Source organism: Felis catus, chromosome C1 (genome assembly GCF_018350175.1).
Source record: "Felis catus isolate Fca126 chromosome C1, F.catus_Fca126_mat1.0, whole genome shotgun sequence".
Taxonomy (NCBI): Eukaryota; Metazoa; Chordata; class Mammalia; order Carnivora; family Felidae; genus Felis; species Felis catus.
In genome coordinates, this window is record NC_058375.1 from 162,137,472 (window position 1) to 162,281,650 (window position 144,179).

The window sequence follows — 144,179 nt, forward strand, 5'->3', positions numbered from 1 at the left end:
CCCATGTCATCTGCTCTCCCAGTTCATAAATGACCATGATGTCTTGCTCTCCAGCATTTACCTGCCCCTGGTTTCCATTTTCCTAGACACACGTGGGCGACCGAAGGTGGTGGCCACAACTCCTCATCACCTGTGGTTCGTGGCGTCTTATACAGCTGAATCTTAACACTTCCCAGGTTCATTCCACTCCCTTGAGTTTGACTCAGCCCAGATCCTGGCTCTAAGACCCACTCCCTCAGTGAAGGCTTCTCTTAACTCTCCCAGCACATGGCACATTCTCCTCTAAGCTCTTACTTACACCCTCAATACTTATCAGTACTTTAAGCAAAGGCTGCTTAGTATTGCAATTTAATTTTTACATGCCTATGTCTGGGACCTTGTTGTATACTTGTTCCCTGGTGCCAAGCCCAATGCTGATATATGGAGGCTCCATAAATACATGCATGAATGAATAAATGAATGAATGAATTGATGGAATGCATTTCTACACAGCTTGGCATTTTTAATCTTTAGGAATTGAAGTCTACGTCAGACTTAAGTCTAAAGACAGCAGATTTTAGCTCAATCTTGTCAGTTACTCTTATCACAAATTACGTTATGGATCTGGAAGACACTAGGATCAGCAGATGGAGATAGCATTAAACAGGGAGCTATTAGGGATGGCATGGAGCTGTGGCCAAGCACACAGGTGGGACTGGGGACTAGGGATGGGCAATCATCCCAAACCCTGGTTCAGGAACCGAGTAACCTGCATTCCATCCAGGTCAACCACTGAAAAGCGGGTTCTGTGAACCAGGGCAAGTCATTGATTCTTTCTGAGCTCAAGAAAGTTCATATACATCTACCAATGTGTATACAAAGTCCCCCTGCGTCAGCAGAACAAATGACTACAGGGCTCAAGAAACATCTATTTGAAGGAAAGCAAGCCCAAAAAAGAGCTTTCATCATTTGCTTACTATTTCAGAAGAAATGTTCAGGAGCACGGATGTTTAGGAGACCATCCTTTATGGGCTAAAATGACTAGAAGCAGCCTCCGTAAGTCACTGGAGAATTGGAAATACACTCTCATCCTCTTGAATGTTCTTCAAGACTCAGTGAGAGGTAGATAGGTCCAAACAGAAAGGATGAAGGCTCTTCCCATCCCCTCCCCTTGACCCTTCCTGAACACAGTTGAGCACTACTAGCATTTTCATAAACATCTGACTGCTTAACAACTTGGTCAATAGTGGGACTGGGTCCCTGGGCACTGAATGATGGTGACAAAGGGCTGAGGAAGAGGAGGAGGGGAGGGAAGGAAGAGGGAGAGGAGAGAAGGAGAGCCAACCTCCTTGAGACGTTCCCATATGCCAAGCTCTGGGCCTCGGTCACTTTCTTACCTCACCTCACAAAGCAGCTGTCTGTTGCAGCGGGCAACCTAAAGCCAAGGCCTTAGGAACTTGCCCATGGTCACATCTCTGAGTAGCAGAGGCACTCACCAGTCAAAATGCACAGGCTGCAAGGGACCAAGGGTGTCAAGGGACAGAAAAGAGACCCAGAGAGGGCAGATGGAGGATGCTTGAGGCTTGCTGGGGCCAGATCTGTGGCTTGTGAGACACTTTAAACATCAACTCACCATCTGGTTTAATCCAGGTGTGACATTGTCCATCATGGGAAAGCAATGGGGGGGGGGGGGGTGTTGAGGAGTCATGCTCTGGTGGAGCCCAAGCAGCTAGAGTGAGGGAGAGAGCATGGCACAGGAGCTTGGGGGCAGGGGCGACCTACCCATGGGCATAGAAGGATTTCCACAATCAGTACACACATTAGTGTGTACCAATAAAACATGAGTCCTAGTTTAGCCCCGTGCAGACACAGAGCATAAGGTTTCCTTATGTGTAGAGTAGGAGATTAAAAAAAATTTTAAAGCCCTTTGGCAACCTCTTTAACCCATCTCTAATGAGGTCCCAGATGTCTCAACGGGGCCGCCACAAACCCAGCACATCTAACTGCATCTGTGAGGACATGGTTCCCCCTCTCTCTACCAGAAGGCCATCCTGGGAGCTCTGTTTGGAAGCTAAGGCAATTAATTGTCGTGCATGAACCTGGTGGGTAGAGTGATAGGGAGAGAAGAGGAGAGATTCCTAAAGCATTTCCCAAATTTATCTCAACTTTCACATTTGTGCTGGGAAAAACACACCCAACGGGGATAGCTCATTACTTCAATGTTCCAAGTTTTCAATCCGCTAGGCAACTTCTGAGAAAATGTCATCCCCCAGTGAGGGAGGGAGGAAGGGAAGGAGAGGGAGGGAGAGGGAAGGGGAGGGAAGGAGGAGGCCCACAGGAAGGTCTGAGGATTGCTACAGAGCCAGAGTCTCAGGAGAACACAGGGAAAACAAATCGCAAGTTTGCCGTTTCAGTGATGTTAACCAAATCATGGAATAAAAATTTGTAATGAAAAGTATGGGCTGGTATATACATATTGTTTATGCAATACTCTGGCAATCATTCTTCAGAGATGTAAGGAAATCAGAGCACAAAAGGAGGGACATCCATCGCCCACACCTATGCCAGGCGAAAGGGGAAGGGACCTCTGGTTTAAATTTTAAGCCAAACATAGGGCACCTGGATGGTTCAGTCGGTTATGCGTCCGACTTCGGCTCAGGTCATGATCCGGTGGTTTGTGGGTTCGAGCCCTGTGTTGTGCTCTGTGCTGACAGTTCAGAGTCTGAAGCCTGCTTTGGATTCTGTGTCTCTCTCTCTCCCCATCTCTGCCCCTCCCCTGCTCACTCTCTGTCTCTCTCAAAATTAAAATTGAAAACATTTTTTAATAAAATAAAATAAAATAAATAAATTTTAAGCCAAACATCAAACCATGAGTCAATAGTGACAGGGTAACAGTGAAAACGGAGCTGTCTGGATGTAGAATCCACGTAAAAGTGAAATGTTAACACTGCAAAGATCCCAGTCATTGGCCCAGCTTTCACAGTGGTAACAAACAACACCGAGAGAGTTCTCACTATGTGCAGGCACCTGTCCGGATGCTATTTGGTGTAACCCACTCAGCAACCCCATATGCAAAGTGCCAACCCCACACCCCGGTCTCCAAGGGAGGATCTAAAAGGTCGTGCAAGTATGTGTAAGAGTCAAGGTTTGACTCCAGGCAGCCTGACTCCAGGAATCCCCTTTGTTTATAATACTATAAACATTTCTTTATGTCCCTGTCCCCTATGCTTATAATATTAAACACCAACATTTACTGGGTACTTAGTATGTTCCAGGCACTGTCCTAAGTGGTTATGAGATGGTATTCTCATCTTTTGTTTTTAAATGAAAAAACTGAGGCACAGAGAAGAGCTATACATGACCCCAGATCTCAGAGTATGTTGTACAACCAGGGCTCAGATCTAAGTAGCCTGGTTCTGGGACTCATGGCCCTGGCCAGTGGATAATTGCCTAAGAAACACATACATCCGGGTTGAGGGAAAGCGTTCACTGAGATCTTAAAAGCATGAGAGAATCCCACTGCCTGAAATCCGATCAAGGTCATGCATGGGGAAATTTTCCACCTGGCTGCCCACATTAGGGACACAGAATCATGGGAACAAGATGAAAAACACACCTCTTGATATTTTTGCCTTGCGGGCTTGGACCCCAGTTTAACAAACGTGGCTTTGCCCTCGGTACCACCCTCTTGGCACCCGTGGGATGGTTCTCCACCCAGGTCAGGGCACCCTTGAACTCTTCATTTTCTCAGAAAGATAGCCCTTCTGTTTAACTTTCCAGGTACATGAATCTGCCCCAACTAGTCCCACACGTAAGTGGACTCCAGCCTTCATCAGTGAACCTATTCACAGACTGACTGCCTGACCTACTCTAGCCCAAACCCCCATTGGATGAAGTCACATTTGTAGAAAGAAAACTTACTCTAGGTTCGGTTCTTGCATTTAGATGGGCCACCAGAAAGCCAAATATCTGGGCTGTGTTATCCTCCCCCTGCCCCTTGCAGAATTTCTTCCCTTGAGTTGCATTTGGATATTTTGCTGTCAACATTTACCAAAAATCTTTTTGTGAAGCCGTTAGATAAAACTCCTATAGCATCTGCCATAGGAAAAAAATTGAGGATATTGTCCACTGTATCACCCAGTCCCCATAGGAAAGACCCCATAACAAACTTGCTCTTTTTCAAGCTCAAAAAAGGTTTACTCCTCTTGAGGAAATAGTGTCACTTCTGAACATGAACATCGTGTCTTAATGGCCCATCCTTTTTTCTTTTTTAAATTTCTTTTTTCAACGTTTATTTATTTTTGGGACAGAGAGAGACAGAGCATGAACGGGGGAGGGGCAGAGAGAGAGGGAGACACAGAATCGGAAACAGGCTCCAGGCTCTGAGCCATCAGCCCAGAGCCCGACGCGGGGCTCGAACTCACAGACCGCGAGATCGTGACCTGGCTGAAGTCGGACGCTTAACCGACTGCGCCACCCAGGCGCCCCCCCATCCCTTTTTCTATCTCCCTCTCACTTCTTAAAGCTTCTAGGAAGCTCAGAGTCAAACTTGAAATTGAAGGTATGGGCCTTCTTAGTCTCTACAAGAGGCCACAAGACTTGTAATCTTACCATCTCATAGGAAAAAAATTAAGGTAGGTGTATATTTATTTCCTTATTTATAAGTTCTATGCATGTACCTGATTATATATTATTAGCTGATATTTTAAAGCACAATATACACAGAGGGCAAAGTTCACTGTTCATGACTAAGGATATAAATTCATATTTTAAAAGGTCTTCTAATAATTTCAAAATCGTTTTCGCCTTTTCTCTCAGACCTCGCTAGATTGGACTATCATCACACTTGCTCTTAGTGAAGCTGAGACAGAGCTTGCCCAGGCCGCCCGGGAAGTATCAGCAGATGATACTAGCATGAGAGGCAAACCAACAGTTTCTTTGCAGGGATATTTGGAAGGTACTATCCTCCTTTTGCGAGGAGACACTTAAGCATGGGTAATATAGACCAGAATCCTCGTAACTGGACGCAGGTGCGCGGCAAGATGCCACAGGTTGCCAACGGCAACCCAGCCAGCCAGCAAGGAGGCTTTGCAGCATCTCTGGGTGTGGAGAGTCTGCCCAGAGCTCCGCAGACACCGTCCGGGAGTGTCACGGGCTGGCCGAGGGAAGCATGTGACAGGCGCCCATTAAACAGGACGAGATCTCAATGGCTCTCATTTTAAGACGAAAAGTCTCTAACTAAACACTCTGATATGGGTTCTTGCCACACTACAGTTGATCTGATGTACAGATCACGTCCCCTCGGAATCCATCTATCTCTGTCCTCTATCTCGGTTTACCTTATCCTGGTCCTGACCTCCTAGTCATGTGCTCTCCTCTCGGTCACTCTATTTATGGAGTGGGAACGTACCTTCCTCCACATCATGAGCAGGATGGATAGAAGAGACAAAGAGAAGGCTTCTTCTCAGTGTCCATATTGTTCACTTCAGCTAATGGCGTATTTGGGATTCTTTCATGTAAAAGGAGTCTCGGGGGTGACTCAGGCAGCTCCGTGAAATTATCTGGGACTCAGCGGCCTGCAGTCACTCCTAAGAGTGGTCTTCCTGTCTGTCATCTTCACAGCAGCTAGAGCTCCAACCACCACGTCCGCTCTCCAGGCTGACAGCAACAGGACGGAGGGGTGGGGCACCCCCAGCAGAAGGGCTCCATGCCGCTTGCCCTCACACAGCCTCACCCAGGCAGGAGGTAGAGTGAGAGGGCCGTGAGGGTGGGTGAGAAACAGTAAAAGTCAGGGAGGGGCGCCTCGGTGGCTCAGTCTGTTAAGCATCCTGCTTCTGGTTTGCGCTCTGGTCATGATCTCATGGTTTGGGAGTTTGAGCCCCGTGTCCAGAATCTCCCCATTTGGGATTCTCTTTCTTTCCTTCTCTCTCTCTGCCCCTCCCCTGCTCATGCTTGCTCTCTCTCTCTCTCTCTCTCTCTGTCTCAAAATAAATACATAAACTTTAAAGATAATAAGTAAATAAATATGTGTCAGGGAGAATGGAGATTGGGAGAATGACAAGCAGTTTTTGCCACATCTGCTTTAAGATTCGAGATCTTTCAGGGGCTCCTGGGTGGCTCAGTTGGTTGTGTGTCTGACTCTTGATTTGGACTCAGGTCATGATCTCAGTTCGTGAGTTGGAGCCCTGCATTGACAGCACGGAGCTGCTTGGGATTCTGTCTCTCTCTGCCCCTCCCCCGCTTGCTCTCTATATCTCTCAATATAAACTTAAAAAAAAATTTTAAATAAAGTTTAAAAAAAGGTTTTCATTAGCTAAGTAGGACTCAGTATTAGAATGGCATTCAGGAGAATTCTCATTCTAGACCATCACCCTGAACCTAATTTGGATCTTTTTTTGCCCCCCATTCAAAGACCCAGTATCAATTACCACTGAAAGGTATTTAATTTTTTTTTTAATGTTTATTTTTGAGACAGAGAGAGACAGAGCATGAATGGGGGAGGGTCAGAGAGAGAGGGAGACACAGAATCCGAAGCAGGCTCCAGGCTCTGAGCTGTCAGCACAGAGCCCGACGAGGGGCTCGAACTCACGGACCGTGAGATCATGACCTGAGCCGAAGTCGGACGCTCAACCGGCTGAGCCACCCAGGCGCCCCGCCACTCAAAGGTATTTAAAGTAAGAATCATCCCAGGAATACATTGTCCCCTGTAGAAGCCCTAGAAAGTATGTGAATGCATAGTTAACACAGATGTACAGAAAGGCAAACATTTTTTTGTCTAATAGAAACCACAATGGGTATCTTCTCAGACACAGTTGCACATCAGGTTTTGCAAACCGGATCCTCCTTCAGTTAACTATTTAGTGAAACTTGCAGTGAATTGGGGTGGGGGAGACCTCCATCTTATAACCTGAATGATCATATTCTTAACACGTCTGTGTCTGGATTTGAAACGTTCGCTTAGACTGTTCTAAGTTAGTGCCAGCTCTCCGGCGATTTCGGCAGACTAAAACTCGGCCCCTGACGCAAACCCCAAATACAAGTGTCACGATGAGTGTCGGCTCCTGTTTGAAGTCTCAGCCGCCGCGTGTCTCCCAGAGACCCCAGTGGCGAGATGGTCCCTGGGATTTTGCTGCTTTCCCCTCGAACTGACTTCAAGAGCCAGACATATGAGCAGATGCTGAGTGACAGTGTGCTGTTGTTGAACACGAGTCAGGGACAGAATTCATCGTGCAACGACGCACATCTCTCATCTTTCAGATGCCAAAAGTATAAAAATACCCCAATGGGTCACTCACCAGAATAACATGGGCAGTGTTCCATTCATGAGCTCACACTGTGCCAGTGACATCACAGGAAGGCCTGTGCAGTTTACAACGAATCAACCAGAGACCCTAAAATTGGCTCTCCCTTCCTGGGCCTCGCCCCTCCCACCAAACCTGGGGTGCTTGCTGGCTCGAGTTTACAGGAAAAGTCCAGGAACCTGGAGAGTTTCACTGAGCTGAAGAGTAAAACATGTTGGGGATGGGGGTTGAATTTAACTGTGTACCTTATGAGTAATGAAATTGCCACAGCAAAAGGTGTGGTTTCCAGAAGGCTGACAGGCCGTGAGCACATTCACTCACCCGCCAGCATTAACTCCAGTGCGTGAGGAGGGGAGGGAGTCTCTTCCTCTGTTGTGTATTTGCCCCCTCTTCGAACTGTAAGTGAAAAAGGAAAACTATAAAACCAAGAGGCTGCATGTCCCCTGAGACATTTAGATGTAAGCTGGACCAAACACTGCCCGTGTATCACAGGCCACAATTTCACCCTGGCAGGGAAGTGAACTAAGTGACTTAATGGGTATTTTCCATCTCTAATTTCCATGATTAAAAGAAAGAGGTTGAGAGGGGTACATGTGGAGCCTATTGTGAGTTTGCCAATGAATCCTAATTTAGATCAAAGAGAGTCTATGTGACACTGAACCATAAACACCCTAGTGTGCGTTACTTCAAGGAAGTTGTTAGTGCGTCCCCGATGGCTATTATGTGATATAGTTGCACTCTATAGCCTGCACCCTTTAATTACTAATATAGAAGAAAATCCCATATGAGAGGAAGGAATGTAAATGAGACCTCTGCTCTTTTGAACATTTTATGCATTTGCCAAATGAAAATTTGCTGTGGACTTTGGTTTTCCCTGATCGCTGTTGGTAGTGATCATTTGGCTCATGGGATTAAATCCGAATTTCCAAAAACGATTTCTGATCAGTGCACAGGTTTTAGATCTTTATGGATGCTTTGCACTGAGACATGGATCATCAGAACCAGATTGGGAACGACGTCTTTGAAGTTTTCAAAGGTAGGGAAGAAGCCCTCTTCCGTTCTCATCTTTCCTCTTGCTGAGCGTTGCTCAGTGCGGGTCGAGGGGTACAGCTGAGAGAGGGACCTGTGGAGGCCAGAGCCTTGGTGTCACCCCCGACTCGTGCACTATCCCCAACATGGGCCGGTAGCTCCTGTGTAGAGCGGATCGTGCTTTAGGGACACGGGTCTGTTTGTTGCGCGCGACCACGCCTGCTGACGTGGGGTTTGCTCACACTAAGATTTAAAAGCACAATTTTAAGAGAAGGATGACCCCAAGGGTGCACTCGAACAGCGCGATTTTAAAGATATTTCCTTCTCGGGGCGCCTGGGTGGCTCAGTCGGTTAAGCGGCCGACTTCGGCTCAGGTCACGATCTCGCGGTCTGTGAGTTCGAGCCCCGCGTCGGGCTCTGTGCTGACCGCTCAGAGCCTGGAGCCTGTTTCAGATTCTGTGTCTCCCTCTCTCTCTGACCCTCCCCCGTTCATGCTCTGTCTCTGTCTCAAAAATAAGTAAACGTTAAAAAAAAATGTTTTAAAGATATTTCCTTCTCTAGGATTCTTCTACCCTTAGCCTATGGGCACGAAAAGAGGATCGACAACAACTTGGCACTTAAATGAGGGCCTGAGCGTAGGACCAGGCCTTGTACCAAAGCGAAGACGCTCATCAGACACAACAACGACTGAAGATATTAACCATCCCGGGCGATTTGCCGTGACCAACACTGCATCGCGTTCAGTAAAGCAAACTCCTGCTTTGCCATCTGTCTCATACTACAAGGAGATAATAATAATAAAATCGTTGCTTCATGAGTACACCAGGTAGAGGATAATTCTCTGGTAGACCACATCGGTGTTCTTCTCCGAAGGATGCCATATTCTCAATGAGGCAGAGAACACAGGGGAGAGTGCGTGATTATGCACAAACGGGATGCCTAAAATCAAAAACCAATGCAGCATATGTCAGTATTTAAAGCCCCATCAAAGAAACATCCAACTTTTCAGCTGTAACCCAAATACAAATTTTCCTTACCCTGTCAATTAGCAGATTACACAACTTCTGTAGCAGGAAGACCATTCTGCCAGCAGAGCCGTAGTGTTTGGAATGGGTCCAGGTCAGACAGATGGTGTGGAAAAAGGATGCAATGAGACGTTCCCGATTGGCAGAGTCAACAGCTCTTCCGTGCGGCAAACAGAACCTTTGAAGGGCGGAGCCACAAGGTAAAGTGTGTTTCCCACACAGCGGGAGAGGCACGCAGGCGGCCAGAATCACCAGGGTCATCAGTGACTAGCACAACAATGGGCTGGCTTCAGGGAAGCGTCTAGAGAAGAAAAATAGGCAAAACATTACATAAACGGAAAACTTGTTCTTTGGCACGTAAAAAGCGCCGCCCTCCTCCCCCAACCCTGAGCCAAAGGGGCATAAAAAGCAGAGCTATATCTTCTCCAAAACACAACGGTTAAATTAGTACAAGAAAGCGTTCTTGCTGTCTTTGGAATGCTGGCTATACTGTAAACAATCAAATGATGTACCCACGAGGGGAAGACAAAGGATATTTGCTATATTGTTATTAAATTCCACCTGCACATGTCACACTCTGTTGGCAAAACTGGCTCGCTTACCGACAGCACCCATCCAGCTGCACAGAAAAGCTTGATTCAGGAGCTGACTATTGAAGTTACTATGCATAGTACTAACGATAACAGCCCACTGAATTCCAAAAGTGAGCTCTAAAATGCAATCACTTTGGGGCGCCTGGGTGGCTCAGTCGGTTAAGCGTCCGACTTCGGCCCGGGTCACGATCTCGCACTCCGGGAGTTTGAGCCCCGCGTCGGGCTCTGGGCTGACGGCTCGGAGCCTGGAGCCTGTTTCCGATTCTGTGCCTCCCTCTCTCTCTGCCCCTCCCCCGTTCATGCTCTGTCTCTGTCTCAAAAATAAATAAACATTAAAAAATAAAATAAAATGTAATCACTCATTGAGGATTTTTTTTTAATTTTTAAGAATTTAAATTCCCTTTCATTAAGATCAAAGAAGCAAGGCTATTTCATTAACTTAAACATCTTTAGGTCAGTAAAAGTGTCTTTGTAGCTATCTCTTTATTTTTTATTTTTTTTTAATTTTTTTTTTAACATTTATTTATTTTTGAGACAGAGACACAGCATGAACAGGGGAGGGTCAGAGAGAGAGGGAGACACAGAATCTGAAACAGGCTCCAGGCTCTGAGCGGTCAGCACAGAGCCCGACGCGGGGCTCAAACCCACGGACTGTGAGATCATGACCTGAGCTGAAGTCAGACGCTTAACCGACTGAGCCACCCAGGCGCCCCTGTAGCTATCTCTTTAATAGCAACAGGCCATCGTAAGCACCATCAGTGCACTTAATCCTCTGCACAACCCTGCAAAGTGGAATGATTCTCATCATTTTAGAGGTAAGAAATTAAAGACCCAAGAAAGGAGCCTGGACACCCCCTGGCCGTAGCTCGAAGTGCTGCTATTCCAATACCTGGGGTCTGGCTCAAAACCCTGTTTCTCCATTCCCCTGTGGTGCCCCCCAAGGAGGAAGTGAATGTTTGTTGCAAGTTCCAAGTCAAACTTCTGTCTCCAAATGGAGAAGTACCGGGCGATGATGTGTGGATGAATTGGCCCAATGCAAAAGAGCCAGTTGGATGTATGTGCTAATTTTTATTCTCGCTACCTCTGGGCCTTCACTAGAAATCACTTCACCGTGAAGTGATTTGTGCCCAAACACAAGTTGGAGTCTTACTTTTAGGCAGCTCTTCCTGAAGGGGATCCTGCATGACCAGGAACCTAATTCCACCCTGCCACCTGTCTTCTGCTAAGAGACAGAGAGATAGGCAACTCCTAAGGTGGTCATGGTACGTCTGATCTTCACAGCGCCCTTCTCCACCAAACCCTGATTCTTTTCCTTCTATTTTTGCCCACTCACTTATAGAGGCTCAGGTCTCTATGTTGCAATCGCGTAGAGAGGAAAACACGGAGGTCATTATCCGAGGCTGCTGGGCTAAGTTCTTTTCAGCTGCACTGGCAAAAGCAGACTCTGCCTTCGTACAGAGGCTGGGATTTCTTTGACATGATCTTGTTGGAACAAAATGGGAGAGAACTCACATGTCATGCTCTGTCTATAATAGCCCCTGATTAGAGAGAATATAGACCTGGCAACACGTTTGATGCTATAGAGATTTCAGAACCAAAGCAAGGTCGACCTGCCAAGCCTGGCATGAAATTTTATGACCACTGTTTTACTTCAGAACAACTATAAGAAAGATGATTCAATGATTAAAACAGCAAGTAACTTGGTCGTCAGTTTCAAGTTTTCAACCCAGGTCCCTGCCCTATATCCACACCCTGTGAAGAGAAGGGGGAAAAAAAGCACAAAAGGCTCATAGAAGTAACAATTGCCTATTTTAATGTTGGCAACGGATAAATGACAATTATGTTGTTAATTGATAGTTATTCCAATGAGTTGTCATCCATGTAGATTGTTCAGATTAGCAATGTTATTTTTGCATTGTGATTAAACCACTGAGTTGCTGCATAAAGGCTGTTGTATTCCATAGTAGACACATTCTAATAACCCAGAAGAGAAAAAGGGCCAAGCCCCTTAAAAGAGGCAGTTGATTTTTTAAAAAGGCTGGGAGATATAAAATCTCATTAAGATGTGATTTTTAGCCAAATGCTACATTAATGAAATATACTGTTTAATTAAGGAAGTTTCTATACAAATGAAGTATTAATAAGACAAAAGGCAGTAAAAAAGGGAGCAACACCCGAAGAGGTTTAGAACAAATTCACACCCCAAGACTAAATAGCAGTCACCGACTCTGTACCTTTAAAAAACAAAACAAAACAAAACAAACAACTCTACATCTTGCTTAAATGTTTCTGTGGCTTTCCAACGTTGCAAACAATTTTGAAGTTTGAAGTTTTTCTACTCTATAGGAGCTTTAAGTTATAGCCGCTGATTAGTAACATTAAAAAAAGTGATCTCAAAGTCTGCAGCCAACCATTCAAGAGGGCTTGACTGATCCCTCCCTGTGGCAGCTGCCCAAATCTTGGGTAGAGAAGCCTGTTGGAATTCAGCAGAACCTAGCAGCCATTTCATGGAATTTCGGCATGAAATTGGACAAAAAGCATCATGTTAAGCAAGCTTCTCTTTATTTCTTCTTAAAGTAGGTCCAGCCAGCAAGCCTGGCAATGACTCTTGCTAAATTGGGGTAATATTCCCCTTCTTATCAACTGTACATACTTTAAAAAAAGGAAAAGGGGCGCCTGGGTGGCGCAGTCGGTTAAGCGTCCGACTTCAGCCGGGTCACGATCTCGCGGTCCGTGAGTTCGAGTCCCGCATCGGGCTCTGGGCTGATGGCTCGGAGCCTGGAGCCTGTTTCCGATTCTGTGTCTCCCTCTCTCTCTCTCTGCCCCTCCCCCGTTCATGCTCTGTCTCTCTCTGTCCCAAAAATAAATAAATGTTGAAAAAAAATTAAAATAAATAAAATAAAATAAAAAAAAAAAAAAAGGAAAACCCAACTCACCTTTCGGCAGTCATTTGCATCTGTGCAAGTATTCCTACGCTTCACTCCTCCACCCCTCACCTCTCTCAGTATTGACATTGCTGTACTACTGTCCCACTCGATGGAGCAGTGAACATCTGTGGCAGGTTTTAACCTGCCCGGAATTATTTCCCTTTCTTCTGATAATTGGACTCTAATTTCCGGGAACCACCCCTCATCTACAATAATCCTTATGGTTTAGATGGGACAGTCTCACACACACACACACACACACACACACACACACCGTCTCAGGAGTGGACATGTATCTCAGGCCTGACTCATCAGCTTGATCCACTCCTCTGGCCACAGTAAATGGATCAGGGATGAGCATAGAACCCAGCCCGGTAAGAACCAATCTTGGAACTTTTTCTGGAACTCCTAGGAAAGAGAAAGAAGCAATTTGGTCACAACTTTATATGTTTATACCAGGCTTGAGAAAATAGGTAAATATAGTGGAGATAATGAGAGTCCAGCTTCTCACTGTCAGAGAAAAAAGTTAAGAATAAGGAAAGAAAGGGGGCGCCTGGGTGGCTCAGTCGGTTTAGCATGCAACTCTTCATTTGGGCTCAAGTCACGATCCCAGGGTTGTGGGATCGAGCCCTGTATTGGGCTTTGCACTGAGTGTGGAACCTGCTTGGGATTCTCTCCCTCCCTCTCTCTCTGCCCCTCCCCTACTTTCACATGAATGCATACTCTGTTGCTCTCTTTCAAAAAATTAAAAAGAAATAAACTAATTTAAGAAAATAAGGAAAGAAGGGAGGTTAAATGAACTCCAAGATTTTTGGATTGATATTAGAGGTACTAGTATGAATTTGTGGTTTTTAAATATGTACCCAAATGGGGGCACCTGATTGGCTCAGTCAGCTAAGCATCAGACTCTTGATTCGGCTCAGGCCATGAACTCACGATTGGTAAGATCGAGCCCTGCACTGGGCTCTGTGCTATCAGCACAGAGCCTGCTTGGGATTCCCTCTCTCTCTCTCTCTCTCTCCCTCTCTCTCCCCTCCTCCCCCGCTCACACTCTCTCTCTCAAAATAGATAGATAGACAGACAAATAAATAAAATACGTGCCCAAATAGATGGATAGGTTTCTGATATACTCAGAAATAAATATGTGTGTGTATGCATGAGTTAGTGTATTTCATAGCCTTGTTTTTGAGAAGGCCTAGACACAATGACACCCCAGGAGTGATAAGCATACCTAAGCACCCAGATCTTGGGTTCCAAATACCATTCTCCAACAAAATTGATTCTGGGACTACAATAGAGAAAACATATGAGTCTGTTGCATCTCAAGGTGCTAAAAGGAGGGAAGGGTTCAACAACAATGATGGGGGCAGGGTGCCTGGGTGGCTCAGTCAGTTAAGCGTCTGACTTTGGCTAAGGTCATGATCTCATGGTTCTTGAGTTCAAGCCCCGCATGGAGCTATGTGCTGACAGCTCAGAGCCTGGATCCTGCTTTGGATTTTGTGTCTCTCTCTCTTTCTGCCCCTCTCCCTCTCACACATTTTCTCTCTCTCTCTCTCTCTCTCAAATTAAATAAATGTAAAAAAATAAATAAATAATGATGATGGAGGCATATCAAAAGGCATGAAAGAGCTTCCAATAGCCAAAGATGAACCATTTGAAAAACAAAATAAATAATGACATTATTGGATTATATAATGACAGTATAGAATAAAATAAATGTCCATAAGTGTCCAAGAATAAAATAAATGTACAACGTGACTTGTCAGGTTATAATTTATAGAATAAAATAAATGTCCATGTCATGGACATTTATTGGTAATGATACCAATAAGTAATTGAATAAATATATCAATGGAGAAGAAACAGCTTTTTTTTTACAGAAAACTTCCAGCCAATAAATATAGATGGAATGAGGGAACTAGAAAATTACTATTAGAATAATACAGTAAAAATTGTTGCAGGCAAAATCAATCTATGATTTCCAAAATTAATGGGCACAAGTTTGAGGAAAAATAAGGTATTTGTGTAGTCTCAAAGTATCTCCCCCAAGATATGTATTAATTACAAAGGGAGATATTGTTAACTTTTCATTGGAGAAACCTGGCTGAGACCATGTTAAATTAACATTACCAGTAATACGACATCCTGATATCATGTACCCCCAATATGATGGCCTGAGAAGAGTCTATATTATTTCTGAAGTATTCTTAACACAAATGCATGACCTCAGTCCCATCATGAGAAAACATTAGACTCAAATTGAGCGATGTTTTACAAACTGACTGATCAGTACTCTTTGAAAGTATTAAGGTCATTAGAGACAAAAATGGTTAAGGAAATGTCACAGAATGGAGGAGACTAAGGATAGGTGACATCTAAGTAAGACGCGAGATCCTCAACTGGATGCTGAAGCAGATTTCCATGGAAAAAAAATGGTGACCCTCAGTCTTTTCATTTAGATTGCAACAGTATTAAGTTCTAAGTTTTGAGCATTGTACTTTTGCCACCCAGGAAGTTAACATTACTAGAAGCGTGATGAGGGCATTCAAGAACTTTCTGAATGACTTTTGAAACTCTTTCACAAATTTAAAATGATTTCAAAATGGTTTTTGTACTATTTTGTACAGCATGGGGACTATAGTTAATGATACTGTATTGTGTATTTAAATATTGCTAAGAGAGTAGATCTTAAAAAGTCTCATCACAAGAAAACAATTTTGTTGTTTTTTTTTTTTTCAACGTTTATTTATTTTTGGGACAGAGAGAGACAGAGCGTGAACAGGGGAGGGGCAGAGAGAGAGGGAGACACAGAATCGGAAACAGGCTCCAGGCTCTGAGCCATCAGCCCAGAGCCTGACGCGGGGCTCGAACTCACGGACCGCGAGATCGTGACCTGGCTGAAGTCGGACGCCTAACCGACTGCGCCATCCAGGCGCCCCAAGAAAACAATTTTGTAACTATAAATGGTGACAGATGTTAACTAGACTTAGAGTGGTGATCATTTTACAATATATACAAAGCAAATCATTATGTTGTACACCTCAAATGAATATGTTATATGTCAATCATACCTGAATCAAATTTTTCAAAAATTAAGAAAGCTTTTTTAAAGTTAAAAAAAAATTTTTTTTTTGATATAGAGGTTAAAAGTCAAGGGTCATTTAAGATTACTGAATAATGGCGCAGGAGGAGAAGAGTAGCCAGGGCCTGAAAATAGGAGCTCCTGGATCAAGCTATGACTGAAGCTAGCCACGCCAAGACTTTTTGGTTGTTTCTGGACAAGGATGCAAATAAATTTATTCTACAGAACAATAAATTTAAATAAGTACAGCAACGTTGGGAAGAAAGCAAAAGAGAAGTGTACAAGGAGAGCAGGTAAGAGTTGCATTCTACAAAATGTTAAAATAGTGTCACTAATATTTTTAAAAAATTGAAATGTTTCAGGGCGCCTGGGTGGCGCAGTCGGTTAAGCGTCTGACTTCAGCTCAGGTCACGATCTCGCGGTCCGTGAGTTCGAGCCCCGCGTCGGGCTCTAGGTTGATGCCTCGGAGCCTGGAGCCTGTTTCCGATTCTGTGCCTCCCTCTCTCTCTCTGCCCCTCCCCCGTTCATGCTCTGTCTCTCTCTGTCCCAAAAATAAACGTTAAAAAAAAAAAATTTTTAAAAAAATTGAAATGTTTATAAATACACTTCTCCAACTTGCCCAACACTTCTGAATATCACTTCAGGTTATCAACTGAATTCACATTTTGCCTAGCGATACTGCCTACCTAGTGTGCCTGAGAAATGCAAGAAAACTCAGCCTGAAACATCTTTCTATTGGCCATGCCACAGGACACGAAATTCACGGTGTCCATTTCCTTTGGAGTTAATGCCGTAAAGATCTCTACTAAAATGGAAATCCTGTGGCCCAACATATAAAGGCCATCCAGGTTCTATCTGGAAGAGTAATAGTTTATCAACAATTAGCAACTTAGCACCAATTTATTAACCAGATTAAGCACTGCCCCCTCAGAGGGTCTGGGAGGAACGGAGCAGAGGATGAGGAAATTTTTTAATGTTTATCTATTTTTGAGAGAGTGGGAGAGACAGAGTGTGAGCCGGGGAGGGGCAGAGAGTGAGGGAAACACAGAATCTGAAGCGGGCTCCAGGCTCTGAGTTGTCAGCACAGAGCCGGACGCGGGGCTCGAACTCATGAACCATGAGATCATGGCCTGAGCCGAAGTCGGATGCTTAACCGACTGAGCCACCCAGGTGCCCCGAGGATGAGCACTTTTTAATGAAAGAACCAAGAGGGAGGGAGAATTTGAAGTCTAAGAGGGAAGACCTGGATAATGTGCTGACACTGGAGGTCCAGCTTGAAGGGAGCAGGCGGAGAGACGAGAGAGGAGCACAGACAAAAGGAATAGGGAAAGAAGAATGGCACAGTGCCAAGAACAAACCTGCCAAAGATGCCTGTCTGCAGCCACCTCTTGCAGTACTAATAGAATCATTGTTCAAAGGGTACATTAGATTATGGCTGCCATATACGGTTGTGCTGGCTGTTCCCAGGCAAGGGGACGAGTCGGGATTGAAATCCAGCCCAAGATGCTCTTGCCAAGCCGTGAGTCCTGGGGGGGGGGGGCGGGGGGGGCTGCATCTGCTGAGAGGGAGGCCTTTCCTGTCGTTGCAGTGGCGGCCTTGCATCAAAATAATTGTCAAGCCCTTTTCCCCGGGGGGACGAGAACGTGTTGGTACTTTTCCTGGTGGCACAATCTCCTTCCACTTCCGGGGAATGTGCCAATAGACCTTGTTGCCTTTCACATCCACTGTGCTCCCAGGCCACTCCCACCCAGTCGCCCTTCTAACACTCAGATGTGTTTTGGAGGTGGTTGCAGGCAGAGGACAGGGGGCTCTGGCTGGAAAGAACTTTGTAGCCGGTATCAAGTTATTTTCAAAGGCAGAACTACCGGACCAACGTCTGTGCCGGAAACGTGTGGTGTCCTGGTCTATCGTTCGAGCTGTTCAGGGAAGGACAGTGACAGAAGCTTCCATGCTACTTGCATCCTCAACAAAAATCGCAAATTAAACATCTTCATCCACTCTTTTTTCTGCTACCTTATGGGCTGCAAAAAACACTTGAGTCAAAATTAGGGCAACCACCATGCCCTGTGAGTTATTTCTCCCTACTGTTCTCAGGACAGTGTTAAAGTGCACGGCTGCTTCTGATATATTTTGACAAGGAGAAAGTGGCAAGTTAGCTCATTATCTCTTTAGAGCAGTGCAGAGACGCTCGGAGAAAATCCCATCTGGCCTTAGAGTATCTTACCTGATGAGCAGAACCAGCGAATGCTCACTTTTGTTTTGCCCAAACTCTTTTCTGCAGCTTTTTCCCAGGCCAGTAGTTGAAGCCAGGCTCCCTTTGGACCGGAAGTCATCTGCTGTCCCCTCAGGATTGTGGCCACTTCTGCAGAGCACCACGCACCCATGGTGAGCCCAGATGAGAGCCCAAATTTCACTAGTGAGGGAAGTTTAGGCGATCATCATTAGCATTTATTTCCTGGTTTTTCCTATCCATATTCCCAATCAGTGACGTAATGAAGATACAGGAGGCAGCCACGTAAGAGCTTTTATCTGAGACACCATCTGCCCTGAAGCTCTTCCTCCCTGAGAGTCTGCTGCTGCCCAAAATATTTGCATAGGGCTACGTTCCTGCTGAATGCAAGCATGTTGCTGTAGAAGGACAGCACATTAATGGCCCTTTCCGCAATCACACGTCCATTATTTATTGACCGCCTACTATATTTAATCAGGTCTTCTGCTAAGCCCTGGGGAAACAGCGGTGACCGAAATAGACATGGGGAGTGTCATGTCCAATTTGCCATTCTTACCTAGCCAACCCTTTCCACCTTCAGTTTTTGTCACTCCGCCGGGAAGCCCTCCCTGAGCCCTGACCCTGATTTAACTGACCCTCTTCTATTCTCCCCTCGCGTTCTGTGCACACCCCCGTGGCACTTAATGCTAAAAGGGAACCCCCAGTCCCCAGGATTTCAAACAGGGGCAAAGGTTAGTTTACATCTCAAAATCTCCTTTCATTTTCATTTCAGTTGTAAAGGACCCCATAAAATAACTCTTAAAACGTCACCCTTAAGTGCTACTGAAAGGAGGGGAAAATTGATATTCATTGCGCAAAATCTGGAAAAAATAAAGTCTATATTGCTCATAATGGCAAATGTGGTTGTGGGTCATGAATCTGGTCTAACTCACTAAAATCCATAAAAATAGTTACAACTTGTTCATAAAACACCTCTTGCGAGACTTTCCATAAGAAACTTCAGAAGGTAATGAAACATCAGATAATGGGGAGTGCTAATTGACTCTGGCAAAGCCCTGAGAGGCTCTGCTTCATCTTCATTAGGTGCGCCATGAATACTGCCCCCACAGACAGGTGACTTCTTCACCCAAGTTTCCAAGAACCAATAGCCAAAGGAGCCAGAGCCCTTCCCACCATGAGACCTCTAACCGAGATTTTACTTTTGAGTTGAACACGGTACCTTCTCGTGTCTTCCTGCACGTTCCTGGGTCATCAGATAGAGTGATTTTGGTAAATAGATCCTGTAATTGAATTGAAAATTAAGATCATTAAGGTCTCCCAGGCATGTCCCATGTTCAAAGTTTAAAATCGAAACCAGGCCTATGATTCATAGCGAAAGATGGAAAACCAAAGGGAAACTAAAGTCGAAAAGAGAAAAAATTCTCAAACAGGCTGAGAAAACCCTTTCATGTCTAGCTTCTCTCATAAAATATGGAGTCTCGGGGAAATCACAGTATCTTGGATTCAGAAAACCATTTTTACTCTTCTTCTTCTTTGCACTTAAAAATAAAAAAATCCATGGTAGTCTTGGCCCACTTCCCCAGGTTTTCCAGACCCATGAGCCATTCTGCATCACCATGGCGTTTATTATAATCTTGAGCTCTTGACAAAAGTAGGGGCAATTTTCCATCACGGCGAAACATTTGCTAAGTACTGACAAACACAATTTGCACATCTCCAAATGGAGCTAATTTTGACATGATAAAATAAAATAAGATTACTGCGTATTCAGGCTTCATAATGACCCATTTGATTTCACAAAATAATTCAAAGGGAGGTAGGGGAAATCCACCAATTACTCACTGTCAAAAACATATTAAGAGGCATCACGGCCAGTGTAAAGTTATTAAGTTAATCTACGGAAACTTCTGTTCTCCCCCCAGCCAATCTTCCGTTCAATATTGACTCTCTTGACAGTATCCTTTAATGCCTAGGAACTGCTTTAATAATCTTGAAACAGGAAAAAATAATTAGCATGTATTTGTAACAAAAGGTGTATAGACATTGATGCTGTAATTATAGATCATAATAGAGGATATAACTCAACATCCTAAAAGACAGCTTGCCTGAACACACGTAGGAGATGATATGGGGCTGTGTGCAGGGATGGTGCAGTTGGGTACTTGGAAAATAATTTAGGCGGCAAGCAATGTGGTCTGCTTACCCAAACCACAGAGCGAATGTAATTAAAAGGGGGAATGGAAAATACTGTGGGTTTGCCCCCAAAAAATTGGGTAGGGACTTTTTCTGACTATAATCTTCTCTTGTTACAAACGTCAGCAGAAGGAAGTAGTGATGTGAAGAACGTGAAACAATGGCAGATCTGTCCAGGCTATTCCTCTTAACTGCTTGGTATGCAGACAAACAGTGAGGAAGACAGAGGGAAGTCTGGATGGTAAGGCTGGTAAATTTAGATACTTCATCCCCTTTGATGAAAACTCTGTACCAGTCCCCTTTAGTCTTCAGCTGAATTCAATTGCAAGAAAAAGAAACAAAGAGAAAGGAGATAGAGAAACTCGGGGTTAACATGAAAAGAGAAAGACCTGTTCAAACAAAAACATGGCTCGCTTCTTCTGTCTTTTCTGCTACCGCCAGGTTCCTGTAAAAGTATTAGAGAAGCTCTACAATAGAGTACCGGGGAAGGCACCATGTTCTCTCTCATACAGTATTTATTTATACTTTATTCGACTTGGAATTTCTTTCTTCAGGAAGTTCAGATTTTACTTGAGGCTTTCCCATAGCACAATGTCTTGAAGAAAAGAACTAGGTCAGCGTAACTGGGTTGGATGTTACGATCTGACACCACCAGCGCCAGGCTTGAGACCAGAGGCATCGGTCATTTTTCTTTCGTTAAAGTCAGGTTCCCCGAGGGGAGGTAGTGAGCTGGGGGAAGAGCACGAGAATCACGAGAGGACCCTGGTGCCAGGAGCTGGGGAGATGGGCTAGGCTCCAGCTGAGGGAGCCAGACAGTGAGCTGATTATACATACAGATGTGCAGAGCAGTTCTTTGCTTTGAGCGCAGAATGCCTCTTGCCATCAATTTATTTCTCCCTGGGATGGAAATTGAGACTAATCCACTCTCCATCTTAGTGGGTCCCATCTCCTCTCCCAACGGACACTTTGCACCCTCCCGTGGTGCGGCAAAGATACAATAGGAACATCTCAGATGGAAGGACCAGAATGCAGGGTCCACTTAATCATCAGGCACGGTAGGCACAGTACCTAGGCTCAGAATACATTTAGGGGTCCATGCAGATGTTTTTAATTTGTTTTAAAATCAGGAGAATAATAGGGGCGCCTGGGTGGCGCAGTCGGTTAAGCGTCCGACTTCAGCCAGGTCACGATCTCGCGGTCCGTGAGTTCGAGCCCCGCGTCAGGCTCTGGGCTGATGGCTCGGAGCCTGGAGCCTGTTTCCGATTCTGTGTCTCCCTCTCTCTCTGCCCCTCCCCCATTCATGCTCTGTCTCTCTCTGTCCCAAAAATAAATAAACGTTGAAAAAAAAAATTAAAAAAAAAAATAAATAAAATCAGGAGAATAATGAATCCAGCAATCACGCTCCTAGGTATATACCCCCTAAAGTTGAAACAGGCATTCGAATATTTACACGTGAATATTCACTGACGCCAGCAGAAAGGTTAAACAACCGAATTCCGACCAGTGGACGAATGGATGACCAAAATGTGATCTATCCATACAACGACGCAATACTATTCGGTCGTGAAAATATTCAGTCACGTAACTGATCATGTTCCATTGTGGATGAACCTCCAAGATGTGGTGTTAAGTGAAAGGAGCCAGATACAAAAGGCGACATGCCGTAGAATTCCACTTACGTGAAATACCCGGAAGAGGTAAATCCATGGAGACAGAAAGCAGATTAGAGGTTCTCAAGGGACTGGGTGAAGGAGGTTATGGAGAGTAACTACTTAATAGGTACAGGGTTTCTTTTTCAGGTAGCGCTTTGGAACCAGACAGAGGTGGTAGCTGTACAACATCATCACGAAATTAAATGCCGTTGCATCGTACATCTTAACACAGTTCATTGTATGTTATGTGAATGTTATCTTGATAGAAAAAAGAAAGAAATGAATCCAACCTGGATCATATTTACCTTTGTACCAAGGTTATCATAAAATACAAACTTGTAGAAAATTCGTGCAGGGGCCCCCAACGCAAAAGCGCCTGCAGCATACCGAAGCCATAATCCAGCCTTGACAGAACGCACAAAGCCCAGGCGCAAGCCAGAAGGAACATGAACTATCTGAGGAAGTGAGAGAAGCCACAGTGGCTGGAGCACAGGAAATGAGGGACAGACTCCTTGAGGAAGATGGTCAAGTCAGCAGGGGATCAACCACGGGAAAGACTCAGGATGCTATTGGAAATGCCAATAAAGACTTTTAAGGAGACTGGTATTTTTTTTTTTTTTTTAATCCCTCTGGGCTGCTATTTTGGAGAGTAGACTAGTTAGGGAGTCAAGAAGGGTGGTTACTTTGGTGGAGTCCAAATAAGAGGATATTGCCATAATCTGGATTAAGACAAAAAAATAATGGCTGTTGGCAGGAGAGGTGTAGAGAGACGCATGGCTTTGGAACATTTGAAATAGCAACAGGACCGATATGGGGGATGAGAAGGAGAAGGTGGTCAAGGCTCATTTTCGCTTTTCTGGCATGAGCATCTAGATGCATATGATGATGCTATTCATTAAGAAAGATACTGGGGCACCTGGGTGGCTCAGTCAGTTAAGCGCCCGACTTCGGCTCAGGTCATGATCTTGCAGTTCACGGGTTCGATCCCCATGTTGGGCTCTGTGCTGACAGCTCAGAGCCTGGAGCCTTGCTTCGGATTCTGTGTCTCCCTCTCTCTCTGCCCCGCCCCTGCTCATGCTCTCTCTCTCTCTCTCAAAAATAAATTAAGACATTAAAAAAATTAAAAAAAAAAAAAGATAGATAGTGATGGTCCAGGATTAGGGGCAGACATTCAGCAATTGCATTTTGAACATACAAATTTTGAAGTACCTGTGAAACTTCCAACAGGGAGGACAAAAGGGTAGTTCAATATCTTGGGTGCAATTCAAGTGGGGAGCAGAGCAGGGACAGAAAACTTGGTGACTGTCCATGTGCAGAGTAAAAGGAAATCCCCAGAATGAATGAGATCAAAACGAGGAGTAAGAGTGCAAAATGAGGAGAGAATTCAACTCAGACCAGGACTTGAGAAAACCCAACATTTAAGTGTCAGAAGAAAAGCTAGGAAAGGAGGTGAGTGGAAAGAAGTAGAAGGAAACTCAGGAGGGCCATGGATGTCAAGGAAAGATACTGTTTCAAGAAGAGGAGAACACACGACTGACCCCAACACTTTTGAGGTCAAGCAGAATGTGAATGTTTAAATGTGACATGGTTATGCTGTGGAGGTCATTCTCGACCTTTTCGAAAGCTTGTTGTTAGTGGATGGGACAGAAACCAGACGAGAGTAAATTGAGAAGAGGGTGGGAGAGGGCCATCTGGGTGGCTCAGCTGGTTGAGCATCCGACTTCAGCTCAGGTCACGATCTCATGGTTCATGAGTTCGAGCCCCGAACTGGGCTCTGCGCTGACAGTGCAGAGCCTGCTTGGGATTCTCTCTGTCTCTCAAAATAAATAAACTTAAGAAAATTTTTTTAAATAAGAGGGTAGGGGGGGCGCCTGGGTGGCGCAGTCGGTTGAGCGTCTGACTTCAGCCAGGTCGCGATCTCGCGGTCCGGGAGTTCGAGCCCCGCGTCGGGCTCCGGGCTGATGGCTCGGAGCCTGGAGCCTGTTTCCGATTCTGTGTCTCCCTCTCTCTCTGCCCCTCCCCCGTTCATGCTCTGTCTCTCTCTGTCCCAAAAATAAATAAAAAAACTTAAAAAAAAAAAAATAAATAAATAAATAAGAGGGTAGGAGAAGAGGGGGTGGACAGAATGTGGAACAGCTCTTTCAAGAAGTTGACTGTGAAGCTGGAGGAGCAGGTGATCGTGAGACAAGCCAAAGCACGACTTCGCTCACCCTCACTGCCCATTTGGCAAGAGGGGAATGAAGGCACAGCAGAGACTGCTAATTCTTAGAGACCAGGGACGAGCATCAGAGGCCCTTCTGCAGCTGGAGGCTTGACTGCCCAACAACTTGACGGGAGCCGCACCACGACCCTGCTAATTTTGTGACTTTGCAAAGGACAGCGTTCTCCGCCCTTTCAGAGCAAAACCACAGAGAAACTGAAGTTTGGCAGCTTTCTCGCCAGCAGCTCTCAAGTTGTGGGGGGAAATCCTCAAGAACACGAAGGCATGATCACAGCGGGCCCGAGTCCAGAATGCCATCTTCAAATAATATTAAGACTCTGTACAAACAGCAAGCCAGAGGGCAAGTCGGGGAGGGGCAGAGGGAGAGAGAATCTTAATCAGGCTCCAGACCCAGCACACAGCCCGACACGGGGCTTGATCTCACAGCCCTGGGATCGTGACCTGTGGTAAAATCAGGAGTTGGATGCTCAGCCGACTGAGCCAAGCAGGCGTCCCCCGAACACATTGTTAGGAGGACACCCAGCGCCAGTGCTGAAGACGGAGCCCCGCCCCGAGATCCCCTTGCACATTCCTCCTCACTGTTCACTTCCTTCCACCGCGCCTCTCCCCCCTGTGTCGTCAGTTTAAATTCTGGGACACAAGAAACATCAACACTGTCCCTTCATCCTTTGCCAACCGCAGAAGGAACCAGCCCAGCGGAGAGAAGCCCAGATGATACAAGCCTCCTGGTTCTGGGTGGTTTACACCTACTGTCCCTGCCGATGTATAGCATCAGGCAAATGATGCTTTCACAGGGCAGAATGTTACTTTTTCCTTCCTCAAGAACTGCAATTAGAGAGTTGGCTGTGTGCGTATGTTGCTGCCTTAGAGTCTCTAGTTTCTGTTTCAGGGTTGACTACTGTCTCCAGTGTTCGGATAGATTCGAGAAGACTTGAACCAGAAAGACAGACCCCCACAAGCAACTTTTCTGGGGTTTTTTCCCCACCCTGAATGTGGCCTATCAAGTAAGCTTTGAGGTTCACACTAGAGCCTGAGCAAGTAAGTCTCTATGTTCTTTCTTTGAACATCATAAAATGTTTATTAGGTGTCCTCATGCATATAACCCTGTGCCAAGCAGACAGAGGGCCTACACTCTGGCTCTTACATACTTGAGGTACGATGTTCCAGATGTCACATCTGTGGACACTTAGCAGGGTTATGCTGGAGCTCCTGGAGGGTAATGTTTAAGGGGGGAAAAAAAGCTAGCCCTCCCCTAACTTTGAAATAAAGGGAATATGTTGCTATAATGTTAAAGAGTACAGGAAACTAGATTAACAAGATAGAATTTTTTTTTTTTTTTAAGTCAGAAAGGCAATTGTAGTCAGAATGTCATCAGCTTATTCGCCTTCAGGACAGAAACTACGAATTGATCATCTTTTTATCCCAAGTGCCAAGCTCATAGCACAAGGATCCAATGTGAGAAAGAAAAGTAAATGATAGTCAGAAACAGGGCAGAGATGTCTGTTATCAGCATTTCAGGTTAATACTAAGCTGCCAATGCAATAAGATAGATTTTTTTTTCTTAAAAATGTTTGTTGTGTTTTTTTTTTTTTGAGAGAGAGAGAGAGTGTATGAGCACAAGTGGGGGGAGGGGCAGAGAGAGAGAATCCCAAGCAGGCTCCTCACAGTCAGCACAGAGCCCGACATGGGACTCGAACTCACGAACCATGAGATCATGACCTGAGCAGAAGCCAAGAGTCGGCCGCTTAACTGACTGAGCCACCAAGGCGCCCTGCAATAAGATATTTTTAAAAGTAGAGGTATCAGAATTGGAAATGAAGAGACAAAACTTTTATTTGAGGACTACATGACTGTCTCCATAAAAATGTTATAAAATCTATAGGCAAACTATTAGACCTAGCAAGAGAATTATGTAGGATTGTTAGACAGAAACAGTTTATAGAAATCAATAGCAAGTATATAGATCAGTAGTGACTAATTTACTCATTTAACTTAAAAAAAAAAGGGGGGGGCGCCTGGGTGGCTCAGTCAGTTAAGCGGCCAACTTCGGCTCAGGTCATGATCTCGCAGTCTGTGAGTTCGAGCCCCGCGTCGGGCTCTGTGCTGACAGCTCCAGAGCCTGGAGCCTGTTTCGGATTCTGTGTCTCCCTCTCTCTGACCCTCCCCCGTTCATGCTCTGTCTCTGTCTCAAAAATAAATAAACGTTAAAAAAATTTTTTTAAAAAAAGAAAAGGTATTCCTATAGCAAAAGAACAAAAAACCAAAAAACAACCAAAGAAACAACATAGAAAAAAATGTAAAAAGATATGTAAGACCTTTCAAAAAGAAGATCGTCTATAAAAAGAACATTAAAATAGACTTGAATAAGGGAAGATACAGAATGTCCATGGATAAGAAGATAACATTCTTCCTCCAAACTAACATATACACTCAATATACTTCCAATAGAATCCTAACATGATTTTTCAGTGGTACTTGACAGTTTAATCTTAAGCTCACAGAAAAAGCTAGGGATCAAAACAGTCAAAACTATTTTGAAAGACAGGTTAGAGGTGAGCAGAGGCTTGCCCTACCAGATAGCAAGATGTGGAAGCTAGGGCACCTACGTGGCTCAGTAGGTGGAGCGTCCGACTCTTGACCTTGGCTCAGGTGATGATCCCACGGTCGTGGGATCAAGCCCTGCATCAGGCTCTGCACTGAGCATGAAGGCTGGTTAAAATTCTCTCTCCCTCTATCCCTCTCTCCCGCTTGTGCTCTCTCTCTCTCTAAAAAACAACAAAAAAAGATATTAAAGCCATGGTATGGTTGTATGGTGCTCACACAGGGAAGACAGAAAGGACTGGAGGAATAGAGCTACATAAAAATGGAAACTTGATAAATGACAGAAGTAGCATTACGATCAGTGGGGGAAAGTTGGGCCATTCAATAATGTGCCAAGAAGACATCCATATGAAAATAGTAGAGACTTCACACCTAAATGAATAGCTTCAAATTGGACTAATAAGCTAAACTGAAAAACAAAACGGTAAAATTTTTAGAGGAAAATATTTTTATAACACCAGAGAATTTCCTCAGAAAGACAGAAAAGCTGCACCTCGTAGATTCACTAAAACTCTTACAAAACAGCAACCTATATACACAAAACACCATAACGCTAGGAAGAAAAGCCCCATGTCGGAAAAAGATATTATTAGCCCATTGATCTCTAAAATAATATGTATCTGGAATTTATCATGTTTAATTTTTTGTGTGTGTTTACTTATTTTTGAGACAGAGAGAAACAGAGCATGAGAGGGGGAGGTGCAGAGAGCAAGGGAGAGGCAGAATCCCAAGAGGCTCCAGGCTCTGAGCTGTCAGCACGGAGCCCGACGTGGGGCTTGAACCCACGAACCATGAGGTCATGACCTGAGCCGAAGTCGGACGTTTAACCAACTGAGCCACCCAGGTGCCCAAGAATGTAAAAATCAATGCAAAAATGCAAATAATTAAAAAGGCAGAAGGGCAAAGGATTCAAATAGCTAATTCCCTTCAGAGGAAACATGGATTATAAACTTAATGAAATAGGCTCAACCGCACCAGAATAAAGGGAAATGAGAATCAAAATCATGAGTTATTTCACATCCATCATGTGGGAATATATGGTAATTCTGGGGGTCTGCAAGAGAGGGTTTCCCCAATGTGAAGCTGGCTTATGCAGCTGGCGGGCTGGTCAAAAGGACTACGTGAGCTGGAGTGGGTGTGGGGATGCCGGGAAGAACTGGAGAACAGAGCAGACAAGAGGCCACGGTGCCGTAGCAGCCTATATCCCAGCCCCTGGATGAAGGGCACCACGGAAGGCAGTCAGCTGGGCTTGAGCCTTCTTTACAATATTCCATCCAAGAGGGTGGTCTCCTGTGTAGAGGCCTCGACAGTGAGAGGCTAGGGGGAGTAGCACACCAGGGCAGGGGCTAAATTGCCAGTTAAAGGGTGGAACCAGTAAGAAAAGCACACATTGTTTCTGTTACTCTTGTCGAATGCTCGCTTATGCCTGCTGATATCAATGTTTTATATACACGTGGCTTAGGTTTTCCGATGCCTTTTTAACTTTTTACCCTTACTTGTTTTTCTCCCAGATGAACTGTAAACCATTTTGTCAAATTCCAAAATAAAATTGCATTGCTTTTCATTGGAAAAAATCTCTGCCAAGGCCAGCAGTTAGAGAGTATGGGAACATGTGAACGCCTATACACTGCTGGTAGGACTGTGATTTGGTATGAACCCAGTGCAGATCAACTTGGCAATATTTAATAAATTTGAAGAATATCCTGTTGGCCAGTGACCGAAGTTCATGATATATACCTCAAACACTCACACAAGTGCACAAGGAAACATGTCAAGTATTTCATTGCAGCATTGTTTATAAGCGAAAAATTTTAAATAACTGAAACATGCGTCGACAAGAAAATGGAGAAATTGTGATATACTCAATGAACTACAGCATTTTTAAATGAATGCTTTAGAGAAACATGTATTCACATGGATACATCTCAACAACATGAATGAGAAAAACAAGTTCCATAAGGTTAATCTACACTATGATACCATTTATATAAAGTTTCAAAAACATGAAGACAATCCTGCATATGCATATATATAATAAGCATGTAACACAGTTCATGGTATCATCCCGATAAACAAAATTGAGAGCAGCAGGTACCTCTGTGGGTAAAGGGAAAGGAATGGAATGAGACAGGGCTGCATAGATTTCACTGTAGCCAGAACTTTTTAAAAAGAAGCAAATGTGTGTAAAATATAAGATTGTAAAAGCTCGATGGTGGATACACGGGTATTCACTATATTGTTTTCTATATTTTTTTCTGTATGTTTAAATGCTTCATAATAAAAAGGCACAATACAAATAATAGCAATTTTGTTAATGTTTGCTGATAGACAGCTAGCTAGATGAAAGCGAATAGACACATTAATACATGATGGGGATAACTGTTTCCAAATGTAGGAAGAATATGGATTCCTCCAAGGCTTATATTTACTTAATTCTTAGCTATGTATCAGGCACTGTGAGAAATGGTTTACATGCATTAACTTATTTAATCTCCTCCATCCCCCTTATGGAGATAATGCTCCTATGATCATTTCACAGATTGGAAAACTGAGGCTGGGAATGGAATGTAGAGTCCAAGGTCACATAGCTAGTAAGCAGCAGAGCCAGGACATAAATCCATATGTGTCTAAGTCTGAAATCTAGGCACTGTGTCTACTGTGAAAAGTTTCACCTTTATTAAATGAGTCAAGATGAAAAGCCACAGAAATTTACCAAGAGCACAAATGGGAAAGATGCAATTTACTGAAGATTTTTAAAGAATCAGGGTGTAAGGAGGACTAAGTGATTGGCTACACACAATTAAAAGTGAGGCCCAAACCAAACCTGTGTGCATAATGAAAATATGAAGGGAAGAACATATAGCATTAGAGATTAACTACAAAGCTAACACTGGCAAGAAAGCCAATATTCCTTAACCCCAAATACACAGCCCTTTGGTAAGAGTCCTCAAACAGTAGATGGACTTTTCTGGCCTTTTAATCAGTTCCCTTGGGTACATTTCACTGGCCCTTCAAGGCTCACCCTTTCTGACTCACTCAGACTCTAAACTAAGTTCTCCCTCATCTAAACCCGACTCATCTGGCACTGATGATGGGTTTTTTTTGGTGGTATTTTCTACAGGACCAAGTCATCAACTAATACAGACAACTTACGTTATGCAAGAAGGAATTGTATCTTATGTTTTAGTTGGCATTATTTGATAACAAGTAACAGCCTCCCAGACGTTAAGAACTAAAGGTGGAAGGCAAGGAACCTCTGTAAGGTTTTAAGGGTATCTTACTGAACCCAAGAGCCCGAAACGTAGACAGGCACAAAACATGGGAACAAAAACTGCGGTTACCAGCAATCAAGGCAGCTGTTCTCGTCATCTTTTTATTCTGGGATTGTACAGTCTTGCCTTTTATTCTTTCTGCTTCACATCCATGTCCCAAATGCAACCTCCCAAGACATCGGTTTCCCTGTTCTAAATTTGCAAATCACCTACTTGGCTCCAACTTGACATGTCCACTCCTTGTCCAATCATCTAAACAACTCCTCCCTGAAGGTGGCAGAAGTAATCCTCAGAAAATAGGTCAAAAGTTGGGCAGCAATCCTAGAAATTATCTGCTACAACATTTTATTTCTGTTGTCTATTAATTGGACGCTTAGACTTTTCTTGGAGAAAATAGGCTGAATTTCTTTGATGGCCTTTTCCAACTTAAGGTTGGAGCCACTGAATGCTAAATTCAATCAAAATGAATCTAAAGATTCTCTGGTTGGTTCCTAGAAATGCTAAAATAGGATAGAATTCTACATCAGGTTGTAATTTCCTTAAGATGACACTTTCTGTGCTTCATTCTTTATTTCCATCCTTTCTGACGGGGCAGTCACTTCACTGACATTGTCCACCAGCAATTTAGATTCTATAGTTCTCTTTTCATATTTTTTTTCCATTAAAAAAAAAAAAAAAACTCCCGGGGCGCCTGGGTGGCGCAGTCGGTTAAGCGTCCGACTTCAGCCAGGTCACGATCTCGCGGTCCGGGAGTTCGAGCCCCGCGTCGGGCTCTGGGCTGATGGCTCAGAGCCTGGAGCCTGTTTCCGATTCTGTGTCTCCCTCTCTGCCCCTCGCCTGTTCATGCTCTGTGTCTCTCTGTCCCAAAAATAAATGTTGGAAAAAAAAAAAAAAAAAACTCCCTCTTTCTGAAGAAGAAAAATCAATGCATGAACTACAAACAATGGAAACCCCCAAGTACTGTCCCCTTCACCACAGAAAAATGTCTTCAGATGTGGAAGGAGAAAAAATTATGAGTTGCTGCTCTAAGCCAGAGGCACTATGATAAATGCTTACATTTTAATCCTCACAACAATCGTATGAGGGATACCATTGTTATCCCCTTTTTGTGGATGATGAAAATTAGGTTTTAAGAAGGTAAGAAACCTATCTGTTCTCACATATCAAGTAGGTAGCTTAATACGGATTTATAAAAGAAACAAAGGAATTAAAACCTGGGGAGTGGGGAAAGACTGAAGGAAACCGAGACCTCTCATTCGGCACCCTTTTAATACCGAAAAACTGCATTTAAATATATAATGATGAAATGATTAAGAATCATGTTACTTAACAGCATATGCAGTTCTTTAAAAATTTCAAATCCAGGGGCACCTGGGTGGCTCAGTTGGTAAGCGTCTTGACTCTTGGTTTCAGCTCAGGTCACGATCTCATGGTTTGTGGGTTTGAGCCCTGCATCGGCCTCGATGTGCAGAACCTGCTTGGGATTTTCTCTCTCTGCCCCTCCTCTGCTTGTGCTCTCAAAATAAACTTAAAAAAAAAAAAAATTTCAACTCCAGCTTAGAGTTCACTTAAATTTTTATAGTTAATATTTATTAATATAAAAATGTACCCATTTTATGAAACTTCCACAATTTTCTCATTCCTTACTCAGCATCTGCCTCCTTTATTCTCTTTACCATCAAATTTAACAGAATAGCTATGCTTGCTGTCTCCATAGCCTCTTCTCCGGTGCTTTCAACCAGTCTTTTACCCAATACTCTCACCAACTGCTTAAAAAGATCAGCAAGCAACTCCTTATTGCCAAAACCAACGGTCTTTTCCTGCTTTTCATCCAACTTAACCTCTCTACTACATTTTATGTTCATCACCATCATGACACCGTCTATGGTTTCTGACAACCTCCCTGATGACTCCTCTTTCTCCCAGTTCCTTAAGTCTGACCGTTTTCCAAGGGTTCAGGCTTTAGCTCAAACAGATCCCCATGCAGTGTTCAAACATCTTGGATTTAAATGAGAGCTCTTGCATTTTTCTCTAAGACCCAGGATTCCAAAAAGATTAGGAACCACTGGTAAAAATTAAACTCTGAACGCCTCTGCAATCTGACCACCTCCTCCAGCTCTTCCACTCCATTCATCACAAATCCTCGTCATGTGTAACAAATCACACTGTGCCTTTCCCGACGCCATTTCCTCTGCCTTTCCCCAGATCTCTCCATGCAGAATTCTCCCTCCTCTACATTTCTGGAGCACGTTGCATCCGCTGCTGGTATATATTTATCGCAATATATACAAATCTGTCCAAAAGACCAAAATCAGTATCTTTGGGTCTTCAACACTTTAGAGAAGGTGATTTCACTAAAATATCAACCAATTCATTTTGTGCTCAGTATCAGACAAAAGACTTGCTACTCATTTATGGCAAAAAGTTTTAAACATAATATTTGGTGAACCAAATAGTTCTTTTACATTAAAACCATTCTTACCAACTTAATTAAAACTAAAAACCAAACGGTTACTAATAGGGTTAAAGCCAAATGCTATTAGTAATAATAACCACAAATTTCAAGCAATATTGAATACAAGATTTTTAATAAAACAAAAATTTTGAGATCAAAGATGCTTGCTCTATTTAAGTGATTCTAACCCAGGAGTGTTTATCAGAACCACTTACGGAGCTATTACAAAATACATATATAGTCTCCATCCCCAGAAATGTAGATTTAGGTAAAAAATGCAGCAAGACCTGTGGACGTTTTAAAATGCTCCCAGCATTTTCTGATGCAATACTGGCTAAAAACGATTTTCTATGAAGTATGTTTGACATGCCTTCAACTTATGAGTACACATATTTTTACTATTTAAGTATTTCCACTATTTTGAAGTATCTTAAGCATTTTCACTATTTTGCCCAATGTTACTTACAGGGCACCTGACTTTTGCAACATATTCCTTTAAAGCTTTATGTGCTTTTGGGTTAATTGCATTACTTCTCAAAAGTCATTAAGTCTCAAAATACAGAAAATAAAATTTTCTTGTGGTATTTTAAGTTGAGGTATACAGAGTACAGACATCTACCCAACTAGGTGACTACGTTCTGATAGTTCTGATAAAGAGGAATTATTTGCATGTAAATATACTGAATATGCACCCTCTAGGCCTTCACGAAAATAAAGCAATTGATGAAATACCTACTAAAGAGTATACTTGCACTAAGAAATATACTCATACAATACTAAGATTCTAGAACTAGAAAAAAATAGATCAATATATTCAGCACTTTTAAATACAAAAATAGAAATATTTGAAATGACCTAGGCTGAGGCTGAACACTGACTCTTTTTGCTAGGTAAAGAGCCACAGCTCCCGGACATATTCCTAGTGGGCACTCTTTAAAATCTAAAAGTGTAAATAATTTTTAGGACTACTTAACGTTCTTCATTGTATTCATGCTCCAAGAACTGATAAAATATGCTTGGAAACTCATGGATCAAAAGCACTCTATAAACTTACTGTAAAATTTCAATATTATTTAAAAACATCTCTACTATCACACTCTAGAAAGATTTTTAATCCCCTGACTTAATAGGTATTTTGCTCAAGTGAGCAACCTTCTCACATAATCCTCTTCACACATCTTCAGTAATAAAAAAACTTCTAAAAATTAACTGGAGTTTAAAGATTCAAATTCTGATCCTTGTAACTTCAAAATAATTGTACATTCCATTAATTTCTATAATTCAAGTAATAATGCCTATTTCACATCACAAGCTTAAGTCTCACATTTAGGAAAGAAAACTCTGCCTGTGTTTCTATGTGTATCTAGAGTTGTCCTATGCATTCAAAGATATTATTGACAGTGTCAGAGTGGGCCTGGAAAACAATGGAAATCTTAATCTTCACCCCCACTGGAAACACATGGAAAGTAACTGGATTTTTCATTTAAAAATATCCAAAATTCAGTCATAATGTTAACTTTTCCTTTCCTTTTCACTCTGCCCTTATCATGATTAGACCTACACAAACTCAAAACATAACTTTTTCAACTAACTCGTGCCACGGTTACCAAAGTATGTCTTACATTATCATTTTCAAGAATCTTCATGTAAACTCACATTTTTAATAAATCAAAATATTCTGCACTGCTTTAACTGCGGAAATAAAAACAAGGTTTGCAAAATGGGATTATTACAATTAATGTGAATCAATGTGGACTTAGAATTAAAGGATTTTTTTTCAAAAGTTTTATTTAATGAGCTCATTTTCAGGAGAAAATCAGTCATCTGCTAGGGCCTCTACTCCTCCCTTTTCAAGTAAACTTCTCCCAATAATTTCAGTGTCTGAGATCAAGAATCTGTGAACAAAAGGTGAAGAAAAATGAACCATACAGATTTTTCTTACCCCATACCACTGCAAATATTTTAAATGCATAGGAATACAACAAACTCAAAAGAAAAAAAATAGTGTTTTATTAACTACCACACTGTTATAATACACTTTAAACGTACAATAAGGTAGCCTTTAAGTTTGAGGTGGTCTTAAGAATAACAAATGAACAGAATTCCAAATTTTGAAATAGGTGAACTGCTGCAGTTATAGGTATACATTTAGGAAAATTGTATAGCTCTTACAAGACCAGCAATGAAACTTTATTTTGTACATTTTTTAATAATTGAAAATATAAACAATAATTAAAAAATAAAAAGAAAATACAGCATAATAAAAAACATACATTTCTCAATTAAATGTACTGGATACATATAAATTTTAAGGGAAGAAGCAAAAAAGGAAAATGGTTGATATTTAAGTGCAGACTGACTACCTAGACAAAAAAAAAAAAAAAAAAAAAAAAGACTTAAAAAAATATCATAAACCTCTAGTTTTCTATGACTAATATCCATATGGTTGGAGTATCGTCACTATGGAAGTGATTTTATGTTTGCATATGTTATACTTTACTGGTAATTTACATGATGGCTTTTAAGGCCCTGGCAGACATATGGTTTTTGGAAACAAGATTGGATTTAAAAAAAAAAAAAAAAAAAAAAAAATCACTGCTAAGACGCAATACACCTTATTTTTTTTGGTCCTCCAATATTCAAGAAAAGGGATAATTCACTTTAACATTTTCTTACCACCCAAATGCCTCAACCTATACATTTTAAACTTTTTTTTTAAACATTGGTTATATTGCCCAACTTCGTTATTGAAAGAATATTAACAAGACATTATTTTGGCAAATTAAATCTTAAACATGGCTTTTCAACAGGATTTTAAAAGGTGACTATCCCTAGAGTTCCATGTTAAAATGTAGTTTTCAAAATCTTACAAGAGTAATGCTTAAAATATTGTACATAGTTAACCTAATTAAAATAATTAGCTTCAAAATGACAAATTGATAAGCTAAGTAAAGCCTACACTATGTAACATTTGCTTGGAAACTTGATTTGTCAGTTATGCATAATAAAAATTCCAGTCATCAAGAAAATTACAAAAATTTTTTTATCATAACATGATTTCTTTCACCCACCAACTTTTTTTTTATCTTACAATAGATAAATACCAACATGTTCTCATTTTTACACTAAACCACACAGGATTGATGCATTTGGTTAGACTACCATTCGCATTGTTAAATTCAATTTTCTCTTTATATAACTTGGTAAAATTTCATTTCTTCTAGATTCCAAAAGTACCTACAAAACCCATGCAATTTTACCATTTTTAATATACTATGGAATATCATACAAAGTAAGGCATTTCAGTGTCATGTATAACCAAGTTACTGTCAATCCAAAAATTTTTGCACATCAATAAAAAGATATCTAAGAACTTAGGAACAATATTCTTCTCACTACTGTATAAAAATAACCACAATGAATAAGTATTTGTGTAATATTTACTCCATTGTCTCGTTTCCAGAAACTGTGACAAGCTGTAAAGGTATTTCAGTGTTGGTAAGGATATCCTGATTGCTGGTGGTGGAAGTATTAACAGTTCCTATCCCTGAAACAGAACCTTGTTGAATATTTGCAAGGATAAGTGTTGTTCCTCCTGCAGTAATCAAAGCATCGTCTCGTGCAGCTTCCACAGATGCCAGCACTGTACTGCTAGAGTGAATACCTTTTTTATTCTGATGTGTTTTAATATGTTTGGCAAGGTGGTCACTTCTCATAAAGCGTTTTGAACATTCTGGACAAACAAATTTCTTCTCACCTGTTAAAAAGAAATTAGGTTACTTAGTTTTTTAAATTCAACATGAATAGACTGATCATCTGCTGAGAAAGAAAATAAGCCAACACTGACAGAGACAGGAAGCACAGTTCAGTTCCATTAAAAGTGTATTCGTTTCGTGAGCGGTCCTTGCAAGATTTCTCACATAGAGTACTCTTCCCTCAAAATAAATCTGTCCTCTTTACTTCTGAATGAAAAGTGATCTTCGAAGTTATAGACTGATATTTGGATACGACTTGAATACCTCAGCTATGCCAATAGCTTGTTTTGAAACATCTGTTAGAAGACACCGTACAGCTAAAAAATGACCATGTGCAAAGAGCACACTGTTTTAAGCTATATTTAAGGTATTATTAGCATGTCATATCCATGATACTAAACCTTTTAAATGTGAATTCAAGGAACTACACAGGGTACTTAAGATTAAAGCAAAAACATAGCCTGTGCTCCAATAAGACTGATAATCCCAGGAATAATGGAGATGGCTAGCTGATGTGATTTTAGCTGGAATAGTCAAGAGCAAGCCTGATATACCATGATGTTATAGTTAATTCAAGACCCTGATGCCTAACTTTATTTCCCCAGTATGAATAAAATCCTTTTTTTAAATACAAAAGACTGACTGAACTTCTATTATGTTGAAGACAACTACAAAAGAGAATTACTGGAGGAAAAGGCAAAAGGCAAATCTAAAAGGAATCCAGAGAGAAATCAAGTAGTAAACAAATCTTGTATTTTGTGATTCTCTTCAAAATTCTTACCTATCTCTTATTTCAGCACCTCCACCTTAAGTAGGTCCTCATCAGACCTCACGCCTGAACTATGCTGCAGTGACACCCTAAGTCATTCCCCCTCTCCTATCCAGTCAGTCAATGGCAGACAAATCTTCCTTAAATATCAAATCGTATCAGTGTGAAACTTCACCATGACACTAAGTGGTATGGAAATATAAGAATAACTTGCAGATTATGAAATAGATTCTCTACTGCCTAACTTAAAAGGACCTCCATAACATAGCTCAATCCTACTTAACAGAAATGTGCTATACAGAATCTCATCTTCACTCATGGCAAATCGTCTCTCACCTCTTCTATTCACATATCATTCTATTCTTCTGGGAAGGTATTTCCCAAAATTTCTTTTGGAATTAATCCTGAGAGATGCTCCACAGAAAATGGCACAACAATCAAAGGAGGCTGGGAAATGCTACACATACTACATCTCCCAACTTAAGAGATACAGTCTTCTTAATGTTCAATTAATGGTCCTAAGAGGTGTTGCCTTGAAGGTAGCTGGACTAAACCCTGTTTAACTCAGTGTTTCTCACATTTATTTGATCACAGACTTTTTTGTCCCCTTTTATGTTATTCCTTTTTATATCCTGATCAAATTCCACAGAGGAAAATTCTGTTACCAGGCCACTTTAAGGTCCCAGCCCACTGCCCAACAATGTCTTACTATCCCATGCAACACTGATCTCTGTCTCTAAGTATACTTGACCTATTTTCTTATTTTGTTTGCTGCCACTTGAAACAGGTTAAGCTCATCTGTCTAACCTGACAAATAAGACAGAAAATAAGTAGCACATGTAATATATATACTACTACATACTTCACAGGTTATTTTATATATTTAAAGACAATGTAGAAGGTGTGAAAGTAGAGCGAGAGCTTATTTGCTTACTCTAACAGAGAACCTGGATTTGAATCCAGATCTAGGACCAACACTTTCATTTCACCATGCTTCTTCCTTCTAAGCTTTATTGTGACTATAAATATATATTTTTCACTTCTTCAGTGTTGAGCATAGACTGATGAACACCTTGACCATTATACGGTAGCAGGAGAAAACTCTAAGATACATTAAATTAGGATTTAGTTGGAGTCAGTCCTAGGCTCATTTCACGTAACAACCCCACAATACCATGAAAAACAATCAAACAGAAGAGTTCTTCCATCAATAATGCCCTGGTTATTCCTCACTGAAATGTTTTTTGCTTACCTCACAGATACTAAAACGAGAAAAGGTAAAATACTTCAATTTATCAGAAAAAAAAGAATTATTCTTTAGCATGTTGAAGAAAAATAAAGACAGATCAAGAGTAAAAGCAGACAACTAATTTAAAAGGTTAACATAATAAACAAGAATTGCATAAATGTGGCTTAAGACATTAAACAATGTTACAGCAAAACAAAAAAAGCTAACTATATAAAAAAAAAAAAGCTAACCAAAGTCTGCATAAAATAAAATGTTATTTTACAAGATAAACCATATTGGCTTATTTGGAATTACTGTTCTCAAATTGGTATTACTGAAGATAAAAATTGAATGTAACTAGTCATATTTTAAAAGATTCAGATCAGTAAGATGTGGGGGGGGGGGGGACTTCAAGATACTATGTAGCCCTATAAGTCATTTTTTTTTTCAGTTAAAAGTAAATATTAGTGGGGCGCCTGGGTGGCGCAGTCGGTTAAGCCTCCGACTTCAGCCAGGTCACGATCTCGCGGTCCGTGAGTTCAAGCCCCCCGTCAGGCTCTGGGCTGATGGCTCAGAGCCTGGAGCCTGTTTCCGATTCTGTGTCTTGCTCTCTCTCTGCCCCTCCCCCGTTCATGCTCTGTCTCTCTCTGTCCCAAAAAAATAAACGTTGAAAAAAAAATTTAAAAAAAAATTAAAAAAATAAAAAAAAAAAGTAAATATTAGTAACCTGTATGTGTTCTTCTGTGCCTCTGTAATTCATCACTTCGAGTAAATCTTTTACCACAGAACATCCAGTTACAAACAAAAGGACGCTCCCCAGAATGCCAACGCAGATGAGCTCTCAGATGTGAGGTCTTCCCATAGACTTTACCACATCCTGGTATATGACAAATGTGTTGCTTCTTTTTTCCAAGATTGGTACCTCTAAAAAACACACAGAGAATAATATATACTTCTATGGAAATATTCAAGTAAACATTACCACTTCTATATTCCCAAGCTGAATTTCAAATCGAAGACGTTAACGCCATGAGGTCAATCAGAAACCAAGACCATTTAAGATCAATTTAAATTTAAAAAAAATGTGTGTGTGTTTGTGTGTGTGTGTGTGTGTGTATCTCAAACATGTAATATCACATTATTAATTTTACTTCAGATTTAATGTGATTGCTGTCCAAATGTAAACATGCTCAAGAATTATATAATTTAAAAGGACATTTCATAAAGACAGATTGTACAAATAAAGCTACTTAAGTATTCTGTCAGAACCATTCACAAATTCAATGCATAGGCCCAATCCATGTCCTAGTGGTATAAGAAACTAAACAGTCTCTTCAAAGTCACAATGTCAGCTAATTTAAAAATTAAATAAACCAAGAAATGACTACATAACCAATCACAGGTACAATAAAAACGATAGGCACCTTAAGCAGACTTTAAATTAACATGACTTAAGCATATTTATTCCTTTATTTGTATAGCCACACCCTGAATATACACGGAGACTTGGGAGAAAATCGTAAAAAAAAAAAATCTAGACAAAGCTACTGTCATAGCTCCCTTAGCACTACAGAAAATAAATATAAATCAAAATTATCTTTATAGTTAAAATTCCTTTCATATTAACCATGCAAAGATACCCCAAATTACACATCAGAGATATAATAAAATACAGTTTCTCCACAGCATAAAATTTGACATTTGTTACATTTCAGTATTTGATACCAAGAACAGGGTTTGGGAGATATGTGCTTAGATGAATGAACACAGGTATTTTAGCCTAAGCAAGAAGAAAACTTTTTTGATTCCAGAACTGATATTCAAATAGTATTAAACACTATAGAAAGTGTTACTTCCCAAGCTTTAAAAAAAAAAAAAAATTGGGCTGGTTACTAAATAAAAATAAATGAGTTTATAAAAAACATGACACTTTAGACTCACTGTCAAAATCATACAAACTCTGCAATGTTTCTGAGATTAAAAAAAGGTCCATTTAAGACCCCCCCGCCCCGACTTCCCCTCCTCCCCCAATCTCACAGTCTAGGTATATAGCCTGTAAACTGTCCATAAGCCTGAAAATCCTCCTTTATATATTATACCTAGCGTTTTTCAATTTTTACTGGAAAAATGCATATTTCCCCACATTTATATTTTAATGTACTCACACTCAGTAGCATGTGAAATTGCCATAGGACAAACAGTGCTAAACGGTGCAGTGCTGGCTGTTAGATGCCATAGGTGTTCTGAACAGGGAGACATCAATGTGGGCTCCAGTAGTTAGAGAAGGCTTCGTGGAAGAGGTGGGTAGGATTTAGATAGAAAGGAGGGAAGGCATTCCAGGCAGAGGAATAGCATAAGTAAAGACAAGGAGGAGTCATGCTGTTGTCTTAAGGGCAAGGACGTCATAATCTAACACAATTCTAGTTCCTGCTCCAGTCCACCCCCAATTTCTATAACTCTCTTCCAAGAGCTGAGTTGAGTCAAACAGGTTTTTCTGGCTCACCTGCAATGCCAAAGTATTAACCAAAGCCAATATTTCATTTAATTTAGTTTTTAAAATTTATTTTATTCTTACACAGCCCTAAGAAAAAAGAGTAATGTTTGTGGTTATTGGTGTACAAACCAATTTCACATATTGTGTTCACCATAGCAATTTCACAGAGAACCCAATTCAGTTCACTCTTGTACTCATGACTTCTTGCCTCTATGCTAAGTGTACCACTCAGGTGAATCCATGTGCTTTTATAAACTCAAAAGTGCTAAATACTTTACTAACTAAGCAAAATTTAGCTTGAGAGCACTAACAAAGCACAAGATTGTAACAAATTACAGCAACAAATCTGGGTTCTCAAAGAACCAAAGAGCCCGGGAGAGGTATTTTCAATTGAATTATAAGAAAATGAGAAATACTATTTGAAAATGGGACAGGCATCGGGGGGGGGGGGGGGGGGGGGGATGGGGACAGGATGCACACAAATACATCTAATTTAAGGGAAAAGCCTAACACCCGGGTCCAAATTTCTATTTAAAAAGGAAATTTTATTCAAGATAAGATCTAGATATGTTAGATATGGATTTATGACACGTGATGTGAAGGAAAAGAACTTTCTCAACAAATAAATATAAAGGTAATAATAAAAGATTTAGTCGTAAGTTTTCTTCTTGATTTACGTAATCAAACCACTAACACCTATACCACCTAGAAAAAACAAACAACTTTGAGTTTCTATTCCTAACTGCCTAAACTTGTTCTCAATAGTTTAACAATGCCAAGACAGAGTGACACAATAAATAATGCTGAATTCTCAGTATGGGAATTAAGAAAAGTGAAGTAAATCAAGTACTTTCTTTTGCTTGGAATGGAAGAAATGAGACACCAACTGAAATTGCTGACAGATTTTGCAAAATAACTTAATTTTTAAAATATGGACTGATGTTTAATCCACACAAACCCCACATAACAATAATGCTTTTAGAATTTATTCTACTTTATTAAAATTACCTGCCTCTTCCACTAGAGTAAAAAGTTTCTGAGGGCTGGTTCTGCTTAATAAATATTGGTTAAATGCCCAGATGAATACAATTTTTAAATATTTAACTATATTTTATACCTTGCTCAAGAAGGTAAACAAAATTTTGTTCTCTGAATATTCCACTTGATATATGTGTATTTTTAAGAATATAGCTGAGGGAAAAAAGGCCAATATTCTAAAATTTTTAAAGTACTGCCCACCTCACCTTTGCAGAACCCTTTAGAATGCTCTGGATTTACTATATGCTATGCTTCTACTAATTAGATGCAACAACTATCAATGATACAATTTTGCCTGTCATGTATATATCAGTTGAAGTTTATTCAAATGAGCTCTAAGAAACCATAGTTTTTTTTCTTAAGAACTTCCATTTTGATTGCTTAGAATAATTTTAAAAAACGAACTCACAAAAGTTCTAGAAAAAATAAGTCTTTTTTTTAAAGGTATTTCATAAAGACTGATTCACTAAAACTTTTGTGCACAAAACAAAGTTTGCAAAGTTTTAAGTGGTGGAACTCTTCTTTTACTTGTGTAACAATGCATTATACAAACCACTGACAAAGTTGAAAGGCAATGTAAAACTAGGAAAAAATATCTGCACATATGACGGTTAAACACACGAATTAACAGATTCACAAAAGACAATTCACAAAAGAAATCTTAAAATGGTAAAATAACACACCAAAAAATGTTCAATCTCACAATGTAACAAAAAATATACTAAATGAAATAATAATGAATTATTTTTCATACCAGACTTTAAAAGGTATTAAAAAAATGATGAAATCCATTGTTGGCAGGGGTGTGGGAAAGCAGATACTTTCATACACCACTGGTAGGAGTCTAACTTGAAACAGAAAAGCAGACAATTCCCTTCGATCCAACAATTTCACTTCTGCCAACTTACAGTGATGAAGTAATCAGACAAAGGTGCAAAAATGTATGTGTAAGATTAGAATGACAGCAATAAACTCTCAAAGAAGATGTTAAATTCTTACGCATCCATACAACAGTATTAACAGCCATTAAAAACTTGATGTAGACTCTATACAGACTTGAAAATATGGTCACAAAAATTTTCAAAATAAGAGCAGACATGTAAACAGTGAGAATGATTCCACTTTAAAAGATATGTAAAGTCTGAAAGGATATATACAAAAATGTTATAATGGTTATCCTGACATGGGGTAGAAGTTTGGTATTGTTTTAATATTCTTCTAGATTTCTGAATTTTTATGAGCACATATTAGTTTAATAAATACAAATCTAAAGGAAGTTCATTTTCAAGAAAATGCGTTAAGTAAAATATAGGCCAGATCTTGACCCTCAATTAGATTGGACTTTCACGAACAAATTTATCTTTAAAGTTCCTCTAAAAAGGAGAGTAAATTTCAGAAAAGTTATTGTCTAACCAAACTTATTTAAATTGGCCAAAACATGTCAAAGAATAAATAATATTTCAAACAAATAATTACCCAGTAAATAAAAATACCTAAGGATCTGATATAGAAGCAAATCCACTCAAGAGGTAGTAAGTACAGTTTAGTGGTTAATGTTCTGGAGTAAGAAACTGGGTCCAAATCCCAGTTGCATGTTGCTGTTAAGAATCATTCAACCTCTCTGTGCCTCATTTATAAGACTTTCTAACATCTAAAACTCAGTAAGCCCTCAATGTTAGCAGTTATTAGTCATTGTTACCATCATTGTGAATGGGCTGGCCAATGTACAAATCAACTAATGATACCAACTCGAAGGCAGATAGGCTCTATTTCTATTAGCTTAAGCTCATTAACTGTGTTAATAGTATATTTTGTCTATTTATGGCATATTTCTGAGAGAGATGTGTTAAGGCTTTTCACTATGACTAGGGATTTGATTAGTATGTCATTAAGAGTCGTATCACAGTTTCTGCTCTCTATATATTTCAATGTTATGGGGGGAAGTATCATAACTATTAAATCTCCTTTGGTGAAAACTTCGTATTATTAAGAAACCTACCCCTATTTAACCATGTGATGATTTTCACCCTGATCCTTCGTTGTCTGACAGTAACACTGCTATCCAAGTTTTCTTGTTAACATTTGCCTAATAAATCTTTTTCCACCCCTTCAACATTCCTGTGCCAATTTATCTGAGATGCTCCCTATAATTAACATAAGGCTGGATTTTGTTTTTAAAATACAATCTGAGTTTCAAGGTCTTAATTATTAAGCTTAATCCATCCACATTTAATATAATCAGTGATCTGTTTTGAGTTTTTCCTGTCATGTTATTCTGTCTTAACATTTATTTTTTTAAAGTACAGAATTAAAATACTACAGTTCCACTTTCTTAAAAAATTCCATCATTAAGGCTTATTATTCATTTCTGTTGAAAATAGAAAATGTTTATGCTTATCAACTATTTCTGAACTTATTTTTATATAACTGCTATTCTCAAGCTAAAAATCAACTCTTTATCTGTATTTAGGCAAATCTCATTGCTGGTTTGCAAATAGGCTAATTTCTCATATGGGCCTGTTAAATGGCATCTGTTACATTTCTTTTTAAGGCAAATTAAGTAACTTTAGTTTTAAAAAAGGCACTTCGATCTGAAAATTCTATCTTACATATTTTGTCCCCTAACTTTTTCTGCCACACTCATACAGACATACACACAAAATGATCATGTAATGAGAAATTTCCCATAATTAAGTGATACCGCATGCAGTATTTCAAAAATTAGGGTGATGATATTAGCAGTGTTAAAAAAAAGAGTATGTTTCATGTGTGCATACCTCCCACCACCTTCTTTACAGTTGGGACAGGTGCAAGCTACCCTTCGAAGTCTTTTTCCTTCTTGATGTTGTTGGTCCCCTTCTTCATCTACCACCTGCACTCTTAAGTGTGTTAGATCATTGGTATTCAATGTAGAATCACCACTGAGCTGCCACTCTTCAGGATCAGGTTCTTCTTCCTTGATCCTAATATCTAAAGAAAAAAGCAAATACAGATGAGAAGCAGCCCACTGGCCCAAAAAGCATGAGATGTGAGCCTCTCTAAGGTAAAGTGAATACTATGTAAAAGTCAAAAATCATGTCTATGGAACATAACCATTGGTCCTAAACATAATCATTGGTTCTCATTTCTATCTTACTCTAAATATCAAAGAATTCAGCCCAAAAGAGAATAAAGCCAGCATGAGAGCTTGCTTTTTAAAAGATTTTTTAAGAAAAGTAATTTTCATATGTGGAATTTAAGATACAAAACAGATGAACATAAGGGAAGGGAAGCAAAGATAATGTAAAAACAGGGTAGGGGACAAAACATAAGAGACTCTTAAATACAGGGAACAAACAGGGCTGCTGGAGGGGCTGTGGGTGGGGGTATGGGTTAAATGGGTAAGGGGCATTAAAAGGAGGACACTTGTAGTACTAGGTGTTATACACAGGGGATGAATCACTGGAATCTACTCCTCAAATGATTATTGCACTACATATGCTAACTAACTTGGATGTAAATTAGAAAGAAAGAAAGAAAGAAAGAAAGAAAGAAAGAAAGAAAGAAAGAAAGAAAGAAAGAAAGAAAGAGAAAAAGATTTTTTTTTAAGCAAGCTAAGGCTAAATCACAAGCAATCTGAAACTTCAATTATATACTCGTTCAGCTAATCAATAAATTCAACAGTCAATTCAGATTGGAGCAAATTCTAAAACCCTTCACAGCCTATATCAATCGTTCCTATCAATAGGTACTATGTGAATGCAAAAGAAGGGATCATTCACTTGAAACTGTTACTCACAAATCTAACCTTTAAATTAAGTCATCATTACTAAAATATCTATAATGGCCACGATGTCACTATGGAAGGAGACAGAAATATGAGAGACAGTTTCTATTTTCAAGGAGTTTTATTACAAACCAGATTGGGAAACAAAATGAGGAGGCAATGGTAAGGAAGAATGGACATGGCAGGAAGTTGTGTCATTTTCTCAGCAGAGCCAAACATCTTTATATCGATAATGATACAATATCATTTTCTACATGAAAACGAAGAGGTTTTTCATCTCAGAAAACTTTTTTAAAGAAACAATACAGGATTTAAAACAAACACTGATATAACCATCTTCGGTAAAGCAAATTCTCACAGATTTTTATTCTGATTTATGTAGTAAGTAAACCAAAAATCTTAATGGAAAATTATTTTAAATCCAAATTAGTCACTAATAATTGGGGCAAAAATAGCTTAAAAAAATCAAATGTGTCTTGTAACTGCTGAATTTAAACTAATGAAAACTAGAATGTATAACCAACAACCAAGAAAAACACCTCAAAGAGTGTAAAACTAGTTTATTTTATCAGGATAACCACAACAAAGTATCGGGGGGGGGGGGGTAGGAAGAAAGGGAAGCATGGCATGGGCAACAGAGTAGAGAGCAGTGCCATTCACCAAAATAGGAAATACTGGAGAAAGACCAAGTAGAATTAAAGAAGGACAGTTAATGAGTTCAAGGTTCAAGACCATGGAGTCTGAAGGAGTACAGAAGCAGGACCTATACCTTTGGAGCTCAAAATAGAGGCAAGTGCTGGAGATACAGAAATTATCGGTATATATACAGTGATGGGAGTCTTTCCAAAGAAGTAGGTTAGATCACTCCACGACTATAAAGAGGATGAGAAAAGAAGGTAGCCAGTGAGGAATACAAACATTTAGGGAACAGGCAAAAGAGGAGGAACCTGCAAAGGAAATTAGTATCCAGGAAAATGTGCTACATCAATGAAAGAATGTGTTTCAAGAAAGAAAGGAAGTGGTCAACATCAAATACTGCAAATAAGTTAAGAAAGAAACCAAGAAAGTGGGCAAGAAGTTTAATAACAAGTACAGATAAGTTTTTCAAGAAGTCTGGTTTAAGAGAGAGACAAAAATATGGCAATAGAAGCTTGAGAGGACCAAAGAGGAGAATTAAGGGGAGGGAGTGTTTTGTTTTATTTTTAAAGACACAAAAAACTTGAACATGTTTAAATGCTATGAGAAAGATCTATTACAGAGAGACTGGTTGAAAATACAGGATTTTGAAACCCCTAAAAAGTGAGGAGGGGATGATGACCCATAGAACCTACAAGTTCAGCTGATGGAGCACAGCCACAACTCCCTCTACAAGCACATTTGTTCATCCCATAAGTAATTAGCTGCTATGTGCTGTGAACAATGCTAGACTCCAGATGCAGAGAGAATTCGATGGCTAGAAATTGAAGGAAAATTGGTTTCTATTTGCACAGTGAAAAGATGAAGAATTACACTATATATAAAATTCCTCCAAATACAAAACATAAATGTGTATTGACTTCTGTTCCTTTATAATCTGATGTCCATCTGTATCACTATTACCAGATACGTAAGTACTTGCACAAATATTGCATAATACTAGCTTTGTAAGTTAAAGAAAAGACACAGTACATGGATACCACATATCCAGAGTAGAGTAAGTTTGAAGTCCACACATGAGGCAGTTTATCAGATGTTTTTAAAGCTGCTCATCTTACATTATTTGTGATGAGGCAGCGGGTAAAAAGGAGGACAAAATACTAATATCAAGGATGGATAAAGCAGTCTAGAGAGACAGAAGACTTGAAGACACCAAAGAGAAGAAAAAAAAGCAATTGATGAGAGAGGGCAAGAATGAAATGCAACTTGACTGAGGGAATGAAGATATTATATAGCACGTTCCTGCCCCCCATTGCTAGTTCTCTTACTGGAACCTACAAAATACATTTAAACATTGTGTCGTAGACATAAATACTCACAATTTAGTGTCCTTTCTTACTGAATCTGAATACAGTACAAGCAAAAAAACTTCACATGTAAATTGAACCCATCTTGTCCACCAACCAACCTTCTCCTGGCATCTCCTTTAGTTGACAGCATTACAAGTCACCTAATTTTTCGGACTATCAACTCTAGCTGAGTCCTGTCAGTCCATTGCCAGCCTCTCATCTTCCTCTTTTACTAATCCATCTTCTCCACAGCCTCTAAAATGTTCTTCTTAAATAAAAATCTAATGACATCACCTTCCTGATAACCATACTTACACTAATTCTCTATTTTCTACAGTATAAAGACCACACTCATTAATTAACTTGGTATTCAAGAATGTTCTCAACCTGGCCCCAGCCTGGTCTTCCAAACCTCACTATTAAAAACACTGAAATTCTCAGGGCTCCTGGGTGGCTCAGTGGGTTAAGCATCTGACTCTTCTTGATTTTGGTTCAGGTCATCATCTCACAGCTCGTGGGATCAAGCCCCACACACATCAGTGGGAGCCTGCTTGGGATTCTCTTTCTACCCCTCTTCCACTTGCACTCTCTCCCTCAAAATAAATAAATAATAATTAAAAAAAAAAAACCACTGAAATTCTCACCATTTTCAGAATACATGCCCTCTCTCAATGTCACTCCCTTGTGTGTGCATGTTGCCTGGACTGTTTTCTATCTCTTTTCCTTTTTCATCGAACTAACCTCTATTTATCCTTAAAGGCTACTTCAAATGTCATCTCTTTTATATATACTTATGGTAGAATTATATTTATTGGCTCATACATCCCTTTAGGTATTGAGTGCTTCACTCCAAAGTGCTCAGAAAATACAATCTGACTAAATGAACAAAAACTTCCCTAAGGAGGAACTTCCAGTATAGGCAATAATCTACCTGGAGAGACTTTGCCCTCTGCTTCTCTATGCTCCTTCTTTATCTGCAAATAATACATAAAGAGAAGTGTTTTTTTATAAGATTAAAAGTCATTTCATAGGGACAGGACCACTAAGTGTTCACTAAAAATAATAGATTAATTGCCCAAAATGTGTTACACCAATTTTTAAATCACTCCACTTGTTCATACGCAATCTGGGGTATTTTAGAATCTTAATGATAAAATTAATTAACCCAATAAATTGGAAATAATTCCCCTTTGCTAACTGCATATCATTTTAATTACAGACACCTTAAAAATAAGTCTCCAGTACTAGGCAGTCAAGGTTACATCTTCCTCAATAGCTGAGTGTAGACGACAGGAAAATATTTTTTACTGTGCTCTATTAATGTCTTACATGTGGTACCTAATCATTCTTAGAAATCTATTTGTAAGGCTCAGAGGAAAGGGAAGTAATAATCCATCAAAATAGACCATACAAGTATGAAGAAGTACCCAATATTATTAGGTATCAGGAAAATAAAAAGCAAAATCACAATGAGGTATCATACCACCACAATGGCTAACATTCAAAACAGACCAGGCCAACTGTTGGCAAAGTAGTGGAATAACTAAAACTCTCCCACACTGCTAGTGGGTGTATAAATCGGTGTAATTTTAGAAAACCTTTTGACCACATCTTCTAAAACTAAACCTATGCATACCCTATAACCCAAGCAATTTCACTCCAACAGAAATGCATACACTAAAAGTTCACCCTAAATGAAACAATTCCAATGTCCACCAGTATTAGAATGGAAAATAAATCATAATATATTCATTCATACAGTTAAATGTGTTAAAACAATGAAAACTAACAACCTATATGCAACAGGAATGAATGTCACAAACATAATTTAAAACAAAAGGCTCACAATTTTTCTCTCTGTCTCTCTAGAAATTCTATTTTTATATAAAGCTTAAAACAGGTAAAACTACTCTACGGTGACTGCCTATCTTTAAAAAGGGGTAATAACTGGGTCTAAGGAGATTGCTGGTTTGTTCATAATGTCGTATATTTTGATCTGGGTAATTTTTCCTAGGTGCTCATTCTATAAAAATTCATCAAGGTACACACATATGATTTTACATTTTTCTGAATGTGTATTATACTTCAATATAAATATTATTCTAAATAAAATTTTTTTTGAGTAATCTATAGATTACTTAGGAATTCTGTGTCAATCAGCTTCTTTTGTTGCGGCTTCATCTCTAGTTCCTTATAATCAACTAACACCTTTCCCCGACATAGGAATTTAAAACAAAACAAAACAAAACCTTTAAGAGATGAGTGTGCTCTAAAAATTAAGCCCATAAACTGAAGTTTAGAATATAATATTATTCACTTAACAAGTATGTGAGTGACAATAATGTGCCAGGCACTGTTGTAGGTTCTAAGGATAAACAGTTAATACAACAGTTACCTTCATCAAGTTTCCTATTTAGTTGCAAGAAGACAGAACAATTAAGTAAATACACAGCATTTTAGGTGATAAAGTGTAATGAGAATGGTAAAGAGAGCAGGAAGTGAAAGGAGTGAAATACTAGCTGTTTTAAATAGAGGGGTCAGAGAAAACTGCCTGGAGGCAAAGGATGAGCAAGGTGGAAGAAAGTATTCTGGGCAGAAGGAAAAGCAAGTTGGATGCATGTTTGGTGTATTCAAGGAAAAGCAAAGAGGCCTGTGTGGGTAGAATGAAATGAATATGGAGAAAGTGTAGTAAGAGATAAGATCACAAAGTAAAAATGTGGAAGAGGAGGAGAGATGATCATATATGATGTTACACATTGCATATTACCTCATAGACCATTATAAGGACTTTACATTTCATTCAGAGTGAGGGAAGCCACCAAGGCATTAGGAGTAGAAGGGTGATATAATTTAAATTACATTTTACTAAAATAAATTCAGTATCACTCTGGATGCTGCATTAAAGAGACTGTTGGGAACAAGGACATAAGTAGGGAAACTAATTAAATTAGGGAGCTAATATATAATTACCAAAGCAAAAGATGATAGTGGCCTAAAATTAAGGTGTTATTGAGGAAGTAGTAAGGACTGGCCAGTCAGGTAGAGTCCATGACATTTGCTAACAACCTGTTAATTACTAACAGGTTTTTTTGTGAGGTGTGAGAACAAGAAAGGAGTTAAAGACAATTCTAAGGTTTTTGTGCTGTGTAATAAAAGAGATGGAGCTGCCATTAACTGAGATAGGGTAGACTGGAAGGTGAAGAGATTGTGGGAGAAGGGTGCCAATCAGGCCCTCATTTTTGGATATGAAAGTTTGGAGGTGCCTATGAAATAACCAAATGATGATGCTCATCAGGCAGTTGATGGCTCTGGAGTTCAGGCAAAAGCATGCCCTGCAGATATAAATTTGGACATCCATCAGCAGATACAGCTGATTATTGAGAGTGACTTGGAATGGAATACAGACAAAAGGAAACCCTGGGCACTTCAACGTTCACAAGTAGAGGAGACTAAAAGGAACCAGCCAGAGACACGAGGAAACTAGTGTCCAGAAAGCAAGTGAAGCAGTCATTTCAAGAACATAATCATAGGTGTCAATGCTTGATGAGTCAGGTAAAATGAAGACTGAGAAATGACTTTTGGATGTAAAAATGTGTTAATCACTGGTGATCTTGACAAAAACTGTTGCAGTAGAGACATTAGGACACAATCCTGCCTAGAGTAGACTGAAAGAAAGATGAATTGCAAACAAGTACATACGACACTTCCCAAGAGTTATGCTGGGAAAGCAAGCATTCTAAAAATGTCACTGAAGTTCCTAAGCTAGCCAACAAAGGCAGATTTAACATGTCTAGTAGCAAATATATGTATTAATATATACTAACAATATAAAAAATGAATATGCTTAAAAAAACAAATGTGCTTATTTGAAAGGACTTTGGGTACATAAGAAAAAACAAGTTTAAATGCAAAAAAAAAAAAACTGAAGCAATATAAATAGAAATTCTCAAAGAGGGGTGCCTGGTGGCTCAGTTGGTTAAGCATCTGACTGTTGATTTTAGTTCAGGTCATGATCTCATGGTTGGTGGGATCAAGCCCCACGCCAGGCTCTGTACTGACAGCATGGAGCCTGCTTGGGATTCTCTCTCTATTCCCCTCTCTCTCTCTGCCTCTCCCTGCTGTTGCACATGTGCAACTCTTTCTCTCTCAAACATAAAAAAAAAAAGAATGTTAAAATAAACAGTACTTTTTTTAAAAGTTTATTTATTTATTTTGAGAGAGAGAGCAGGGGGGTGGGGGGGAGGAGAGAGAGAGAGAGAGAATCCCAAGGGCTAGAACTCACAAACCCCGAGATCATGACCACAGCCAAAATCAGGAGTTGAAGGCTTAACCAACTAAGCCCAGGTGCCCCAGTGGCACTATTTTTAAAATTATATTTACTCTCTACCTCAAAATGTTTAAATTTCCTTTTCATCTGGATATGGCAGTATTGTCTCACGTTTATGGTTGTTTTCATGGCCTACCATAATAAAACAAAATAGGAAGGAAGGGAGGGAGGGAGAAAAAGAGAAAGAGAAAGGAAGGAAGGAGGAAAGAAAGTTTGGCTGCTTTTGTGGATTAGGAAGATAAAGCCAGCCAGTGGTCTCCAAATCTTTGATTGGCACTATTAGTAAAGCTGTGAATATGCACCCCATAAATATTAAGCATATACACTCTAATTGACTATAAAATATTAGAAAACAAATACATGTAAGAGATTAACAATTTTAATTTTATTGCTAATTACAGTAGCTCAGTATTAGATAATGCCACAACAAAATATTTAGGGCAAGATTCAATGTTATCAACAGCAGAGAGAAAGTGACTACTCTGCCATTTTCTTGGGTGTTCAGTGATAACTTCATTTTCTTTGCTAGTCAATGCATGGCTTCTTTACATGGATATTAAAGACACTTGTCCACTTTAAAGGTTATTTAGTTAAAATCAGAAAATATAAATTCATTCAATTCAAGGATATATAAATAGCAATATGCAGCATCGTGCTAAAAGCATGTAAAAAGAGAGAGAGAGTGAGCAGGCATATCATGTGTAACACAAACAGAGCTGACATGGAATCAATGAAGGCACCAGTGGTAATCTGTATGTATAATCAATATTAGTCAGGCATTAATAACCCAGGACATGCATAGATTTCTATTAAAAATATTACCAGAAAATGCTAAACGCTTCCTCCTAAGACTATTTATCAACAGAGCTAATAGAATATTTAAGATACATTCTTAACTGGTTTATCAAGTCTGGAATATGCATATTTAATTTAAATAAATAATACTAGATAAATATGAATTACCATACTGTTGATAAAATGAGATATTCTCCTTTATCAATAGTATATCATTAGGATTTTTGTTGTTCTTATCAAAGGCTTTCATATTCTGCCTTCAATTTTTTAAGCTCTGATGAAATTATTTCATTTGATTCTAAAGTTTTATTTACATTTTCCCTTTAATCAGTTTCACCTGCCATAAAAAAAAAAAAAATCACCTGAACAGAATTATAGGATAATCCTACAAGATCTCATATATTATTTTAATTAGATTTTCACATTCATAATTATTCAGATTCCTAAGGATATGTGAGAGCTACCAAGTCTCTTTTTCCAATTTTTCATTCAAGGAGCTAGTTCTAAACTCCAGACATTGATTCCTAGAAATATAACTGTGCTAGTCTAATCAAAAGAAATGAACACTTTAGGGGAAAGTTTTAAAACCAAACTTTATTCCTTTACCTATTTTAAACAAAATATATGGACATATATTATCTGTGCTTTAACATGAAGCAATCTCTTTCCCACAAATCCTATCTCTCTAAACCTAGATTATTCTTCTATGACTGCTCCCTTCCCCCTACTTAAAATTAATCTTTCATCTCTACTAATCTTTTTCAAATCCTCCTTCTCTTTTTTATAGCAGTTTTCAGAATCATCTTCAAAGCTTTTCTACCCAAGTAGAGATTATACAATAGGATTATTCATCCTAGTAAATATAGACAATAGAAGCTTTTATCAGATACACACACACACAAATGTAAACATAATTAGAAATAACTGATTTTCTAATATGCCTTATAGAAGACTTCACTTTATAACCATACCACAAATATATGAGAAAAAGGCTATGTGACTTGCAATTAATATACTGTAAACAGTAAAATATTAAGTCTCTGTTAAAGGGAGCAGCGTTCTATCAAATAACACTTAAGATTTACTCCTTGTTCAGACACTACTGTAAGCACTTAATATATATTCCTCTACTTAATAGATAAGAAAACAAACATTAGTAGTTTCAAGTAGTGAGAAGTCACATAATCAAAAATGGATAGAGTCAGAACACAAGGAAAAAAAATTATGCAAAACATACTCCAACTATTGCTAAAAATCGGTTCTCTACCGGGGTTAGTTCCCAGGAAAAGTAGCTTAAGTAAGTTAGCTTCCCTACATATGAATATATGTCTTTAACTGTAGTTTGATCAAATGAAATTAATGTGACTTTTAAAATCTGGGGAGGATAAAGAAAATGTTGTATATACCTACAATGGAATATTGTACAGCCTTACAAAAAAAAAAAAAAAGAAAAGGAAATCCTGTCACATGCTACAATATGGATAAACTTGAAAACATTATATGCTAAGTGAAATAAGCCATTCACAGAAGAACAAATGCTGTATGATTCTACTAATATGAAGTATCTTAAGTAGTCAAAATCACAGAAACAAAGTAGAAAGGTGGTTGCTAAGCACTAGGGAGAGGGAAGATGGGAAATGGATACAGTTTCAGTTTTACAAGAGGAAGAGCTCTAGAGATCTGTCCCATGAAGGTTGAGTGTTAACTACAGAACTAGACACTTAAACATGGTTAAGATGGTACATTTAATGTGATGTGCTTTTTACAATAAAAAAAAATCTGGAAAAATCTTCCCTGTTGCTTCCCACCATAGAGGACTTCATTTGAGGATCCTCACAGATAAAATCTTCAATGTCACAGATAACAAGTTCAGAATAACTGTAAAGGATACACATCAATATAAGACAGTACTGCAGACAGTATAAGGCTCCTCCCTTCCCCCATAAGTTTTACAGACTAGTTTTCCTCTCTCCCTCAGATAAGAAGAGACTTTACTCTAAAGTTTAAAACAAAAAAAAAAAAGATAGAAGTTGTTCTCTACCACATCCCCAGGTTAAAATACCAAAAAGGATGACAGTTTCCAATAATCCTTGACTGCTAAGGAACAGCAAGAAAGTGATCTGTTACAAGTGGTTATCACAACTCTATTCATGCCCTAATAGTACCAAACATTCATTCTAAGAGTAGATTCAGTTTTCGGAGACAACTGAAGATGAACTGAAGTGACATATTATGAATATATTAAATACTTAAACTGGGAGATAAAACATTGCTCTATTCAAAACTGTGACCATAACATAAGCTGGATCTTATAGAAGTTAATTAACATTCTTACCACCTAATTTCTAAATATTCTATCCCTGGAAACAACTTCCTAGTCTAAGTATATGATGACAAATTACACTTAAAAAAACTCTTTTTCCTTAGTAAAAAAGCAAGGGTGGAAATCTACAAAAACAGCAATCAAAAAGTTATGTATGATTCTTTAACCTCACCTCACACAATCCTATTCTCAGTTTTCATGCCAGCTACCCAATAAACTTCTTCCATGTTCAGATATATACACGTTTCATTACTCATCAAGAATGCAAGCAAAAAAAAAAACAAAAAAAAAAAACCCCTCTACATTGATTTCATTACTAAGTCATTCTCATTTCATGTTGCAAGAACTCTCTTCTAAAATACATGGTTTGCAATCCTCTCTTAAAATATCTCTTTACCAATACTGAGTTGCATGTTAACTAAAATTTTTAAAAATATATTTCTTTAAAAAATAGTCATTACAGATTTCAGTTATGCTTTTTAGATACTACATATTATCATAACTTCTTGAAATATAATGGCAATGGAATACAGCATAATATAAACTCATTTTCTCAAATTTAAATAAGGTAGGCTCTTTTCATTAAGTTTTAATTACAAAAACTTAAAATTAAACACTGGAGAAGAGTATCTACTACTTCAATGTTTATTTGTATACCACTTTATTTTTGTTAATGTTTATTTATTTTTGAGAGAGAGAGCACACACACACACAAGAGAGGGAGGGACATGGGGGGTGGGGGTGGGGGACACAGGATCCAAAGCGAGCTCTGCACTGACAGCAGAAAGCCCGTTTGCAGGGCTTGAACTCACGAGTCATGAGATCACAATCTGAGCCGAGGTTGGACACTCAACCAACTGAGGCTCCTGGGTGCCCTTCGAATCACTTTAAAAATACACTGAAAACTTCTAAAATTCAAAACCTTCAAGGCATGAGTTGTTTAGGATGGTCGTTTACAAGATAACCACAGGGTACCATATTTTGAATGGAAATCTCTCCAGAAATAATTACACACTTACCTACTTTCTTTAGCAGAACCTGAAAATATTATTTAATCTTTAATGACTGCAATTCATTATTAAAATAATTTGGTACTGGACAAGCCCTAGAACACTGCACTAAGTCCAGAATTCCATTTTTTTATTTCATATATCTACTTTTTTTTTTTTGCCTTCTTCCCAACTCTAGTGATATCAACCCTGTCTCCCAAGCTACACACCCATTATCCTTTCTAATGTGTATCTTCTAACCCAACTTGAAACTGGAAATCAGCCAAGTTTGTTAAAAATTGTATCTGAATACTGGAAAAATTAGGCCTAAAGAATCTGAGGCTTCTCCTAAGGCTTCTCCTGAGGCTTCTCCTAAGAAACTCCAAAAACTATGCCACAGTGGCTATACCTGTTGCAGCTTAAGGGCTTTCAAACTGTCTGTAAAGGACACTATGAACTGTAAATCTGTCAGTAGAGAAAATGAATATGTAGGGTCCCAGGTCCTCATGTAAATCAGAGCAACTCCATGAGGTCAGTTTTACATACTGAGGTTCTGATAGCCATATTGCTACCACTATATGACTAGGAAAAATAATAGTTTGGGGTTTTTTCCCCTGCCTCATTTAAAAAAAATTTCTCCATTTAAATAAAAGATTCCTTTTCCTCAATGTCTCAGAAATGCCTATTTTCCCCCCTAAGGATTATTCAACAACACTTTCTGTGGATTTTCAACAATCTTAACTTGAGTTGCTATCATCAGGAATAGGAAACCACACCACCTATGTACAACTTTGAACAATTATGTTTAGTTGTATGTTAAAAGTTTCATTGTTTTTCTATCTTTTCCTTTGTCTTCTACCTAACATCATCTCTTTGCCATACCACCTACATAAGAGGGGCACCTTGTCATTCTTGGGCTTGGCTATCACAAGGAAAATAAACCGAAAAGCCGCACCTCAGCAGTTTTAGAATTTATCCATTTTCCTTTGCCCTTAGATTCCAATGTCTTCAATCCAAACATTTAATGAGCACCTACTGTCACTAAAATTATAATCTAACCCATCAATCAGGACTAGTAAGGTTGTGCTACAGTAATAAACAATCCCAAATCTCAATGGCTTGACACAACAAAATTATTTATTTCTAATTTTACATATCCAATTCAGATTTGCAGGGGGGATCGGCTGGCTCATCAGTCCCTCATGAACCTAAATGCTACCTGACACACACTTCCAAGACTGCCTTGATGAACAAGGTAAAAAGGAATGTGGTAAACCACATCCTGCTTTTAAATTTCAATTCAGTTTATTGGCCATAATTCACATGGCCACACCTGACTTCAAAAATGACAGGAAACATCAAGAGAACAGAATTGGACTATTTATGAAGAATCCTGACTCCCAAGTCCCCTTCGTGGTCAAACATTTAATTCTCCTTCCGACAAGAGGAATACACCTGTCCCCTACCTGTAGAACACAACCTGAAAATTCCATCTAGTAATAGCATTAAGCTCAAAGACCAGGATCTGTTGATGGTATGGAAATAATCTATCAGATCCAGATGTGGCCCCTCTTCACAGAAACCAATTTACTAAAACAAGTTATCTACCTCTCCCTACACATAAAAAATACACAATGATATACGTAAATATAAGTATAACCATAAAAATGAGGTAAGAATGAGGTTAAGTATAACCATAGAAAACCACTCTCACTCAAAAGAAAGGGAACAGGAGACACAACAGTCAGTGGTTCATAGTAATTCATAAACCTCGCTGAACAGACGGGGTGGGGGCAGGGTATACTCTGATCACTAGGAGGAGTTTCTCAGCAGTGTTCTCTATGCCTCTTAGCTCTACCCTCCAGGACGTTTTTCCTTGTCTATTATCCTGCTTACCACAAATGAAGTGGACACAGAATGTGCCTCCCCAGCTAAGCAGAATTCTCAGCCTGCTGGTACAAGGTTAAGGGGCAGGGACTAAGAATATTAAATCTCAATCAGTTACAATTTTTTCACACTTTTTTCATGCTTGTGGTTTCTTCAGCTATACAACTCCCTGAAAAACTTAGAAGGCTTTCTTATATGTTTGATTCTAGCCATTTCCAAGTGCCAGTATCTAGACCACAGATTTTTTTTCTAGATACAGCTTAGACTGACTAGATTTGCTGGCTTTCTTGTCACATGAAACTGTGTCTCTCTACTTAATTGTGAGTACTTAGGGCTTACCTTTACCTGGCTGTAGTAGGGAAGCCATACTTTCATCTCTTTTCCCTAACCAAAATGAATTAGTAGGCCGTTACTCTGAGTCACCTTAATGCATTCAGATATTTTAACAATGGATGATGGTCATCACCTTGTTTGGATCCTTGCCATAAGACTTTTAATTATTTTCTCAAAAGGCTTCTCAGTTTCATCTCTTACTGACTGAATGTGAGAACCAGTTGCTTCTCCCAATCCTACAAATCCCCAAATAGCTTCTCATTCCTACATGCAAACCAGCCAATCATCTTCTAGCTCATTTCCTTCTTATATCTTGTCAAATGGAGCCAACAGCAGTTAAAATACAATTTGTTTTCCAGCTTCATCCCCTAAAGCTACAAATGCATTAGGTATATTACTTGTCCTCAAGTTATTGCAAACAACTCTGCACAGCATCTTCCCAGCCTCTAATATCAGTTTCCTTGCTGCCTGATCCTTGAACCACATCTGAAGATTTTTTGTTAGAGCACCCTACAGTATTAATTTTGATTTTAGTCAGAGTAGGCTACACAACACAGGTGCTGCCCAACAGAAACATAATGCAAGTCACTTACGTAATTCTAAATTTTCTAGATGCCACATAAAAAAACTTAAAAACAGTGAATTTTAATAATATGTCATTTAACCCAATATATTCAAAATAATTACACTTCAACCCATAAACAGTATAGAAATTGACCTATTTTACATTCTTATTTTCTTGCATACTACAATGTTCAAAATCCAGTTTGTATCTTACACTTAATCGTATCTGAGTTCAATCCAGCCACAATTTAAGTGCTTCACTGCATCAGACAGCTAGTGGCTACCATATTGAACCATGCAGGGCAAAATTAGGTTGCAGGAGCAATAGCAAGCAAGCCCTGAAACCTCAGTGGTTTATCTTTTTATTCATGTCCATCATAGGTCAGCTGAGGGTGTACTGCATGCTTTCCACACTTAGGGGGTCAAGGCTAGCAGAGTAGTCACTATGGTCTGTTTCATTGGCCAAAGTAAGCTATAGGGCTACACCCAAGTTGGGTGTGCCCAGAAAGAAAACCAGAAACAACAGGTAGATAGCACTAATGACTACCATCTCCATTTTTTAAATCACATTTTAAAACTTTCAAATTACATCTTCAAGGAATTGGAATTCCACATTTTTCTTTTTTCCCAATATACACCCACTTCAAAATGCAAAACGATAAAACGGTAAACTACTTCTACTACTAGCCAGTTAAAACAGGAACTCTAGAATACGTATAGTTTCTTCACTATGGAACGTAATTTTTTCTTCAAAAAGGATTCTGAAGATTTGGTAAAAGCAATGGAAAAGATGCGACTAGAACTCAAAATACTCCTTTTACTTCAATTGTGGCAAACAAGTACTTTAAATCTTCTTTAACTTCTCATGCCAACCCTAAGTGATTACTGCTGCTGAAACAAGTCCAGGCTGAAGAAAAATGGTAGGGGAAAAGCCACATTCCTCAAAAGTAGGGTGAAAGAAAAATAAAGAGAGAAATAATGTTACTCAAAATTAAGGATATTTTTCAAAAAGATTTCCTTATGGTCCTTATCAGTTAACTTTCTGCCATTTAACACTGTAACATAAAAACCAATTGCCTACTTATTTATCCAAATTATAAGGTAATACTTCAAAGCCTGATGTTTTATTTTCACAGGTTTAAGGTGAAACCCCCTTCCTCTTATAAATAGAATGCTTATATTCTATTCCACCTGCATTTAAGCATTCAAAGAAAGAATTTTAGCATATTAGAGGACCCAAGTTAATAGCTGGATTTGATGAAATGCTGGGAATTAAAGAGTATCCTAGTGAGTTACATGTAGTAGGCAATAAAAAAGTTATCACAAGAAAGGGCTTAGGTAAATAAGAAAGCAAATTTTCCTCAGGAAATACATGCACTGGTATATATGTGGACTGGTTTCATATAGCATTTAATTCCTCCTTACAGAATCTTTTCAAGTCTGGTGTTCTAACTTATTAAAAGACTAGGATAAAATAAGCTCTTTCAAATAAAGCAGAGGTGATAACAGAACCAATAAGCAATCCATGGAGATGCGTTTCTGAGAAAAAACAATCCAACAAGTCAAATCTCAACCAACAAAACATCCAAAACCAAATCTATGGAGTCCAAACTAAATTTTCTGATGCCAGACATTAGAACAAATGCCTGTCCTTCTGCTACCCAAAGAAATTATTACCCACTAAAACTTTATAATCCTACAAGATTATCCTAGAAATGGTAGAAAATATAGCTTTTTCTATATGTTTTATTGATGCTACCAAGGCAGCTAACTGTAGTCTCCATCCCTAAAAATCTCCTGAAAATCTTTCTAAGTCTCTTGTCCAGTTTACCTACTCTCATGACTTCATGTCCATCACCTCTACAGAATTTCAGTCCTCTATGTCTACTACCAACAGTCATTTCAACCTAGAACTACAAATTCAATCCATTAAAACTGCTTTCCCTTTGCTTCCCCTTTGCTTCCCCTAGATCAGTTTCCCTTCCCAACTGTCAATGATTATGACCTTTTTTAAAACAAAAGACTAATCTTTTATTCCCAACAGCTAATCACCCAAATCGTGTGGATTTGTCTTTTGAAATGTCTAACATTCTTACTTCCTTACTTTATTCCTGCATAACTGAAATAGCTTCCTACCTTCTTTAGTGCTAATTTCTTCCCATTCCAATCTATTCTTGAAGTACGCCTTCCAAGAACTGATCAATTCATGTTATTCATCTATTCAAAAACCTTCAACCTTTTAACCTTCAGCTAAAAATATTAAAATCCTCACCAGTAATATAGTCAGTGCTCCCCAGTCTTACCCAAACGTGTCCTATCAGCTACCAGTCCCCAAACAACATCCCAGCCTTCTCTTCAGCTATTACAGTATTTCCCGAAGTGTTTCTTATAATTAACCCAACAAAATACGAATCTTTAGAGATACATAATCTAAAAAAGAAAAAGGATGCTACTTCATTTCCTTAAACAGTCAAGAGGTTTATTTTCCACAGGATTTCTCAGAAACTTTACATGTTAAAGAGAATTATCATAACTTGTTTAATAATATCTAATGACATCTCACAAACCATTTTTTTGGGAAATGCTAGGCTGTCTCCTGGATAGGCTGCCTCTATGCTCTTAATGCTTTTTGCCTTGTTGGTATATATCTTCCTTTCATTTCTCTACCTATACAAATTTAGATTCCTCTACAGAAGTTCTGGAGGTTCTCTGTTCTCTGTAAGTCTTCCCAGACAACTGGAGACCTCTTTGAACTTCTACACAATTATGTGTAACATACAATTATAACATCACACTGATTTATACTGTCAATTGTACATAGGTTTATATAGTTGATTACTGTTCCACGTGTCTGATTTAAATACCCCCAACAAATCTGTAAGCTTCTTGGAAATATGAAAATATGCATCCTTCTCTTAACCACATAATATCAAAATTAAGGGCTATCTGACTTACTTGACAAAAGACAGTTGCACTCTAAGAAACCTGTTCAACTCCTCTCTTCTCTCAAACTCTTGGGCCTTAGTTACTATCCCTGTGCCAGAATTTAAACAGCAAAAGCATTTATAAAAAATCTATCTAGTTTTTCCCTCTCATGTGTAAGAAAAATCAAGAATATTTCATTGTAGTTTAGTATAACTGGATAGTGTCTAAAATTTATCACTTATCTTCATATTAAAGGTGATAAAGCAGGGAAACAGTCTCAACAGTCAAAATCCATCTTCCAGGTTTTCATAGAACCATACAACCTCTTGACACTTGTGACACAACCATGTCCAAGCTGTTATTATGAACAAGGCTCACTAACCAAAACAACACAGGGGATTTTAGACACCAAAATTAAAGTCCAATCTTATAAATTTCTTTTTTAAAACCTCAGCAATCCATAATGTCCCCTAATAAAAAACAGGAGAGAACAAGACCTACATTTCCAGAAGCTTTTTGGTATAGAAACTTCAAATATATACAAAATTAGAACAATATAATAAACCCCCAATGTACCCATCATGCAACTTCAACAATCAACTCTGGGACAATTCTGTTTATCCATACCCACATGGTCTCCATGTTATTTTGAAACAAATCCCAGATATAACATTTCATCCACAAACTGTTCAGTATGCATTGCTCAAAGATAAAGAAGTTACATTTTTAAAATCTCTCATCACATTATTCTTAGAATATACAAAACTTAACAGAGTTAAAAAAAAAAAAGACTTCAGGTGAAGTCATTTAATTCTTCTAAATTCCCTCACATTCAGGCAAGAGTAAATCTAAAATTCCTTTTGCTTCTATTGGCTTTTTTCTCCACAGGTTTATAGGTTGGTTTCTGAAACAGAATTCTAAACGTAAAGAGTCTGTTAAAAGCTACAAATTTCGCACAATTACACAACTCAAAGTGGTATGAAATAAACAGGTACCACGCATCCCATACATCGGAACAAAGTTAACTGTTTCAGAAGCAAGCAGGTAAAATTTGCCTTATATATTACCAGACAAATCTATGTTTTTTCTGTATCCATTACTGATATTTGTTCATTTATTCATTCTCAAAAAAAAAAAAAGAGGGGCACCTGGGTGGCTCAGTCGGCTAAGCCTCTGACTTCAGCTCAGGTCATGATCTCACAGTCCATGAGTTCGAGCTCTGCGTCGGACGCTGTGCTGACAGCTCAGAGCCTGGAGCCTACTTCAGATTCAGCCCCTCTCTGCCCCTCCCCTGCTCATGCTCTGTCTCAAAAATAAAAACATTTTTAAAAAATTTTTTAAAAAAAGAAAGAAAAAGAAAAAAGATGTAAAAATGAGTGAGAAATGACTACTGAATTCCAAAAGGAGACAAACATGTAACTATAATACAGAACAAGGGAAATAGATGCTATTAAACAAGCAGTAATTTAAAGGAGGCAGGAGGCTCTAACGGCTATGGGACAAGGTAGCATCTAAGCTAAGACTTTAAAGATGTCAATCGGAAGGTTACTTCTCTCTGCTCCCAAAGTACTATCAGTTCAATGTTAGTACATCATTTGCCACTTTATATTACAATCTTCTACATGTCTGCTAACCCAATGGTTCCCAAAGGGAAGAAGAGGAGTCTTGCCCTCCCGAGGACATTTGACAATGTCTGAAGCCATTTTTTATTGTCATGACTGTAAGGTAGGGAGTGCTACTGGCATCTAGTGGGTAGAAGTGAAGGATGCTGCTAAACATCCTAAAATACACAGAACATCCCCCACAACAAACAATCAGCAGACCCAAAATATCAATGATGTGGCTATTGGGAGACCCTGTTTTAACCTGTTAGACTGTGAAAACTTTAGTGCATCTTTGTATCTCCAGCATCTGGCAAAGCAGGAATTCTGTAATTATCAGCAGACTCAACAGACCTCAATTTAAAGGTAATGGAATACAATTTTATGTATCAATTATACCTTAATACAGCTGAAAGAAAATAAAGGCAAAAGAAAAGCCAGTGAAGATTTCAAGGAAACCAACAGCATGGCCTGTCTTTAGGGAAGAGAACTTATGCAAAGAACATATTGGTACAACTTCCAGTATCCTCCAAAATTGTAAATGCATACATTGTAGGGGGTGCCTGGGTAGCTCAGGTGGTTAAGTATTGATTCTTGATTTTGGTTCAGGTCTTGATTTCAAGGTCTTAAGACGGAGCCCCACCACAGGCTCCGCGCTGGACATGGAGTCTGGTTAAGACTCTCTCTCTCCCTATGTGCCCCTGCCCTGCTGACACATGCTCTCTCAAAATAAATTAATTAATTAATTAATTAAATACATGCACTGTAACCTCTAATCCAGGAATTTTGCTCCTAGATATTTATCTTTCAGATATGTTTACTTTCTCTAAGGGAAAAAAGAGTACATGTATATAAGGATATTCACCACAGTATTAGCTGAAATATGACTGAAAATAAATACCCATCAATAAGAATCTTATTAAATAAATGACAAGATACTCATTCAATACAACACTGTTGTTGCCATTGCTAAGAATGAGAGAGCTTTACACTTAAGATCCAACAAAAAAATTTTTTTTATTTTTTAACGTTTATTTATTTTTGAGACAGAGAGAGACACAGCATGAATGGGGGAGGGGCAGAGAGAGAGGGAGACACAGAATCCAAAGCAGGCTCCAGGCTCTGAGCCATCAGCCCAGAGCCCGATGAGGGGCTTGAACTCACGGACCGCGAGATCGTGACCTGAGCTGAAGTTGGATGCTTAACCGACTGAGCCACCCAGGCGCCCCCCAACAAAAAAATTTTTAATGCAGAAGAATGAGGGTGTGTAGCATGATACAATTCTAAGAAAGGCATAGAACATATAGGTAAGGTATGTTAATGTCTGTACATGTATCCTTCCACTAGAAACATTTCATGCATTAAAAATATCCATACTTCATGTATCATACATTATATAATATATACATTATATACTATATCATATACAATGTATCATATGTTAAAAATACTATACTAGTGTCATCTCTACTTCATTAATAAACTTAAAAAAAAAACCTGGTGGTGATGGCTATCTCTAGGATAGGGAACTGGGTGGTTAAGATAAGGAGGGAAGAAAACTAACTTTTAATACTTATCCTTTTATACTTTCTGAATTTGTGCCTTGTGCAGGTATCATTTATTCAAGAACTAAATACATTTTTTTAAAAGAATTTTAAATGCACTGGGGGAAGACTGAGGCATGGAAAAAGATTAAATGTTATAAACAAGAGCCTAGCTATAACAGTAAAAGCCAGACTACCGATATGAGAATGGAGAACAGATCACAAAAATATGGCAGAGATGAAACCAAAAGGACTTAGAACTTTCTACAAGGAAACAGAGAAGAATTAATCATGCACCAGCATCCAAACTGCTGGAGAAAAAAAAACAATTGTGCTAATTACTTAAGTAGGCACCCAGTCACCGCTGCAATTCTACATTTCATCAGTAATTTTGCTTTCCAATTCTCTCAGATGACCATTTTATATCTCCTTCCTTCTTAAATTTCTATCACCTGACCTCCTCGCCCATCTCAGCTTGTGTCTTATTACAAAGGGAAATTAGAAGCAGAATGACAAGAATTACCTTATCTTCCCACCACATATCTGCATCTGTAAGGCTCTATCTTAAGTCCTTCCTGTCAAAACATGTGATTATCCCTACTTTTATCAGCGGCCAACCCCTACACCTGTGTCCTGTATTTCATCTTGCTTGCCCTCTTAAAAATTTTCCTCTATTATACCTTCTTTCTGCATCAATTTCTCACTCTTCATTGACACAGGCACATGAAAAACCCTACCTCGACCTCAAGTCCATCTCCAGCTACCACCAATTTCAAAATTCCTCTTAACAACAACAACAAAAACCTTAAAATATTAGTCTGTAATTACTACTGCTACTTCCTCTTCCCTTAAATCTCCTTTTATGTCATTCTATTCAGCCCTCCTCACCACTTGTCACCAACAACCAGAATCCCATTTCTCTATCATCTTACATACCTTCCACAATATCTGAAAAGAACACTCTCCCCCATTCTTAAGCAGTTTATTCACTTGACTTCTTGGATATTACTCTCTTCTTGGAAGTTACTATTTCCTTTGCTGGCATCTCCTCTAATTCTCACCCCCTGAATGCTGAAATCATAGGATTCAGTTCCAAGCATTTCCCTCAATTTTGGCTGTTTTAAGTTTCAGTTACTGAATTTCTATTCGGTTCTTTTACAAATTTACTATGTCATTTTGTTATAGTCTCTAACTCTGTTAAAAAGTGCTTAAGCTTGGGGGTGCCTGGGTGGCTTAGTCGGCGATCTTGTAGTTTGTGAGTTCAAGCCCCATGTCAGGCTCTGTGCTGACAGCACAGAACCTGGAGCCTGCTTCCGGTTTGTGTCTCCCTCTTTCTCTTCCTCTCCCCTGCTTGCAATCTCTCAAAAATAAACACACATTAAAAAATTAAAAAAAAAAAAACCCTTAACTTTAAAAAAAGTGCTCAAGTTTGGCTTTTATCTCCTAGACCACAGTAAACAGCTTGTGTTAGTCTATGTTTGATAATTGTAGTATCTAGAGTTCAAATAAGTCTTATTTCTGTTGTCTGACAGGTCTCACTAATGCTGTCTCATCTTCTCATATGCCTGGTTACCTTTGATTCTGTGCTAGACATAACATTTAAAAAATCTAGAAAAATAATTTGAGGCTCCGAATTATACTACTTTCCAAACTCTTCTTTACCTATATTCTCTACTAAGTTATTAATTTTCAAAACACGTGCACTTGAAAATCACTTGGGAACTTATTTAAAATAGATCTTTCCTGGGCGCCTGGGTGGCTCAGTCGGTTGAGCGTCCAACTCTTGATTTTAGCTCAGGTCATGGTTCCACAGTTTGTGAGTCTGAGCCCAGTGTTGGGCTCTGCGCAGAACCTGCTTGGGATTCTCTGTCTCCCTCTCTCTCTGTCCCTCCCCTGCGCACGTGCTTTCTCTCTCTCTCAAGATAAATAAATTTTAAAACAAAACAAAATAAAACAGATCTTTCCTAAGCCTCATACATGGCAATTAAATTAGAATTGGGAGGAAGTAAACACAAGTTGCTGGCATTTTTTAAAAGTTCCCTGTGAGAGCCTACCATGCAGCCAAATATTGAAAAGCAATGAGCCAAAAGATTTCATCTGGTCACATCTATCTACATTAATGACTCCCAAAGTCTTATCTCTAGCCCATCCACTGTTTATTGAACCATCCACTTGGGATATCTAAATAAGCATTTCATATTTAACAACGCCAAAACAGAAGTCCTAATTCTCCATTTACTCCACCTTTCCCCACTTTCCTTATTACTAGCCTAGCCAAATTCAGTATCCTCTTTTGCCTAAATTATGGCACTAGCTTTGTGCTTAAACTAGCCATTGCAATTCCCACCCCACCCCCGATCCCCATCTGCCACAGAGACCTGCCAGAGTGATCTTTTTAAAACATAAATAAAATGAGGTCATTTCCATACTCAAAACCCTCCAATGTTTTCCTATTAAAAAATAAATAAATAAAAATCCAAATACCTTACCATGGCCTATATCCTCTGGCCCCTGCCTTCTTCTAATCTCATCTTCCAACACCTCTCATTCACTAAGCTCCAACCCCCTCAGTTCATTCTCCCATCCAGGAACATTCACTCCTCTAGATCTCAGTATGATAGGCTCCTTAATGTTCAGACCTGTACTTCCATTCTATTTCCTTATAAGGAGGTTATTTCCTAAATATCCTACCTAAAATAACCACCAATCTCCATGGGGTTTTTTCATGTTCCCTACTATTCCATAACCCTATGTTATTTTCTTCATAACACTAATTATCTAAAATTACTGTTTACTTTTTTTTTCACCCACTAAAACACAAAATTCATAAGAGTGAGGACTTTGTCTCTTTACTATAGCAAGGAACTTAAAAAAACATTACCTGGAATACTTTGGCATACCCTCAAACATTTGATGACTGAATGAATGATGATAGATTACTCTCATCTAGGTTGCTGGGAGGATGATGTTACTATTCATCAGAGGAGAATTTATGAGATTTATGAAAAGCACCACATGTCAAGTACGCTCATAAAATAAAATTGGATACAACAACTATCCCAAGAGGGGCGCCTGGGTGGCTCAGTTGGTTAAGCGGCCAACTTCGGCTCAGGTCATGATCTCGCGGTCTGTGAGTTCGAGCCCCGCGTCGGGCTCTGTGCTGACAGCTCAGAGCCTGGAGCCTGTTTCAGATTCTGTGTTTCCCTCTATCTGACCCTCCCCTGTTCATGCTCTGTCTCTCCCTGTCTCAAAAATAAATAAAATCTTAAAAAAAAATTAAAAAAAACAAAAACTATCCCAAGAACCACTAAAATGACCAAGTATTTTAGAGACTGGCTTTAATAAAGTAATTCTCTTAGATTAAAAGTAATAGGGCACTATACATCAGTGTATCAATGAAAGCATACTAATGAAAATCACACATTAGGTGATTTCCATTTTGCTGGGTCTAAGAATTCTAACTTGCATTATTACTAGTGGCTACATTATGGAAAAAATTTGGCTAATAACAAATTGAATATACTACTTAAAAAATGAGAAAAATAACTTAAAAACAGATCCAGAGATCATTTGTTAAAGATGCATCTAATGAGTTGAATTAGTTGACCTCTCTAAGATTCCAAGATTTAAACTGCATAGCTACATCAGAACAATACTGCTATTATATTTACCAATGTTAGATAGATATTTGAGACTTCTGTATCATCCTCAAAGAATTATTCATGGATGCATGAGCACTCTATTTCCATAGACTCTAAAAAAAACAAGTGTTACCAAAAACATACATTAAAAATGATTTTACTTTGGAAGGCATATAATGTACTCCAGATAAGAATTATGAATTGAAATTTCCAATGTCTTGCAGAAACTCGAATTATACTGGATGATTTGTAAATCAACAGAAATTAAAATCAAAAACTATGCTCCAAAGTTTCTAAATTATTTTGCTCAAAAAAGTGTCCAGTAAAAACTTTCATATACCCAAAATTCACCATGACCAAACTTAAAAGCAAATGGAGAAAAACTTTATGGTATGTGAGTAATGGCCTTAACATATAAAGATGTCTTAAAGGAAAAAAAAAACAAGATATCTTACAAATCAGTGGGGTAGAAACATGCCAAAAAAAAAAAAAAAAAAAAAAGGAAGGCAATTTACCAAACACAATTTGCCCATAAAGAGGCAAATACATTCCAGTTCCCTAATAATAAATGAATGTGTTAGATTCTACTTATGCCCTCCAAAGCTTTGCCCATTTGATAAAATGATTATCCCAGTATGAATGAAGTATGCAAAAGTATAATGCCGGTGCAAGAGCATTTTTGCAATATATAGAAAAGCCTTAAATAATTAACATTCTTTAACCCAACAATTCCACTTTTAGTACTTCTGCACGAGTAATCAGAAATGTGAGCAAAGATTTCTATATAATAGGAAAAAATGAGGAATAACCTAAACATCCGACAATAGAAGATTAGTTAAATCATGGAACATCCATACAAACATACTTATCTACAAATAATCATGTAGAAAACTGTGGGAAAATGCACATAATACATTGTTTGAAAAAGTTACAAAGCTGTTGTGTACATGACCTCAATTTTATCAAGACACTTAACAGTATATAATATGCACAGAAAAACAGACTGGAATATTATACAGCAGATTACTAGCAAATAATTTACCAACTTTACTGGCTGTGGGATTACTATTTTTTTTCTGTTTCCTTTTCAGAGCTGTCCTGAATTTCTGAATCTAGGACTCTTGTTATGTTTCTTCTTTCTGATTTTCTGCTGGACAGATAATTTTCTAATGGATTGATAATTTTCTATCTCCTGGTCTAATTTAGAAGTTAAAAATTACATTTTTATTCTTGTTACTTATATAAAAATTATAAATTTCTACAAAAAGACTAAATCTATTCTCCATAAAGATCATCCTCCTAAAAATGACAAGAACCTTTACCCACACCTAGATTCCTTTATTTTCATACTTAGCATTCCATTTCTTTTTCAACAATATAAACATTAACTACCAAAAATGAATGCTATATATTAAAACATAATTGATAAAATGAGTTCATAATGATATCCCCCCAAAATAAAGAGAATCTTTGATAGGACTAGGACACCAATTCATTCAAAAACAGATAAATTTTTTAAAAATGAATTTAATAGCTTATCTTGCCTTTTTTTTTTTTTTTTTTTTTTGAGCAGCAGGCAAAAGTTTATTGGGAATTATAAGATTGGAGAACAGTAGGAAAACTCTCTTTACAGAGAGGGGATATTCGAAAGCTAATGCCCTTATCTTGCCTTTTTTGTACAAACCTTTTTTTGGATAACCAAATAGCTAATAAGGGAAAGTTTTTTTATGGGAGAATCAAAAGTCGTTAACACAAAAAGATTCAGAAGATTAGAAAAATCACCATTGTACAAACCTTAACGAAATAATCCAAAAGACGATGAAAAGCTGTTAAAACCATTAGTTGAGAAGCGGAGAGCTGGAGGCACATCAACCAATAAAATAGTCTCTGAATCCTAATTTGAACAAATTAATCCTAAAAAAAGCCTCTACATTTTTAAAATTTTATTACTGAAGTATAAATTGGCATACAGTGTCATATTAGTTTCAGGTGTACAAAATATTGATTTGACAATTCTATACCTTACTCAATGCTCACCACAATAAGCATTAGTCACCATCTGTCACTATACGTTATTACAATATTATTGACTATTTTACACTCCCTATGCTGTACTTTCATTTCCATGGCTTACTTAGTTTATAACTGGAAATTTGTATCTCTCAATCCCCTTCTACTATTAAAAACACATTTTTTTAACCAACTGGGGAAAGTTAAACATTATAAGGATATTAGGTAATATTAAAAGATTACTAGGAGCACCTGGGTGGCTCAGTCAGTTAAGTGTCCAACTTCAGCTCAGGTCATGATCTCATAGTTCATGGGTTCGAGCCCCATGTAGGGCTCTGTGCTGACAGCTCGGAGCCTGGAGCCTGCTTCGGATTCTGTGTCTCCCTCTCTCTCTGCCCCTCCCCTGTTCGTGCTCTGTCTCTGTCACTCAAAAGTAAATGTTAAAAAAATTTAAAAAATAAAAAAAAGATTACTAGAAATTTAGAGTATGGTAAATAATATTGTGCTTATGTTTTTAAACATCCTTATTCATCAGAGCAGTTTTCAAACATCTTAAATCTTTTAAACTCATGATCACTTTTATACTGTCAAGGAGCTTTTGTTTGTATGACAATGTATGTCAAGGAGCTTTTGTTTGTGTGAGTTATACCGATTTGCCAGAGGATGGGGTGAGGGAGAATAGCTGACTATGAAGTGGTACGGGGAACTGGTAGGAGTGATGAAATGATACTGTATCTTGAGTATGGTGGTGATTACACATAAGTAAGTGCATGTGGCTATCAAAATGTGCAGAATTATGCACTAAAAAGGATGGATTTCTCATTTATGTCTGTATAAAAAATGAGAATGGGAATGCAAACTGGTGCAGCTACTCTGGGAAACAGTAGGGAGGTTCCTTAAAAAACTAAAAATAGAACTACCCTACGACCCAGCAATTGCACTACTAGGCATTTATCCAAGGGATACAGGTGTGCTGTTTCGAAGGGACACCCCCATGTTTATAGCAGCACTATCAACAATAGCCAAAGTATGGAAAGAGCCCAACATCTATCGATGGATGAATGGATAAAGAAGATGTGGTCTATATATACAATGGAGTATTACTCGGCAATGAAAAAGAATGAAATCTTGCCATTTGCAACTACATGGATGGAACTAGAGGGTATTATGCTAAGCGAAATTAATCAGTCAAGAGAAAGACAAGTATCATATGACTTCACTCATATGAGGACTTTAAGGTACAAAACAGATGAACATAAGGGAAGGGAAGCAAAAATAATATAAAAACAGGAGCACCTAGGTGGTTCAGTCAGTTAAGTGTCTGATTTCAGATCAGGTCACGATCTCACAGTTTGTGAGTTCGAGCCCCGCATCGGGCTCTGTGCTGACAGCTTAGAGCCTGGAGCCTGCTTTGAATTCTGTATCTCCCTCTCTCTCCGCTCCTCCCCTGCTCATGCGCGCGCTCTCTCTCTCTCTCTCTCTCTCTCTCTCTCTCTCTCTCTCTCTCTCTCCCCCCCCTTCAAAAATAAATAAAAACATTTAAAAAAAAGTTTTTAACAAATAATATAAAAATGGAGGGGACAAAACTTAAGAGACTCTTAAATATAGAAAACAGAGCTGCTGAAGGGATTGGGGGGGTGGGCTAAATGGGTAAGGGGAATTAAGGAATCTACTGAAATCACTGTTGCACTATATACTAGTTTGGATGCAAATTAAAAGATTAATCAAAATTTAAAAAATTAAAAAATAAGAAATAGGAAAACATTTAAAATGTTTATGTACTCAAAGGGCCTTTGTTTACATAAGTATAATCTATCAATATTTACCATATTAGGAATCAAAATGGGGAAAACTTAAAGCTGTATTAATTTTAAAATAAACTCATTAGACGTTAACATAAATAACATTTTTATGGAAAATATATTTTCAAAATGTGAGAACAGTATTAAGTCTTTCCAAATCTCTTTAATATCTAGCTTATTAGGAAACAACTAGATCTTTATATAAGCTCCTATGTTCAATCTGTTATCACCCATTGTGTATAGCTTCAGGAAACTCCACTGCACACTATATGTGAAGTGAGAGTAAAAAGGGCAAATAACATATTAGTATTATTATGAAAATACCTTTGACCTCACAGACCCCCATGAAAAGGGTACCAGGGACTCCCAGACCACATGCTGAGAATCATTCCATTTTGGGTTAAAATTACACAATTCTGAAATTTTACTTTAAAATACTCCAGAATAAAATTTTAAACAGCAGAAATAGAGGAAACAAGAATGACAGAACACTGATAAACATTGAAACTAGGAGGTGGTTACATTAAAGTTCACTATACATTTCTCTGCTTTATGAAATTTCCCACAGCTCTCAAATAAGTTACAAGTATTTTATTGTCAGTTAAACTTCATTTTTTTTTTTATTTTAGAGAGAGCAGGGGAGAGGAGTAAAGGGGGGGGGAGAGGGAGAGGGAGAGGGAGAGGGAGAGGGAGGGGGAGGGAGGGAGGGAGGGAGGGAGGGGGAGAGGGGGAGGGAGAGAGAGAGAGAGAGAGAGAGAGGGAGGGAGGGAGGGAGGGAGGGAGGGGGAGGGAGGGAGGGAGGGGAAGGCGGGGAGAGAAGCTTAAGTAGGCTTCACGCTCAGTGCACAGCCTGACACAGGGCTCGATCCCATGACCCTGGGGGATCAGGACCTGAGCTAAAATCAAAAGTCAGACATTCAACCAACTAAGCCACCCAGGTGCCCCTAAACTGTTAATTTTTTTTAAGCTTTATTTATTTTTGAGAGAGAGAGAGAGACAGAGCGTGAGTGGGGGAGAGGCAGAGAGAGGGAGACACAGAATCTGAAGCAGGCTCCAGGCTCTGAGCTGTCAGCACAGAGCCTGATGCGGGACTTGAACTCACGAACCACAAGATCATGCCCCAAGCCGAAGTCGGACGCTTAACCGACTGAGCCACCCAGGTGCCCCTAAACTGTTAATTTTTTATCCACTTCTGTGATCACTATTAATTCCGCATTTCCCACTCATTTCCTCTGGAACCATTTTTCTACTTAATCCTTCAGTAGTTAGTTTAGTGAGGTCTTTGAATAGTAAACTCTCAGGCCTTGAATATTTAAAATGTCTTCATTACATCCTAATTCTTGAGTAGAAGTTTAATTGCATATAGAATTCTTGACTGCTGGTTATTTTCTCTGAGTACTACGAAGATATTACTACACCATCTTCTGGCATCTGTGTGGCTGATGATAAGTTGGTAGGTCTGCGATTTCTATGTAAGTAATCTGTCTTTTGTGTTAAAATTTAAGATTATCTTTCTCCGTAATTTTAGTGCAAGTCAGGGGTGAACTTATTTTTGTTTTCCTTAATACCTGAAGTAAAATTTTCATCTGTGGACTGTATTTCTTCAACACAAGAAAATTCTCATCCATTATCTCAACAAATACTACTTCTCATACCATTCAATCTATTCTCTTTTTATAAAATTCCTATGCTGGTGGCTCTCTATCTTTCAAGTCTCCTGACTGCTTGTTCATTATTTCTATGCTGTATTGTGGGCAAATTCCTCAGTACATCACCATTCGCTCACTCTTTTCCTAGGTCCAGCCTAAAGATTGCCCTATTTCCTCCTTCCATTCCTCCACGAATTTATTTCACCTAATCTAAAACAATGCTGACAAGACACACCACCACCAGTAAAAAAGAAAAAGCACTATCAATTAAATATTGACATGCCATGGATTGTGATATATACTCCATGTTTCAGAAATATTAAATGTTAAATAATGTGTGTTTTAGAAGCAATGGAGTATGTTTAGCGTTTCTAGGATTTCTGATTATTGGTTTACATATCTACCCTTGTTTTACAACTTCCTTTTTGTCATTAATGATTATAAACATACTGATCTTATTTTATTATTTTTTTTTTTTAGAGAGAAAGCACGAGCAGTAGAGGCAGAAAGAATCTTAAGTAGGCTCCAAGCCCAAAGCATAGCCTGACAGAGGGCTTGATCGCACAATCCTGAGATCATACATGACTTGAACTGAATCAAGAGTCAAACATTTAACCAATTGAGCCACCCAGGTGCCCCTAAACATATGGATTTTAAATTAAACTCTTCAACAGGCTGTCCTTTCTTTAATCTGACATGAATCAATTTCCTAATTATTGATTTTATTGGCTATCTTTCATAGATTTTTGCATTCACCAAGCATTTTAGAATTTTGGTTTTTAAGTTTATCTTCAGTAAAATTTTTCTCTCTGTATCCCAAGTCTGGAATTGTTGCAAGTGCCTCCACAAATCTCTCTGGCCCCAGCACAGATCCAGATCTTATATTGGATTTAAGGAAATATTAGGGACATCACAAATCCAGACTCTGAGCTAACAGTTCAGTGTTTCAGACTGGTTCAAATGCTGGTCAGATTGTGTTCCTGTCCTCCTATTCCCTGTAACTTCTTCACATTTCTCTAAGCGCATAGCCTCATTTAAGCCATACCTTGGAGTAACAGAGACCTACACTGTTTTAAACTCCCCTCTAACAAAAAGGAGCTGTACTCCAGCTCTTGGTTTTGGTTTTGTTTGTTTGTTTGTTTGTTTGTTTGAGGGAGAGCACACACATGCAAGGAGGGAAGAAGGGCAGAGAGGAAGAGGGAGAAAATCTTAAGCAACCTTGATGCAGGGCTTGATCCCACGACCCTGGAATCATGACCTGTGCCGAAATCAAGAGTTGGATGCTTAACCAACTGAGCCACCCAGATACCCGCCAGCTGTTGGTTTTAAGCAGTGAATCTGATTCTTGGCTCTTCCTTCCTCATGTGGGGTGACTTTTATCGATATTAATAGATAATTAAATAGGATATAATTCCTGACTTAAATACTTAGCAGGTATGTTCATCCTGTTAAAAAAAAAAAAAAGGAACTAAAAATTAAGCAGGATTAAAAAACTGTACAGGCAATATAATTATATTAAAAAACATACATGACACCATGTTTTATCTTGAGAAGAGATTAGAGACTTCCACATTCTACATTAAAATTTTCAAAAAGAGGGTTGCATGGGTGGCTCAATCAGTTAAGCATCCAACTCTGGATTTCAGCTTAGGTCATGATCTCTCATTACATGAGATCAAGCTCACCATCAGACTCTGCACTGACAGCTCAGAGCTTGCTTGGAATTCTCTCACTGCCCCTCCACTTCTTGCACGTGTGAGCACTCTCTCAAAATAAAGTAACATTTAAAAAAATTTCCAAAAAGAAAAAACTATTTCCATAATGTTTTTATTTTCCATACCAATCATGTACTACACTTTTATAAGCAGATAAAGCAACTTCAATAAGTACAGAAAATACACACAACTGAATGAATAAAAAGTACTGGGGAAATCAGAGTATGAATGATTTTCCCAAGCTTTAAAATAAAAATTTTAGAAATTTCCAAAATTTAGTGAAAGACCGTGACATGCATATACAGTATACAGATCACAAACGAAGAGTTCATAATTAGAAACAAAGCAGGGTATACTGAATAATATCTAACTAAAAGATCCTCAGATTGTGTTAAATAAAACACTTTAAGGTCTACATAAAACAGTAGCTAGGTTGATCCTCTATTTGTATAAGAGGGCTAAAAGATTTACCAATTACCTTAAATCATCATGGATCACAGTCATTCACATTTTTTTCCATTCTTTAGCTCTACAAAGACTGCATTTCCCACCATACATTCTGTTTTTCAAGCAACAGTTTTGGCCTTTTAGCAGCATTTGTCCATTCCTATAATCAGCCAATTCTGACATGTGATTAATTAGATAAAACCAAAAATTATTACTTTCACTTTGTTATAATCACCAATAAAAATATTTCAGAAGATATTTTCCCCTACACTTACCATGAAAAAAAATACAATAAGGCTAGTACCTTCCTCCAAAAAATGAAAGAAAAAAAAACCATACTGATGTAAATTAAATAGCAGAACATCAAATCAGTGTAGTATAGCAAAAAACAAAACAAAACAAAACAAAAAAACAGAAAACCCACAAAGGCTAGTTGTAAAAGCCTTGGGCCAGTTTCCTTCTCTACCCAAATGTTAGAAAAGTAACAAGATTATTGCAAGAAAGAATTACATTATGTATCTAAAAACACCTAAAGAGTAGTTGACACATTTTTCTCTTTTACCCTTGCCCTTCAACACTTAACTATGAAAAGTTTTAAAAGTCCAACTTTTTGTAATGCTTCCATTTTCTCCCTATAATTTTAAAAAGCACAGCTACCAATTAGTCCACAACTATGCAGTTATCCAAGGGTAATAGGAAATTCCAAACATGAGGCTTTTTGCTCTAAAGAAGTAATGAGAGGTGCCTGGGTGGCTCACTTGGTTAAGCATCTGACTCTTGATTTGGGCTCAAATCATGACCTCAGGGTTTGTGGGATTGAGCCCCACACTAGGCTCTGTGTTGCTGACGGAGCCTGCTTGGGATTCTCTCTCTTCCTCTCTTTCTCTGCCCCCCCCCCCCCCGCAACTCGCATGCACACACTCTCTAAAAATAAATTAAAAACCTTAAAAAAAAAAAAAAAGAAAGAAGACAGACTTCAAGCTGTATTACAAAGCTGTAATCATCAAGACAGTATGGTACTGGCACAAAAACAGACACTCAGATCAATGGAACAGAACAGAGAACCCAGAAATGGACTCACAAACATATGGCCAACTAATCTTTGACAAAGCAGGAAAGAATATCCCACGGAATAAAGACAGTCTCTTTAGCAAGTGGTGCTGGGAAAACTGGACAGCGACATGCAGAAGAATGAAGCTGGGCCACTTTCTTACACCATACACAAAAATAAACTCAAAATGGATGAAAGACCTAAATGTAAGACAGGAAGCCATCAAAATCCTCGAGGAGAAAGCAGGCAAAAAACCTCTCTGACCTTGGCCACAGCAACTTCTTACTCAACACATCTCCGGAGGCAAGGGAAACAAACGCAAAAATGTACTGGGGCTCATCAAAATAAAAAGCTTCTGCATAGCAAAAGAAACAATCAGCAGAACTGGAAAGCAACCGACAGAATGGGAGAAGATGTTTGCAGACGACGTGTCAGATGGAGACTTGGTGTCCAGGATCTATGGAGAGCTTGTCAAACTCAACACCCAGGGGACAAATGATCCAGTGAAGAAATGGGCAAGGGACGTGAATGGACACTTCTCCAAAGAAGACATCCAGATGGCCAACCGACACATGAAAAAATGCTCAACATCCCTCGTCATCCGGGAAATGCAGATCAAAACCACAACGGGATACCACCTCACACCTGTCAGAATGGCTAACACTGACAACTCAGGCAACAGCAGATGCTGGCAAGGATGCGGAGAAAAAGGATCTCTTTTGCACTGCTGGTGGGAATGCAAACTGGTGCAGGCACTCTGGAAAACAATATGGAGGTTCCTCAAAGGATTAAAAACAGAACTACCCTACGACCCAGCAATTGCACTACTAGGTATCTACCCAAGGGATGCAGGTGTGCTGTTTCAAAGGGGCACATGCACCCCAATGTTTACAGCAGCGCTATCAACAACGGCCAAAGTATGGAAAGAGCCAAGGTGTCCATTGATGGATGAAAAGATAAAGAAGATATGGTATATATATATACACAATGGAGTTTTACTCGGTGGTCAAAAAAAAGTGGTCTTGCCATCTACAACTATGTGGATGGAACTAGAGCGTATTATGCTAGGTGAAACTGGTTGGTCAGAGGAGGACAGATGTCATGAGACTTCACTCATATGAGGATTTTAAGAGGCAGAGAAGATGAATATAAGAGAAGGGAGGCAGGAATGATATGTGAACAGGTAAGGGGACAAAAACATGGGAGACTCTTAAATGTGAAGAACAGGCAGAGGGTTACTGGAGGGGTTGTGGGAGGGGTGATGCGCTGAATGGGTGGGGGGCACTGGGGAGTTTACTCCTGAAATCACTGTTGCACTGTATGCTAACTTGGATGTAAATTTAAAAATAAAAAAGAAAGAAAAAGAAAGAAGCAATGATTTCCATAAACCTTTCTTCCTACCTCAAACACCTGACTGAATTTTAAATGTGCCCAGTCTTGAAGGATAAATTTGTATTTATATAACAAAATCTGGTAGAGAACTAAAATTTGAGAGCCTGAGTAAAGGCAGTCTTGGTGTGAACTCTGGGGACATTTTCTGACCAGAAAAAATGTTGGAAAGAGACATAAATCCATACTTTGTCTCTCCCCACTGATTTTCAAATACACAGCAATGGTAGACAAAATAAAACTTCAAAAAACAGAACTTCTCTGAAACAGCATGCATTTCTCAACTGGAAAAAAACAGAAATATAGTAAGTGAGTGGGGTTGCAACTTGGGGCATGACGAGCTGCTCTATGTTCCGTCTGGTTTCTAAGGGATAAGAGGCACTAAACATACCCATCATGAGAAGGGGCCCAGAGTCAGATGCACTGCCTTAAACAGGCAGGAGCTGGTCATTTTTGTTAAAGGGAAACTTAAGAAAAACAAAAAGTCAAAGCAATTCCAGAGCCCCAGTAAAAAATCTGTGTCTTCTCATTTATTGTAAAATTGTGACATACTTAACAAAAACAAAAATTCAAACCAATGATGTAAAAGTATTTGAAGCATTTCATCTGGGCATACTATGCTCTAACACAGATTTAAAAAACCTTATTCTTATTTTCAACTAAAACACATCCTAAAATAATTTATCTTGCTTCTTGCCAATTAAAACTCCAACACACGAAGGGATAGTTTTGCTATCACCAAATCTCCCCCAAATTAAAATTTCCTGGGTTTCATTGCTAAATATGCTGTTGTATACTATGCAGCATTTATTCTCATTCTACTTTCTCAAAAATTTTCCCCATTCCTTTAAAACTGGAACAAAATTCACTTTTAATGGCCTTCTTTTATTTTATTTTACCCTTCTTTTATTTTATCCTTCCTTGCCACCATTCAATAAACTCAATTACCACTTTAAAAAGTCCACTTCATATTTAATTCCTACAATGTTGTTATTCTGATAGTATTTTAGAAGTAATGTATTTGAAGTATTTGGTGCTTTGTAACACTGATTTATGACCAACATAAATCCACAAAATCACAAATAAATTCCCTAGGGATGTTTTTCTAACATGTACAGATCTCCACAACCTTAACTTTATTCAAGCTTTAAAAACTGGTTTAGGGGGCGCCTGGGTGGCGCAATCGGTTAAGCGTCCGACTTCAGCCAGGTCACGATCTCGAGGTCAGTGAGTTCGAGCCCCGCGTCAGGCTCTGGGCTGATGGCTCAGAGCCTGGAGCCTGTTTCTGATTCTGTGTCTCCCTCTCTCTCTGCCCCTCCCCCGTTCATGCTCTCTCTCTGTCCCAAAAATAAATAAACGTTGAAAAAAAAAAACAAAAAAAAAAACTGGTTTCGAAAAACTACCAGCTAAATCTTCAGAAGTCTGTCATTCTCAAACTTTTTGGTCTCAGAACTCCTTCTAAACTCTATAATATTACTGAAGTCTCCAAAACTTTGTGTAGGTTACATGTTTTGATATTTACCATATTAAAATTTATGACAAACTGTAACTGTTTTGTTTAAAAATAGTAAATTATGTCAACATAAATTAACATTTTATGAAAAATGATTTTCCAAAAATATAAACAAAAAGTTTAATGAGACAACATGTTTTACATTTTTGTGAATATCTAGGTTAAAAGAAAACAACTAGAGTCTCATACTTGCCTCTACATTCTATCTGTTTGCAACATGTGGTTTGGGCTGAAGCATAGAATATCTAGTCTTACAAAGATACGTGGCTAGAAAAGGAAGAAATAATTTGTCTTTCAGTCAATTGTGGGTATTCTTTGATACTGTATCAAACTTGACAAGTGGCAGTTTCTTATAAGTCAGTGGCAGTGTAAAATCTGAAACCATATTGATAAACTTTCCATACACTTGTTACAGGTGTATCTCAAACTTTGAATGGATCTTTTTACTGCTGCATGATTTTGTAACACGAACTGGTTATCTGACAACTACTGGTTCACTGAGTTATCACACAGATCTTCCAAATGTTGGCACATTTTGTTATAATACAGTATCAAATCCTATTTATTAATATCATATCCATCTCATCAAAAAAGTAATTATTAACAAGCAATCAAGTTCACAGAAATAAACTTGAGTTTTCCAAAATTCTAATTTTCACTGGAAAACCCAAATTTTATCATTGGTAGCAAATACTGTTAGGCTTTTTTCCTTAAGTGATAGGCTCACTTAAATCTTTTTTTTTTTTTTTTGAGAAAATATTTGCACTTAAATACATGAGTCTCTCAATAACCATAGTTTGTCAGTTGTTCTTTCAAGTAAAAACACTCTTTCACAAAAATAGCATTTAGTTCACCTTGCAACTCACACAACTGCACAACTGGAAAAGAAATTTTTTTAAACATAATCATCTTGTTTATGGTATGACGTAGAAATTGCTTCATTAAAGCATACTTCCCATTTTGTCACAAAGAATATTACAAAGACATAGCAGGAACTGCAAATTAAATACGAGACAGCACTTCACATCCACTAGGATAGCTATAATCAAAAAGAGGGGTGCCTGGGTGGCTCAGTCAGTTAAGCATCCGACTTTGGCTCAGGTCATGATCTCACCATTGGTAAGTCCAAGCCCCACATCCAGCTCTGTGCTGACAGCTCGGAGCCTGGAACCCACTTTGGATTCTGTGTCTCCCTCTCTCTTTGTCCCTCCTCCACTCACACTCTGTCACTGTCTCTCTCTCAAAAATAAATAAACATTAAAAAAATAATAAAAAAATTAAAAAAGATAGTAACGGGTGTTGGTAAGAACGTAAAATGGTGAAATGGTGCAGCCGCTTTGGAAGAAGTTTGGTAAGCAGCTCTTCAAAATGTGAAACATAGTTACCAAACAATCCAGCAATTCCACTCCTTAGTATATACCCCAAATAAATAAAAACATGTCCACATAAAAACTGTCCTCAAATGTTCACAGCAGCATTATTCACAATAGCCAAAAGGTAGAAACACAGTCTGTCAACAGGTAAATGAGTAAAATGAGGTATATCTATACCATGGAGTATAATTCAGCCACAAAAAGGAATGAAATACTGGCCCAGGCTACAATACAGATGAAACTTGAAATTATTATATTAAATGAAAGAAGTCAGACACAAAGAAGCCACAAAATGCATGATTCCACTTATCTGAAATAATCGGCAAATCCAGAACAGGCAAATCCAAAGCGACAGAAAGTAGACTAACAGTTGCCAGGGGTTAAGAGGAGGGAGGGAATGAGGAGTGACTGCTGATGGGCATGGGTTTTTTTGTTTGTTTGTTTGTTTGTTTTTTGCGGGGTGATGAAAATGCTCTAAAATTAGATGGTGATGATGGCTGTACAAGTGTGATTACATTAAAAAAAAAACAACACTGAATTATATACTTTCAAGAGTGAATTGTGAACTTTACGGTATGTGACTTGTACTTCAGTAAAGCTATTTTTTTAAAAAAGACATGCAGCACTCGAGTCAAGATTTAGTAAAAACAACTATTTTGACTGGTTCATCAAGGTCATTCTTCAGTGAAAATAGCATTTTTCTTTAACTGCAAGCACATGGTCATGAAGAATACAAGCCTGGAAGTGGTACTACTTTCATTTTTGCCAGGACAGAAGCCATTTTAGCCACCATCAGGGAAATGTCAACATGATGAAAAAGGCAAATAACATCAGTATTATGAAAAGTGGTGTCCTTGACATCAAGGACCTCTGAGAGGGTTTCTGGGATCCCCCAGGGATCCACAGACCATGCTTTTATAATGGCTGCTCTAAACCACTGCTTCAGGAGGCTCAAATGCAATTAAAGTCTTGCCAAGTACAGATCTGAGGCTTCAGAACAATTCTGATTTTCTAAGCATGTATGACAAATTTCTTCAAAGAAAAAAAGTAGTATCTATGGTGATGGGAATTACTTCAAAAAATTAAATTCAAGTGTCCTAATGTAAGAGTTTGGAATCTTTGACTCACTCAGGTTATAATAGTAGTACAATCAACACAATAACCCAAATACAAAATAGAAGAGTAAAACTAAGGATTTAGTGCACATCAAAACACTCAATAAAACGTTATCTAAAGAACATTAAAGTAATAATGATACCATCTCTTTTACAACTGTTTAATTTCTACACAACATTCGAAAAATAGACTTCTGAGATTTCTACCCATACTATCAATAACCATGTATCTAGCACGGTTAAATTTAATGCTCAGCTACACACCTGTAAGAATAAACTATCACAAAATCAAAGAATTTTAGGTCTGGAAGGCACCCTAGATATAGTCACCTAGTCCAACAACCCCATTTTATATAATGAGAAAACCAAGTTTGTAAGAGAAAAAGTAACTTGGCCAAAATCACAGCTAGGTAGTAGGGGAGACAGTCTTGGCTCCCAGTGCTATGTTTTCACCATGCCAACCTAATTCCCCAACCAAAAATAATGCATAAAACATTTAACTTACATCACACTAAGCACAACCAACACACCTTACCTGCCAAATAAAAATTTTGTAATGCCACCAATCAACACCAATCAAAGGTGAAAACAGATATAAAATTGGGGAAAAACTACAAACATACTTGGCATAATGGAGAAATGAATCCTTGACTTCAAAACTTTTCAGTGAAGAACAATCTGGAAGACACTTTGATGTCTACCTTTCATACAAACATAGGGAAATGTATCATCACCTTTAAAGATACCCAGATACTGAAAACACCTTAAACCAAAAAATATCCCTACAGGTTAACAAATCACTGATCTATGGCATGACATGACTTAAGACTCACCTGCAGGACTGTCAGCATTCTCTCCTGGGTGTAGCTGTATACCAGTAGAATCTATAGAGTTCACTGTAACTGTCTGTAGATTTGGCAACTGACCAGTGCTTAGACTAACTGGAGTTGAAGTCAAGGCTCCACCTGCTGCAACTTGACCAAGCGTGAGTGTCTGAACAGGCGTCAAAGTTATTTGCTGGGCAGCAGTATTCTGTATTTGTAAATTCTGCAAGTTCTGGACCCCTTGTACTTGAAATGTTTGCCAAGTTATCTGTCCAGAAGGGGTCACTGTCTGTGCCTGAATTAAAAAGGTTCCAGGATTCAGCTGCAACTGAAGATTTTGCAAAGCCTGTTGTGATATATTTTGACCACTGGCTTGCACACCATGGATTGTCTGTGGTGTAATACCTTGCACAATTTGGGCTTGACTGGTTGGCTGCTGAGACTCTTGAAGTTGTAGATGTTGTACAACAGGCTGAGCTGTAGAAACCTGAATATTCTGAGCCTGTGTCTCTTCAGAAACAGGCGACTGGATATAATTTCCCTGAAGATCTGAAGAATGGACTTGCCCACTAGAAGTAGTCAAGCTATTTGTGTTTTGTTGTAATATACCTGTACTATCTATAGTTACAGGCAACTGTGATGAAGAAGATGTTGGCACAAATAAATCTGTATCAGTATTCGTTTCATTAATATCAGGAGAAACCCGCTCACCAGTCCTTTCTGAATTGTCTGAACTATCCATAGCTTGTCCTGTGTTTATCAAATGTCCATCGGCATTAATGCCTGCAGTCATTGTCTGAGAACTGCCCGAGAGTCCCAAAGAATCTAGATCGACACTATTGATTGGTACAAAGGTAATATTTCCTGGCAGACCAAGAGGCACATTCGCAACTACTTGGGTTTGGCCAGGAAAAGATGAACCACCAATTGCAACTCCCTGAACCTGGACTTGACCAGTCTGTGGTATGAGATTCTGGATATTAGCAGGAGGTGTTCCAGAGGCAAGCAAGGTTTGATTAGAGCCAGGAATGATCTGAATTTGACCACTTTCTTGATTTATACCCCCATTATCTGAAGAGCCTGTGAAACCAATCTGAACTTGCTGACCATCTGTTGACTGAATCTGTGGTATTACTTGATATTGAACATTGGACACTGTACCATTTGATGAATCTGATCCTGGTGCAACTGAAAATATTTGCTGATTCTGCAAATTCTGAAGGGGAAGGACATACTGCCCACTCGAAGTAGCAGCACTTGGAATCTGTACTAGATTACCAGCTTCATCTTTTATAGTTGTAGGTGTGGCTGACAAAACCTCCCATCGGTTTGGTGCTCCTCCTAACTGTGCAGAAGCCAAATCGCCTGTCTGGATAAAGAAAACAAAAAATGTTATGCGATATATGTCTGTGAAATATTTGAATCAATCCTCAAAAAAATCTTAAAAACTGACATAAATCCTACTACCTGAAATTAAAAGTTCTCTTAGTAACACAGTAGACTTCAAATACTGAGACAGTACTATATAAACCATAATATTTACTATTATTTCCAATTTTGTTAATTATTACAAAGATAACCCATGCTATTTGAGCAGGAAAAAAATTCAGAGTATTCTTTGTTTTATGACCACAAACTGGTCTTCTATTCCCTCACCTATGATCTCTAATCCATGCAGTTAAATAAATAAAAATACAGGTGGCTAGAAAAGATTATGAACCGCTCAAACCAAACATTATCACAAACACTGAGGAGTTCAAAAAATATATATACTAAGATACGTATCACTAAATCAGGTACGTTATATTTGTGTACAAAAAGGAAACATAACCAGTACAGTGTTATCAAATCACCTAAATAAGAAAAATTAAGATTTGTGTATCACTGCTATAAACCTTAAGTCAAACTATTAAAGCTCCCCTTTTATGGCACATATTAATGTCCTCCAGAGTAAACTCCTGGCTAGGACTATTCCATTAGCAAGCCATCATATTCTTTACTTTTCCCATGAACTACAAAAAAAATATGAGACCTTAAAATTTTTTAATGAGGAAAGATTATTGCCCTGTGACCACATGGCAAAGTCACTCCACCTGAAAGGTTTTTCCAGAATCTAAAAGCTGGAGGATACAGACATGATTTTATCTACCACTCTATTTATGTTCGCAGGAAAATGACAGACATATACATTGTGTATTCTGTTACGTAACAGAATTTAGTTATCATCCTCATATTTTACAGATTGAGCAACACAGGAAAGCAGAAAGCAATAAAATCTTACACATCAACATCAAAGGGCAAAATTTTTTAAGAAAATAAAGGTAATGTCTCACATTGGAGCCGTTCTTTTAATGCCAAGTACTATGATAGTGATTTATGAGATTATTATCATCTACTCCTTACAACAATTTTGTTAGGTAGGTGTTATCACTATTCTCATTTCACAAATGAAAAACTGAGAAAAATCACACAGCTATCAAATGGCCAAGATAGGATTTAAAACTAGGCCAAGTCTAACTACAGAACCTAGGTCTGTAATTCATACCAAACTTGTCTCCCACTAAGATCAAGGGTAAAGACACAGAGAATAAGACCTTATATGAATTACCCTCAAAATAAAGTCATTCCTATGCCACTTCCTTCTTCATCTATATGTGAATTCCTATGACTATGCTTATCACTAGACAATGAAAACATAAGCAAATCTAGTCCAGCATTTTCAACCTAGGACCCATGGTTGGGCTTCAAGGGATGTCTGAATCCTCTAAAATAACACAGCAACTTTTTGAGAAAGTACAACTGGGGAGCAGAAGGATAATCTAGGGTTACACTGTATTCTCAAAGGAGGTCTATGACCATAAAAAACAGTTAAGACATACTGTTCTCTCAGTATAAACCAGTCCACAAAACTTAATGCAAATATTGTAGAACCAGATTTTAAAAGTTTCTTAAAGAAACTCACTACCTAATTCTCATGCAGATGCATAGTTGAAAAGCATGTATTTCAATGGATGAACCACAGTTTAACTCAATTCAAGACATTTGAGCATATGTGCCAAGTTGAAATAAGCATTGAGTAAGCACATGAAACACACTCTCTATTTTAAATGGTTCACAGTTTATCCAAGCAGACACAGAAATACATGCTACTACTATGTGAATATAGGTGTGCACTAGCTTATCCAAGCAGACACAGAAATACATGCTACTACTATGTGAATATAGGTGTGCACTAGCCATAGAAGGGGAACATAGAAGATTGGGGGGGGGGGGGGAGGTATCACACGAGATATTTAAAGTACTCTTGGAATAAATTTATGATTTCACTGTAGGCATCTAGGAAAGAGAGATAGGGGCATTAATAAAGGCATAAAAAAATATTCACAAACAAAAGGAAATTCTAAAGAATGGACAGTTTGTGGAGTTCAAGAGAATCCAGAAAAGGCTCATATTCATAGAGAAAAGTAATGGGGAACAAGACATTTTTATCAAGGCCTGTAGTTAATGGCTTTGTAGATCCTGCTAAGGAGTTTGGACTTTATCCTGCAGATAATAAATGAAAGCTATAAAAGGTTTTTAAGCAAGTGATGCAATCAGGATCTGTGTTTTATAAAGATAAACTAAGGCCCAGCGAAGGAGACTGAAAGAAAGGTGGAAGAGACTAAAGACAGATAAACTGTGGGACCCAGTACAAATGTGTAAGCTTCAACTAAAATAATCATCTTTTAAATACAAACATTTAAACTTATCAAACTTAAATCACTAAAATGAAGACCAGTCATTAAAGTTGCATGTCATTCTTCAACTTCTATCTGGTATAGGAATTATAAGCTTAAGTCATCGTTCTCAATATCTGAGTAATAATTCATGTTTCATTTCAGTTTCTTGGCATCTTAAATAATCTAAAGACATTTACATCTAGACTTTATACTGAAATCTACACTAAAATATGTCTAATATCCAACCTTTATCTTCCTAAGGTTGTTGTTCACCTCTGAATTTTGACCAGCATTAAATCTACAATTATTCAACTTATATCAAAGAATACAGTATCTCAGGTACAGATTGTTTTATCATACTGGCATTTTATCTTTTTTCATTCTTTAAAAAAAGTCAAATTTATGGCATCTGAAGTATTTTTTTTTTACAAAATAGTAGTAAAGGCAAATAATGAACCATCAGTGAACAGCTTTTTAGTCAAGAAATTCCTTGAAAATAAATATAACTACTCAAATGACAAATCTGACTAAGTACTATCCAAGGATCCAGAAGTTAAATAAAATAAATTGTGGCACCACTTTTCCCAAAAATGCAGGTCATTAATTGAAGGGAAATCCCCAAACGTTAAGTAACACAGCATGATGCATCTGAACTTTTTGAATAAACCTAAGGAGAAATGCATACATAAGAAACATTTATGAAGCACAAACCCAGAGGGAAGAAAAACAGCAACAAATAATTTAAGCAAGAGACAGGCAAAAGGGATCTTTTAAACGAAATCAATTTAGTTTTAAAAAATTTACCAATATTAATTTTTTTAATAGAATTGGAGGAAAAACACTGAATCAGAAAACTATTAGACTTTCATGGTTTAAGCCATAATTATGTTTGGAGGAGGTAAGTATATTACATTATAAAGAAAAGAACTGACTTCTAGCTAAAACTGTGGGATTGTGTGTGATTTAAAGCAGGACTCAATTTTCTTATGTTAAAAATGGGGGTGGGGGCGCCTGGGTGGCGCAGTCGGTTAAGCGTCCGACTTCAGCCAGGTCACGATCTCGCGGTCCGGGAGTTCGAGCCCCGTGTCGGGCTCTGGGCTGATGGCTCAGAGCCTGGAGCCTGTTTCCGATTCTGTGTCTCCCTCTCTCTCTGCCCCTCCCCCGTTCATGCTCTGTCTCTCTCTGTCCCAAAAATAAATAAAAAAACGTTGAAAAAAAAATTAAAAAAAAAAATGGGGGTGGGGGGCACCCGGGTGGCTCAGTCGGTTAAGCATTCAGTTAAGCCTTCCACTTCAGCTCAGGCCATGATCTTGCAGCTGTTGAGTTCGAGCCCTGCGTTGGGCTCTGTGCTGACAACCTGGAGCCTGCTTCAGATTTTGTCTCCCTCTCTCTCTGCCCCTCCCCCACTGGTGCTGTCTGTCTGTCTGTCTGTCTCTCTCTCTCAAAAATAAATAAACATTAAAAAAAAATTTTTTTTATGGGAAAACTGGGACACCTGAATGGCTCAGTTGGTTAAGCAACTCACTCTTGATTTTGACTCCGTTCAGGATCTCACCGATCTGGAGTTCAAACCCTGCTTCAGGCTCTGCGCTGACAGGGCACAGAGCCTGCTTGGGATTCTCCCTCTCTCTTTGCCCCTCCCCCTCCCCATCCCCCTCCCGTTTGAGCGAGAGAGCCCACACGCCCCCTCTCTCAAAATAAGTTTTAAAAACTTAAAAAAAAAAAAAAGGGAAAATTATTACCTCACAGGATCTTAAGAATCAAAATAAAGCGTTATGCTTTATAAACTATAAACCACTATGCTATAAACCACTCTGCTATAAAGCACTATCCTAAAATCCTATCATTATGATTACTCAGATTATGAGGACACAGCATGATTTGAATGCCTAGTACAATCCCTGGCATAAAGATCAGTAAATATTTATTGAATGAATAGTTAAAAGTATTTACTTTAAAATCGCTGCAAAGAAAATGACAGAATGGATCAATAAAACTGACCTTGAGATATTAAAGTCTTCTATGAAAAACTCCCAATTTTAAACCAATTTCTTTCCATAATTCAACAGTAAGTCCCCCCAAACTTTCAAAACTATAGAGCCTTTACTAAGCCCATTCATTTGTAAGAGAAATTTCATTAGCAGCACCCCACTCAAAGAGATGACGATTCATAAAATCAAGAGACCAAAGTAAAAACATGTGATGTTAAGCCATTGGAAACACTAATGTTAGGCTTATTGGAAACACTACAGAAACAAAAGAAGAGAGACCTAAAAACACATAACCCAGGCAAGAACTAGCATTTGGTTTAGGTTCAAGATAACTCTCAAGAAAAATCCACCAGTGTTTGTCTCAGTAACTCTTCATATTCTTATCAGACAACTAACAAACACCAAGCTGACATGGAAGTTGGCATTATCGTAAAAAGTTGTAACTTGAAGGTACTCTTAGGTCTCCCTCTGTACATAAACACATAATCACACCATAAAAAGGACCAAAACCAAGAGTAGCCCTAGGACGTTGCTATAGCAATTCATTACAAGGGCTTTCTCCAGTGCAACCAGGCATAAAAATGGAGGGGGGAGGAGCAGTTGAACGGGGGGAAAAAAAAAAAAAGAGGCTATCTTCTCAGATAATACCTGTGGAAGGGGGGAAAAATGCATAGCACTTATTGCATAGCATTTGGAAAGGATTATTAACTTCTCAGTTCCCACAAATGGCTTTGTGAAAGCCAGAACCCGGCAAGGACAAAGTGTTACTGGAAACAAAAACAAGTGTGAAGCTAAGGTGGAAAGAAACTAAGAACGACTCAAGTTTCTTAAAATCTTCAAGGAACACTAAAGAACTCAAACCAACTTCAAATAAAAACAATTACCCAATTAACTGATCACAACTTGAAGTACAAATGAAATAAGCAAATAAATAACCCAAAAACTCACATGAATACAGATTGGACAAATTAATGTGACATAAACGTCTACTTCTTATATTTCTTGATTTATTTTTAAACAACTTTTAATAATAAAGTACACAAAGGGCTTTGACATCAAACCAACTTTGGGAGTCCATGCTGTGGAACATTACAGTTGAGAATGCTTTATGATTAGACCTATTCAACACTGGTCTGAAGGTAACCAAACATTCTTGGCCAGGATCCAGAAAGAACCCCTAACATATTATAACAAATTCTAAATTCAAAATACTTAAAACAAATCTCCAGTGTAGCTCACTGGCTTTTCAATGCCCTTTTAATCTTAAAATACCAAACTCAACTAGCATAAAGTTGAATTTTATGTGTACATTTCCACTTGATTTCATACACAATACTATATGCAATGTGTTACCCTGGATTAGATCCTGGAACAGACAATGGGCATTAGTGGGGAAAAAAGTAAAATGAGAATGAAGTCTGTAATTTAGTTAATAATACTGTATTATTGTTACTTTCCTAGTTTTGACAAACATGCTTATATTAACATTAGGGGAGGCTGGGTGAAGGGTATAATGTAACTCCCAGTTCTATCTTTGCAACTTTTCTATAAATATAAAATTATTGCAAAATAAAATTTTAAAAAAGCACAGCTACAAAAGCTCTTTAACAGGCCTCTCATGATTCCCAGTAATTTGAGTGATTACAGTTAGATTACCTAAGCACATTTTTAAGTAGAAAAAAATGCCCATAAAAATTGCTTAAATTTTTTCATTTTCTGAGATGTACATGTCTGAAATTCATTTTTAAAATGGAAAACTAATTTTCCCACTTGCTAAGGCAAACATACTCAAGCCAGTCTTGCTAATTCTACTCGGTGAAAAAAATTTATGCATGCATACCAAACATACAAAGAAAAAAGTGCTCCTACTGATTCTAGTTCACGTTCATCTGGCGGGAAATGTGATGTCAGTAGAGATTTGGTAACTGAGAGGAGGAGTCAAAGAGGCAAGGAAACAAGCTCCCTACAAGTATATGGCCACAGGAGGATGAGACTAGAGACAGTGTTCTGCTCCCAGGGCTGAGATTCCCATCTACAAGTACATATACATATACATATTTTTCACCCATAACTTCCTCCTTCACTCCTCCCCTCCCCCTCCCCTAACAGTGAGCTATATACACTTGCTAAGTTGTGGTTACAAGTTTTTGTTCTAATTGAAAATATCTTAAAAGTAGAAGCACTCTGCTTCACAATTTTACTTGTACAGTGGTTTTTTTAAGATAAACCATTTGTTTTGGCTCTATGGGCCTAGAGGAGTAATTCGTTAAAAAATGCTTACCAATCCATAAGTTTAAAAGTAACAATGCCTCTCACAAATATAATTTTATGCTTTTACATTTTAATCAGCTTACAAAAGCACAAAACCTAAAATACTTTCTAAGACATTAAAACTACTCATATACCTCTACAACATAATTTGAAGCACTAAAAATACAAATACAATATTTAACAATATAGCTTAACATTAGCTTCACTTTTAGTGCCTAGACATACTAAGAATTTCCTGCAGACTATGCCAAGTATCAAACTTTTCTGTCTATAGTGACTATTCAAAATATCTCTACACAAACCAATTCCCATAATCCACCTCAAAAAAAAAAAAAAAAACTGGGAGAGGTTTTAATTATTTAACAAGTGAACACATCCACATGTTTAACACAACAGCGACGATTCAAACAGATAAAATTCACGACTGATTGTCTTAAAATTTTTGTCTAGCTAATTTGTATTAAGCACTCATGAAACACACTGACCAGCTCCACCCTCTGCCCCCTAACTAAAAACACTACAAACAGGATCCCATCACATTGTATCAGACCGGTAATCATAACAAAATGGAAATACAGCTCTGCCAATCACATTCAACTGTAAGTACAGTATACGTTAGTATGCATGTAAATACAATTCCTTACATGTACTTTTGTTTCTAACACTGGTATTCCATATTCAATTTCAAAAGCCAAAGTATCGTCTAAGTAACTTCGCGGATTTCAACCGTCGCGAATTAAATGTTTCACTTACTCCACTTACGAAAAATCACAAATTTAAGTCATCTGCAAAAACTAAAATTCATCAATTTAGAATGGCCACTAAAAAAAAAAGCACTCACAAAGTATTCACTGCTGCATACAGAAAGGTAATTCAAAGACTAAACCTTCATTCCTTTTTTGGTTTCTTTTTAGCAATTTAAGGTTTAAATCAGTAAGAACTAGTAAGTTGCAGCAGAAAAAGCTCCAGGTTCAAAAACACTAGAAACTAAAGACACTGCCTCTGTAGTTGATACTATCTATGGCCGATAGGCTGTGCTTGAAAATTTTGTAGTGTTCAGCGAAGGAGTTTTCAGCACTGATATGAAATGCTCAAACATCCATTTTGGAGTCCTCCACCCCCGCCCTCTCTGACTTCATTTTGTAGTGAATTTGGATCGAGGCGCCACAGTGACAATTTAGAGAAAGCCGGGGCTGGCCTCTGATCCACAGAGGCACGCGAAGGAACCCGAAAGGGCGCCCCGGCTGCGCGATCCGTCCGTATCGCGGAAGACGCGGGCGCCCGGGAGGCCTTTTGGGCAGGCGGGCGCGCCGCAGGCCCGGGATGGCGGGCCCAGGGCCTTGGAGGGGGCGGGCCGCGCGCGCGAGACTTACCGCTCCGGCGGCGGCGGGGGCCCCGGCTGCGGCAGCCGCCTCCTCCTCGTCGTCGCCCGGCGATGGCGGCCCTATCTTGCTGCAGGTAGCGGCCAGCAGGGCGAGCGGTGACGGCTGAGTGTCCTACCCCCGATGGGCGGGTTCAGAGAGGGAGACAGGGGGAGGGGGTGGCGGTTAGGGCCGGGCCGCCGCTCGCACAGGAAGTGCGCCTCGGTCCTCGCAGGCTGCGCCCGGGCGAGCGCCAGCCCGCGCTCTCCTCCTCCTCCTCGACTCCGGCTCGAGTCCTCCCGCTCGCACGCACACCAGCTCCACCGTCCGCGGGAAGGCGGGCGGCAGGCTGCGCGCCGGGCCTCCACCTTCCGCCCGGAACCCACCCCCGGGAGGGCGCACACGCTCTCACGCTCGCGCGCGCACACACACACATACACACACACACACACGCGGGCGCGCGCGCGCACACACACACACACACACACACTCACACACACACACTCACAAAAAGGCGGCGGGAGGGGGAGCGCGGGCGGGGTCGGAGCGTTGGCGCCTCGGGCGGGCAGCTCCCGGGGCGGGGGGAGGGGAGGAGAGAGGCGCGGAGGGAGGGGAGAGGCGAGGGGAGGAGAAAGCGGCGCTAGGGGGGAGCCGGGCCGGGGCTCAGCCGCTCCTCACCTGGGCCGCCGCCGCCGCCGCCACCGCGCCGTTTCCGTGCTGCTGCTGCTGCTGCTGCAGATACTCGCCGTGGCCGCCGCCGCTGCCGCCGCCGCCGCCGCTGTCCACGTCCAAGGCAGCCATTTCCTCTTGTTTCACGGGCTTTTCGGGAGCTGCAGGCACAGCGCGGGGGGGTGGGGGTGGGGAGGAAGGCGGGTGGAGGAGAGGGAGGGGGCCCGCGGGCCGAGGCGAAATTACTCCGAAAGCCCGGACCGAGTCCCCTTCCCCTCCCCCACCCGCCCCCCGGCGGCGGCGGCGGCGGATCCCTCCTCCTCTCCTGCTGCTGCCCCCGCCCGCCGCTGCCTGTAACCCTCCTCCTCCTCCTCTTTCCCTCCTCCTCCTCCTCCCCGCGCTGCCCCTGCCCCCTCTCCTCTCCTCTCCTCCCCTTTCCCTTCGCGCCGCTCGCTCTCACTCGCGCTCGCTCCTCTCGCACCGTCAGTCACTCACACACGCCCGCCCGCCGCCCGCGCCCGCACACGGGGGGATGCGCTCCCGGCGGACCGGGCCGCCCGCCCCAGGGCCCGGCAGGGACACGGCGTTGCTGGGGCTTAAGGGGTGGACGGTGGCTGGCCGGGAGGGGAGGGAGGCGGAAGGGAGTGCGGCTTTCTGCCTCTCACAGACACTCGGTCGCACACACGGGGCCGGGAGCCGGCGGCGGCGGCCCCGGGCTGGCTGTGGTCGGCGGCGGCGGCAGCGGCGGCGGCAGCAAGGGTTGCTCTCTCTCGGCTTTACGTACCGGTCATAGTGTGTTTAGGGCACCTCAGGCGGGGCTCCCCGCCGCCTTACACATGGTGAGGAGCGAAGGCGGCGGCGGCGGGAGAGGATGCGGGAAGCGGCGGCGGACACGGCCGGAGCGGTCCGGGGATTTTTTTTTCCTATTTTGATTGACTGTGCGGGAAACACAAAAGGTGGAGCCTCCAGCCCAAAAGGGGGGAAGAGGGTGACAGCCCGCCCGGAAGTCCCGCCTCTCTTCTCCGCGCTCATTCGCCGCCACGCTCTTGGTCGGCAGTGCTCATTGGCCCGGATGCCCGTCAGTCGCTCGGTCAGCCGGCGCGCTTCCTGTTTGCCCCCGGGTGGAAAGAGAGAGACAATAAGCGGCCGTGGCGGCGTAGGTTCCCGAGAGCGGCTACGGCTCGACTGTTACCCCGCTGTGCCCGCCTTGCTCGCCGGCTGCCGCTGCCAGGCCCCAGACGCAGGCCTCTTTCACCTCGCAGGTGCTTGGAGCAGGCCCAGCCAAGCTGTAGAGAGCTGGGCCGGGGAGGAAATCCGTCCCCGGCGGCCCCGGTTCCACTCGACGCTTCCTCCATCCCGACAGCAGCCTCCGCCGGTTCTCCCCAGGGCCTCACGCTCTCGGAGCCGCCGCTTTGCGCTGCCAGAAGGCCGCCGCCGCTCAGCCCCGGGGCTGCCGCTGCGGCCGCTGCAGCTGCTGAGCAAACCAGACCCGCCCCACGAGCCCGGGGGGAGGGAGTTGGTATTGGGGGAGACACCCCCTCCGAGGCTGGAGGAGGATTTTCTCTCTCACACATTCAGCTCTTAGATTCACAGTCAGAGCCATCTCGTTCCCATCCCCCTTAGCCCCAGGTTTTCCACGCGTCTCCCACTTGTACGTACCCTGGAGGCAGGCATTGAAAACAAAAATCTCAGTTCACCTCACTAACGGGAGAACTTTTTTCATTCTGGCCAGTGGCACCAAAACAGGCACTTAAAATGTATCTCATTTGGTACGTAGCGAGTATATATATTCAACGGGGCAGAATAATTTTTTTAATCCACTCAATCATTTTGCTGGTCAAACATATATTATTCCCTGCTTTTGGATCGTCTTGGTAACAAGTCAACATCTGAAAAAACCCACCAACTATTACCAACATCTTAAAAACAGTGATTCTTAGTATTTTTTCTTGGAACATTTTAGTTATTTACTTTAAAATCTCATTTCACGTATTGGATTAGTTTAACACTACTTTGTCCTAATCACCCTTCATATCTTGCTTTTGTCCCGGAGGGAGGGTAATGCTTAGGCTTTGTGTTTGTGTGTGTGTGTGTGTGTGTGTGTGTGTGTGTGTGTGTGTGTGTTTTGCCAACTAACATTTCTGCGTATGACCTTTAGATCTAATTGCCAAGAAAGGTTAAATTCAAGAGGTGGAAACGCTGTCCACAATAACCCTTTTTATTAGAAAACTAACTCAAACAAGAATTAATGTTTCAATTATTGTATTTTGTGTGATAGAGTTGTGCAGTCCAAGCAATTGAACTAGATTTTGTGTGTGCTAACTAAATACAATTCTTAGCCCGTTTGTGAGACACTAAATTTGCACCTCGATTCTAAGCCACTTGTACTTGTAATCTATACTCATAGGATCAAAAACACTATATTTAGCACTTAATGTACAAAAGACATAACTTCTAGGGAAATAACCTAAAAACCACAAACATGCAAAAACAAGACTTGAAATTCAGAATTTCAAGTTGATCTCATCTAATAGTAAGACCTTTGGTCTCATATTGAAATAGAAGAATAACTTTAAAAGGCGAGTAGCATAAATGCTGTACTATTTTACCCTTAAGTTTTTTAAAGGAAAATTAAAGCATCAGAATAAGCTGGCTTGGGATGGAGGGAGGAATGGGAGGCTTGGAGAGGAGGACAGACCTGAGAAAAGTGGAGTAGGAGAGGAGGAACGTCACGGTATTGCCACTTTTCTGGCATGGATATGTTGGATAGAGGATCATTCTGTCCCTAGAAGAGGGATTTTCAGCTGTTTCTCTAAGAGTGGCAATGTGATGGGGCGCCTGGGTGGCGCAGTCGGTTAAGCGTCCGACTTCAGCCAGGTCACGATCTCGCGGTCCGTGAGTTCGAGCCCCGCGTCGGGCTCTGGGCTGATGGCTCAGAGCCTGGAGCCTGTTTCCGATTCTGTGTCTCCCACTCTCTCTGCCCCTCCCCCATTCATGCTCTGTCTCTCTCTGTCCCAAAAATAAATAAGTGTTGAAAAAAAAAATTAAGAGTGGCAATGTGTTTTATGAGTCTAAGATACCACCTACGTGCCCCTTTTACAAAGTCTTAGTCCAGCCACCTATAGAGAGCAAAGTGGCCACAGGAATTCATTTCCTCATTGGTGCCAACTGACAAATGGAATGCAGAAATCATTTTCAAACCTCTTTGGTTCATAGACCATTCTGACAAGATGCAAAAATACCTCACTCATTTAATCTTTCTGAAAAGGGAAAATAACCTACCAGAGCTAACTATTCTGCTTTTAATGCAGCGCTTTTAAGAGCTATATATACCAAAAGTATTACTACTACATAATCAGATTCAGAGGACCCCCTCAGCCCCCACTTAAAAGAGTGATCGTCATGCAATATCTTAAGGCTGGAAATGAAGACAGTCTCTGGACAGAATACCTTTTTCTTGGCTATTCCAGCCAGCACTGTAGTCAAATCTTGAAGTACAGCTTATGTTAATTAAAAGATAGCAGGGTTTTCTCAGTAGAATCTACTGCCACATTACATAAGAATCCAGAACTGCAGTTGCTTATTACGAAGGGAAGCACCATGCTGGACATCATTTATACTTTCTCCTTTGCAAAGATGATTTCAGGAAGTTCTGTGCTGGCCACTGTTTTACATCACAGTAGGAGAGCTGGGTGTTACTATATTTTCCTTTATCCTCAATTTCCTCACTTATTTTTGTATCTTCTATGTCTTTGTGTAAAGTTTTCTGAAATCCTTTGGAAACATAAATGTCAAAGGGCCTAAAAGATTTCTACACCCAATCCATGAACTTTAACCCATCTTCAACCCCCTTTTTCTCTACAAAGAGAAGAGGCTACTAAATAATGCTGGATTCACATCTGTAAGAGCCTAGCCATTCTGGATTAAAAACAGCAACAGCCCCGATGAACTGCGCCACAGCTGAAGGGCTCTTCCCTTTCCCTCATAGTCTCTACTGCTTCTCTTCCTTCCTGAGCGTCTGTAAGTGGACCATATGAAACTGCCAATACTCAACCATTTTCATCTAAATGGCAATTTTTAATAGTTATACCTAAATCAATGTCTCTTTGACATAACCTTTGTTGCTATGATTGTGACCCTCCTCTTACCTACCCCTGGATCTCTTTAACCTGTTCACACTGGATTTCAAGAATCTTCAAGTTCTATTTACATAATCACTATCATATTTCAGAAACATTCTGGTTGACATTGACTAGTATACTTAACCCCCTTCATACTTTCTATCTTCCCTACCTTATTAAAAATATACCTCAAAAAAGAAAAACAAAAAATATATACCTCAAAGACATATTTCTTATTTTTTCTTAATCTACCAAAGGAGAGAGTATTTTGGGGCTTTTCCTATGTGCCAACTCCTTCACATTTTTAATCCTCACAGCCTTAGGAGATATGTATCACAGACTTACCACTTTATAGATGAGGAAACTGAGGTTAAGCAAGATTATGGGACTTGTTCTGTGTTATTTTTCAAATAGGTGGCAGAATCAGGATTTAAACCCACGTGTGTCAGTTTCACCAATCAACATATCAAGTTTTCTTAAATCACCAGTTTAAGAGTTTCATCTACCTATTATGGAAAAAAGAAAAGATAAAACACAATAGGGGTACCTGGCTGGTTCAGATGGTACAGCATGGGACTCTTGACCTCAGGGTCCTGAGTTGGAGCCCCACAGTCGGTGTAGAGATTTATACTCAAAAACAAACAAATCCCTCATACACATATGCAATAAAGTAGATAAAATAGGTACATATGTATAAGGAAGATCATTTAATTTTTTTTTTATTTTAGAGAAAGAACACACAAGGGGGGAGATGGGTCTGGGAGAAAAAGAGGCTCCATGCTGAGCGCAGAGCCCCGGAATCACAACCTGAGCCAAAATCAAGAGGAATCACAACCTGAGCCAAAATCAAGAGTCAGATGCTTAACCAAATGAACTAACCCTAACCCTGAGGAAGATCATCTTTAAAGCAAGTCTTAGGGTGTGAACTCCATGTGTCATCATCATATTTTGAATGCTCTAACCAATACCTAACACATTGTGGATGTTTAAAATTAAGCAGAAAGATTGTTAAGATAATTATCTTGTGGGAAAACAAATGATGAATTAAACCAATAAATACTATATGATAAAATTTGTTCAACCTTATAATAATCCTCCTCTTTCAAAATCACTTTTCCCAAGTAAGTTAGACCCTCATTTTCATTCATTCATTCATTCATTCATTAATGAATAGCATCCTAGTACAAAAGGACTCATCTTTTCATAATTCAAGGGATCTCATTCTCTTGATCTAACTTATTGACATACCTAGATATTCTAAACTTTCTAATTGCCCATAACACTTATGAAACCATCTTAATGTCAGTCTAGGAAGCTAAGTGCGCTGACAGATTTCTGAGTCATTGCAATTTTCTGAAAAAAGATAGTTTATGTATTTCTACCCTGTTAATCTGTCTTCAAATGGGGCATCTGGGCAGCTCAATCGGCTAAGCATCCAACTCTTGGTTTTGGCTCAGGTCATGATCTCACGGTTCCTGAGTTTGAGCCCCGTGTTACCCCAAACCAGGCTCCACACTGACAGTGCAGCACCTGCTTGGGATTCTCTCCCTCTCTGCCCCTCGCCCCCCCTCAAAATAAACTTTAAAAAAAATGTGTCTTTGAATTATAGCGTCTTCTTAATTGCCTTTCTTAGAATAATATAAAATGCTAGAAAGTCCCTTGGTTGTAAATTAGCAAATTGATGAGGTAGCCATACTCAACAAATGACACTACTAGCCTGATTCCACTAAGGTATGATGTCCTTAAATGATGAGAAACAACCTTCAACCTGAACTATATTCATACTTTATTTCATGATTCACTGTCCTTTAACAGAATTTTTTCTATTCTTTAATCCTGTAATCCAGACATATCCATCAACTACAGTGGATCCTTGAACAACACGGGTTTGAACTACATCAGTCCACTTTACGCAGATTTTTTTTTCAGTAAATACAGTACAGTACTGTAAGTGTTTTTTCTCATGATTTTTTAATATCATTTCTCCGCCTTACTTTATTGTAAGAATATAGTGTATAATATATATAACATACCAAATATGAGTTAATCGACTGTTTATGTTATCGGCAAGGCTTCCAGTCAACAGCAGGCCATTAATAGTTAAGTTGTAGGGGATTTAAAATAGGTTGTAGGGGTATATGCAGATTTTCAACTATGCAAAGGGGTCAGCGCCCCTAACCCCATGTTGTTCAAGGGCGAACTGTATTCCCAAAACAGCCAACCATACCCAAGGCCTAGTTACGGAAAGTAAGAGAAAAGGGAAAAAAAGAATCAGGTGGCGGGGAAAAAGGTGGATAGAACTGTATAAAGTATTGAAAACAGTTTTTACCTGAAGGAATAGAAGTTTTCCAATTACCACTAAAATGGTTGAAATGTCACACCATGTCATCATTCCGTTTCAACCCAAGAGGTGGAGTACAAAATAAATGCAATTATACATATACATACATCTATATATATTGTATTTATAATATATAGTATAATCCACAATGATTAATAAGTTATGGTGTATTCATTAAGTAACATTTAAAATAAATGAAAAAAGATGATTCATTATGGATAAATCTCAGTAACGTTAAGTGAAAAAGGCTTGTTACAGCCGGATAAACAGTATAAACTTTATATATATGGAGTTGAAAAACATACCAACTTATATTCTGCACTATATGTGGAATAAAACTATAACATCTTGCATGGGAATGATAGACGCTAAATCTTATTTTTTTAATGTTTATCTTTGAAATAAAGAGAGCACAAGTTGGGGGGAGGGGGGGTGCAGAGAGAGGGAGACACAGAATCCGAAGCAGGCTCCAGGCTCTGAGCTGTCAGCACAGAGCCCAACGTGGGACTCAAACCCATGAACTGGGAGATCATGACCTGAGCTGAAGTCGGACGCTTAACTGACTGAGCCACCCAGGCGCCCCACAAATGCTAAATTTTAAGTGGTGACAACCCTGGGTGTGGAGAGGAGAATGAGATCTGAATGGCTTTCTCAAGAGGCTTTGTATTTGCAAGTTTTACTTAAGTTATGCTGAGTATGTTATTCTGGTATTGTCCTCTATTACTGCTGTTTGCCTGAAATACTTCATAATCATAACTTTAAACAAAGAGAATAAATTAATAAATGAGTCTATGGCAGAGGTAGTAAAATAAACATGCCCAGGCAACTGATTGACTGAAGGAGTGGAGGGGAGGGAGAGAATGATTCAAATATGACTAAGTTTTCCAGCTTTAGTAACTGGAACGATGCGTTAGAATAAGGAATATAAAAAACTGGGAATGGGTATGGGTTGGACAAGCATGACTTTCATTTCAGATGTGTTGAGTTGGAGGGGCTAGGAGAATATCCATGAGATATCTAAGAGACTATTGTAAATTTGAACCCAGAGCTAAAAAGAGAAACAAGTGTAGGGCATGGATTTGGAAGCCTGTGAAATAATAGAAAAAACATATATTGGCCTCTGCACCTGGCTCCTGGCACAGAGCCCTTAAAACTCTTGTGATTTCCTAAGCGATAAGAAGGTACATCTAACTCTAGGTACATCTTGTGTTCAAATATTTGATCTTTGACCCTGGATCTCGACACAGAACACCTAAATCCCTTGGAATGTCCTAGATGATAGGAGCATCTTTTGTTCTAATGAGGTGACTTGGGGTGGGCTCCTGGACAGGGGCTGGTCACTAGAAAGACCAAGCCATGATTAGAGGCTTAGAACTTTCAGTCCCACCGCCACCCCCTGGAAAGGTACTGGAAAATGAGTTAATAATTGGACATGCCTATGTGATGAAGGCTCCATAAACATCCTCTAAGTACAGAGTTTGAAGAGCCTTCCAGGTTGCTGACTCATGAAGTTGCTAGAAAGGTGGCATGCCCAGAGAGAGTAGGGAAGATAAGCCCCCCATTCGCCCTGTCTTGCCCTATGTGTCTCTTCATCTGTTTATCTGCATCCTTTGTGGTAAACTGGTAAAGGTAAGTAAGTGTTTCCCTGAGTTCCATGAGACATTCTGGCAAATTATCTAATCCTAGGAGGAAGTTGTGGGAACCTTGATTTATAGCCTATTGGTCCAAAGCACTTGCAATTCAGGGCACCTGGGTGGCTTAGTCTGTCAAGCGTCTAACTCTTGATTTGGGCTTAGGTCATGATCTCATGGTAGTGAGATCAAGCTCCATGTCAGGCTCCCTGCTGGGCATGGAGCCTACTTCCGATTCTTCCTCTCTCCCTCTGCCACTCCCCCATAGGAACATGCTCCCTGGCGCTTTCTCCCAAAAACAAAACAAAACAAACAAACAAAAAACAAAAAGAAAGAAGAAAGAAAGAAAGAAAGAAAGAAAGAAAGAAAGAAAGAAAGAAAGACAAACCCAAAAAACTGGTGAACTGGTCTCTAACATCAGGACAGTCTTGCGAGATTGAACCCTTAAACCATGAGGTCTGACACTAACTCCAGGTGGATGGTGCCAGAACTGAACTGAACTGTAAGGCACTCAACTGGTGTTGGTTGGTGTGGGCATAAACATGCACATTTGGTACCAGAAGGGAGAATGTTCTGAGCATCGTGAATGTGAGAATAAAGAGAAAAACCAGGGAGCTTTTCCTAGATGGAGCCCTTACCATCTTCATAGGTGCACTTAACTTCAAACATGAACAGTCTCCCCATCCTTAAAAAGCCTCCTTGTGACTCTGAAGTTTTCTTGAATTATTGTCCTTTCTTTCTTTCCCTTCCTTCTCCGAGGTCTCAATAACTTTCTACCTACTGCCTCCCTAATTTAATGCTATACTCAGTTTCTGTGCCTACGATGCTACTCAAAATTGCTGTCTGAAAGGTTGCCAAGGACTTCCTCATTGCAAAACCATGGGTTCCCCATCCGCACTGATTTTCATTCTTTTTCAGGTTTCTTAGCATTTGACACTTAATCCTTAAAACTCTCTCCTCCCTTCAAAGGTCATCTGCTCTCTGGTTTTCTCCCAAATGAGTATTTCTCCATTACTTCTCAGTGCTGTCCAGTAATGTTATCTGTGATGATGGAAGCACTCTGTTCGCACCTACCACGTGGGGCTATTGAGCACTTGAAATACAGCGAGTATGACCAAAGAACTGAATTTTTCATTGTATTTAATACTCACTAATTTAAATTTAAATGGCTGTGTGTGGCTAGTGACTACCATATTGGACAGTGCAGCTTTCAAGTTTCTTTTTCTCCTCCTAGGTCCTAAATACAAAAACATTACTTCAGACTCAGTTTTTGATTTCCTGAACTTCTCTTTAAAACTCATCCTCTGGAAGCTGAGCCATTCTCGGAACTTCAGCCATGTCTCTAAATTTAATCCCCAAATCTTATCTTTAATTGCCTCCTGTCACCTTGACTTCCTCAAGCACTAAAAATTCTCTTAATCTCTTCGGGTGCCTGAGTGACTCAGTTGGTTAAGTGTCAGACTTCAGCTTAGGACACAGTCTCATTGACGATCTCATAGTTCATGAGTTCGAGTCCCGCGTCGAGCTCTGTGCCGACAGCTTAGAGAACCTACTTTAGATTCTGTCTCCGTCTTTCTCTGCCCCTCTCTGGCTTGTGCACGGTCTCTCTCTCTCTCTCTCTCTCTCTCAAATATACATAAACATTAAAAAAAATAAAGGGGCGCCTGGATGGCTCAGTCGGTTAAGCATCTGACTTCGGCTCAGGTCATGATCTCACAGTTCGTGAGTTCAAGCCCTACGTGGGGCTCAGTGATGACAGCTCAGAGCCTGGAGCCTGCTTCAGATTTTGTGTCTCTCTGCCGCCCGCTGCCCCCCCCCCCCCAGGCTCTGTCTCTGTCTCTCTCTCAAAAATAAACATTAAAAATTTTTTCTTAATAAATAAGTAAACAATAAAAAATAAAATAACAATTCTCTTAATGTCTCAACATTTACCTCAAACTCAGAATATTCAAAGCTGAACCCATAACTCTACGGAACCAGCCCCCCTTTCCCTTATGACATTCCTGTCTCTGACAACAGTGTCCTCAGCATTTTCTCACATGCCCACACGTGAAATTACCCCTGTCACATCTCTTTCTTCTCCCATTGGCAGCCTGTTACTGGGTGCTAACAAGTCTTCCTGCAGAACGTCTCAGCTATCTGCCCATTGAGTCCACAAAATTTACTGAACCCCACCCTGCCAGATACTGCATGACCTCCACCCTCCAGAAGCAGATAATCTAATTAAAAGACAAAATATTAATAATATATGAAATTCAGATAATATAGAGAAGAAATAACAAAGTCTAAAGTTCACTAGATGCGTTGCCAAAGCAGTGCCCTCTGAATTCAGAAATCACTGAGGGGCAGTCAGCTCCTTCTGAAAGAGATCAAAGCATGCTCTGCCCTGGGCTGGCCTTCCGTAGCTCTAGAGAGTACTCCAGACTTTCCCTAATCCTTTCTGTTCTGCATCTGCCGCCAAAGTAATCTTCCTTTACCTTGCTTTAAGGGGCGCCTGGGTGGCTCAGTCGGTTAAGCGTCCGACTTCGGCTCAGGTCATGATCTCGTGGTCCATGAGTTCAAGCCCCGCGTCAGGCTCTGTGCTGACTGCTCAGAGCTTGGAGCCTGTTTCGGATTCTGTGTCTCCCTCTTTCTCTGACCCTCCCCCGTTCATGCTCTGTCTCTCTCTGTCTCAAAAATAAATAAATATTAAAAAAAAAATGTTAGTGGTTCCTGGGGTGGCTGGGTGGCTCGGTAGGTTAAGCACCTGACTCTTGACTTTGGCTCGGTCGTGCTCTCAGGTTTGTGAGTTCAAGCCCCGCATGGGACTCTGTGCTGATGGTGTAGAGCCTGCTTGGGATTCTTTCTCTCTCATAAATCAACATAAGGAAAGTTTTTAAAAAATGTTAAGTCATTCCCAAGATGTAACAAACACAGGGTCTCTCTTGCAACTCCTCACTGCCCCGTGTTTAATCACCCTTCCCACCAGGACTGTGCTTCCCACTCTCCTGCTCTCACACAAATTCTCACATGCCTTCAAGCTTCCTTTCAAGTCTTAACCTCTGCCGTAAAGCCATTGCTTCCAACAATTGGTTATTCCCTCCCCTTTAACTTTCCATTACATTTGAATATGTACCCTTAATTCAAGACAGGGCTGTCACCACTGTTTAAATTATATACATATTGTGTACAAGCATGATGTATCAGCTTCCCTGACTTCCCTGAACCAAAGAAGGAGAGGGGTATGGTTTGAAAACAATATAGCTCTTCATTTGTCCCCCTGGGACATTTTTCTTAAAGCTGTGGCATGAACTTATTTGAATTTCCAATATTAAAGAAAAATGGTAGATGTGTATGCTTTATCAAAACACCTATCTTGTTTAATAAAAGAGTTCAAGAAACAGATCTACGGCGGTGAGCAAATCGAAGATAACCAATAAATATCTGTTGAATTATTCACTGCTTTCAATAAACCACACATTTGGATTGTTGGGATTAAAGTTTCAGACTTCTTATTTTAATGGAGAAACTGCTAATAAAATGACCTGCGAGTTGTAAAGCGGCCACAAAACTAGTATTCACCAGCTGAACAAATCAGCAGAAACTCATAAGGAAATCTTTAAATGTTTTTGTTATATGCCATTTGAAATATATACAATATGTGTAGCATATATGTAAGTTGTAAAGCATAATAAATAATAAGTTACGTGACCCGGTCAACTAATTTATTTCTGGTATTGACAGGCCACTCATAATTTAAGGGTTCTACCATACTTGAGAGCAAGTGTCATTCTATTTGCTCTAATTATATATATTCCAGTGAGTTACTTGCTCAGTCTAGTACATTAAAAATATAATTAATATTTTTATTGAAATATTAACATTTACATGAATATTTAAATGCTGCAGTCAATATTCCTGCCTCACTCATAGCATTTGAATGCTTTTTATTTATTTCTAGCACAATCATGTACACATCTAATGAGTTTTTCCTTTTTTTTACTCCATTTTGAACATTCTGATTTCATACTACCGTGAGAGAATCTTTCTACTTCATATTTCCTCCACACTGAACTGAATAAGCCACTTACCTGCTTATGTTACTAGTCAAGTCATTTCATTCCTTCTTTGTATTGACTGTCCCTCCCTCTGGTTTTGTATGACCAGCTTACTGCATGTTCCTTCTTCTAAGTCAATGAGATATAAAATGAAAAAAAAAAATTGGTCCTAATATTGATCCCTGGAGCTTTGTAATCCATCTGTTCCAAACTCTTCCACACGTTGATATCAAAGTCAGTGTTTAATCTACTTAAGTAGTTCATCCCTATACCATACTTCTCTAACTTCTAGATTAGTTGTTGGTATAGTAGTCTTTTCATGGTGCTTTATCCCAAGTAATTGGCTCATGGCTTCCCTCAGCTGATATGTGTCATTATATTTCACATCACTGAGGCAGATGAGATGTGAATCCATGCTGACTCTTTGAATTAAATAATAACTTTCTGATACTTCCAATCATTGATTTTCTACAAAGTTTACCAAGGTCTTATCCTCCATGGAAATTATACTTGATACTTCTACGTTTTAGGGGCACGTGGATGGCTCACTTGGTACAGCACACAACTCTTGATCTCAGGGTTGTGAGTTTAAGCCCCACATTGGATGTAAAGATCACTTAAAAAATAAATACTTTTTAAAAATTAAAAAAAAAATAATTCTGAATTTTAGATGCAGGAGAGAAGGGATATTTAGGGAATGATCAATAATTTAATGAGGGTTTTGTTTATTATAACTGATATAGACAGTCTATGAGTGTTTTAAGTCACCTTTATTGGTGAATTCAAGCATCTATTAAGCATCAGGAAAAAATAACTTGAAATACAATAGTCAAAATCTAGTAGTCAGAACTCCATAGGATTATGCCTAAAAAGAGTGACTTTCAGTGAATGTAAATTATATCTCAGTTTGTTCAATGGGAGAAAAAAATCAAATAGAGAAAATCTTCACTTTAAGAAATCTGATAGGAATACTGAAAGTGAAAGACCAGAAGAAGCGTATAGGGACTGGAACCTGTACATAGGGGAGGTTTAACTCATCATGGAAACTTTTTCGAGGAGGAGATGAGAGCATATGAATAAAGGCCAAGCAATGAATATTTTGAGAGCAGGTAAAATCCATCAATAAAGCAATGGAATGGAAGGAAGTATAAACTATTTAAAGCTTATATGTTCAAAGTGAAGGCGTAAAAAGGCAAGTGAATAAACCCACAGGGTTCCCCACAAACACATATCTCTGAACACAGCAAGATAATAAAAGAGAGCAGTGTATATCTGGATGTATCTGCTTTGTCCACTCAAAAGCAGGGATGAGCAGAAAACTTAGCACAGAGTAGGACTTCACTACATTTATTCGATAGATGGATATTTAACTTCTTTAGCCTATTATCCCATTATTAGTCAGTTGTCCCTAGTGTGTTTATATTTTGTTTTTAATTATTTTGTTGGTTTTTTGATTAATGTTTAATTTGTGAATACTTTCAGACTTATAAAAAGTTATAAAGATAATGCAGAGTTCCCATCTACCTCTAAGCCAGTTGCCCCTAATGGGGACTGACCAATCATCCCAGTTTTCTTGTGACTGCCCTGGTGTTAGCACCGAAAGTCCCATATTCCAAGAAATCGCTCTCCCAGGCAAACAGGGATGGGTGGTCACCTGCTACGTCAACATCTTAAATTACTGTGGTCTTTGCGTCAAAACTAAGAAACCAACACTGGGGAGTTACTACCAACCAAACTCCAGACCTTATCTGGATTTCACCAGTTTTTCCAATAACGTCCTTCTTTTCTGTTCCAGGATCTGATTCGGGATACCTGTGTCTAGTTGTCATGTCTTCATGTCCTCCGTCCTGTGACAGTTTCTCACTCTTTCCTCACTTCTTACGGCCTCGACTTTTTTGAGGAATAATTGTAAAGTATTTTGTAGAATCTCAGTTCGGATTTGTCTGATGTTTTTCTCATATTTAGACTGGTCTTAGGAGCTTTGGGACCCTAATTTATTTTTTAATTCTGCAAAGGTCATGCTTGATTTTCTTGGCTACACTAGCCATGGTGGACTTTAAGTTCTTCCGAATATCGTTTTAATTTTTTTTTTAATTTTTTTTTAACATTTTATTATTTTTGAGACAGAGAGAGAGAGAGCATGAACAGGGGAGGGTCAGAGAAAGAGGGAGACACAGAATCTGAAACAGGCTCCAGGCTCTGAGCTGTCAGCGCAGAGCCCGACGCGGGGCTCGAACTCCCGGACCGCGAGATCGTGACCTGAGCCGAAGTCGGATGCTCAACCGACTGAGCCACCCAGGCGCCCCTCGTTTTAATTTTTAAAAGATAAAATCACTCGTCCAAGAGTTAGAGTAAATTTTTTTTATTATAGATAGAGTTCTCACATTACTATTCTACAAAGGGCAAAATCACATTGCTTCAAATTCCAAAAATTCTTCTTTAAACTTTGAAAATGACATATAACTTGGACTCATTACCCACAGCCTTCTCCACTGATACTATCCTCAGAGGGTAAAACTACATCACTGTTTGGCTAAACAAAGGTAGGAAGGTTTATTTTTCTTTTCTTTTTTTCTTTTTTTTTAATATTTATTTTTGAGAGAGACAGAGAGACAGAGACAGAGTGAGAGTGGGGGAGGGGCAGAGAGAGAGGGAGACACCGAATCCGAAGCAGGCTCCAGGCTAGAGCCCGACGTGGGGCTCCAACTCACGGAGTGTGAGATCATGACCTGAGCTGAAGTCGGACGCCTAACCGACCGAGCCACCCAGGCGCCCCCAAAAATATGGCACTTTAAAAAGTTGCATTTCTTTGACTACAGTGGAGGTGAGCATTTTTTTATATTATTACTGAAGTATCGTCGACACCCAGTGTTACATTAGTTTCAGGTGTATACCACAGTGATCTCACATCTCTGTTGTAAGTTATGATATGCTCACCACAAGAGTAACTGCCATCTGTCAACATACAACACCATTACAATAGCATTCACTATATTCCCTATGCTGCCTTTCATTCCCGTGACTTAATCATCCCATAACTGGAAGCCTCTATCTCCACTCCCCTTCAACCATTTTGTCCACCCCCACCTTCCCTCCGGCAAACATCAGTTCGTTCTCTGTATTTATAGGTCTGTCTCTGCTAGGGTGAGGTTTGCTTTTTGTTTTTTGTTTTTTTAACTTAAATCCACAGTCGTTAACAGATAGCGTAATAATGATTTCAGGAACAGAATTTGGTGATTCACCACTTACATATAACACCCGGGGCTCATCCCAACAAGTGCCCTCCTTAATGCCCCTCACCCGTTTAGCCCATCCTCCCACCCACAGGGTGAGCATTTTTATATGGTTAGTGCCGTTTGTATTTCTTATACTACACTTGTTTACACACTTTAAAATCCAATGTCCAGGGTGCCTGCTGGTTGAGCCGGTGGACTGTGGGACTCTCCATCTCGGGATTGTGAGTTCAAGCCCCACGTTGGGTGTAGAGATTACTTTTAAAAATGAACTTAAAATAAATTTAAAAATTAAAAAATAAAAATCCAACTTCCCCTCAGGACATCCATCACGTTCTTCTTGATTTAAAAGTGCACATTAATGACATTAAACTTCTCTCGTAGAGGTTTCAAATACATACATTTCTTTACCTGTTTTTCGTTTGCCTTTTAATGATGTTTTGATTTTCAGAGGTTATGTAGTGTTCTCATTTGTTTTCTGCCTCTGGTGGATGTTTTCGGTTTTTTGTTTATTTTCGTTTGTTTTTATGGTGAGCTCAGTCCTGAATCTTGGTTCTAGTTTGGGGCAGCCCATGTGAGTCTAGGAATCCTACAGTGCGACCACTTCAGCACAGGCTCGTATGTTCTTTCCTAGTGAGGCAATGCCCTGAGTCCTCCCAGTCCCAAGCTTTAGGAAAGAAAAAAGAAATAAATTCAAAAGCCCACTGCCCTGAATGCTGCCAAATTCGGGCCTCCGAGGGAAAAAAATTCCAAAGACAGTAATAACTCAGTTAAAAAAACAAAAACAAAAACAAAAAAACTCTTTTAAGACAATTCAGCTCCCAAGCCTCAAAACTGTCCGTTTTAACAGCTGTAGGGCTGTACCGACTGGGGACCCCCAGCCCACCGCTTGTGAGTAGTACCCCTGCCTCCAAGTCCTTCCCAGGCTCCTTGCTCCCTCCAAACGGGGATGAGAGTCCGGCCTCTGAAGTCAGGCTCCGGGGGGCCAGGAGTTCTCTTTCTATTTCCCCTTCTCCTTGCCTCCATTTTAGGACATCTCAAGTCATGACAATTTCAGGACAAATGCCAGGACTGAAAGTTATTAAAAAGAACCAGAAAGACTTAAACGCCTTCTTCCTCTTTTCTTTTCCTTTTTTTTAAATGAAAACATGTAAGATGGCTCACGTTTTACATTAAACTTAAGCCAAGAAAAAATAAATAAAAGAGAAAAACTTAAGGTAAGAAGAAGGCCTGGCTCACATACAGTAAACGTAGTCACTTTTGCGCCGTGAATCAAGGGGCCTGGGGAAGACCTCCTCCTCACACATTCCCCAGAATGTCTCCCTGCCACCAACTCGCCATAAATGGTTCCTTTCTCAAGTGCTTGACCCGATACCCAGATAGAGTGGGTATTTGTGAGTAACTGTGAGAAATGTGATCCTTCTCGGAAGTACTGGGGTCTATGAACCAGGTGTTTGTCCTCAAGTCTTGAGAGACGCAGACTGCCCTACAAAAATAAAGCGCTGCTTATGGTTCTGCCTGACCTGCCCTTTCCAGTTGAGAAAGGGGCCTCGACGGAGACGAGAGCCCTCATGGCCTTGATCAAGGTGGGAGCAGGAACTTAGGCGCATGCTTACTCTGCCCATCGGATAATCCGTCCTGATGGCGATACCACACTGATATTAAACGGTATAAAAAATAGGAAATGGAATATGGTTTTGACGCTAACCTACTCACTGGTCCCAGAAGCTGCTTTCATCCCGAAGCTGTGCATCAGAACAACTCAACATTCAGCCAGCAACCCTAGGTCGCATCGCTGATTCTAAAAGGCTCCAGCCCAGCTCCCGCTCGATGAAGCTGTGTTATAGAAATATTTTCTTTAGCACTTGTAAACTGCTTGCTTTCTAGAGTTTCCTTCTTGGTGACCTTATTTTGCCATTCAGCTTCAATATTAATTCAGCACGGAAGGGAAGTGGAGGGATGTCCCAGCCTGAGCCCAAGCTGGGCTCAGAGCCAGGATTCAGATTCGTCCGGGCATGTCTGATGGGCCTGCCAGGAGTCTCTCAGCATGAGGGTTGGAGGAAACTCATGGAAAACAACATCCTAAGGCAGTGGGTGTGGGGGATACATCACAGGTATCAGAATCACCAGGGAAACTTTTAAAAATATGTACACCCTGCACAAATGTGTCCCTCATCCTGGTCGTGTGTGTGTGTGTGTTTGTGTGTGCATGTGTGTGTATCTATGTACACAAATGGATGCACACTAGCAGGAAGCACTGCTTTGGCACCAAAATTGGCCCTGAGATTTATGTAGAAATATTTTCTGTATTAGCCAGCACCAGGGGCACTGAGTACTCCAGAGAACACAGGGTGGCTTCTCTGCACATGAGAGTTCCCTGGGCTCTGGGAGTGGGGCCCTGCTCTGTAGCTCTGACCACCAAGGGCTCCCACACTTCAGGGACTCGCTGCACCAAGAATTCTTAAACTGGAGATCCTGGCTTCCTGGGAATCCAAGAATAGGCTACCAGGGTCCCATACACTTCTGAAAAGTACTTACTGGGAGTACGTTTTTCTGGAAAAGTTTCTCTAAGTGTCTCAGATTTTGAGAAAAGGAGATGACCCTCAAAAGGTCAAGAACTAGAAACTGCCAAGAAAACATTGGGCAAGCAGATGTTATAAGATTGTAAGAATGTCATAATGACCGATATAGGCAAAGCCAGAAAGACTGTTTTGTTTTGTTTTGTTTTGTTGTGCTTTCAGTTAATGTGACTTATTTTTACCTTGAGGCATCCATGACCTGGTGAAACTCTGGTTACATGAAAACATGAAATCCCACCTCTGCTTCAAGCCCACCTCAAGTGTCTCCACCTCCCTCCCACTCCCGAAGCCAGAAATCACTGCTCCCTTGGCCCAGGCCTTGTTTGTGTACCTCGTATAACAACACTTTTACCTTAGATTTTCCACCTGTGTGCACACATCACGTCTCTTCTACAAACTATAACCTTTGAGAGTAGGAATCATGCCTTCCCCCTATTCTCCCTCTTATGGTGTCAATAAGCATATTGACTTAGTTCTCAACAGACGAGGGGATGAACAAATGACAAATCCATCCCATCTACCAGACCTTTTTATTCCCTTTTACTGAAAGACTAGCCCTATTTCCTTGTAAATTATGCATTTCAAATGCATTCCTTATCATTTATATTGTCAGTCAATTTATTTACTTCTTTATGCATGGTGCATTAATTACCTGCCTTACCTGTTTTATTTGGTTGTAAACTGCCTGAAGGGTAAGGATCACATGTAAGGCACACTACGGCAACCTACGAGCCTCTTGGGAGGAACACACGGGGCTAACCAATGTGTTCAGCGTCCTAGCCGGCAGGCTCGCGAGGAAATCTTCCGTGAGAAAACATCGGCCAAGGTAGAACAGAGGTGGGTAGAAAAGAAAACAAAAAACAAAAAACAAACCACAACCGCTAGTAGGAACAAAGCTAAAGAGCGAAATCGTCAGGTTACAGAACTGACTTCTAAAGAGGAGGTAAACCAAAGAGAGAGCAGCCTGAAGCTGCGTGAACGACAGCTCAACGAAGAGGCCCAGCCTCCGAGGGGGTGTGGCTGGACTACAGTTCAGAGCTTTGGTGTTGGCTCCGCACAGGTTCTGGAAGGGCTGCCAGCTTTTTTCTAGCCCGTTGCCCTGTTTGGTTTGTTCCCTGTTTGTGCCAGGCTTTTCTTGTGTTCAAAAAACCCTGACCGCCATTATTACATGTAAAATGATGTTAATGAATCATTTTAGTCTGTTTTCAGAGTAGAACGCTGGCAGGGTATTTTTAAAATTTTTTTCTTTTGATGTTTATTTATTTTTGAGAGAGAGACAGAGTGTGAGTGGGGGAGGAGCAGAGAGAAAGGGAGACACAGAATCCGAAGGAGGCTCCAGGTTCTGAGCCGTCAGCACAGAGCCCGATGTGGGGCTCGAACTCACAAACTGCGGGAGATCATGACCCGAGCTGAAGTCAGACGCCTACCGACCGACCGACCGCCTCCCCGACCCACCGAGCCACCCAGGCGCACCAGCTGCAGGGTATTTTTAAACGGATCATCAGAGAGAGGCACGGACAGAAACACGGTGGCGCTTTCTCTCCTTTACTTCTCAGTTTAATATTTACTTAACTTCCATATCCACCCACACATTAACACACCCTTCATTCCCTACAACCGAAGGCTCTAGAAGATTGAGTGATCTGCTGACCATTTTAGCTTAATGACTGAATTGTTACAGTATGATTATTCTGGGGATGTTTACTAGCTGAGGGTGGGCAGCGTCATAAATATGACACATAAATATTCCACAGGCAAGAGTCAAACTAGGGAAAGTGCAAGTGGGAGGAGGAAGGCCAGGCCAATTAGTGGCTAGGTGGATAGGAGCTTAGCTAGTGGTTCCAAATTAACCATGACTACTCAGATACCAGCCCCAGGACACAGGGGTAATTTCAGGTTGAATACAGCTAAATAAATGAGATAATCTTCCATTGTGTATATAGTTTGTCACAAGTTTAGAGTATTCATCTTTCAACAGCATGCATTGGGTGCCTATGTGTGGGAACCATCGTTAAACAGAACGAAAATCCTTGGATTATCTGTCAATCCTGGTGGTAATTTTGCATCTTCTCTCAATCTTCACTCTTGGAGGTCATTATCTTGCCTGTCTCTACACTCTTGGAGGTCATTATCTTGCCTGTCTCTATTATTTGCAACTCTGGACCCCAAATAAGTTCGTTTTCAGCTAAGTCTTTGGGGGAGCAGAGTCCTCGCATGTCTAAGTCAGACTGTATGTAGTTCAATTAGAATTTTTTTTTTAATTTTTTTTTCAACGTTTATTTATTTTTGGGACAGAGAGAGACAGAGCATGAACGGGGGAGGGGCAGAGAGAGAGGGAGACACAGAATCGGAAGCAGGCTCCAGGCTCTGAGCCATCAGCCCAGAGCCTGACGCGGGGCTCGAACTCACGGACTGCGAGATCGTGACCTGGCTGAAGTCGGACGCTTAACCAACTGCGCCACCCAGGCACCCCCAATTAGAATTTTTAAAAAAATCTGTGTTCCATAAGCGAATCCATGTATAGGTTTTTATCATTGTTTTCTCAGTTTACTAGGATGAGCCAATTTTGAAAGCGTCCAGTGTTGTCACAGCTGGGCTGGACTATGCTAACAGAAAAGAGAATTCCTCTAGATTTCATTCGATATCAGAATTAGGAACAACAGCTGCCTCGGCCAATACGGCTGGTGACTATGGGGCAGAGAGAGCCCAAAGCCTGGGAAGCTTGAGCTTGCTTACCATTTCACATGTTCTCTTCAAGAACCCTAACAAAACGTAAAAGTTAGTAAGAAGCCATAGGATCCAAGACATATGTACGTAATTCTTTAGCTTCTAAGTCCTTACCAACTAATTAATCAGCAGTTAAGCAAAGCATGGATCTGGTATCAGAAGACTTACATTCTTCGTGTACAGTTTTATGACTTGAGGCAAGATCCTTCACTTTTCTGTGCCTTGGCTTCCCCATCCATAAAGCAGAGACAATAAAACCTGCCTCATCTTCCTCTCTACATTGTGAAACTTAAGTGAGCAAGCCTGTGAAGGCTTTTTAGAAACTCTAAAGAAGTGTAAAATTTTAAGGATCATTATCAATTAACATTCAACCTGAAAACTTTCCTGATTGAACTCCATCTTAAATTTAGCAGCAATATGAACTTAAAACTCTGCTTTGGGAGGAGGGCTTACATGCTTATTTTAAAATTCAAAGAAATAAAACCAATTCCTATAGGTATAATCATATGAATAAAAATACATTTTCTTTTTTATTTATTCGTTTTCTTTCTTTAAAAAATTTTTTAATGTTTATTTTATGAGAGAGAGAGCGCTAACGGGGCAGCGGTGGAGAGAGAGGGAGACACAGAATCTGAAGCAGGTTCCAGGCTCTGAGCTGTCAGCACAGAGCCTGATGCGGGGCTCAAACTCACGAACCATGAGATCATGACCTGAGCCGAAGTCGGACGCTTGACTGAGCCACCAGGCGCCCGAGTTTTCTTTCTTTTTTAAATAAAAAAATACAATTTCGTTGGAGGGGAAAAAGCCCATTGGGGCAAGTGTTTTAATATACAGTTTAGGGAGCAGATACTGTTTTCTCAATTGCTGAGTGCTAGAGCAAAATGAGAATCAGTAGTACCTGCCCATCCTTCCAAAGGGCTCGCAAGTTTGGCTGCTAAGAAAATCTTGCTCTTTCAGATCCTCTACTTCCATTTTCCACCATGGAAATGTTTACTTGGTCCCAAATTGCATGGAGACCCAAAGCTTTGGCGCTTTCAGTCCCTTTGATCACAAACTGACGGTACAGATTTGGATGCTCAGGCAAGTTGACTGATGGCCAGATATTTATGAGTATGCACAGACCTGAGGGATACCCTTCTAATGCAATAATTCTTAAGTCCACATGTGCCAACCTCCAGGACGTAATTAACATTATTTTACTTTATTTTGTAAATTGCACCCTGTGCAACACAGCCCTCGGGGGCTTCTAGAGAAAATGAGCACATTATAACAAATAAAATATTACAGAACAACAACTAATAGCTTAAGCAAATTAAAAATAAGAACCCATAAAATAGTCTTGTTGCTGGGCCACGGGGGGGAACAAAGTCCTTTAACCACTAAGACTGTTAGACGCTTTAAGACTTTTCCTTCTTTCATGCAAGAGGAGCAGGAGAGGGAAGAAGGATTGGAAGAGGAAAACCGCAAGCTTCACTCAGAGTGCATTAGTTCCCAGCAGGACCACAAAAGGCCCTTGAGTTATGGTAAGGGACCAGCACTTTCCTGATGCCCATAGTTAGGTAAGGTCATATTTGGTTTCTTGAGATGTATGGTCCAACTTTCAACAACTAACTGAAGACTTCTGTGCTTCACTTTCCCACCAGACTCAGACCTGATGTCATTTTCTTCATTTTCCTAAATAGGAAAAGTTCCAAATTATTTAAAAACTTAAACAGACCTTATCTATCCTATAGGTACAAATAATAACACCAACTATAAATATATAAATAAGTGCACACATGCACACACACACGTATACACGTACACTCCCACATCTGTAATTGAACTTCCAGAGGCCCTTCTGCAGATGACAATATGGGCTAACAGAAATAATCTTCTAGCCAAATACAAAGCCAGTCCACTAGGCATTTTTAAAATAAGAGTGTACTCTAATTTTTCCTTAAGCCTCCACAAAGTTTTGCATTGCTATCAAAATATTTTTGGAAATTCTGTAATGTTTCTCCTTTTCCCTTGGCTTCTTATTTCTGGCAAGGACTAAACCCCAAAATATCTTTCCTCTGGGACACTGAAATAACTGTCCCAAAGCAGCTGCCAGAGCCATAGCTATTCAGAGATTTGGGACAGATTTCCAAGGAAGGCCACTTGCAATTTGTATTGTTTGAGTCAAAAGCCCCACCTTCTGAGATTCTCAAAGAACAGGTGTGAGGGGCGGGGCTGGGGGGGGTGCTGTCTCCTGGATTCTCTTATTTTCGTTCACAACTCAGTCTGCTGTTTCACTTCTGTTTCTTCCCTCCTCTTGTCTGCCGCCCACCCTCCTGTGGGTTCTATTTTAGATGCAAAGAGAAAAAACAACCCACCACTCCCTCTCCCCACCCCACCCCCCCATCCCCAGTGCTCTGAGGTTGTATTTCTCCTCTGCTGACTTTCCAAAAGCTTCCTTATTCTAATGGTGCCTCAGAACTGGGTTCTTCTTACCCAGGGCCGCCTCCCTCAAGTTTAGAACTATGCAGCGGGCGTATCTAGTAGATTAAGAGAAGAAGAAAGAGGTCTCTACCATCAAGCAAGCTGCCTGACTGGCCCAAGCTGGGGAGTTTCCTGCAGACAAATAAGGTTTGGACTTGTTATGTAGCACACAAGGACCTTTACATCAGTAGTTCTCAGCCCTACTCGCGTCTCAGAAGCCCCGGGGAATTGTTCCCAAAAATACCTTTGTCAAAAACAAAAACAACAACAAAAAAAAAACCCCAAACCAAACATAACAAAACAAAACAAAAACCTTTGTCCAGGCCTGTTGAACTGAATCTCTGGCCTGGGCCTGGGCGTTGCAATTTTTTAACAGCTCCCAGATGATTCTATTGTGCAGCAGGATTAAGAACCACCGATTTAGATCCGCTTGTGGAAGTTATCCAACCCCGAGCTTACTCCCTTCCTTCCAAATACACCCCAGGAGATTCCTCTGCCTGCTCTCACACCAAAGATTTCTGGGAGCCAGGAAATGGAGTATGGTGGTCTAGGGAATGCAGTTTAGTTTTAGAAAAGAAGAGGGTTGAAGAGAAAGGTGGCACCAAGGCATGGAGGAGGCTGGTCCTGGTGGTCCTCCTGGCCCCCTACATGTAGGGGCACACAGCTGGTGTACATGAGGCCCCTCCTCTCCCTGGGGCCCGATCCTCTTAGAACTTGGCAGATGAGGCACTTGAAGCATCATGATGCTTTCTTGCCTGCCTGGGAGAGGGGAACAACTAAGTTGTGGGGGACACCGGAGACTCACAAACTGTGATGCACAGACTCAGGATAAGAACACATCCCAGCCAGCAAAAGGACAACTTAAAAATTAAGTCACATCTATCCTGTAAGTGTTAGGATACAATAACAAGTGTGATTTTACATGCAGATTATAGCCAGAGAGATGGACACATAGCTGCTGCCTTGACACAGTCTATTCCCGGTCATACAAAGGCCGGGGACTCCACTGACCAGGGAGAAAGTGGTTCCTAAAGCCCCAGACCATCATGGTCTCTTCAGACCCTCCAGCTGCTCACCAAGCAGTTAGGAAAGGATAAGGAGTCCCTCCCTTGAAGCCCGGAGTTCTAACGAACTCCAGGGGGTTCTAACCCTCCCACGTCCCAGTTGCTAAGGCAACTGGTGGGCACCATCCAGCTCTTCTAGGCCAATGACTCTGCTGGGCAAGGGGCCTACCCTGTACTTAGCTTTTGCTCAGAGCTTCTTGGCTCTCCGCCCGCCTTCCTCTGGCACATTTACAGCTGCTGTTGCACTCTTGGCTTTGTCTCTACAGAGAAGGTCTTTCTTCCAATCTCTCTCTCTCTCCCCAGATGTCTCAGAGTTTATGTGGGAAAGCATATTCTTACAGCCTGTTAAAGAGACCTTCAAAGTCATGCCTTCTTCCGCAACCTTTGGAATCCACTGGATCCAGGCAGCGTGTCAAGTGGATTGAAGGGGAGGGTGTGACTATTTTGCACGCGCTGGGTAGAGTTCCTAAATGTTTCTGGGTTTCCCCTAGCATGGTTCTGATTGTGAGCATCCAGAACTCGGGGTCTTGCCCTCAGAAACAACCGTGAAAAGCACGGGCAGCAGGATTAATGCAGATGTGCAACATGGATGAGGTCCAGTTACCGGGGAGCAAGGGTTTTACATTTTCTTGGCCAAATTAAAACCTTCCCCCATTCACACCACCTTGGCGCTTCCAATATAATGAAGCTCCATTACTTGGAATTTGGGGTGTGTTTCTTTCCCCACCCCACCCCCACCCTCAAAGCAAATTCAAGCAAAAAGACTGAAAGAGAGTGAATGAATGATCTCTCTTTCAGATAACGAACTGCCAGAGTCCTGGCTCCTGCCAAACCATACCCCACCACCAAACCAGCAAATGTCAGCCTGGGCCGGTCACCGTTGCTCCTTCCCAGAGCCACGTCATCCCGCCTGACTCGTCTGGGGCCAGGGCCCATCCCTTCCTAAAGCTTCAGCATAAATTCGCAGACATGTGCAGCTCCCCACTTTAAGAAAGCTTTTTTGCTTTGCTTTGCTTTGTTTTGTTAATGAAACGAAACCACGTAACCTACTGTATTTATTTGCATTCGAATCCAATAGTTAGATCTGGATACTGAATATGATATACCTTTAAAACTTGTCAGAGTGATCGCATTCCAAGGCTGGGGACAAGGAATGCCTAAAGGCAGACCCTCCTACAGGAGGGGACTGGCAGGGAACGCCCTGCCTTGGAACTGATGCGCCCTGCTGCAGGGGTTTCTTGCCTTGTTTCATTTTTAGAAACCAGAAAAACACGAAAGGGCTCCAGTTCTAACCATCCCACTCAGGCCAGGCCCCAGGCAAAACTAGAAAGCAGACCAGGAGGGCCAAGCCAGGCTTCCAGCTGCTACTTGCCCCGTGAAAATCAAGGACCCAGTCAGGGACCCCCTACTCCCCAGCCCAGGGTAGACAGAAGCAGCTCAGGGGCACATGCATCCCAGAAGTCTCTGAATGCAGGACAGAAGAGCAGAAAAATCAGTTAGGTGTGTCAGGGAGTCAATATAATAATCATCATGATGATAATAAAAATAATAATGGCCACTAGGATTCTTATCCCAGCTCTTCTACTTAGAGGCTTTGTGACCTTGAGCATTTAACCTCTTTCTTCGCCTGTAAAATGATGACAGTTATCTACCCTGCCCTTGCCCCAAGGGTTGTCATAAGAACCAGATGAGATCATGTAAAAAATTTTGTTTCAAAAACTATAAAGTTGGTTTGTAAGCTGTTCAGAATATTCATTCCTTTCTTTTTTTAATTTTTAATTTTTTTTTTTTATTTTAGAGAGAGGAAGTGGGGGGAAGAGGGGAGGAGGGAGAGAGGGGGAGAATCCCAAGCAGGCTCAACACTCAGCATGGGCTGGGGGCTCTACGTGGGGCTCGGTGTGGGGCTCAATCCCACAACCCCGGGGTCATGACCTGAGCCAAAGCCAACAGTCAGCTGTTCAACCCATTGAGCCCCCCAGTGCTCCTGAATATTCATTCTCTTTAAGGCTATTTAACATCAGTAGATATGCAAAACCAGATACCACACCTAAGTATTATACTAAGTAGATGAAATCTTAGCTATCTATTGATAGTTAAATATGCATATGGTATTTTTCTTCTAATAAGTTACTGTTACTGGGAGATCTGTAAATAGCCTCATTGCATAAAACCAGTTCCGGCCCTTGCTAAAGTGGGCTTCTACCTCTTGATGTGGTATAGTTTCAAGGGTCCCTAAGGAGTGCTCTGTACAACTCCGAGTGGGTGGTGCAAGTCTTTAGCTAGACCACATAAAAATTATATCTATTCTCATTGAATGCAGCTATCTCTATGATTTGTGAGTAGGCTGTTCAATGAGTTCAGAAAAACATTTCCTTCTAGCTCCAGCTGGCAAGATGTCAAGATTGAAAAACACATTTCCTGCTTCTCTTTCTTGCCCCAATTGGGATGGATGACCCTAATTCTCACCACCCCATTTCCTTAAGCCATTAGCAGTGATTGAATCTCTGCCCATCCCAATGAGCCTCACACAGACGATTTCAATGCACAGCGGCACCCGTAATAGAGAGAACTATGTTGTGAAACTCCAAATTTACTTTTAATTCCATCTTTGACAGACCAAATTGAAGCCATGGGTTATACTTTGTTATGGCCGCTTAACGCTAGCTGGAAAACTCAGGCACCCTCCAGTTTGTAAAAGTTTCCTTCTCCCATTAGCCTCAGATCAAATGAGATACCTCCATCTCTGTCTTGATGGCTTTCAGTGCACAAAAAAAGAGTCCGTCACGATGGGGGAGGTTCTATAGAAAGGACAGCCAGAAGCCAATGTCCCCGAGGAACTGGGGAGCCAGCAGAAGAGACAACGAGGCAACCAAGCATTGTCCTCTTACTGTCCATACATTCACACACACTTGTTACAGGCTGCTGAGCAAGGAAGGAGTTCCATAAGACACACAAAAGCTCTGCAAGCAATATTCACTCATTCTTAAGTAACCAGGCACCACTTACCTGCTCAAGCTTGAGAGAAGAAAAAGATAATAACAGCAACACTGCCACTGACTGTTCCCCCTCTTCACTCTCACAACGAACCCACTATGATCCCCATTTGACAGACGAGGTACTAACAAGGCTTAGAAAGGTTATGTAACTTGCCTAATATGTCATAGGTGTTTGCTGCAGAGCAAAAATTCCACCCCCCATTTATCTGATTGCCGAGCCTCTGCTCTTGACCATTACACTCGGCTGGCTTCATTGTCCAGAGGAGTCCGTCAGGAAACCTTTGGGATGCTGAGGCTTGAATCGGCTCTTGAGTGCAGTGTGTGGCTTGGGTTGAGGGAGAAGAGGAGAGGGTGTAATCCAAATTGCTGAGTTTGTATCCCCAGGGCTCACCACACTGCCTACTACATGGTAGAAACTCAATGTGTATTTAATGAATGAATAGATGAGAAAATGAGTACAAGCAAAGGTAGGGAGATCAGTCTAAGAATGGAGAGCAGATGTGGGGAAGGGGAAAAGGAGAAAGTGGAAGGGGAAAGAAGCTCAAGGAGACCAGACTGGAGCAGTTCTCACTGTAGCAAGGAGTAGGAGCGGAGGTCAGCCAAGCCAGGTGGAGCTATTTGAGGAAGGCTTAAAATTCTAGAGTCATGAGTCTGCATTTAGTTCTGTGCGTGGTTAAGGTAATTCCTAAGAAGGGGCGTGATAAGGTGGAAGCCTTGATTGAGAAGGTGAGTCTGGGTCTGGTGTGTGGGAGCGGCTGGAGGTGGAGCCCCAGTGAGAAATACACTAGGGAGGACTGGGGGCTCTGATTGGTGACCTAGGTATGAGTGGAGCGCAGGCTTGTTTTTTTTTTTTAAGGTTTGTGTCTTAAACAGACAAGAGAGTTGGGCATGCCATCATGACGGCATTATTTAGGGCAAGCAGAGGACAGCAAGGAGGCGTGCATGTTGTTTTCATGAGAAGCAAGCTAGGATATGGAGATACGATGAAAATAAGCATCTCAGCCTCACTACACAAATAATTACTTTTAAAAATCTGCGGTCATCAGGTCAAAGGAATTAGCTACTACCTGTCTGAGCAAGTGGTTCCAAGTATGTTTAATGATCTTCATTGGCCTGAGATCTTTTTTTTAAGCCCTCAAATAATTAGAGCAGTTCTTTTGTCAAATTTAGGTGGATCCTCTTGCTAATAAGAGTCATGAACCACAGGTAACCATTACTATTTGGCAAACATGTTGAGAACAAAGGCAGGACCTTCTCCTTTGGGGGGAACCTCGCAGTGGGTTCAGCACGGAGTACACAGAAATGAGTGCCTCGCAAACACATGTGGCCTTGACTTCCTAGCAACTGAGAGAGCTTTCTCCTTATGTCCCATACAGAGCCGGCACTCAGATGCTTCTAGCAATGCTCAAAGAGCTCCTGGGGCTCCAAACATTTGTGCCCAACATCAGTTCTCTGACTGTGCTTTAATCACATACATTCAGAGGGGGTTTTGCCTTAAGAAATGAGCCTTAGGGTTCTTCGATGTTGGTAGTATCCTGTGAACAGAAGAGGATGTGAAACTGCAGGCACGTAGATGTTCATTTAATCATTCAACATACTTACTATGTACCCACTATGTACCAGGCTCTGTTTATGGCACTAGAAATATATCAGCGAACAACACAGGCAGTCCTGCCCTCATGAAGGTTACCATCTAGTCAAAGAAGACAGGTAACAAACAATAAACGTAACTAGTACGTTGGAAAGTGTGGAGTGCTATGGAGCAAAGGAAGAGGGTGAGGATTGGGGCCAGTGTCACAATTTTAAATAAGGTGGTCAAGGTAGGCTTCATTGAGATGGCGACATGGATCAGAGACCTGAAGAAGATAATCGTCTGTGTTGTTCCTGACTTATTACACTTAAAACCTTTCTTAAAGCATCAGACTTAAGGTAAAAATGAGGCATCAACATCTGGCATAGGCGGAATCGGGGACTAGCCTTCTTGTTGCGAAACTAACCAGGCGCATATTCATTATGCTTGCATTTTAACAAATGCGACCAGATAAAACTTAATTTTCTGAGGTAGAATGTGCTAAAATAGCACTCCAAAACCCTTTCTGGGTAACAAAGATCCCCCGTCAAAACTCTGGCCCTGGCAGTGCCTTTCTGTCAGGTACCATACTTTCTCTGAAAACCACAATAAGAACTGCTCTTTTATATCAAGATTAGAAACAGATACCAAATGTTTAAAGGGGATGATTAATAGCCAACAGCAAATCTTTGCATTAATTCAGTGGCAGGTGAATGAGTTATGAAAATTCCCTTTACCAGAGAAACAATCAGCTACTTTACCACTCACCCTGCAGCCTTTATTTCTCGCTTGGAAAAAAGCCATATTTATGGCTTTTATGGGGGAAGAAAAGAGGCCAGGAATTCTGTGTTGGATAAATTTGATATCTGTCTAACCAATGATAACAACTCACGTTTAAGTGCGTATTGTTAAAACCATAATCTCCGCTCCAGATTCTAAGCTATCGTAATACGTGTATTTTCAAGCCTTTTGGATTCCAAATGGCTCCCAGATCTAGAAAGTTATCTTACTGCTCAGCCAGGCAGGGGTTTGGTCTTGCACAGAGCCAGTTTCAACAAAGTCCCTGAAACACAACGTGTTCTGAGAAATTAGAAAGCATGCAGCGTGTGTTTCTTTTACATGATTGTAACTCGGTTTCTGAGTGGTTTTCATACTAAGTGGTTCTGCTCCGAGATTTCACCCCCAATATCACCTCCACATTTCTACGTCCTGCCTGCATTTCTCTGGTAGCTCATGCATCTTCAACTTCTGACTCTGCTCAACCCAGTTCAGGCCTTCCTCAATTCTAAGCTGCCAGAGTATCATGGCTGAAATACTTGAATACTCATGTGAAAGGAACTCAATCAACTTCTGCTTTTGTGTCATTTAGTACAGTTGCTCTATTTCCTTCTCTTCTATTAAGCAATTCTATTTGCACAGAAAAAACATAACCAACAAATGACTCTTCTTTTGTTTACCAAGTACTAAAAGCAGTGATAATAAACTAAACCATGCCAGACATTTACATAACCTACTCCACGCTCACATAGCAATGTCACATAGGGCTACGCGATGTGAGCCCCTTCAGAGGAGAAATGACAAAGGACCTCAAGGACAAGAAAAATTGCTTTTACCAAGAAAAAAGAAGCATGGTTTAATTGTGATTTGACTTGACAAGGGACACGTCCTGCTTTGAACAAAAATACATGAGCCTCTTGGGCAAATTATCAGGTTGATGTTGAATACACCGGTTTATCTTTCCCATCTTTTGCCAGATGCTCGATTTCATGGGTTGGTCTAGAACCACAAAATATATCCTATTAAAGCACAGGAACAAAATAGATGCTTTCTTCCACAGGAAGGCTCAACATGCAAATAACCACTATCTCTTTGACCTATATCCATTCCTGAGGCTGCACTTGTGACTTTCCACAAGCACCAAGCACCCCCGTATCTCACTATCACCTCAACCATCCTGCTATTGTGTACATGAATTAACTGTGACAAGATGAAGTGGCTTGCTCAAGATCAGTCACCAGAACTAGCACTCGGGTGCTCTTTTGCCCAAGGTTACACAGATAATTAATGAAAGGTGATATCATTCCCTGCCTTCCAGCTTCTGGCAACACCCAACTTCCCCACCTTCTAGTATCTGCCTCAACGCACCTCACCTGTGCCCTGCACTCAACCAGAATGTCTGACTGCCAAAACATGCATTTGAACCCGTGTTTCTTCTACGTCATTTGGTTGAGTGCCACCTGTCTCAAAAGCAGGGCTGATGCACAAAATATTTAACCACTGCTATGGTCTAAGCACTTGACCATTCAGAAAGGATATTGGCTTAATGCTGAATCAAGGACCTGGAGGCTCCCCTCCCCCCTCAATAGGCCCTGTTAGCTGCAGGTGTGTGGGGAGATCAGAGGGACCCCTAGGGGCAGTTTCTAAAGAGAAAGGTGTAAAGGATCCAGTCTTCTGTAATCTGTGCACCACATGTACAATGCTTCCAATTTATTATTCATTCGACAAATATTAAGCACCTACAATATGTTTTTCCTTGTGGGAAAAAGAAAAGCAGTCAGACACACCCTCACGTCCTACCTTGTTTCTCGATGGAAGAGACAAGAAATGTCTGTCAATAGTTACAACAGAAACCAGAAAATTGTTTTAAGATAGGTCCGGGAAGATGGGTATGGCTGTTGACAAAAGGAGGCATCGTTTGTGGTTATGCATCACAGAAGGCCTTCTGGGAGGCTCATTTCAGCCATGGCTCTTAAAGGGTTGGGAGGATTTGGGGAGGAGGAGCTAAAAGGGACAGTATTCCAGGCTTTGGGAAGAAGTGCACACAAAAGTAAGAAATGGTAGGGTATATAAAGACAGCAGATGTAGTCTAGCTGGCTGGCCGTCACTGGTGGCATGTTTACAGGCATCAGCACCAAGGAGTGTGGCCATAGGAAAGGAAGGGGTTAGCAACGACTGAGTGAATACTCCAGAGCACTGCTTCCTGGGCTTCAGGGCATGCTCCCTGGGAGCCCTCTCATTTCTAAACTGGTCAGGCACCCCTCCCCCAATTTCTGACTCTACTAGAGAACAGGCAGGCATTGGCTAAATGGACCAAGGGATTACATGCCCTTGCCAGGCTCTGATGGGCCAGGGAAGAACTGGCGATTGAACGCTGCCCTTGGAATCACTGCCTGGGAACAGGATGCATTCTCCAGCCTGCTTGGAGGCAGCCCAGCACTGAGTCTGGCTCTACTCCAGCCTGGTTCCAAAGCCAGAAGTGGGAGTATGTGACAATGGGCCGTGAGTGCTCCCTCGTTCTTCAGTTGGGGCTGGAGGTGGGAGAGGGGAGGGTTTGTTAAAAGTAGATCTAAAATAGGAGTAGGCAGAGAACACTGTGTGAAGTCATTTAAGAAGAATGATCGACTCTCAAGAGTTTGCTCTAGACTAAACTGGAAGAGATTTTTTTCAAAGTTGCTTTTACCATCTCCTATAGAATATACGGGTCCCTCATTATTTTAGTTCGATGATGGAAACCAGCAACTTGCTAATTGGAAAGGGCATGGGCTTTGGAGTTCCACCAATCTGGCCCCAGCTCCTTCCTTGTCAGGAAGAGAACATACTTCCTATTTACCTAGAAATGATGCACTGGCAGGGAGGGTTCACGGATTCAAGATGAGGTCTAGGAAAAAGGAAGTTAGTAAATAAGAAGTTGTCAGTGCTTCTCTACCATGATGCAAGAACGATGGAACTCTGTTCTCCCTGACTTGTAGTCTTAAACAGAAGTATTTGTAGAACAAGTACAGAGAGGAAAACCAGCTCCCCTGGTCTAAAGGCTGTGCTCCCTGCGAACAGCCAGTTCCTTCTGTTCTTATTCTACACCCCACAATCTGCCTTTACATCTACAATCCAGTTTCCTGAGTAGACTTGCTTTAGAGCATCCTGTGTATATAACCAGCTCCAATTTTCAAACAAAGCCTTTCTCCTATTGCATTGTTTTCCATATTGGAGACTTTAATCAAATTCTCAGAGGTCCACGAATTCTTTAGAATAACTTTTAAGTGTTGTGTTTTCATTTGAAAGATCGCATAAACGTTTTAACACAAGCATCACCTGGATCACCATCTTTTTACAGAGTAATGCTCTGTAATATCAATGCCCAGACTGGATTTGCATTGATGACTATTTTGGTCAAGTGACCATCTAAAGTCTCATAATGTAAGTGTGAAAGCAATAGTTCTCAAATGGGGATATATTCAAGGGTCCACACGTTTTCAAGTCTGAGAAACATTTCTTTTTTTTTTATTTATTTTTATTTTTTATTTTTTATTTTTTTTTTTTATTTTTATTTTTGGGACAGAGAGAGACAGAGCATGAATGGGGGAGGGGCAGAGAGAGAGGGAGACACAGAATCGGAAACAGGCTCCAGGCTCTGAGCCATCAGCCCAGAGCCTGACGCAGGGCTCGAACTCACGGACCGCGAGATCGTGACCTGGCCGAAGTTGGACGCTTAACCGACTGCGCCACCCAGGCGCCCCTGAGAAACATTTCTTAACTATAAATAACATGACAGGCTGGTTTACATATCAGTCTCTTGTAAGTTTGGCTATGATGAATCAATCCCTCCCAGCTTAATCACCCTGAATGAAGGGACCCAATAGTTATTGCATCTGTAGAGCTAAAGATCAGATCTGTGGTATCTGTACCAATATACTGCCAGTCAGTGAAGCAACCAGTTAAATGACCTCCTCCTGAAAAGCTCTACTCTCTTGTATGTGACACATAGATTGTGATTGGCCATCAGAAAAACTAATCTTAGATCTGAAATAGAAGACCTTTTGATCTCTGCTCTCAACTTTGTAAAATGCAGGTGAAGCTACCTCCACTACTATTAATAGGGATATGGGGCTAATAATTCCAGACTTTCCGCCGTGCCAGGTCTGTCTGGCCCTGCTCCTGACTCAGTACTCTTATCTTAAGGAGATTACGATGTGCCAAAGACCAATGAGATGAAAGAGGCATGAGAAAGAACATTTGGAGAAAGTCACACCTGAGGTCTGCAGGCTAACTCAGGTAGGACTATGAAAAATTTCTTTAGGCAAATCATGCATCTGAAAGACGTCTCTGAGTCTGGGTCAGAGTAGCAGTATTCATGTTTTGGATGCAAATAACAAAGTCACCAAGGGGACTCATTTGTTCTCATAACTGGCAGTGCAGAGGTCGATCCGACTTCGGGTGTAGACTCAGTGGCTCAGCACCGCCCTCAGGACAATTTCTTCCTGCCACTCTGCCCTGCCAAACACAGCATTGGCTCCAACCTCAGGCTGGCTCTCCTCACGAACACAGGATGGATGGCTGCCAGCAACACGTAGACCATGCGCTTCCTCCTTTGGGGATGCTTTTATTTAGCATTCCAAGCAACAATTCCAAGATTTCACCCTGATTAGAGTCCTTGAGATCGCTCTTCTCCAACATTCACATCGAATCAATCAGAAAACGATGGATTCTGCCTTCAAAATATATATGGCATCCAACCACCTGTCACCATGTCTGCTGCCACCACCCTATTGCCATATTTCACCTGGATTACTGGAGTCACCTCCTAACTGGTCTCCCTGCTTCTGCTCCTATTCCCCCTAAAGCAGCCTGGGTGATACTTTAAAAATGTAAGTCAGATCATGTCACTGCTCAGAATCGTCCAATGGCTCCCCATCGCACTTGCGAATGAGCCAGCGAGTTTGCAATGCCCTGTAAGTGCATAATCTGGCTCCCGGCACCCTTTTGGGACCTCAGCCCCTGCCACACCCCCTCCCTTTCTCACACCAGGTGTGCTCAGCTTCTGATCAGGGACATTATACTGGCTGTCCGCTTTGCCCAGGACTCTCATCTTCTGGAGAGCCACATGGCTCACTTCCAGGTCACTTTGTCAGTGAGACCTAACCAGGTCACCCCATTGAGAACCACAATGTCTGCAAGACCCTTTGCACTCACAATCTCCCTACCCTGCTTACTTTTTTCTCTAGTACTGCTCACCTAGTGTACTTATTGATTTATTGACTCCTCCCAGCAAGAATGTAAGAGATTTATGTCTATTTGTTTCCCTGATGCAGGTGCTCAAAAAGGTTTGCTGAATGAATGAATGAATCAGCCTGGCTCTGACACCTCACCTACTTCTGAACTCTTTTTTTTTTTTCCAATGTTTATTTTTTGAGAGAGAGAGAAAGAGAGAGACAGAACGTGAGAGGGGGGAGGGGCAGAGAGAGAGAGAGGGAGACACAGAATTCGAAACAGGCTCCGGGCTCCAAGCTGTCAGTACAGGGCCTGATGCAGGGCTCGAACTCATGAACCACGGGATCATGACCTGAGCCGAAGTCAGATGCTCAACCGACTGAGCCACCCGAGCGCCCCTACTTCTGAACTCTTATGGGAAAATGCCTAAGACCATAAAGTTAGGAGTAGGACCTACGAAAGTTGGACTACGCTGGATGTCTCCAGAGAATTCTGATTGGAATTTTGATTATGTTCTAAGAAAGAAAATGATAGGAATCAACAGACAATCGGTGGGGTTAACAACACCTATGGTGCTTATGTAAAATGATGGTTCTTGGGTCCAACCACAAACTTACAAATCAAAATTTCAAGGGACAGGGATTATAAAAATCTCCATCTTCTTTTGTTATTTCTTTCTTTCTCGTTTCTCCTTCTTCTCCATCTTCTTCTTTGTCTTCGTCTTCACCCTCATCTTCATCTTCGTCTTTTTAAATCAGCAGCTCCAGGTGATTCTTCTGTTCATGAAAACTGAGAATAGTTTGGGGAGTGTGTATCCATACTTGGCAGGAGCAGCACAGGTGTACTGTGAGACATAACAAGTATGACAAAGACAACTGAGATATAATAAACAGTATTTTTAAATGTTTACTTATTTTTGAGATAGAGAGAGAGAGAGTGAGCAGGAGAGAGGCAGAGAGAGAGATAGAGAATCCAAAAGGGTCTCTGTGCTGACAGCCCGAGGCGGGGGCTCAAACTCACAAACCATGAGATCATGACCTGAGTTGAAGTGGGATGCTTAACCGACTGAGCCACCCAGGTGCCCCAAGAATATTTTTTTTTTGGTTGTTTATTTTGAGAGAGAGGGGGAGAGAGAATTCCAAGGAGGCTCTGCACTGTCACTGCAGAGACCGAAATAGGGCTTGATCTCATGAACCATGAGATCATGACCTGAGTCAAAATCAAGAGCAGATCCTTAACCGACTGAGCCATCCAGGCACCCACAGAAGAATACTTCGAAGTCGAAACTGTTAATGAACTTTGGGAGTTGGAGTTCTCTTTAGATAATTATTTCCTTTTGTTTGCGTAAATCTTTGTTTCTTGATTTTTCCATACAAATAATCAATATTCAAAAAACAATGGTATTTTTGTCACTTAAATAGAATTAGATTAACATTTTGTTAAATTTCATGCCAGTTTATAGGACTAGATTTTGCTTTTGACATTTTCATAATCATATTTAATCAATCTCTGAATCTGAAGGACAGTTTTTAGTGAAGTGCTATTTTTTGTTCAACAATAAAATTATCATTGTTTTTATCCAACTTATTTAAACAAACAAACAGTTCACCCATTTCTCTTAGCCCTACCACTCCCTGCCTCTGGCAACCACCAATCTGTTCTTTGTATCTATGAGTTTAATTATATGTTTTTTTCTAGATTCCACATATAAGAGAGATCATATGATACTTGTCTTTCTCTGGCTTCTTTCATTTAACACAATGCCCTCAAAGTCCTTTCTTGTTGTCACAAATAGCAAGATTTCAATCTTTTTTTTTTAATTTTTTTTTTTAATGTTTATTTATTTTTGAGACAGAGAGAGGCAGAGCATGAACAGGGGAGGGTCAGAGAGAGAGGGAGACACAGAATCTGAAGCAGGCTCCAGGCTCTGAGCTGTCAGCCCAGAGCCCGACGCGGGGCTCAAACTCACGGACCATGAGCCGAGCCGAAGTCAGACGCTTAACCGACTGAGCCACCCAGGCACCCCAGATTTCAATCTTTTTTATGGCTGAGTAACATTCCATTTGTGTATTTGTGTGTGTGTGTGTGTGTGTGTGTGTGTACCCCAATTTCTTTATCCATTCATCTATTAATGGACACTTAGACTGCTTCCATGTCTTGGCTGTTGTAAATAATGCAGCAATGAACATGGGGGTGCATATATTTTTGAATTAATGCTTTCATTTTCTTCAAATAAATATCCAGAAATGGAATTGCTGGATCACATGGTAGTTTTATTTTGAATTTTTTGAGGATCCTCCATAGTGTTTCCATAGCAGCTGCACCAATTTACATTCCCATCAACAGTGCACAAGGGTTCCCTTTTCTCCACATCCTCACCAACATTTGTTATTTCTTCTCTTTTGGAGAACAGTCATTCTGACAGGTGTGATGGTGATTATCTCATTATGATTTTCATTTGCATTTACCCAACTATCGGTAATGTTGAGCGCCCTTCCACGAACCTATTGGCCATCTGTATATCTTCTTTGGAAAAATGTCTATTTAGAGTCCCTGTCCATTTTTTAATTGGATTGTTTGTTTTTTTGCTATTGAGTTCTTTGAGTTCTTTATATATTTTGGATATTAGGTTCTTATTAGATATATGATTTGCAAATATTTTGTCCCATTCAGTAGGTTGCATTTTGATTTTGTTGATTGTTTCCTTTGCTGTGCTTTTTAGTTTGATGTCATCCCACTTATTTATTTTTGCTTTTGCTGCTTTTGCTTTTGGTGTCAGATTCAAAAAATATCACCAAGACTTATGTCAAGGATCTTACCACCTATGTTTCCTTCTAGCAGTTTTTTTTTTAATGTTTATTTATTTTTGAGAGAGAGAAAGAGAGAGAAAGCATGAGCAGGGGAGGGACAGAGAGAGAGAAGGGAACAGAGGATCCAAAGCAGGTTCCAGGCTCTGAGCTGTCAGCACAGAGCCTGACACGGGGCTCAAACCCATAAGCCGTGAGATCATGACCTGAGCCAAAGTCTGACATTTAACTGACTGAGCCACCCAGGCACTCCTTTAATCCATTTTAATTTTTGTGCATGTTATAAGATAGTGGTCTAGTTTCATTCTTTTGCATGTGGCTGTCCCAAGTTTCCTAACACCATTTACTGAAAAGACTGTACTTTTCCCATCATATATTCTTGGCTCCTTTGTTATTATTGACCGTATAGAGGCACCTGAGTGGTTCAGTTGGTTAAGCATTCAACTCTTGGTTCTGGCTCAGGTCGTGATCTCACGGTTCATGGGTTTGAGCCCTGAGTTGTGCTCTTGTCTCTCTCTGCCCCTCCCCCCCCCCCAAAATACATACATACATAAACTTAAAAAAATAATGGACCATATATGTGTGGGTTTATTTCTGGGCTCTCTATTCTGTTCTATTGATCTATGTTTGTTTTTAGTGCCAATACTGTATTGTTTTAATTACTAAGGCTTTGTAATAGTTTGAAATAAGGGAGTGTGACACCTCCAGCTTTGTTCTTCTTTCAAAAGATTGACTATTCCAGGTTTTTTATGGTTCCATACAAAGTTTAGGATTTCTTTTTTTTTTTTTTTTGGATTGTTCTATTTCTGTGAAAAATGCCATTTGATAGAGCTTTCATTGAAACTGTAGATTGCTTTGGATTGTGTAGACATTTTAACAATATTAATTCTTCCAATCCATGAGCATGGACTATTTTTCCATTTATTTGTGTCTTCTTCAATTTCTTTCATTAATGTCCTAGAGTTTTTAATATATAAGTCTTTCACATCCTTGGTTAAATTTTTTCCTAGGTATTTTATTCTTTTTGATGTAAGTGAGATTATTTTCTTAATTTCTCTTTCTGATAGCTCACTTTTAGTATATAAAAATGAAACATAATTTAAAAACAAATTTTATGTTTATTCATTTTTGAGAGACAGAGTGTGAGGGGGAGGGACAGAGAGAGGGTGAGACCCAGACTCTGAAGCAGCCTCCAGGCTCTGAGCTGTCAGCACAGAGCCCCATGCAGGGCTCAACCCACAGACTGTGAGATCGTGACCTGAGCTGAAGTCAGATGCTTAACTGACTGAGCCACCCAAGTGCCCCCAAAAATGAAACATATTTTTTTAGTATAAATTTTGTATCCTGCAATTTTATTGAGTTTGTTTATCCTAACAGCTTTTTGATGTATTCTATAGGATCTTCCTGTATACATTATTATGTCACCTGCAAATAATGAGTTTTACTTCTTTCTTTCTGGTGTAGATGACTTTTATTTCTTTTTCTTACCTAATTGCTCTGGCTAGGACTTTCAATAACATGTTGAATAAAAGTGCAAGGGTGGACATCCATGTCTTATTCCTGATCTTACAGGAAAAGCTTTCAGCTTTTCACCATTGAGTATGATCTTAGCTGTGGACTTGTCATATATGGCCTTTATTATGTTGAGGTATGTTCCCTCTACACCCACTTGGTGAGAGTTTTTGTCATAAATGGATGATAAATTTTGTCAAATGCTTATTCTATCTACTGACCTAATCATATTTTTATCTTTCATTTTGTTAATGTGGTGTATCACATTGATTGACTTGTAGACCTCACACCATCTTTGCATTCCTAGAAAGAGCCCACTCAATCATGGTGTATGATCCTTTTAATGTATTGTTGAATTTGGTTTGTTTTTTATTGAAGATTTTTGCATCTATACTCATCAGGGATATTGGCCAGTAATTTTCTTGCGGCATCCTTGCCTGCTTTTGGTAACAGGATAATGCTGACCTTGTAAAATTCATTTAAAAGGTTCCCTAAAAAAAAAAAAAAGCCACCTGGGTGGCTCAGTCGGTTAAGTGTTCAACTTTGGCTCAGGTCATGATCTCACAGTTTGTGGTTCGAGGCCCACATCAGGCTCTGTGCTGACAGCTCAGAGCCTGGAGCCCGCTTCAGATTCTGTGTCTCCCTGTCTCTGCCCCGTCCCCACTTGCACTCTCCCTCTCTCTCTCTCTCCCAAAAACAAATAAATATATATTTTTTTAATATTAAAAAGAGTTCCCTGCTCTTCTATTTTTGAGAAAAGTTTGAGAAGGATTTGTATTCATTCTTCTTTGAATGTTCGGTAGAATTCCCTAGTAAAGTCATCTGGTCCTGGACTTTGTTTGTTGGGAAGTTTTTGATTACTGATTCAATCTCCTTACTAGAAATTAGTCTATTCAGATTTTCTATTTCATCACGATTCAGTCCTGGTAGGTTGTGTATTCTAGGAATTTATCCATTTTTTCTAGTTTGTCCAATTTGTTAGTGTATATTATTTATAGTAGTCTCTATTAATCATTTGTATTTCTACGGTATCAGCTGTAACATCTCTTTCATTTCTGATTTTGAGTCCTCTTTTTTTCTTGGGGAGTCTAGCTAAACACTTGTCAATTTTGTTTATCCTTTCGAAGAACAGCTCTTAATTTCATTAATCTTTTCTATTATCTTTTTAGTTTGCATTTCATTTATTTCTGCTCTAGTCTTTGTTTATTCTTCTACTAACTTTGGGCTCCATTCATTCTTTTTCTAGTTTCTTGAGGTGTAGAGTTAGGTTGTTTATTTGAGGTTTTTCTTGTTTCTTGAGGTAGGAATTTATCACTATAAACTTCCTTCTTAGAAATGCTTTTGCTCTTAACAATAGAGAACAAACTGATGGTAACTGAAGGGGAGTGGGCAGGGGGGAAGGGTTAGATAGGTTATGGGTATTAAGAAGGACACTTGTTGTGGTGAGCACTGGGTATCATATGTAAGTGATGAATCACTAAATTCATACCTGAAACTAATGTTACACTGTACATTAACTAACTGGAATTTAAATAAAAACTGAAAGAAAGGGGAAAAAAAACTGCTTTTGCCACATCCTATAAATTTTAGCATGTTACATTTCCATTTTCATTTGTTTCAAAGTATTATTTTATTTCTCTTTGTTGAACCACTCGTTATACAATAGCATGTTGTTTAATTTCCACGTTTGTGAATTTTCCAGTTTTCTTCATGTAATTAATTTCTAGTTTCATACCACTGTGGTCAGAATAGTTGTTTGATATGACTCAATCTTCCTTAATATATTAATACTTGTTTTGTGGCATATGGTCTATCTTGGAAAATGTTCCATGTGTACTTGAGAAGAATGTATATTCTGCTGCTTTTGGATGGAATATTTGTATATATCTATTAAGTCTCTCTGGTCTAACACATCATTTAAGACCGATGTTTCCTTATTGATTTTCTGTCTGGATTATCTATCCATTGATGTAAGTTGGGTATTAATGTCCTCTACTAGTCTTGTATTGCTATTTTTTCTTTAGATCTATTAATATTTGCTTTATATATTTGGATGTTTCTCTATTGGGTACGTATTTACAAATGTTGTATCTTCTTGTCGGGTTGACCCCTTTATCATGTGACAACTTGCCTTGTCTCTTACAGTCTGCTGTCCGAAAGTCGATCTTGTCTGACAGAAGTCTAGCTATTCCAGCTTTCCTTTGGTTTCCATTTGCACGGAATATCTTCTTCCGTCCCTTCACTTTCAGATGTAAGGGTGTGTCCTTACATCGAAAGTGAGTCTCCTGCACATAGAACACAGAGGGGTCTTGGTTTTTTTTTTATCCATTCAGCCACTCTGTCTTTTGGTTGCAGAATTTAGTCCACCTATATTTAAAATAATTATTGATAGGTATGTGTTGGTTGCCAGTTTTAATTGTTTTCTGGCTGTTTTTACAGTTACTCTCTGTTTCTTTCTTCCTCTGTTGCTCTCTTCCTTTGCGGTGTGATGACTTTCTTTAGTGGTATGCTTACATTCCTTTCTGTTTATCTTTTGTGTATTTACTACAGTTTTTACTATGTGATTACATTAGGTTTATCTGTGACAACTTATATCTATAACAGTCTATTTTGAGTTGATAATGCTGGGGCACCTGGCTGGCTCAGTGAGCTGGGCGTCTGACTTTGGTTCGGGTCATGATCTCATGGTGTATGAGTTCGAGCCCCATGTTGGGCTCTGTGCTGACAGCTTAGAGCCTGGAGCCTGCTTGGTATTCTGTCTCTCTCTCTCTCTCTCTGCCCCTTCTCCACGCACACTCTTTCTCTCTCTCTCAAAAAATAAACACTAAAAAAATTTAAGTTGATAATAACTAATTTGATCCCATCCTTTTTATAAGGATGCTAATCATATTGGATTAGGTGCCATTCTGCTCTTAATCTTAACTAATTATTTCTGCAATGACTCTATTTCCTAATAAAGTCACATTCCAAGGTACTGGGAGTTAGGACTTCAACATATGAATTTGTTGGGGACACAATTCAATCCATAACACCATCCCTTTCTCTTTGTGATTTTAAGATCCCTAAACAACTTTCTGGTTACTAGGATGGCTCCCCAGGTACCCAGGATTTAGCAGAGGATCCTGGAGAACATATATCCAAGAGGATCCTCTCTTGGTCAGTATCTCCATTGTGAGTATCTCCATTGTGAACTGATGTTCCGTTCTTTCAAGAGTCTTCAGTGAGTCTGGCTAGCATGACTCGGTCCCTGAGAGCCTGGTCACTCTGGTTATATTGACAATGTGAATTTGGGGAACTACACAATAGTGACGAGCAGTCATTAGGCCCAGTTTGCAGAATTGGTTGACTTCTCTCTCTGACATTAATGTATCCTCTCTATAACTGCAATCTCTCTAACTCTATCCATTTTGGAAGGTTCAAAAAACAGCTAATAATGTCAGGAGATGTGCCTAGTGAACATCCTCTGCCAGTCCTGTTTCTCGGCAATCTCCACACCCAACCTACTTCTAAGGTTCCGGGCCTGACATCCGCAGATACGAAGTATGTTATACAGCATGCCCTCATTAAAAACGGAATTGAGGTAACTAAGGCACAGGTGGAGATTCCCAGATATTTTACCACAGTTAGTCCATTCTATCACTGGCCCCATCTTTCTTTAACAACAGGCATTTTGAAAAGGAGTTAACTTCTGAAAGCTAGTTTGCACAACAAGGTAGCTAGAGCTATCAACCCAGGAAAATATCCACCTGTCTTTCCTATGCTCTGTGGCAGGATAGCCCCCAATATCTTTTGTAACTTGGAGCCTTCATGGAGGAGAAGAAAGGTCTTGATTTCAACTTAAACAAATATTCTTGCTTGCATATCCTTTTCTGATTCCATCAAATATCTTTCTCTCCCTGGAGAGAACGTAAGGCTAAGGCATAGTGGAGGTTCTTAGAGGCCTCAGACATTATCATAAACTTGAAAAAATGCTTTCTTATATTAGCTTAGCCATCTTATCAATTAATCTCCTTGTTCTATCCATGGAAAAGGATATCATCAAATAGTTCAGTTATGGTTGGCTAAATATATTACATGAATTCTGTGAGCCATTAGCACCAACTCTAAGTTTGAGAGTTTTAGGTCTACTCCAGCTTCAAAACTCAAAACAGAGGAGCCAAAACTTGAATGCAATGAAATTTGCAAACCCTAGTGGTTGACCCAAAAATTTAATACAACAAAATCTGAATACAGGAGAAGCTCTCTTAATGGAACATTACTTAACCAACTTACTGGATTACCTTCGCTCTCTAACTCTCTTTAACCCCCAATGATGCCAGGTGCACTGAATGTTAGCAGGCTACTCTTTATCACAGTATTTTTCAAAGTGTAAGTCTTCATAACAATTTACTGGGTTGACATAAATTCACTGAGTCATGACTGGCATTTTTAAAATGAAACAGTATAGAACAGTTATATTGTACGCTTAAAATCAGTTATTTATTCTAAAATGTGTTTATATTTATGGCACCAAAAGTGAAACATGAGTGCAAAAAAAGAAAACCCAAAACAAGTAAATTTTAAAGCCAGACATGAAAAATAATGTAAAAATGAAGTTGAACACTTTGAAAAGACTATAAAGGCAGGTCACTAAAAAATAAATAACAAAAACTGATGTCAAATTAGTCGCAAGCTAGAAAACTAAAAAATGGGGAAAGAAATTATAAAGCCTAAAAGAACTCCACACTAATATTGTTTACAAGTGTCTTTAAACTCTCTCTCCCGCTATAGAAAAACAAAGGTTGGCAATCCTAAACCCAAGGTATCAAGAATGGGGCTTTTGCAAGAAAAACAAGGAGCATTTTCAATCAGCAAACCCACACAGTGAGCCCCACACCTAAAAACTGGGAAATGAAGGTACAATTATATGTTTTAAGTACAAATAAAAAGTTTAAGGTTTAAGTTGTCTTAGAAGTCTAAATCATACATGAAAAAAGGACTTACATATTTTTAAATTTTGGCCAGTCCGTAGAATATGATGGAATAGAATTTGAATGTTATAAACTCACTGCACCTATCAACAAAGGAAGGAATCACAAAGCATACCATTAATGTATCGGAGAATGTAATCAGATGGCTAGAGTATAAAACAACATGATCAGAGCAAAGTACAGAAAAAAATCATTGTCTCACACCAGGAAGGACTAACCACTTGTAAGCTAAAGACTCATAATCAGCCAGATAAGTAGTTTTCTATAATGCTTTCCTGCCTCCTCCTTCTCATTGTCCTCTTGCCCCACGAGAACTGGTTACTCCTTCATGTGCCACTTGCTGCTGTAAGCTTGTCTATTCTATTCAGGGACCTACCAGAGCCTCCGTGATAATTCCCTATACATCATTGTTTATAAATATGCATGTCCATTATCTAGATGCCAAGCTCCTGGAAGATAAGAACCAGGTGTTGCCTGGTATTCTCAGCATCAGCCTGGGGCCTGGCACTTGGTAGGTACTTAGTAAATTTTGTTAAATGAATGACTGTGCACATAGAAGTCAAGGTGTTGCCCTAATTTTCAATAAAAATGGAAGGCAACTTAGTTTGAAGTAAATTGTAAATCTGGCATAAAAAAAAAAAAAGGTTATAAGGGCACCTGGGTGGCTCAGTTGGTTAAGCATCTGACTCTTGATTTGGGTTCAGGTCATGATCCCAGTGTCAGGAGATCTGACCCAAGTTGGGCTCCTCATGGAACCTGCTTGAGATTCTCTCTCTCTCTGTCCCTGTGCCCCGCCCCCATGTGCTTGTGTGTGTGTGTGTGTGTGCGCGCGCGCATGCTCTCTTTCTCAAAAATAAATAAACTTTAAAGGAAAAAGGGTTACAGTAATACAAGCAGGATGGCACTGTTACATTTTTAAGCTCAAAAAGAAAATTACTGGCAAGGTCAAAGTTCAGTAGGCTGTTACAACCATTCTATTCACTTTGCCTTGACTCTGGATTTAATATGAACCTTTCTATAATTTTGGCTCCCTGTTTGAGATCTTGACACTTCAAAGGAAGTCCTCCTAAATAGTCAAGACAAGTATTCTGGTCACTGAAAAAGAAAATGTTTCCACCTCTCAAACTGGTAAGTTGATTTTCTCGCACAAATCAGTAAAGACTGATCTGGTCTGGGAAAAAAAATGGAGGAAAACCATTGTTTTACTCTCAGGTATGTCCCTCCACCTGTAAATGTCCAAAATATGATCACTTTTATTACTTAAATTACATAATTAAAGTAATTTTCCTGAGTAATGGTGTAATACATACTGACTGTAGAAAAGTTGCAAAGGTCTAAAAAGTATAAAGCAAGAGAAAACACACACACACACACACACACACACACACACACCCTCATAATCCTACTTCACCATGGTATCAACTCTAACATTTGGTGCATTTGCTTCCAATTGTCTTTTTTGCAGTCTTCTTTATATAGCTGAGATTGCTATACATGATGCATTTTTACGGCCCTAATCTAACAAGATAAGTTCACCTATCAAGTTTTCTTCTATTTACCCTGCCCCATGAAGAGTTTTCCTTTCCCATAACTTCAAACTTTCTAGAAAGACCACTCTCTAGAAAATAATATCAGTGAGATTCTATTCATCAATCAAAAAATGTTTATTGAACACAAGCTCTGTGCAATGTATCAAACTGATGACACTGAGTACAGATAGAAATAAAAGTGACTATGTTTAAAGAAATTAAAAAGCAGATTGAAGAAACAAACCATCTGTACACAGAACATGTCAAGCGACCCCCTGTTTAATTAGGTGGCAAAGTAAAGGGGTACAGAAGGGGGGATACCAAAGGTAGCTTAAGAGTAAGTGGGTGCTCCTGCCTTCGACAAATAAGACTAGATACATTCTACATGAATCATTTCATTTAATCCTCCGGTGAGCTTTGGGAGGTGAGTACTGCTATTCTCTCCCTTTTACAGCAGTGGACACTGCAGTGCGAGGAGGCACGTAATTTGCCTCAGATCATAGAGCTAATATCTCAGTCTGTCTCCAAAGTTGGGCTCTTAACACTGCCTTCCATGCGATGTCCAAAGGCTTCAGAGAGACTGGAGAGTCCAAGAAGAGGGGGAAACATCCAATCAAGTGTTAGCAGAAAGCAAAGTATGAGCTTGCAGTCTATGGTAGGGAGCAGAGGAGAAGAGGTAAACAAATGGAGTATTTGTCATTCGGTGATGATAAGCTTCCCAGGAGATCTCCTCCTCGGGCAGGACCGGAATGGAGGCTGGAGACCGTGGTCTGCCATTAAGATGCTCAGCCCTCCGGTCACATTGGAAGACAGGACTTCCCTGGGGATTTCCTGCCATCCTGAAGTCGGACAAGCTGCCTCACCTTCAGGTAGCCCTAACCCTTCACCCCACCCCTCCCTAAAGGTCTGGCGAGCTGGGGTTCTTGGAATAAAGATCCTCATTCTCCACGGACACTCACGGCTGCTCACGTACCTCGGTACACGCTCGCATTCACACACACCTTCTGCCTGGAACAGAGAGCCCCTCACGACTTCAAGTTTCCAACGTGGGGCCCACAGAAACGAAGACCTCTGGTTCAGCACTGGGAGCCCCGGCTTGGTTGAGGACTCCCACAGGAGTCGCACTGGAACCCCGACCACCGAGCTCCCGCCCTTCAGATCTGAGCACCCGCAGCGCGATGCACTCTTGGCCGCCGCCTTCCCCCGAGAGCACAGAGTGCCTGCGCTCCACTCTTAAATCCACGCTTAACCGAGCGGCAAGAGCAAATCCGAATTGGCCCCCGCGGGCCGGAGGGGCCTCCACCAGCCGCCCCTCCTTCCAGGTCTCTGCCCCGACTTCCGCTGAGCCCCTAGCGGTCAACGCCACCCCCCCCCTCCACCTGGACGCTCGGGCCCAGCCGGGCGGGCGTCCAGGCGGCGGCGACCAGCGCGGGAAAGAGAACTCTACGCCCCCTCCGACGTCAGGAACCGCTCGCCATTCCCCCCCCTCTCCCCCCAACCCCGTACTCCTTCCCAGCGCCCGGCTTCAGGCGCCGTGGCCCCGGCACGGCCGGCGCGGGCCGGTCACAGCCACCCGCTGCCGCGCCCCGCCCGCGGGCGCGCCGCCCCCAGAGCCCCTGCCTCCCCCGCCGCCCCTTCCGCTCCGCCCTCCCCCTTCCCCGCGCCCACCCCGTCCCCTGCCACCCTCTCCCTACTCGGTTCTCCTTCCCCTCTCTCACCCGAGCACCGCCCCTGCCTCCTCCCCCGCGCTCGGCCCGGAGGCTCCCCCCTCCCCACTCCCCCCACCCCCCCGCCGAGGAACGGACCCCTTCCCTCCCCCGGTTGCTGGAAGCTGTGGAAGTTGAGGCCCCGGCCGCCAGCCCGCCTGCGTCCCAGCACTTCTGGACCCAGACTCAGCAAACACCCGGCGCTGAGCCTGCGACTCCCGCCCAGCAGGTTAAAGGCGCGCAAGGGGGTTTCCACGAGGCTCTTTCAGCAAATTAAGCTTTTCACACGGTGGCTCCTTCCTTAGCGCCGGGGGAAGTAAGGCAACGTTGCAGCTCCAGAGAGGAAATGTTCGGACGCAGAAGGGGCTTGTGGCCCTGAGGCGCGGTGGAGAGTGGGCAAGATTTTAGGTGAAAGAGCGAAAGTCCGGGGCCAGACCTGCGTCTCCTGTGTCTCCTGCGTCCTGGGCCTCTTCAAGGGGAGCCCCCTTGACTTCCCTGCGTGTGCCCTCCAGGCCTTCGAGGTGCTAGAACCTTCTTTAGCATCTTTAGCGCCTTTCCTTGGTGGCCCTCAAGACTTCACTGAGAACAGCGGAGCCAGTATTTTAGGTTTAGGTGAGGGGATCACAACCCCAAATCTTAGGAATTTAGAGCCAACGTTCTGACTTGACCAAAAAAGCAAAAGGACGTGCTCGAGGAAGAGAGTCGGATGGAACTACAAAAAGATGGTCAGACGGAGAATAAAAAGATTGGCTTATCTCGGCATTACCTCTAGCTAGTTTTAGGCCTTGAACAAGTCAGGGAAGCTCTTTGAGACCATTTGCCTATAAAATGGAGTAATAATAAGCCCTACCCTCAATGTTGTTGTAAGGAAAAGCGGATTGATGCATGTGACAATGTAAACTATAAATTGCCATACAAATTTAAGGTATTGTATCTTCAGAGATCTACGGCCCAGTCCAAGGAGAAAAAGAAACAAGACAGCTTAACCTTGACTTCTAAGAACACCACAGTGAAAGCCACATTTCCCAACAGGGTTTTAGCCATACTTTGAAGAAGATCCCAGGGAGCTGTGGGACTGTCACAAAATTCTTGCAAAATCGTCTTAACCAGGATACTTGTATTTTACCTTCATTAAAAAAAAAAAAATTGCTTGCCATTTAGTACATCTGAGAAGAGGGGATGTTATGAATCAAAAACTGAGCGTAAAAATAGTGAAACAGTAGATGAAGACTAGGAAATCATTCAGCTGAACCAAATAAAACAAGTTGTGTGTTTTACTACAGAATCCCTCAGAGCCTTTGAATGCACATTGTGACTCAGAAGAGATTCCCAGGAATCCGCACGTGAGGCCTGATGGATCTGTCAAGAAATGCACCCGAACACCAAGCCTGTTCTTTATTCACAGCTTCATCACAGGCCGATTGGACTAATCTCATACCCGGGATTTCTAAGCTTTGGGACCTCAGGCAAATCATTGCAATTTCCCCTTCTTCATCTGTAGCCAACTGCTTGCAAAGAATTAAAACCTCATAGATTCATTAACCCAACTTTTATTGAGGGCCTGTGTGCCAGGCCTAGCACAATACGGTCGGCACACAAGCACAGGAAGCGAGTAAAAACTTCAGCCCTTAAGGAGTTCCAATGACAGGAGGAGACGCACACAAATAGTGAAGCGACGACCGGTGTTGGCCATTCACCTTGAGCAGCTGTCGGTTGGCCTAGAGCGGAGGGATCTGGTCTCCCACGCAGATGCCTACAGGGAAGAGATGGGGAATAGAAAGGTGAGAGTCTGGGAGTGCAGAATGGGAGAAGACAGGCGTGGTCTGCAGGCAGAGCCACCGTGAAGCAGACGCTGACTGTTGACCCAGTCCTTCAAGAGAAGCCAGACATCTGAACTGTTATGTGAAATCCCCTGACTTCCGAATGTTGTCAGCTAGGGCAGGCTTCTAAAACACACTTGCAGGACCATCAAAACTCACCCCGCGGGCTGCCAGTTCATAACTTCTAGGCTGCCATGTCACCAAAAATTATTCCATAGTGTGGTAAGAACACAAGAAGCTTGAGAGACATTGTTTTATAACTACTATCAATAAAGGAAGTATGAGTGCCAGGTAAGTGATATTCAGTCTTCATAACATAGAAAAATATTGATAATGGGCATAATATGTGATGATCTTATTACTGTCTTGATTTTAATAACCTATGTGAATAAGTCATCAGGATCCAGTACCTTGGTTTACCCATCAAAAAAACAATAACAGAATCTTGGCTTTACCTTGGTAGCAAAACACTAAATTTTCCAAAGTAAAGCAAATAGAATAGAAATGATGAGGGGAACATGCATGTTTGCTGAATTCGAAATGTTGGTTTATGATCCCACTCCCTCTAGGTTCTCAAAATACTTGAGTTTGGGGAGGAATTCTGGTACACACATACTATATTTATTTTTTTAATGTTTTTTATTTATTCTGAGAGAGACAGAGAGAGTGGGGGAGGGGCAGAGAGGAGAGAGAGTAGGCAATGTGCCTGTTAGCACAGAGCCCGACGTGGGGTTCCAACTCATGCACCGTCAGATCATGACCTGAGCCCAAACCAAGAGTCGGATGCTTAACCAACTAGGCCACCCAGGCACCCCTATAAACATAATTATACTTATATAATTACCAATTGTTTCAAAACTGCTACCCAATACAGTTTGCATTTGTTTTTGCCAAACATCTCACCCAACTGTAGTTTTTTTGTTTGCTTTTTAAGGGATGGAGTTCTGAACCAAGTTGCTGAAGGGTTACCACAGAGGGACCCAAATACTGTCCAGCTAGTTTGGCTGAGATTACCTCAAGGAGAAACAAATTAACAATTGATTACATTGGTCTCCACTAGTTTTCTGACTGCTATTTCTCACTCTCCTTCATGGGATCCGCTCTCTCCTTCCTTGTGTTATTAAGTTAACCTTTCCTTTCCTTCTCTTCTCCCTGAAGAGGTTATTTGTGCCCACAGCTTGTATTATCATAAGGACACTGGGACTCTCAAATCTGTTGCTCAGGCCCATCCCTCTGTCCTGAACTCTAGGTCAGTGTGTCCAAAGGACCAGATGTCTCCAAAAAGGATCCCACAGATGCCTCCAACTCATCATGTGATAACAGAATATGGGGCACCTGGCTGGCTCAGTCGGTAGCACATGTGACTCTTGATCTTGGGGTTGTGAGTTCCAGCCCCACGTTGGGTGCAGAGATTACTTAAAAATAAAATCTTTAAAAAAAAAATAACTCCACCTCCCACTCTTCCTCCTCTATTCCTGTCGTTGGCTATGATATCTGTTACCTATGCTAGATACCCAGGGGTTATCATAAGCTCCTCCTCTTCCTACAGCCCCTACATCAGGTCAGCCATCAAGTTTGAACTTAGCAGCTTGTTATCTCTTCTCCATCCTCTCACCAAACGACCTTAGTTTAGTTCATCTTTTATCTGGGCTTTATTAGGATAAA

At 40.4% G+C, this 144,179-nt stretch overlaps 1 protein-coding gene and 1 long non-coding RNA gene across 3 annotated transcripts in view; one reads left to right on the forward strand and one right to left on the reverse strand.

Moving 5' to 3' along the window:
* Window positions 1–34,547: 34,547 nt before the first annotated feature.
* On the reverse strand, window positions 34,548–94,347 carry SP3 (Sp3 transcription factor). The gene is made up of 7 exons (XM_023259468.2): window positions 94,208–94,347; window positions 93,433–93,584; window positions 92,767–92,889; window positions 83,422–84,781; window positions 44,622–44,814; window positions 39,040–39,236; window positions 34,548–36,317 (listed from the first exon to the last, which is right to left on the reverse strand). The coding sequence occupies exons 1-7, from the start codon at window positions 94,212–94,214 to the stop codon at window positions 36,001–36,003; spliced, it is 2,349 nt and encodes a 782-aa protein (XP_023115236.2). The 5' UTR covers window positions 94,215–94,347; the 3' UTR covers window positions 34,548–36,000.
* Window positions 94,348–140,756: 46,409 nt separating this feature from the next.
* Window positions 140,757–144,179, forward strand: part of LOC109502739 — an 18,059-nt gene continuing 14,636 nt past the window's right edge. For both annotated transcript variants that reach the window (XR_002744842.2, XR_002744843.2), the window contains exon 1: window positions 140,757–142,805. This is a non-coding gene — a long non-coding RNA (uncharacterized LOC109502739). The remainder of the gene's footprint in view (window positions 142,806–144,179) is intronic.

Bases quoted from the DNA above. Each gene is read 5' to 3' on its own strand.
- SP3 (XM_023259468.2), bottom strand. The intron at 92,890-93,432 runs GTGAGGAGCGGC...CATCGGGGGTAG, and splicing joins CGGCGGCGGCGGCGGCCCAG to GACACTCAGCCGTCACCGCT. The intron at 44,815-83,421 runs GTGAGTCTTAAG...TTTTTTCTTTAG, and splicing joins GAATGCTGACAGTCCTGCAG to ATATTAGGATCAAGGAAGAA.